The sequence below is a fragment of the Dryobates pubescens genome, chromosome 32, assembly GCF_014839835.1.
Source record: "Dryobates pubescens isolate bDryPub1 chromosome 32, bDryPub1.pri, whole genome shotgun sequence".
Lineage (NCBI taxonomy): Eukaryota > Metazoa > Chordata > Aves > Piciformes > Picidae > Dryobates > Dryobates pubescens.
The window spans coordinates 2,752,822-2,891,359 of NC_071643.1; the positions used below are offsets into that span (position 1 = coordinate 2,752,822).

At 56.9% G+C, this 138,538-nt stretch overlaps 1 protein-coding gene across 3 annotated transcripts; it reads left to right on the plus strand.

Annotated features, from left to right (window-relative positions):
• The first annotated feature begins 42,097 nt into the window (after positions 1–42,097).
• On the plus strand, positions 42,098–115,228 carry SCHIP1 (schwannomin interacting protein 1). Of its 3 annotated transcripts, none has more exons than XM_054175596.1 (7): positions 42,098–42,843; positions 99,331–99,449; positions 104,905–105,022; positions 108,295–108,492; positions 109,350–109,473; positions 110,934–111,027; positions 115,079–115,228. In XM_054175596.1, the coding sequence occupies exons 1-7, from the start codon at positions 42,301–42,303 to the stop codon at positions 115,128–115,130; spliced, it is 1,248 nt and encodes a 415-aa protein (XP_054031571.1). In that variant the 5' UTR covers positions 42,098–42,300; the 3' UTR covers positions 115,131–115,228. The 3 variants fall into 3 exon arrangements, with proteins under 3 accessions (XP_054031571.1, XP_054031573.1, XP_054031572.1); XM_054175598.1 differs by lacking the exon at positions 42,098–42,843 and adding an exon at positions 81,334–81,474 and having other exon boundaries at positions 115,079–115,225; XM_054175597.1 differs by lacking the exon at positions 42,098–42,843 and adding an exon at positions 94,995–95,262 and having other exon boundaries at positions 115,079–115,226.
• The last annotated feature ends 23,310 nt before the right edge of the window (positions 115,229–138,538 follow it).

A 138,538-nucleotide genomic window follows, 5' to 3' on the forward strand; every position in this document is an offset into this window, starting at 1 on the left:
GAGGGGAGACCTCCTGGCTGTCCACAGCTCCCTGAAAGGAGGCTGTGGAGAGGCTGCTGCTGGTCTCTGCTCACATTAGTGACAGAACAAGAGGCAATGGCCTCAAGCTGCCCCTGGGGAGGTTCAGTCTGGACAGTAGGAAGAATCTTTCCCATCCAGAGTGGTCAGGGCTTGGAATGTGCTGCCCAGGGAGGTGGTGGAGTCCCCAAGCCTGGCTGTGTTTGAAGGTGGTTTGGCTGTGGTGCTTGGGGCTCTGGTTTGGGGGTGAGCCTGGCAGAGTAGGGCTCTGGGTTGGACTTGGTGATGCTGAGGCTCTGCTCCAAGCTGGATGGTTGTGTGGGTCTGTGAGCAGACAGCAGTTATCTGACAGATAAATGATTGAATTAATGAGGGATTAATACAATAGCCTTGATTTGAAGCATGAGCAAACAACACCTCCCTCTGCCCCAGGAGATCTGCCTCCTGCATGGACAAGTGATAGAAAAGAGACTGACACCACCAGGGCTGGAAATCACACCTCCCATGGGCAACAGAAGGGAGTGCTGGACTCTGATATCTTTCTTTTCCCCTTGTCCTGGTGGGGCTCCAGCTCAGTGCTGGCACTTTCTGAGGGGAGCAGCATATTGCAGTCAGAGGTTTAGATCCCCAGCTCAGGAAAGACAAGGAGCTACTGGAGAGACTCCAGGGGAGGCTACAAGGATGCTGAGGGGCAAGGTTGGCTGCTGGCTGTGGAAGTGCAGATAAAGCTGCTGCTGTCAGTCAGGTTTTCTGTGTCTGTGCACAGTGCCTGGGACACAGCATCCTGCCTCACTGCAGAGAAACCCCACACTTCAGAGCAGTGTGCTTCTCCTTGCCTTAGAGGAAGAGGTGGCAGCAAGCTGCTCTCCTTCAGAGAATCACAGAGCTGTCAGGGCTGGAAGGGACCTCAAGGCTCAGCCAGTTCCAACCCCCTGCCATGGCCAGGGACACCTCACACTACAGCAGGTTGCTCACAGCCACCTCCAGCCTGGCTGCAAACACCTCCAGGCAGGAGGCTTCCACCACCTCCCTGGGCAACCTGTGCCAGGCTCTCACCACCCTCATGGGCAACAACTTCTTCCTCACATCCAATCTCAATCTCCCCACTTCTAGTTTTGCTCCATCCCCCCCAGTCCTATCCCTCCCTGACACCCTCAAAAGTCCCTCCCCAGCTTTCTTGGAGCCCCCTGCAGATCCTGGAAGGCCACCAGAAGGTCTCCTGGGAGCCTTCTCCTCTGCAGCCTGCACAACCCCAACTCTCTCAGGCTGTCTCCATGGACCAGCAGCTCTCCTTCTTTATACAGGCAATGGTCAAGCATCAAATTGCTCTTCAGTATTGAAGGAAGGTCTGGTTAGGTCATCAGGTGCACATGTCCTGGGGATGACAAGAGAGTGTGGTGGGAGAGCAGATAGAATAGAGTAGAGTAGGGTAGACCAGGTTGGAAGAGACCTCAGAGATCATCAAGTCCAACCTATCACCCAGCACCATCCAATCAACTCAACCATGGCACCAAGGGCCTCATTCAGGCTCATCCTAAACACCTCCAGGGATGGGGACTCCACCACCTCCCTGGGCAGCACATCCCAGTGGCCAATCTCTCTTTCTATGAACAATTTCTTCCTAACATCCAGCCTAAACCTCCCCTGGCACAGCTTGAGACTATGTCCTCTTGTTCTGGTGCTGGCTGCCTGGCAGAAGAGACCAACCCCCACCTGGCTACAACCTCCCTTCAGGGAGTTGCAGAGAGCAAGAAGGTCTCCCCTGAGCCTCCTCTTCTGCAGGCTAAGCAACCCCAGCTCCCTCAGCCTCTCCTCACAGGGCTGTGCTCCAGACCCCTCCCCAGCTTTGTTGCCCTTCTCTGGACACCTTCCAGCAGCTCAACCTCTTTCCTAACCTGAGGAGCCCAGAACTGGACACAGGACTCAAGATGCCACCCAGCAGCTGCCCTCCCTCCACGAGGCAGGTTGCTTTGTGCTCAAGGGCTGGTCTCTTAGGTGTAGCTTTTCATCAAGAGCTTTGTAATTGCATTTAATTAAGCCCAGGGCCTCTGGTAATTGAAAGGATGAAAACACTAAACAGAGAAGTCAAGCTCAGGTTCAACCTTGAGCTATTAAGTGGTGAAATGATGTAGTGCCTTGCATTTATAGAAGGCATTTAAAGGCAAATTGTCTTCTGGTCGGGAAGCAGTGGGGGTTTAATGAGCTGCTCCTCAGCTGGAGCAGAGACATCTCCACCTGGTTACTGCTGTGGGCAGTGGAAGTGTTGATTGGTGCTGTGCTGATACAGGAGCTGCAGCAGGAGCCTCCCAGGCTTGATGAGAGAGGCTGGGATGCAGCAGCTCCTGGGGAGAGAAGTGTAACAGCACAAATCATATTATCCTAGGGTTGGAAGGGAGCTCAAGGCTCAGCCAGTTCCAAGCCCCCTGCCATGGGCAGGGACACCTCACACCACAGCAGGTTGCTCACAGCCACCTCCAGCCTGGCTGCAAACACCTCCAGGCAGGAGGCTGCCACCACCTCCCTGGGCAACCTGTGCCAGGCTCTCACCACCCTCATGGGCAACAACTTCTTCCTCACAGCCAAGCTCAATCTCCCCTCTTCTAGTTTTGCTTCATCCCCCCCAGTCCTATCCCTCCCTGACACCCTCAAAAGTCCCTCCCCAGCCTTCTTGGAGCCCCCTGCAGATCCTGGAAGGCCACCAGAAGGTCTCCTGGGAGCCTTCTCCTCTCCAGCCTGCACAGCCCCAACTCTCTCAGGCTGGGCTGCAGCAAGAGAAGTGTGGCCAGCAGGGCCAGGGAGGGGATTTTGCCCCTCTGCTCCGCTCTGCTGAGACCACAGCTGCAGCTCTGGGGCCAGCTCTGGAGCCTCTGTGCCAGGAAGGCTCTGGAGGGGCTGGAAGGTGTCCAGAGCAGGGCCATGAGGAGGAGCAGAGGGCTGGAGCTGCTCTGCTCTGGAGACAGCCTGAGAGAGTTGGGGTTGTGCAGGCTGGAGAGGAGAAGGCTCCCAGGAGACCTTCTGGTGGCCTTCCAGGATCTGCAGGGGGCTCCAAGAAAGCTGGGGAGGGACTTTTGAGGGTGTCAGGGAGGGATAGGACTGGGGGGGGATGGAGCAGAACTAGAAGTGGGGAGATTGAGATTGGCTATGAGGAAGAAGTTGTTGCCCAGGAGGGTGGTGAGAGCCTGGCACAGGCTGCCCAGGGAGGTGGTGGAAGCCTCCTGCCTGGAGGTGTTTGCAGCCAGGCTGGAGGTGGCTGTGAGCAACCTGCTGTGGTGTGAGGTGTCCCTGCCCATGGCAGGGGGTTGGGACTGGCTGAGCCTTGAGGTCCCTTCCAGCCCTGACAGTTCTGTGATTCTCTGAATCCCACTGCAAAAAGAGCTCAGTGCTGAGGCTTGCTCTGCACTTCTGCTTCCACAGGAGACAACACAATCAAAATGCTGCCCAAACTCAGAATTGCTGAGCTCAGGCAATGAGTGTGGACAAAAAGGGACCCCTGAGACACACCAGGGAACCCCAAATTTCTTCTTGGTTTTTAGTCTTGATGAGTCCTAGCACGGGGGGAGCAGCAGGGGTGGCAGCAGAGTCATCACAGGCAAGCTAATTACTTCTGCAGGACCTGCTTGAGTTTAAAATCAATTGAAGGAAAGAGCAGACCCTGGGGCAAGGTTTCTCCTTGGCTGGTCCATCTCAAGAGCTTTGCAGAGGGATGTGGCCTCATGGAAGGTGAAGGGACAAAGCTTTACCCTAAAGGCATCCCAGAATAGGAGCAAAATTTGCTACAGTCTGGTCCCAGAGAAGAAGGGGCAGCCTGTGCCAGGCTCTCACCAGCCTCAGGGGGAACAGCCTCTTCCTCACATCCAAGCTGAATCTCCCCACTTCTAGTTTTGCTCCATCCCCCCCAGTCCTGTCCCTCCCTGACACCCTCAGAAGTCCCTCCCCAGCTTTCTTGGAGCCCCCTGCAGATCCTGGAAGGCCACCAGAAGGTCTCCTGGGAGCCTTCTCCTCTCCAGCCTGCACAACCCCAACTCTCTCAGGCTGTCTCCAGAGCAGAGCAGCTCCAGGGATGGGGACTCCACCACCTCCCTGGGCAGCACATCCCAGTGGCCAATCTCTCTTTCTGTGGAGAATTTCTTCCTCACCTCCAGCCTCAACCTCCCTTGGCACAGCTTGAGACTGTGTCCTCTTGTTCTGGTGCTGGGTGCCTGGGAGAAGAGACCAACCCCCACCTGGCTACAACCTCCCTGCAGGGAGTTGCAGAGAGCAAGAAGGTCTCCCCTGAGCCTCCTCTTCTCCAGGCTAAGCAACCCCAGCTCCCTCAGCCTCTCCTCCCAGGGCTGTGCTCCAGACCCCTCCCCAGCTTTGTTGCCCTTCTCTGGACACCTTCCAGCAGCTCAACCTCTTTCCTAACCTGAGGAGCCCAGAACTGGACACAGGACTCCAGGTGTGGCCTCAGCAGTGCTGAGCACAGGGCACAAGGACTTCCCTGCTTCCCTAAACTGTTTGAGGTACCCTGGATGATGAGGAGCAGAGGTCAGAGTGCCACAGTACATTAGAGGTTGGAAGGGACCTCCAGAGAGCATCCAGCCCAACCCCCTGCCAGAGCAGCAGCACCCAGGGCAGGCTGCACAGCAGTGCATCCAGGTGGGGTTTGGAAAGGCTCCAGAGCAGGAGGCTCCACAACCTCTCTGGGCAGCCTGCTCCAGAGCTCAGCACCCTCACACCAAAGAACTTTCTCCTCATGTTGAGCTGAAACCTTCCCTGTTCAAACTTGTCCCTGGTTTCCTTGTCCTATCATTGCACACCCCCCAAAAGAGCTTGGCCCCCTCCTCCTGACCCCCTGCAGCCAGGCTGGAGGTGGCTGTGAGCAACCTGCTGTGGTGTGAGGTGTCCCTGCCCATGGCAGGGGGCTTGGAACTGGCTGAGCCTTGATGTCCCTTCCAGCCCTGACAGTTCTGTGATTCTCTGATCATGGAGAGAAGCTTTCTGAAGAGCTTTGGGCTCCTGCTGGTTTGGAAGGGAGGTGGGAGAGCAATATGGGGCAAATGTGGGTCCCCAGGGTGTGGAGGAGCAACCAGAACAGGGCAAGGGCAGAGAAGGAGAAGGACCTGGGAGTGCTGGTGGACATCAAGCTCACCACCAGCCAGCAAGGTGCACTCAGAGCCAAGAAGGCAAGAGGTCCCTGGAGGGCATTCATAGGAGTGGGACCAGGAGGTCTAGGGAGGTTGTGCTGCCCCCTCTGCTGTGCCCTAGTGAGGCCCCAGCTGGAGCACTGGCTCCAGCTCTGGGCTCCCCAGGTCAAGAGAGAAAGGGAACAACTGGAGAGCTGGAACCACAGGCAGGGCAAAAGTTGGTGCTGCTGGAAGTGATGATGCAGCACTCCTGGGCTGGCTCCCCTGCTCCAGTCACCTTCTCTCCTTAAGCTCCTGGTTGATTTAAGGAACTCCCTTTATTACCTGCCAGGCTGCCTCATGCCCTGCATTTATTGTCCTCTTGTAGCACTTTCAGCCAGGCTTTTATTGCTGCTGGGGAGTAAAATATCAGCTCAAGCTAGGGCCATAGATCTCCTCTCCAGCCAGGGATGACATCCCCACAGCTATAGATCACTTCAGCTATTGCCCAATAGTGCCATCATATCACAGGGCAAATTGGGAGCCCAAAGGGTGAGGCTGGGCTGATTGGGAGTGTCTGAGGCCAGCTCTTTACTGCCCAAGCTCACTGGGGACACTTGGGCCAGCTGCAGGGAGAAAGATCAGCCAGTGAGGGTTGGTGGAAGCCCTTCCCTTGGTTTAACCTGAAGATAAAGGTTGGGAGGGGAAAGGTGGCCACCAGTGTGTCCCTCAGGCGTGGGAGCAGGTCAGGACCTGTGTCATCCCATGGGCTTCTGCCTCTTGGCATCCAAACCCTGGCAAATCATTGGTGAGACCTCATGGATGGAGGGGGAGAGGCATGAGAGCTCCTCCACACCATGGGCAAAGACATTGCAAAGCTAACAGACACCCTTTTAACAACTGAAGGGGGAGAAGTACCTGCCCAGTGTCCTGGGGAACACCAGCAGCAACACCAGGGGTGAAGCTTCACACAGCCCCACAGAATGGTGAGGGCTGGAAGGGACCTCTGGAGCTCACCCAGTCCCAACCCTCTCTGCTCCAGCAGGGCACCCCCAGCAGCTTGCCCAGCAGCACAATGCCCAGGGGGGGTTGGAAGCTCTCCACACCAGGAGACTCCACAACCTCTCTGGGCAGCCTGCTCCAGGCCTCCAGCAGCCTCACACCAAACAGCTTTCTCCTCCTCTTCACATGGAGCCTCCTGGGGTCCACTTCTCCTGCTCCTGCTGGCCACACTCTTCCTGCTGCAGGCCAGGATGCCCTTGGCCTTCTTGGCCCCCTGGGCACACTGCAGGCTCATGTTCAGCTGCTCTTAACCAGTACCCTGCAGGTACTTTTCTGCCTGGCTGCTCTCAGCCACTCTGCCCCCAGCCTGTAGCTCTGCCTGGGGTTGCTGTGGCCAATGTGTGGAACCTGGCACTTGGATGTGTTCAATCTCCTGCCCTTGGACTCTGCTCTCCTGGACTCTCCACCTTGCCTCCCCTTCTCCTCCCTGCTACAGATCCACAGCCTCATCCTTTGGGCCCTCCTTGTCTCCCTGGAACATTAGCAAAGCAAAGAAATATGAATAAATCAGAGGCCCCATGAATAATTTACCCCTCTGAAGGCTTCTCTGCCTGCTTTTTGGGAGCCCAGCCCACCCCCCCCCCCCCTCCTCTGCTGCAGAGCTCAGGTTGATTTTTCTGAATCATCCAACATTTCCCTTTCAATTTTTAATTCCTTTCCCCCTTCTACTCCATAATTAATGGCCCTGGCTTGCTCCAGGAGAGCTTTCTTGTTCTGTTCCCAAGCAGTTTCACAGGGCCTGGAGAGCTGCCTCAGAGGCAGGGGGAACCCCTCAGCATCATCTGCCTGCTCCCCTCAGCCTTCAGCTGCCCAGCTCCAGCCTAAACCTTCTGGCCCTCTCCAACTCCCTGCAGGGAGGTTGGAGCCAGGTGGGGGTTGGGCTCTTCTCCCAGGCACCCAGCAGCAGAACAAGAGGACACAGTCTCAAGCTGTGCCAGGGGAGGTTTAGGCTGGAGGTGAGGAGAAAGTTCTTCCCAGCAAGAGAGATTGGCTGCTGGGATGTGAGGTGGTGGAGTCCCCATCCCTGGAGAAGAGCCTGGATGAGGCCCTTGGTGCCATGGTTTAGTTGATTAGATGGTGCTGGGTGAGAGGTTGGGCTTGGTGATCTCAAAGGTCTCTTCCAACCTGGTTTATTCTATTCTATTCTATTCTATTCTATTCTATTCTATTCTATTCTATTCTATTCTATTCTATTCTATTCCATTCTATTCCATTCCATTCCATTCCATTCCATTCCATTCCATTCCATTCCATTCACTAATTGTGACCCTTTATATTATCTGAGCTACCCAGAAAGGTTTTGAAGTCACAAACCAAAGCTGCTGAGGGGCCCTGGAGCAGCTCTGGGAGGAGCAAAGGCTGAGAGCCCTGGGGCTGAGAGCCTGCAGGAGAGCAGCCCCAGAGGGCAGCTGAGCAATGCTCAGCAAGAGACAAAGGAGCTGGGGGGGGCAAGAGGCTGGGGCCAGGCTCTGCTCAGTGGTGCCCAGGGACAGCACAAGGGGCAGAGGGCACAAAGTGGACCCCAGGAGGCTCCATGTGAAGAGGAGGAGAAAGTTGTTTGGTGTGAGGCTGCTGGAGGCCTGGAGCAGGCTGCCCAGAGAGGTTGTGGAGTCTCCTGGTGTGGAGAGCTTCCAACCCCCCCTGGGCATTGTGCTGCTGGGCAAGCTGCTGGGGGTGCCCTGCTGGAGCAGGGTGGGCTTGGACTGGGTGAGCTCCAGAGGTCCCTTCCATCACCTACAATACTGAGATTCTGTGGCTATTTTAGCTTCTCTCTCCTCCTCCTTCACCACCCCAGCCCATTCTGATCATTTATTTTTCAATGTCCTTCAGGCCTTTCTCCCCTCTCCCCCCTCCCCCACTTTCCACCTCTGACTCTACTCTTTCAGCCTGATTTCACTCTTGCTTTGCAGGGTGGTGCTTTCCCACCAGCTGCCCAGGCTGCAGAGCCTTTCCAGCCAGCCTCCTTACCCCTGTTTCATGGTTTTCCATGGTTTCAACAGCAGGTGGACCTCGAATGCCAAACTCAGGGCTTTGTTTCCTTCAGTGTAGCTTCTCCTTGGTGGATCAGGGCTGTGTTTTGAGCCTTGAAAAGGAGGACTTCCCTCTCTGGCAATGCTTCCCCCACCTTTCTTAAACCCTTGGGGGAATTTCTGGCCCTCCCTCCCTTCCCAGAAGGATGCTCAGGAGTATTGACAAGAGAGGAGAGGTGAGGAGAGGTTCAGAGAGGAGAGGTTCAGAGAGGAGAGGTTCAGAGAGGAGAGGTTCAGAGAGGAGAGGAGAGGTTCAGAGAGGAGAGGTTCAGAGAGGAGAGGAGAGGTTCAGAGAGGAGAGGTTCAGAGAGGAGAGGAGAGGTTCAGAGAGGAGAGGAGAGGAGAGGTTCAGAGAGGAGAGGTTCAGAGAGGAGAGGTTCAGAGAGGAGAGGAGAGGAGAGGTTCAGAGAGGAGAGGAGAGGTTCAGAGAGGAGAGGAGAGGTTCAGAGAGGAGAGGAGAGGAGAGGTTCAGAGAGGAGAGGAGAGGAGAGGTTCAGAGAGGAGAGGAGAGGTTCAGAGAGGAGAGGAGAGGAGAGGAGAGGAGAGGAGAGGAGGGGAGAGGAGAGGAGAGGAGAGGAGAGGAGAGGAGAGGAGAGGAGAGGAGAGGAGAGGAGAGGAGAGGAGAGGAGAGGAGAGGAGAGGAGAGGAGAGGAGAGGAGAGGAGAGGAGAGGAGAGGAGAGGAGAGGAGAGGAGGGGAGAGGAGAGGAGAGGAGGGGAGAGGAGAGGAGGACAGGAGAGGAGAGTAGAATTGAATTAGCCAGGTTGGAAAAGACCTTTGAGATACCAAGCCCAACCTATCACCCAGCACCATCCAGTCAACCAAACCATGGCTCCAAGTGCCACATCCAATCCCCTCTTGAACACCTCCAGGGATGATGACTCCACCACCTCCCTGGGCAGCACATCCCAGTGGCCAATCTCTCTGGCTGGGAAGAATTTTCTCTTTGCCTCCAGCCTAAACCTCCCCTGGCACAGCTTGAGACTGTGTCCTCTTGTTCTGCTGCTGGCTGCCTGGGAGAAGAGACCAACCCCCACCTGGCTACAACCTCCCTTCAGGGAGTTGGGAGAGAGCAAGAAGGTCTCCCCTGAGCCTCCTCTTCTCCAGGCTAAGCAACCCCAGCTCCCTCAGCCTCTCCTCACAGGGCTGTGCTCCAGACCCCTCCCCAGCTTTGTTGCCCTTCTCTGGACACCTTCCAGCAGCTCAACCTCTTTCCTAACCTGAGGAGCCCAGAACTGGACCCAGGACTCCAGGTGTGGCCTCAGCAGTGCTGAGCACAGGGCACAAGGACTTCCCTGCTTCTGCTGGCCACACTCTTCCTGCTGCAGGCCAGGCTGCCCTTGGCCTTCTTGGTCTCCTGGGCACACTGCAGGCTCCTGTTCAGCTGCTGTGCACCACTCCCCCAGCTCTGGGAGCAGGCCCTGCCTTTGCCAGCAGGCACTCCACTGCTGCCTCATGTTCAGCCTACCACCAACCAGCACCCCCAGGTCTCTCTCTGCCTGGCTGCTCTCAGCCACTCTTTCCCCAGCCTGTAGCCCTGCCTGGGGTTGTTGTGGCCAAAGTGTTGAACCCTGCATCCCTCAGCATCTGCACTGGTAAAACAGCCCCAAATCAACTCAGATCAGGTAGAACAATTAACCCCTTTTGAGAGAGCTTCCTTTGTTTCCCTGGAGCAAGCTCTCAGGTAGTGGTTTGCCCACAGCCCTTCGATGCTCAGCTAAAGCTTTCTGGTTTCCACACCTCCACCAAAGCCTCCAAGCAGGGCACTGAGGACACCTCTCCTGGGATCCAGCCTCTCCAAGTGTCAGCCTGAATTTCCTTTCAGGAGGCAGAGCATCCCAGCAGCTGTGCTTGGAACTGTCCAAGCTTCCTTTTAGTGCATTAAAAAAGAGCAAGGCAGCAATTGAAAGAGGATCTTTAGCACTCAAAGCAGGCCCTGCCATTAGCTGGGTGAATATTTCCCCCTGCCTTGATGGGCTCAAGCTTTCCAAGCTCCATTAAGGGAGAAGAAGACTGAGACAGCTTGGAATGTGAAAGAGTGACTGTGTGAGGGGTTGGAATTCATCTCTGAGCACTTCAGCAGGGGCTTGCCTTAGAAAAAGGGGAGATTCTCCAGAGAAGGAGACTCCACAACCTCTCTGGGCAGCCTGCTCCAGGCCTCTGGGACCCTCACAGGGAAGAAGTTCCTCTTCATGTTGAGCTGGAACCTCCTGTGCTGGAGTTTCCATCCATTGCCTCTTGTCCTATCCCAGGGCACAACTGAGCAGAGCCTGTCCCTGTCCCTTCCTTCCTGACCCCCAGCCCTCAGCTATTGATAGCCATTGATCAGATCCCTCTCAGCCTTCTCCTCTGCAGGCTGAACAGCCCCAGGGCTCTCAGCCTCTCCTCCCCAGGCAGTGCTGCAGTCCCTTCAGCATCCTTGCAGCCCTCCCTTGGCCTCTCTCCAGCAGATCCCTGTCCCTCCTGAGCTGGGCAGCCCAGAGCTGGCTGCAATATTGCAGGTGAGGTCTCAGCAGGGCAGAGCAGAGGGGGAGGAGAACCTCCCTGGCTCTGCTGGCCACACTCCTCTGAATGCAGCCCAGGACCCCCTTGGCCTTCTTGGCCCCCATTGCTGTCCCATGCAGAACTTGTTGCCCAGCAGCACTCCCAGGTGCTTCTCCTTGGGGCTGCTCTCCAGCAGATCCCCTCCCAGCTGTGCTGCTGCAGTTTATTCTTCCTGCCCAGCTGCAGGACTCTGCTCTCATCCTTCTTGACCCTCATGAGGTTCCTCTGTGCCCAGCTCTCAGCCTGTCCAGGTGTCCCTGGTTGGACTGGATGATCTTTTCCCACCTTAATGATTGTGAATCCTCCAGGATGCCATTCTGGTGGCCCATGACCCCCCCCAGACTTAGCCACATTAGGAGGATATTTTATTCATCCAGCCAAATGAGAGCCACTTACAAAGCAGCTAACTCCTAATTGCCACTTAATGCTTTCCCATCTCAATGCTGGGACAAAGGAGCAAGGATTCTTTGGATCTCCCTGTGTTGATCCCTTTTGAGGAAGCAAATATCAGCTGGGAGCTGCTGGCATGAATCCTGCAGGGCTGAAGCTGAAGGCTTTGCTGTCAGCTTAGCTGCAGCTGGCACAGGAGAGCTGTCAAAGCCCAAAGCAGGGCAAGGATGTGAAGATGAAGTGACACAGGAGGCTTGGAAAGCAGCTTCAGAGTCTCTGGCAGAAGTAAAAGCTGGCTTTAGAAGGTAAATCTCCCAAGGCTTGGGAGCACTTCACCCCAGCCCATTTGTGCTCAGCAGCCCAGGCTGCTGCTGGCACTCCTCTGCGGCTCAGCTAAGCAGGAGGATGGTTTGCTAGGGGAGGATTAGGTTGGTGTGGGCTTGCTTTGTTGATTGCTCTTCCAGCAGAGAGCCTGACACTATCTGTGGCAGGAAACAGGAGCAGTGAGGTGGGCTGAGAGCTCAGAGCATCCCTTCCCTCCTGGGAGCTGATCATAGACTCATAGAATCAATAAGGTTGAACCCTACCTAATACCTAACACCTCCTGACTGCTAAACCATGGCTCCAAGTGCCACATCCAATCCCCTCTTCAACACCTCCAGGGATGGGGACTCCACCACCTCCCTGGGCAGCACATCCCACTGGCCAGTTCCTCTTTCTGGGAAGAACTTTCTCCTCACCTCCAGCCTAAACCTCCCCGGCACAGCCTGAGACTGTGTCCTCTTGTTCTGCTGCTGGCTGCCTGGGAGAAGAGACCAACCCCCAGCTGGCTACAACCTCCCTTCAGGGAGTTGCAGAGAGCAAGAAGGTCTCCCCTGAGCCTCCTCTTCTCCAGGCTAAGCAACCCCAGCTCCCTCAGCCTCTCCTCCCAGGGCTGTGCTCCAGACCCCTCCCCAGCTTTGTTGCCCTTCTCTGGACACCTTCCAGCAGCTCAACCTCTTTCCTAACCTGAAGAGCCCAGAACTGGACACAGGACTCCAGGGGTGGCCTCAGCAGTGCTGAGCACAGGGCACAATGACCTCCCTGCTCCTGCTGGCCACACTCTTCCTGCTGCAGGCCAGGCTGCCCTTGGCCCCCTGGGCACACTGCTGGCTCGTGTTCAGCTGGCTGCCAACCACTCCACTAGGCTCTGAGGCCCTGCAAACACAAGGACTCAAGGTGTGGCCTAAGCTGATGCCCTGATGCCCAGGTGTGGGCACCTTGCTTTAGCAAGTGGGGTTGGACTGGGTCCCTTCCAATCCCCACCACGCTGTGGGGCTGCCTGGCAGGTGCCCCCCTCCAGCCCACACCAGAGAGCTTTGCCTCACACCACAGCAGGTTGCTCACAGCCACCTCCAGCCTGGCTGCAAACACCTCCAGGCAGGAGGCTGCCACCACCTCCCTGGGCAACCTGTGCCAGGCTCTCACCACCCTCATGGGCAACAAATTCTTCCTCACATCCAAGCTGCATCTCCCCACTTCCAGTTTTGCTCCATCCCCCCCCAGTCCTACCATGGCACAGTGAAGGAAGAGAGAAACTCCACCACCTCCTGCATAGAGTGGTTTAAATCCTGGGGTTCTTTTTGGTGGGGCTCCAGCCTGGGTGATATCTTCCCACCCAAGCCCAGTGGTGGCCCTGGGGCACCTCCAGCCAGAGAATGGTTCAAAGTTGGGTGGGAAGGGACCTCTCAAGGCCATCCAGTCCAAGCCCCACTGCAGCCAGCAGGGACATCCCCAACCAGAGCAGGTTGCTCACAGCCCCAAACAACCTGAGCTGGGATGGTTCCAGCCATGGGGCAGCTCCCACCTCTCTGGGCAGCCTGGGCCAGGCTCTCACCACCCTCAGGGTATAAAACTCTCTTCCTTCCCTCCAGTCTGAACCTGCCTCTCCCAGTTCAAAGCTTGAATGGCTGCTGTTTGGAGCCTGCCACAGCATGGGCTCAGCTTTCCCTTGGAAGAAGAGCTGGCTGGCTCATACAGAGGCATTTGAAATCAACATCTTGATTCATCCCTGCCTGGCAGCCCAAGGTCTGAGTGGATCCCCCAAATACTTTAGGCTTGAGGGATCAGAATGATCTCCCTGAGGGTAACCTCAGGGAAGGCAATTTGCAGGAGGGGTTGTGAGGCAATCCCCACCCTTGAGAGGTGACCTCTGTCCATCAACCTCCTGGAGGTTAATTCAATGGAATGATTGAGCTCTTCTTGCCTGAAGAGCCACACTAGTGCTGTACTCCTCTGGAATCTCTGGGGACAGCTCTGAAGTCCTCAGCACAGGCAGGGACCTGGTGGAGCAGGGCCAGGGGAGACCACAGCAATGCTGGCAGGGCTGGAAGCCCTCTGCTGTGAGGCCAGGCTGAGAGAGTTGGCCTTGGGCAGCCTGGAGAAGAGAAGGCTCCAGGGAGAGCTTCTGGTGGCCTTGCAGTGCTGAAGGGAGCTGAGCAGAAAGCTGGGGACAGACTTCTGAGCAGGGCCTGAGGTGACAGGACAAAGGGGAATGGTTTGAACTGGGAGAGGCAGATTCAGACTGTGGAGAAGGAAGAGAGTTTTTTTACCCTGAGGGTGGTGAGAGCCTGGCCCAGGCTGCCCAGAGAGGTGAGGGATGCCCCATGCCTGGAACCATCCCAGGTCAGGGGGCTCTGAGCAACCTGCTCTGGTTGGGGCTGTCCCTGCTGAGTGCAGGGGGGTTGGGATAGGTGACCTTGAGAGGTCCCTCCCAACCCAACCCATCTCTCTGATTCTCATTTGCAGCTTCCCCTGCTAAAATATCTCCACACCTGGATATTTTGCTGATGGCTACAGCACTGCCTGGCTCCTGGGAAGCAGCATCAGCCCCAAAGGCTTCCCAGCCAGGTGCAGTCAGCACATTCAGAGCCTTGCTTTTGGGTTACTTTCAGCCCTTCCTCGCTGTTTTGCACAGGCTCCTCGTTACCTTGGTGGTTTGATAGCAGCTTCAGATGCAAATGCAACCACACAAGGGTGCAATTGTGGCACACAGAAAGGAGCTGGGCTCCTGCACCTGCCTCAAGTGCCTCATCCCACCTCCCTGGAGGCAGCAGCAGCTTTGCAACAGCAGAAGAACCTCCTGGCAGCTGCCAGCAGCATCTCCCCCAGGGAGGCACTGAAGCCAAAGCTCAGGCTCCCTCTGTCTTCTTAGCAAAGAGGAGCAGCAATGGTCTTAACCTGGGAGGTTAAGGTCCTATTTGATGCATCTGGGGGAGAGGCCAGCAATGAGAGTCCAGCAGCCAGCAGTGTGCCCTGGGGTCAAGAAGGCCAAAGGTCTTCTGAGGTGCATGAAGAAGAGCAGAGCCAGCAGGTCAAGGGAGCTTCTCCTCCCACTCTGCCACAGATGGAATGTTTAGTCCAGGTCTGAGCTGCCCAGCTCAAGAGAGACAGGGAACTGCTGGAGAGAGGCCAGGGGAGGCTGCAGAGATGCTGAGGGGCCTGGAGCAGCTCTGGGAGGAGCAAAGGCTGAGAGCCCTGGGGCTGAGAGCCTGCAGAAGAGCAGCCCCAGAGGGCAGCTGAGCAATGCTCAGCAAGAGACAAAGGAGCTGTGGGGGGCAAGAGGCTGGGGCCAGGCTCTGCTCAGTGGTGCCCAGGGACAGGCCAAGGGGCAGTGGGCACAGACTGGAAGCCAGCAGGTTTCATCTGAACAAGAGGAGAAAGTTGTTTGGTGTGAGGCTGCTGGAGGCCTGGAGCAGGCTGCCCAGAGAGGTTGTGGAGTCTCCTGGTGTGGAGAGCTTCCAACCTTGCCTGGGCATTGTGCTGCTGGGCAAGCTGCTGTGGGTGCCCTGCTTTAGCAGGGTGTTGGACTGGGTGAGCTCCAGAGGTCCCTTCCAATGCCACCATGCTGGGATCCTGTGAGGGCTACAACAAGCAGCTTCATACCAAGGCAGGAAGGCTGCAGGATGGGATGGGAGAAGCAGAGCACATCTTGGAGCACCAGCAGCATCCTGCTTCCTGAAGGCACTAACATCCTTCACCCTTCATCATCTGGAGCAGGGGCTTGGACTGGCTGATCTCCAGAGGTCCCTTCCAGCCCCACCATGCTGGGGTGCTGGGATCTTCCTGGGGAACACAAGCACTTGCTGAGGTCTGTTTAAAAGCTGGCCATGGGGAGCACATGCCAGCACCAGCAGGAAGGAAGCACTCCTCAGCAGCAGGGATGTATTTGTTTGTGCTCCAATCTCTTAAGGAATTAGCAGAAACCTATTAGGGAAAGTCCTAATCCCATCTTGGAAAGGAGGGATTAAGGCACCCAAAGAGTGGCTGCCATTCCTGCTGGCCCTGCCCAGCACCCAGGCTAAGGCCATGGGGTGCTGCAGTGGGTGGGCACCAGCCCAGCCCCTCAGCAGGTTGGATGCAGGGTTGCTAGCTCCAGGTTGTACACTGATTTTTTTCCCCTCTCCTCACTGCCAGGGCAGCTTCCAGCCTGGGGAAGGATCTTGCTGCTGCTTTAGGTGTAGGTCCCTGTGATTTGCTGGGAGCACTGGGTGAAGAATGTTTTGATTCATGCATGACACCATCCCCCAGAGCAAACTGCTGGCCAAGCTGGCAGCCCCTGGCTGGGACAGCAGCTCTCTGAGCTGGGTTAGGAACTGGCTGGAGGCTGAGCCCAGAGAGTGGTGGGGAATGGTGCCACAGCCAGCTGGCAGCCAGGCACCAGTGGTGTGCCCCAGGGATCAGTGCTGGGCCCCAGCCTGTTCAATATCTTCATTGATGATCTGGATGAGGGCATTGAGTCCATCAGCAGTAAATCTGCAGATGACAGCAAGCTGGGGGCAGGAGTTGGTCTGTTAGAGGGCAGGAGAGCTCTGCAGAGGGACCTTGCCAGGCTGGGCAGATGGGCAGAGGCCAACAGGATGGCATTCAACAAGTCCAAGTGCCAGGTGCTGCACATTGGCCACAACAACCCCAGGCAGTGCTACAGGCTGGGGTCAGAGTGGCTGAGAGCAGCCAGGCAGAGAGGGAACTGGGGGTGCTGGTGGACAGCAGCTGAACAGGAGGCAGCAGTGTGCCCAGGGGGACAAGAAGGCCAAGGGCATCCTGGCCTGCAGCAGGAAGAGTGTGGCCAGCAGGAGCAGGGAGGTCATTGTGCCCTGTGCTCAGCACTGCTGAGGCCACACCTGGAGTCCTGTGTCCAGTTCTGGGCTCCTCAGGTCAGGAAAGAGGTTGAGCTGCTGGAAGGTGTCCAGAGAAGGGCAACAAAGCTGGGGAGGGGTCTGGAGCACAGCCCTGTGAGGAGAGGCTGAGGGAGCTGGGGTTGCTTAGCCTGCAGAAGAGGAGGCTCAGGGGAGACCTTCTTGCTCTCTGCAACTCCCTGAAGGGAGGTTGTAGCCAGGTGGGGGTTGGTCTCTTCTGCCAGGCAGCCAGCAGCAGAACAAGAGGACACAGTCTCAAGCTGTGCCAGGGGAGGTTTAGGCTGGAGGTGAGGAGAAAGGTCTTCACTGAGAGAGTCATTTGTCATTGGAATGTGCTGCCCAGGGGGGTGGTGGAGTCCTCATCCCTGGAGGTGTTCAAGAGGGGATTGGATGTGGCACTTGGAGCCATGGTTTAGCAGTCAGGAGGGGTTGGGTGACAGGTTGGGCTTGATGATCTCTGAGCTCTCTTCCAACCTTACTGATTCTATGATTCTAGAAAATACTGAGCTCTGTAGTAGGGGAGAGCTGGTGGCAGAGAGAGGAATGAGCCAGCACTTGAACTTTGATGGAGGGATTCAAGTTCAAAACCCTTCAGCAGGGGGAAGAACCTTTGCAGTTTGTATGTGCCCTGTGCCTCCAGCTCTTTGTCACTGCAGATGACACTGAACTGGGTGGCAGTGTTGGTCTGCTGGAGGACTGGAAGTCTCTGCAGAGGGATCTGGCCAGGCTGGATCCATGGGCAGAAGTCAGCTCTATGAGGTTCAACAAGGCCAAGGGCTGGGTCCTGCACTGGGGACACAACAGCCCCATGAGAGCTGCAGGCTGGGGGCAGAGTGGCTGGAAACTGCCCAGTGGAAGGGGATCTGAGGATGCTGGCTGACAGTGGCTTAAGGTGAGCCCTGGTGTGCTGATCCAGCATCCTGACCTGGATGGTGTGGCAGCAGGAGCAGGGCAGGGATTGCTCCTCTTGGCTGGGCACTGCTGAGGCCACAGCTCGTATCCAGGGTTCAGTTTCAGGCCCCTCACTCCAAGAAGGACATTGAGGGGCTGGAGTAGGTCCAGGGATGGGCAATGAAGCTGTGAAGGGTCTGGAGAACAGGGCTGGGGAGGAGCAGCTGAGGGAGCTGGGGTTGTTCTGCCTGGACAGAAGGAGGCTGAGAGGAGACTTCTTAAGTCCCTGAAAGGAGGTTGGAGGCAGGTGGGGCTTGCTGTCTTCTCCAAAGGAACAAATGATAGGTCAAGAGCAAACAGCCTCAAAGCCTTGGATCATTTCCCTGGTCCCCTCTGGACCTGCTCCAACAGGTCCATGTCCTCCTGTGCTGCCATTTTCCCTCCTTGACCTTGTGGTGAGCAGTGCTGAGCTGTGGCACAGACACTGACTGGCAGCTGGGCTGATGGAGGAGCAGCTAACCCCTCACACCAACCTGAGAGCTTCATGGCTTTCAGCACTCCACCACCACTTCCCACCCAAGCCCTGGCAGGGTTGGCATTTGCCCAGCAGCTACTTTGGCTTCTCTGGTGTAAACCCTGAGACATAGAACTGTCAGGGCTGGAAGGGAGCTCAAGGCTCAGCCAGTTCCAAGCCCCCCCCAGCTCACACCAGGAGCTTTGCCCAGTGAAGTGCCTTTGCTGATCCCAGCTGCCTCCCTCCAGCTCTCAGCAGGAGCTTTGCCCAGTGAAGTGCCTTTGCTGATCCCAGGTGCCTCCCTCCAGCTCACACCAGGAGCTTTGCCCAGTGAAGTGCCTTTGCTGATCCCAGCTGCCTCCCTCCAGCTCACACCAGGAGCTTTGCCCAGTGAAGTGCCTTTGCTGATCCCAGCTGCCTGCCTCCAGCTCTCAGCAGGAGCTTTGCCCAGTGAAGTGCTTTTGCTGATCCCAGCTGCCTCCCTCCAGCTCACACCAGGAGCTTTGCCCAGTGAAGTGCTTTTGCTGATCCCAGCTGCCTCCCTCCAGCTCACACCAGGAGCTTTGCCCAGTGAAGTGCCTTTGCTGATCCCAGCTGCCTCCCTCCTGCTCACACCAGGAGCTTTGCCCAGTGAAGTGCCTTTGCTGATCCCAGCTGCCTCCCTCCAGCTCACACCAGGAGCTTTGCCCAGTGAAGTGCCTTTGCTGATCCCAGCTGCCTCCCTCCTGCTCACACCAGGAGCTTTGCCCAGTGAAGTGCCTTTGCTGATCCCAGCTGCCTCCCTCCTGCTCACACCAGGAGCTTTGCCCAGTGAAGTGCCTTTGCTGATCCCAGCTGCCTCCCTCCAGCTCACACCAGGAGCTTTGCCCAGTGAAGTGCCTTTGCTGATCCCAGCAGCCTCCCTCCTGCTCACACCAGGAGCTTTGCCCAGTGAAGTGCCTTTGCTGATCCCAGCTGCCTCCCTCCAGCTCACACCAGGAGCTTTGCCCAGTGAAGTGCTTTTGCTGATCCCAGCTGCCTCCCTCCAGCTCACTCCAGGGGCTTTGCCCAGTGAAGTGCCTTTGCTGATCCCAGCTGCCTCCCTCCAGCTCACACCAGGAGCTTTGCCCAGTGAAGTGCCTTTGCTGATCCCAGCAGCCTCCCTCCTGCTCACACCAGGAGCTTTGCCCAGTGAAGTGCCTTTGCTGATCCCAGGTGCCTGCCTCCAGCTCACACCAGGAGCTTTGCCCAGTGAAGTGCTTTTGCTGATCCCAGCTGCCTCCCTCCAGCTCACACCAGGAGCTTTGCCCAGTGAAGTGCTTTTGCTGATCCCAGCTGCCTCCCTCCAGCTCACACCAGGAGCTTTGCCCAGTGAAGTGCTTTTGCTGATCCCAGGTGCCTGCCTCCAGCTCACACCAGGAGCTTTGCCCAGTGAAGTGCCTTTGCTGATCCCAGCTGCCTCCCTCCTGCTCACAGCAGGAGCTTTGCCCAGTGAAGTGCTTTTGCTGATCCCAGGTGCCTGCCTCCTGCTCACACCAGGAGCTTTGCCCAGTGAAGTGCTTTTGCTGATCCCAGGTGCCTCCCTCCAGCTCACACCAGGAGCTTTGCCCAGTGAAGTGCTTTTGCTGATCCCAGGTGCCTCCCTCCAGCTCACACCAGGGGCTTTGCCCAGTGAAGTGCTTTTGCTGATCCCAGGTCTGCCTCAACATCTGGAAACACTCAAACCTGTGACCCAACCCAACACCATGGGGAGCAGAGCCTGGCTCAGGCACCACTGCCCAGCAAAGCCATGATCTGCTCAGGGCTTCACCCAGCAAGGCTGAACCCAAGCTCTTCAGCTCCTTCCTTGCCTTCTCTCCTCCGGCTGCTGGGAGCCCACCCTGGCTGGCAGCAGTGGGCGGGCTGGCAAACTGGGAGGCACTGCCCAAAGCAGGAGCTCCAAGTAATGGTTTGCAGTGCCTCTGCTTGAAGCCAGCCAGCCTTATCCCTGGTCCTGGAGCTGCTCAAGCGGGATTTCCCAGCGGGAGAGGCGGGCGGTAGGCTGGAGACATCGCTGCTCAGTTAATACATCAGAGGAACGCTCACTGCTATCAGCAGGGCTGCCTGCCTTGGGACACGGGGAGGGCCAGGGCAGGAGAGCTGAGGGATCAAAAGTCATGACATATTAATGACTGAAAATGTGTGCTGGAGCTGGCAGAAGGGAGAGGGTTATGAATAATTCAGCTGAGCCAGGATCTCCCTTGCAAGGTCGAGGCTGTAAAAGGGAAAGCTGTGGGAAGGAGCAGCGCTGCAGAGACAGCTTCACTCATCTGGCCAGCCCTCCAGCCAGCCCTCCAGCCAGCCCTCCAGCTCTCCAGCCAGCCCTCCAGCCAGCCCTCCAGCTCTCCAGCCAGCCCTCCAGCCAGCCCTTCAGCCCTCTAGCCAGCCCTCCATTCCTCCCTCTCTCCATCCCTCTTTCTATTCCTCCATCCCTTCCTTTCTCCCTCCATCTCTCCCTCCATCCATCCTTCTATCCTTCCATCCATCCCTCTACCCCTCCATCCCTTCCTCTATCCCTCCATCCCTCTACACTTCCATCCCTCCCTCTACCACTCCATCCCTCTCTCCCTCCATCCCTCTACCCCTACATCCTTTCCTCTACCCCTCCATCCCTCTACCCTTCTATCCTTCCCTCTACCCCTCCATCCCTTCCTCTACCCCTCCATTCCTCTACCCCTCCATCCCTCTACCCCTCCATTCCTCCCTCTACTTCCCCATCCCTCCCTCTCTCCCTCCATCCCTCTACCCTTCTATCCTTCCCTCTCCCCCTCCCTCCCTCCCTCCCTCCCTCCAGGGGGTTTAAACCAAGTCCAAGCCTGGTCCCATCCTTAGGCGAGGAGATTGCCTCGGACGCGATGGGCAGGGCAGCTCCTGGGGTGGGATGTGAGAGCCGCTGGGAGGAGTTGAGCTGGAACCTTTGACACCACCTCATTTAAAAGCCTCTGGCTTTGGCTTCGGGTTTTGGTTTCAATTTCAACTCACCTGGCAAGTCGCAGAGGAATGGCCACCGGAGGGCAGGGGAAGGAGGGAGCCCAGCCAGAAGCTCTGCCCGGCCCCCACGAGTGCTGGGAGCTCTCACAAAATGGCTTGAAAGAGGAGCCCGGGGTGGCAGATGAATGGGAGCACGCTGAAAATCGACCCTTACAGGCTGCACTCGGCTTTCCCCCTCTTTTTCCTTCAGCCACAGCAGTAGGAGCACAGTTTGGGAGGGAGAAATCCTTTACTCAATGCCCAGTCTCAATGCGTGAGAGGGCAACTGCCCATCTGGCTCCCCTCCTTCCAGTGCTGCAAACTCAAATGCACTAAGGAAAGGCACTGGGACTCGAGCCCTTTTGCTTGCAAGATGAGGAAGAGGTAGGGAGGAAAAACCAATCCCAGATTTTGTCTGAGGGAGCTCAGACACAGCAGGATCCCTGCAGGCACTGGGGAGGGAGCTGAAGGCCAGCAAAGAGCTTCAGCATCTCTCATTTCAGAGCTCAGACACAGCAGGATCCCTGCAGGCACTGGGGAGGGAGCTGAAGGCTAGCAAGGAGCTTCAGCATCTCTCATTTCAGAGCTCAGACACAGCAGGATCCCTGCAGGCACTGGGGAGGGAGCTGAAGGCCAGCAAAGAGCTTCAGCATCTCTCATTTCAGAGCTCAGACACAGCAGGATCCCTGCAGGCACTGGGGAGGGAGCTGAAGGCTAGCAAAGACCTTCAGCATCTCTCATTTCAGAGCTCAGGCACAGCAAGATCCCTGCAGGCACTGGGGAGGGAGCTGAAGGCTAGCAAAGAGCTTCAGCATCTCTCATTTCAGAGCTCAGACACAGCAGGATCCCTGCAGGCACTGGGGAGGGAGCTGAAGGCTAGCAAGGAGCTTCAGCATCTCTCATTTCAGAGCTCAGACACAGCAGGATCCCTGCAGGCACTGGGGAGGGAGCTGAAGGCTAGCAAAGAGCTTCAGCATCTCTCATTTAAGAGCTCAGACACAGCAGGATCCCTGCAGGCACTGGGGAGGGAGCTGAAGGCCAGCAAAGAGCTTCAGCATCTCTCATTTCAGAGCTCAGGCATAGCAAGATACCTGCAGGCACTGGGGAGGGAGCTGAAGGCTAGCAAAGAGCTTCAGCATCTCTCATTTCAGAGCTCAGGCACAGCAAGATCCCTGCAGGCACTGGGGAGGGAGCTGAAGGCCAGCAAAGAGCTTCAGCATCTCTCATTTCAGAGCTCAGACACAGCAAGATCCCTGCAGGCACTGGGGAGGGAGCTGAAGGCTAGCAAAGAGCTTCAGCATCTCTCATTTCAGAGCTCAGACACAGCAGGATCCCTGCAGGCACTGGGGAGGAAGCTGAAGGCTAGCAAAGAGCTTCAGCATCTCTCATTTCAGAGCTCAGACACAGCAGGATCCCTGCAGGCACTGGGGAGGGAGCTGAAGGCCAGCAAAGAGCTTCAGCATCTCTCATTTCAGAGCTCAGACACAGCAGGATCCCTGCAGGCACTGGGGAGGGAGCTGAAGGCTGGCAAGGAGCTTCAGCATCTCTCATTTCAGAGCTCAGGCACAGCAGGATCCCTGCAGGCACTGGGGAGGGAGCTGAAGGCCAGCAAAGAGCTTCAGCATCTCTCATTTCAGAGCTCAGACACAGCAGCATCCCTGCAGGCATTGGGGAGGGAGCTGAAGGCCAGCAAAGAGCTTCAGCATCTCTCATTTCAGAGCTCAGACACAGCAAGATCCCTGCAGGCACTGGGGAGGGAGCTGAAGGCTAGCAAAGAGCTTCAGCATCTCTCATTTCAGAGCTCAGACACAGCAGGATCCCTGCAGGCACTGGGGAGGGAGCTGAAGGCTAGCAAAGAGCTTCAGCATCTCTCATTTCAGAGCTCAGGCACAGCAGGATCCCTGCAGGCACTGGGGAGGGAGCTGAAGGCTAGCAAGGAGCTTCAGCATCTCTCATTTCAGAGCTCAGACACAGCAGGATCCCTGCAGGCACTGGGGAGGGAGCTGAAGGCCAGCAAAGAGCTTCAGCATCTCTCATTTCAGAGCTCAGGCACAGCAGGATCCCTGCAGGCACTGTGGAGGGAGCTGAAGGCTAGCAAAGAGCTTCAGCATCTCTCATTTCAGAGCTCAGACACAGCAGGATCCCTGCAGGCACTGGGGAGGGAGCTGAAGGCTAGCAAGGAGCTTCAGCATCTCTCATTTCAGAGCTCAGACACAGCAGGATCCCTGCAGGCACTGGGGAGGGAGCTGAAGGCCAGCAAAGAGCTTCAGCATCTCTCATTTCAGAGCTCAGGCACAGCAGGATCCCTGCAGGCACTGTGGAGGGAGCTGAAGGCTAGCAAAGAGCTTCAGCATCTCTCATTTCAGAGCTCAGGCACAGCAGGATCCCTGCAGGCACTGGGGAGGGAGCTGAAGGCTAGCAAAGAGCTTCAGCATCTCTCATTTCAGAGCTCAGACACAGCAGGATCCCTGCAGGCACTGGGGAGGGAGCTGAAGGCTAGCAAGGAGCTTCAGCATCTCTCATTTCAGAGCTCAGACACAGCAGGATCCCTGCAGGCACTGGGGAGGGAGCTGAAGGCTAGCAAGGAGCTTCAGCATCTCTCATTTCAGAGCTCAGACACAGCAGGATCCCTGCAGGCACTGGGGAGGGAGCTGAAGGCTAGCAAAGAGTTTCAGCATCTCTCATTTCAGAGCTCAGACACAGCAGGATCCCTGCAGGCACTAGGGAGGGAGCTGAAGGCTAGCAAGGAGCTTCAACATCTCTCATTTCAGGGCCCCAGCTCAGCCCTGAGCCCAGCTCTTGCTGCTTTTCCAGCAGCTTGCAAAGCTGTTAGGCAGCAAAATGTAGGCACTGGAGCTTGGCATCATCCAGTGCATCCCAAAGTGATCTGCCCAGCAGCAGCCTGAAAGGGGCTGCATCCCTCATTAGCCTGCTGGATGCTTGAGGGAGCTCCTCATCCCCCCTGAGTCCATGTTTATGACCTTAATTGGGTGTGTTAGCTGCATTTTGTGAGGGCTGGCTGTGGTGGTCACACTGGCTCGTGGGCTTTTTGGCTTGAAGTCTGCATCCAGGGCAGGTTCCTAGGGGTGACCTTAAGCCAGGTCGTGCAGCTAGCAGCCAGGACTGCCTAAAGGAAGAGAATCCAGCCCAGTCTCCCCTTTGTGGTCATGCATGGGTGTAAGTGAGACCCTGCAAGCATCCAATTGCTTTCTAGGAGCCTTTTGGAACTGGGCTAGCTCATTGCAACCCAATCTGCTGAGGCAGGCCAAAAAAGCATCGACCTGGGAGTCCCTGCAGATCCAACACCTCTTGCTGTTTGGCTGCCTTTGTGACTCAGCCCCTTGAAACCAGCAGCTGGGGGTGTGCAGAGAGGAGCAGGAGGCAGGTTGAAGCCATGCCTGAGAGGCTGAGAGGCATCTGGTCAATGTCTGTCAATAGCTGAGGGCTGGGGGTCAAGAGGGACAGGGACAGGCTCTGCTCAGTTGCTCCCTCTGATAGGACAAGGAGCAATGGATGGAAGCTGCAGCACAGGAGGTTCCAGCTCAACATGAGGAGGAACTTCTGCACTGTGAGGGTCCCAGAGGCCTGGAGCAGGCTGCCCAGAGAGGTTGTGGAGTCTCCTTCCCTGGAGCCTTTCAAGGCCCCAGTATCACTAAACAGGCCCCAGTAGCATTCCCTTATGAAGTGGGGAGCCCATTTCTGCAGCTCTTCCTGATCTGGTTTCACTCTCTGGGAGTCAGCTTACATTACTTTTAATTGTTTTTACACAAGGCAGCTGAAGAACTTAGAATAGAATAGAACAGAACAGAACAGAACAGAACAGAATAGAATAGAATAGAATAGAATAGAACAGAATAGAATAGAATAGAATAGAATAGAATAGAATAGAATAGAATAGAATAGAATAGAATAGAATAGAATAGAACAGAACAGAATAGAATAGAATAGAATAGAATAGAATAGAATAGAACAGAACAGAATAGAACAGAATAGAATAGAATAGAATAGAACAGAATAGAACAGAACAGAACAGAATAGAATAGAATAGAACAGAACAGAATAGAATAGAATAGAATAGAATAGAATAGAATAGAATAGAATAGAATAGAATAGAATAGAATAGAATAGAATAGAATAGAATAGAATTGAACTGACCAGGTTGGAAGAGACCTTTAAGATCACCAAGGCCAACCTATCACCCAGCACCATCTAATCAACCAAACCATGGCACCAAGGGCCCCATCCAGGCTCTTCTGAAGCACCTCCAGGGATGGAGGTGAGGAGAAAGTTCTTCCCAGCCAGAGAGATTGGCCACGGGGATGTGCTGCCCAGGGAGGTGGTGGAGTCCCCATCCCTGGAGGTGTTCAGAAAAAGGCTTGGATGTGGCACTTGGAGCCATGGCTTAGTTGTCAGAAGGTGTGAGGGATTAGGTCATAGGTTGGACTTGATGATCTCTGAGGTCTTTTCCAGCCTGGTTGAGTCAATGATTCAGTGATTAATAACCATGACAAGGACAGAGAGGAGCCAGCTGGGAAAGTCCTTCCTAATTGGATCTGCAGGAGCTCTCCCTGCCCACCTCTGCCTCTGACCTCCTGAGGAGGAGGAGCACTGAGCCTGTGACACCCTAAGGAGCTTACACTCTTGAAATGAGAAGGAGAACCCAGTGCCATGTGCTGTCCATCTGTCCCTCCAGCCCTTGAAGGGCTTTTTCCTCCCAACCCTCAAGGGCTCCTTTAATTGTCTCTAGCTCCCAGCAGCCAAGAGCTGCACACTTATTAATTCCCCTTCAATTAATAGCTCCCCTAATCTCATTCTGAGCCTAATCTCTTTCCAGTTGTGTGGCAGTGCAGGAATTGGAGGCTTTTTGTTGCCATGGATGTGATAAGAGGAGGAAGGTGCCCGTGTGAGGAGCTGTGGGCTGCCCTGCCCTGCTCTCAGTACACCTCTGGCTAGGGGGAAAGCAGTTTGGGGAAAGCTAAGGCCTTTCTTCAGCCATCCCTGTGGTCAGAGCTGGGCAGCCTGGAGTGGTCCAGAGAAGGGCAACAAAACTGAGGAAGGGTTGGAGAAGAGGGCTAGGCAGGAGCAGCTGAGGGAGCTGGGGGTGTTGACTGTGGAGAAGAGGCTGAGGGGAGACCTTCTGCACCTCTCCAGCTCCCTGGAAGGAGGTTAGAGTGTAGGTGAGGGGTGGCCTCTTCTCTCAAGTAACAAGGACAAGAAGAAAAGACTTCAAGTTGCACCAGGGGAGGTTGCACCTAAAGGTTGGATATTAGGAACAATTTTATTACTGGAAGAGTGGTCAGGGATTGGCACAGGCTGCCTGGGGAGGTGGTGGAGTCCCCATGCCTGGAGGTGTTCAAGAAACCTGTGGACATGACACTGCAGGGCATGGCTCAGTGGCTGTGGTGGTGTTGGGTTGGTGGTTGGACTGGATGATCTGGGAGGGCTTTTCTGCTGGAGGAGAAGCTCAAGAGGAGCCAGCAGTGAGCACTGGCAGCCCAGAGAGCCAAGCAGAGCCTGGGCTGCAGCAAGAGAAGTGTGGCCAGCAGGGCCAGGGAGGGGATTCTGCCCCTCTGCTCCACTCTGCTGAGACCGCAGCTGCAGCTCTGGGGCCAGCTCTGGAGCCTCTGTGCCAGGAAGGCTCTGGAGGGGCTGGAAGGTGTCCAGAGAAGGGCCACGAGGAGGAGCAGAGGGCTGGAGCTGCTCTGCTCTGGAGACAGCCTGAGAGAGTTGGGGTTGTGCAGGCTGGAGAGGAGAAGGCTCCCAGGAGACCTCATTGTGGCCTTCCAGGATCTGCAGGGGGCTCCAAGAAAGCTGGGGAGGGACTTTGGAGGGTGTCAGGGAGGGATAGGACTGGGGGGGATGGAGCAAAACTAGAAGTGGGGAGATTGAGCTTGGCTGTGAGGAAGAAGTTGTTGCCCCTGAGGGTGGTGAGAGCCTGGCACAGGTTGCCCAGGGAGGTGGTGGAAGCCTCCTAGCTGGAGGTGTTTGCAGCCAGGCTGGAGGTGGCTGTGAGCAACCTGCTGTGGTGTGAGGTGTCCCTGCCCATGGCAGGGGGCTTGGAACTGGCTGAGCCTTGAGGTCCCTTCCAACCCTGACAATTCTATGGTCAGAGCAAACTCTGTATTGTTTTTTACCCCTTGACAGCCACTGTGGAGAGCTGCTGGTGCCAGGAACCAGGGCAGGAACAGCTGGCAGATGTTTAATGGGGCATGGCTGTGTTGGGAAGACAAAGCTGCTCCATGCCTTGATGAACACATTAGAGGCCTGCTGAAATGAACACACAAGCAAAATGCCAATGGTTACACAAGAGGAATTCCTTCCCCTCCATCCCCTTTTGTGACTCCTCAAGCCCTGCTTCACCTGCATGCCAGGTGACTCTGTGACTCTGACCTTTATGGCTCTAAGCCCCAGTCACACCAGCTCGTGGGGCAGGGGCAGCAGCCCCACCAGCCTCAGGATAAAACAGCTTAGGGCTTTCAGGAGCATGGCCCATGGTTCACAGGGGTAGCTCTGGTGAGCCCCAGCACAAGCAGAGGCACTGGGGACCAGTCCCCACCACACAGGGGGCATCCAAAGTGGTCCATCATAGAATCAATAAGGTTGGAAAAGATCTCAGAGATCATCAAGTGCAACCTCTCACCCAGCACCATCTGATCAACTCAACCATGGCTCCAAGTGCCACATCCAATCCCCTCTTGAACACCTCCAGGGATGGGGACTCCACCACCTCCCTGGGCAGCACATCCCAGTGGCCAATCTCTCTTGCTGGGAAGAACTTTCTCTTCGCCTCCAGCCTAAACCTCCCCTGGCACAGCTTGAGACTGTATCCTCTTGTTCTGCTGCTGGCTGCCTGGCAGAAGAGACCAACCCCCACCTGGCTACAACCTCCCTGCAGGGAGTTGCAGAGAGCAAGAAGGTCTCCCCTGAGCCTCCTCTTCTCCAGGCTAAGCAACCCCAGCTCCCTCAGCCTCTCCTCACAGGGCTGTGCCCCAGACCCCTCCCCAGCTTTGTTGCCCTTCTCTGGACACCTTCCAGCAGCTCAACCTCTTTCCTAACCTGAGGAGCCCAGAACTGGACACAGGACTCCAGGGGTGGCCTCAGCAGTGCTGAGCACAGGGCACAAGGACTTCCCTGCTCCTGCTGGCCACACTCTTCCTGCTGCAGGCCAGGATGCAGATTGATGCAGAAAACAACTGGAAAGAGCTGCATCTGTTGCAAGCAAAGGAGAATTCCACATCAGGGAAGGAAGGTGGCTTGTGTCCACATGTCCTGGACTTACTTGGTTTATTTTCCCTAGGTTTCTGTGGCACCTCAGGGAATTTGGGGCCATTATTATTGTTATTATTATTGTTATTATTATTGTTGTTATTTACAGTTCTCTCTGTGAATGCAGATGAGCACCAAAACACCTCCCAGGGCCAGCTGATCAGATTCCCAGTGCAGGACATGGAGAAATCTTTCTGCTCTCCAGAATGTTTGGCAGAACCAAGTGGGTAAGAGGAACTGGGAACTACTGGAGAGAGGCCAGTGGAGTGGGGCCAGCAGCTCAAGGGAGGTTCTCCCCACCATCTTCTCTGCCCTGGTGAGGCCCTGACTGGAGTCCTGGGTCCAGGTCTGGGCTCCCCAGTTCCAGAGAGACAGGGAACTGCTGGAGAGAGGCCAGGGGAGGCCATGAAGATGCTGAAGTGACCTGGAGCAGCTCTGTGAGGAGCAAAGGCTGAGAGCCCTGGGGCTGAGAGCCTGCAGAAGAGCAGCCCCAGAGGGCAGCTGAGCAATGCTCAGCAAGAGACAAAGGAGCTGTGGGGGGCAAGAGGCTGGGGCCAGGCTCTGCTCAGTGGTGCCCAGGGACAGGCCAAGGGGCAGTGGGCACAAAGTGGAGCCCAGGAGGTTCCATGTGAAGAGGAGGAGAAAGTTGTTTGGTGTGAGGCTGCTGGAGGCCTGGAGCAGGCTGCCCAGAGAGGTTGTGGAGTCTCCTGGTGTGGAGAGCTTCCAACCCCCCCTGGGCATTGTGCTGCTGGGCAAGCTGCTGGGGGTGCCCTGCTGGAGCAGGGTGGGGTTGGACTGGGTGAGCTCCAGAGGTCCCTTCCAACCCCAACCATGCTGGGGTGCTGGGATGTTTCTGGGGAACACAAGCACTTGCTGGGATCTGTTTAAGAGCTGGCCATGGGGAGAACATGCCAGCAGCAGCAAGAGCTGAAGGCGTTCAAGACCCACGTGAAGCTCACACTTCAGGGCATGGTTTGGCGGCCGTGGCGGCGTCGGGTTGGCAGTTGGACTCGCTGACCTTGGAGGGTTTTTTTCCACCCAAACCCATGCTGTGGCTCTGTAATGGTTCCCTCCTGGTGCCTGCTTATTGAGCTGTTGATGTTGCGGGGCTGCATTAGGCACATCATCAATCACGGGAGGGCAGCGCGGCGGCGGCGCCGCACGCTCCTGCGGACCTGCACAGCATCTCAATGTGCAGGGGCTGGGAAGGCTGCAGAGGCAAGGGAAGCACAGGAGATCACAGAATCATCACAGAACCATCCAGCTTGGAACAGAGCCTCAGCAGCACCAAGTCCAACCCAGAGCCCTACTCTGCAAGGCTCACCCCTAAACCAGAGCCCCAAGCACCACAGCCAAACCACCTTCAAACACAGCCAGGCTTGGGGACTCCACCACCTCCCTGGGCAGCACATTCCAATCCCTGACCACTCTGGATGGGAACAGATTCTTCCTACTGCCCAGTATAAACCTCCCCAGGCACAGCTTGAGGCCATTGCCTCTTGTTCTGTCACTAATGACCTGTGAGCAGAGACCAGCAGCTGCCTCTCCACAGCCTCCTTTCAGGGAGCTGCAGACAGCCAGGAGGTCTCCCCTCAGCCTCCTCTCTTTCACACTACCCATCCCCAGCTCCTTCAGCTGCTCTCCATCAGATGTATTCTCCAGGCCCTTCCCAGCTTCCTTGCCCTGCTCTGCCCTGGCTCCAGCACCTCCACATCTCTCTGCTATTGAGGTGCCCAACACTGGAGCCAGCACTCGAGGTGTGGCCTGCCCAGAGCTGAGTGCCAGGGGACAATCTGCACCCTGCTGCTGCTGGACACAGCATTGCTGACCCCAGCCAGGAGGCCTTTGGCTTTCTTGGCCCCCTGGGCACACTGCTGGCTCCTGTTCAGCTGCTTGTCCATCAGCACCCCCAGGTCCCTTTCTGCCAGCAGCTTTCCAGCCACACTGCCCCAAGCCTGGAAGGTTTCTTGGGGTTGTTGTGACCCAAGTGCAGGACCTGACATTTGTCCTTGTTGGAGCTCATAATTGTCCTTGACTGGAAACTGGGACTGAGCCCCAGTTGGAGGCTCAAAATTACATGGAAACTGAGCAGATGGATGGAACTTGATCCCAGCTCTGAAGGGCAGCTACAGCAGGATCCCTTTCGGCAGGCATTGCACAGTCCTCACTCCCAGGGCACAGGTTCCCTTCATCCTAGGCTCTGGATGCTTTCAGCTGGGCCTGTTTATGTGTAACCTGAATCTAACCCTGAGCTGAACTGAACTGTATGAGTGCTGAAGGGAGAGCAAAGCTTCTTGGCAAGCAATATGCTGGGGGAAATTCCATGACTAGGTGAGGAAGAGCCCAACTTGATTTTATGAACTGTGTTCTGGGGCTGTGGTTTAATAGGGTCTGGCCAGGAAATCCCTGAATCCCAGCATGGTGGGGTTGGAAAGGACCTCTGGAGCTCACCCAGTCCAAGCCCACCCTGCTCCAGCAGGGCATCCCCAGCAGCTTGCCCAGCAGCACAATGCCCAGGCAAGGTTGGAAGTTCTCCACACCAGGAGACTCCACAACCTCTCTGGGCAGCCTGCTCCAGGCCTCCAGCAGCCTCACACCGAACAACTTTCTCCTCCTCTTCACATGGAACCTCCTGGGGTCCACTTTGTGCCCTCTGCCCCTTGTGCTGGCCCTGGGCACCACTGAGCAGAGCCTGGCCCCAGCCTCTTGCCCCCCACAGCTCCTTTGTCTCTTGCTGAGCATTGCTCAGCTGCCCTCTGGGGCTGCTCTTCTGCAGGCTCTCAGCCCCAGGGCTCTCAGCCTTTGCTCCTCCCAGAGCTGCTCCAGGTCACTTCAGCATCTTCATAGCCTCCCCTGGACTCTCTCCAGCAGCTCCCTGTCTCTCCTGGACTGGGCAGCCCAGAACTGGACCCAGGACTCCAGCTGTGCTCTCCCCTGCCCTGCTGGCCACACTCTTCTTCACCCAACCAACAATTCAATGTAGGATAATTATGGCCCCAACCATCAACCCTCAGCCCTGCCCAGGCAGTGAGCTGCATCACTTGGGGTGCAGCAAACAGCTGGCAGAAACTCCTGAGTGTTGCTTCTTGCTCTAAGGCTTCCCAGCCTCAGCTGAGGCAGGATGAAACCTGCTGTGGTACTGATGGAGCTGAGCTCTGTCCTGCCCCAGCTCTGATAACCACAGCCCCCCACCAAGGCAGATACCATTCTCCTCCTTGAAGTTTAATGAAAGGGTGGATTCCTCACCAGGATTTTGCCTAAAGAATCCTAGGCAGGAGGGAGTTCTGTGCAAGCCAGAGTGGGGAACCTTTCCTGCACATGCTGGATTTCCTCAGCCCATGCCTTGAGAGGCACCAACACCAAGACTGAGATGCAGCAGGGCTGCTGCAGACTTTGTGTTTGAACTATTTCAGCTATTTCCCTCCTTGCATTCCTCACCCACGTGCCTGCCAGGCCAGTTCATTACAGGGCTTGCTTTCCTTCCCCAGCCTTGATGATTACACTGAATTCCAGAAGCCTTCTGACAGATAAGGAGGATCCCTGTTGACTTTGCTCAGTGTTTACTCTAAGTCTTTTATTTGCCCTCCCCTGCCTGCCAGGCTGGAACTGGGCATGGGGAAAGCAGCCCCAGCAGGATGGAGAGCAGAAGGAAAGAGGAATTCAGAACTTTGTCAGTGTTTGCTTCCCAATGGCAAATTGCTTCAATATCACAGTCTCACAGTCTCACCAAGGATGGAAGAGACCTCGAGGATCATCAGGTCCAGCCTGTCACCTCAGACCTCATGGCTAGACCATGACTCCAAGTGCCACATCCAATCCCCTCTTCAACACCTCCAGGGATGGGGACTCCACCACCTCCCTGGGCAGCACATCCCAATGGCTAACAACTCTCTCTGGGAAGAACTTTCTCCTCATCTCGACTCTCACCTTCCCCTGGCACAGCCTGATACTGTGTCCTCTTGTTCTGCTGCTGGCTGCCTGGGAGAAGAGACCAACCCCCACCTGGCTCCAATCTCCCTTCAGGGAGCTGCAGAGAGCAAGAAGGTCTCCCCTGAGCCTCCTCTTCTCCAGGCTAAGCAACCCCAGCTCCCTCAGCCTCTCCTCCCAGGGCTGTGCTCCAGACCCCTCCCCAGCTTTGTTGCCCTTCTCTGGACACCTTCCAGCAGCTCAACCTCTTTCCTAACCTGAGGAGCCCAGAACTGGACACAGGACTCCAGGTGTGGCCTCAGCAGTGCTGAGCACAGGGGCAAAAAGGATGTGGTGGGGAAGAACTACAGGAGGTCTGTGCTCCAAAGCCCTGGCAGAGGATGAGCCATTCCCAGCAGCTTTTCTTGCTGTCAAAACCCAATCCCAGCACGGGCCAGAGGGCTTTGGCAGAGGCAGAAAAGCTGAACAAGACCTAAGAGGGGATTCGTTCAGAGATGCTGACGCTGCCCCCCTGCACCCTTACCTCCTCTGCCAGAGCAGAGGAGCTTTAATGAGAGCCTGAGCAGCCTCCTGCTGCCTCCTGCTCTCACCCTCCCCCCTTCAGCCCTCCTCTAAATTAAGCAAAGGATTACTTTGCTAAATTTAAAGAGTTAAACCTGCAAATCCAAAGGGTGCCAGGGAAAAAGCCATCCCCAGGGAGGGTTCCCTCGCAGCCACGGGAGCTGCCCCCAGGCTGTCCTCCAGCAGCGCCGGGGGAGATGCAGCTGCCTGGCCAAGGCTGGCCATGGGGGCCCAGCCTGCTCATTGTCCAATGAAATCACAGAGCCACAGAGTCCTGCAAGGGCTCAGGCTGGAAGGGAGCTCAGAGCTCATCTGCTCCAAGCTCCCCACCATGCCCAGGGACACCTCTCAGCTCCACTCAGCTGCTCAAGGCCTCAGCCAGCCTGGCCTTCAACATCCAAGAAGGCCAAGGACAGCCTGGCCTGCAGCAGGAGGAGTGTGGCCAGCAGGAGCAGGGAGGTCATTGTGCCCTGTGCTCAGCACTGCTGAGGCCACACCTGGAGTCCTGTGTCCAGTTCTGGGCTCCTCAGGTTAGGAAAGAGGTTGAGCTGCTGGAAGGGGTCCAGAGAAGGGCAACAAAGCTGGGGAGGGGTCTGGAGCACAGCCCTGTGAGGAGAGGCTGAGGGAGCTGGGGTTGCTTAGCCTGCAGAAGAGGAGGCTCAGGGGAGACCTTCTTGCTCTCTGCAACTCCCTGAAGGGAGGTTGTAGCCAGCTGGGGGTTGGTCTCTTCTCCCAGGCAGCCAGCACCAGAACAAGAGGACACAGTCTCAAGCTGTGCCAGGGGAAGTTTAGGCTGGAGGTGAGGAGAAAGTTCTTCCCAGAAAGAGGAATTGGCCACTGGGATGTGCTGCCCAGGGAGGTGGTGGAGTCCCCATCCCTGAAGGTGTTCAAAGAAAGCTTGGATGTGGCACTTGGAGCCATGGTTTAGCAGTCAGGAGGTGTTAGGTATTAGGTATTAAGTTGGACTTGCTGATCTCTGAGGCTTTTTCCAACCTGGTTGATTCTATGGTCCCCAGGCACGAGGCAGCCTGGGCCACACTCTCACCACCCTCCCAAGCAACAACTTCTGCCTCAGCTCCACTCTAACCCTGCTCTGCCTCAGCTCCAAACCATTCCCCCTTGGCCTGGCTCTAGACACCCTCAGGAAAAGTCCCCCTGCAGCCTTCCTGCAGGATCCCTTCAGGTACAGCAAGGCAGCTGTGAGGTCCAGAGTGTTCTCTTCTCCAGGCTGGACAATCCCATGCTGTGAATTTTGTGCATTTCAGGGGTGGGATGTGTTTGGTTTGTTGGTTGCTGGGATGCACTGGGCTGGGAACCATGGAGCAACGTCCTTGTGCACAGTCCCTTGTGCATTAGTGGTCTGTGATGGGGACTATCTGAGTGTGCAGGGGCTGCAGGATGTTCTTTGTGGTCTCCTGGAGAGGAGATGACCTTTGATGTTTGCATAAGGAGTAGTAAATCAGTAAAAGGGGGGAAAAAAAGGCCCAGCTGCAGGACTTGGTACTTGGCCTTATAGAACCTCATCCCACTGTGCTTGGCCCATCAATCCAGCTTGTCATGGAGTCCCACAATCCACTCATGGTGGAGTTGGAAAGGACTCTGGAGATCATCCCAGCTAAAGCAGGGCACCCCCAGCAGCTTGCCCAGCAGCACAATGCCCAGGGGGGGTTGGAAGCTCTCCACACCAGGAGACTCCACAACCTCTCTGGGCAGCCTGCTCCAGGCCTCCAGCACCCTCACACCAAACAACTTTCTCCTCCTCTTCACATGGAACCTCCTGGGCTCCACTTTGTGCCCACTGCCCCTTGGCTTGTCCCTGGGCACCACTGAGCAGAGCCTGGCCCCTTCTCTTTGACATCCTCCCTTCAGATGGTTCTAAACATTAATAAGATCCCTTCTGGGGCTGCTCTTCTCCAGGCTCAACAGTCCCAGGTCTCTCAGCCTTGTCCAGAGCCCTCTGGAGATGCTCCTTACCCTCAAGCAGATCAACACTCCTGCCCAGCTCCATGCCACCTGCAAACTTCCAGAGGGTGCCCTCAATCCCCTCACCCAGGCCATTGCTGCAGGTATTGAAGAGAACAGGTTCCAGTGCTGAGCCCTTTGGAGCACCAATGTGACCAGCTACCCACTGGAGTTAACTAAGACATGAGTGGGAGGCTGGCACAGCTCAGCACAGCTTGGCACAGCTCAGGCAGGCAGCTGGCCAGGGCTGCCTTGCTCAGGAGCTTGTTCAATCTCCCCAGTCTCAGCTAGGAATTGTGAGTGGTTCCTCCCAGCACTAGCTGAGAGCCAGGCTGCCTGTGGGGGATTAATCAAGAGAAAGGTTTTCATAGGGAAGAACAGCAGATGTCAAGCCTCTGGTGCTCCTGTAGTTCATTTGGCCTTACAACACCAATTCACAGAATCACAGCATGGCAGGGGTTGGAAGGGTCCTCTGAAGATCATCCAGTCCAACCCCCCCCTGCCAGAGCAGGCTCACCTAAAGCAGATCACAGAGGAACACAGCCAGGTGGGGCTTGAAAGCCTCCAGAGATGGAGCCTCCACCACCAATCTGGGCAGCCTCTTCCAGGGCTCTAACACCCTCAGAGAAGTTCCTCCTCATGTTTAGATGGAATTAGTCCAGGTTTATGCCCCTTACCTCTTGTCCTGTCACTGGGCACCACTGAGAGGAGTCTGGCCCCATCCTCCTGACACCCACCCCTTAGATACTTGGAAGCATTAATAAGATGCCCCTCAGCCTACTCTTCTCCAGGAGTTCCTAGCCTTGGAAGGTGTCTGTCACCCTGGGGGCTGTGTGCTGTAGGCAGGATGGAGCCAGGCTCTTCTCCACACCACAAAGTTGTGTTTTCACCTTGGTTACACTCAGCCTGAGCTGCGGGGAGGAGCTGAGGGCTGTGCATGGGAGGGTGCTGCCAAGCGACTTCCCAGATGGAGGCAGCTTGGGGGTCTCCTCCCTCCTCCTCCTCCCCTCCAGCCTGGGCTCAGCAAGGGCCATGGTGTGCTGCAGACAGCTGTGGTTGTGGCCAGCTGTGGTTGTGGTTGCTGGGATGAGGAATATTTGCTAGGCTGGATATTTTGAAGATGTCTCAGAACGAAGGTGGTGACATGGAGGAAGCCAGGGACCTATCCTGCAGGCTCAGGAAAAAGAAAGCACAGCTCTTGCACTTGGCTCATGCCTTGTGCCAGAGCTGGGAGGTGCTATGTTTGTCATGGGAGGTTAGAACACAAGGGCTGGGAGTGATGGGATGAGAGGGAGTGGACTGAAGCTTGAGGAAGGCAGATTTGCACTGGAGATTAGGAAGACATTCTGGACAGTGACACTGGCACAGGTTGCCCATGGAGGCTGTGGATGTGGAACACCTCCCTGGAGATGATCAAGGCCAGGTTGGATGAGGCCTTGAACAACCTGGGCTGGTGGGAGGTGTCCCAGCCCAAGGCAGTGGGTTTGGAACTGGGTGGTCTTGAAGATCCTTTCCAACCCAAACCATCCTATGAATCTATGAGTACCTCCAGAGTGAGCTCAGTAAGGGTGGACCCACGAGATAGGAAGTTGTTCTTCACAGAGAGACTGGCCACGGGGATGTGCTGTCCAGGGAGGTGGTGGAGTCACCATCACTGGAGGTGTTTAGGAAGAGCCTGGATGGGGTGCTTGGTGCCATGGTTTAGTTGATTAGATGGTGCTGGGTGATAGGTTGGACTTGATGATCTCAAAGGTCTCTTTCAATCTGGTTAATTCTCTTTTCTCTTCTCTTCTCTTCTCTTCTCTTCTCTTCTCTTCTCTTCTCTTCTCTTCTCTTCTCTTCTCTTCTCTTCTCTTCTCTTCTCTTCTCTTCTCTTCTCTCCTCTCCTCTCCTCTCCTCTCCTCTCTTCTCTTCTCTTCTCTTCTCTTCTCTTCTCTTCTCTTCTCTTCTCTTCTCTTCTCTTCTCTTCTCTTCTCTTCTCTTCTCTTCTCTTCTCTTCTCTTCTCTTCTCTTCTCTTCTCTTCTCTTCTCTTCTCTTCTCTTCTCTTCTCTCTTCTCTCTTCATGGCAGAAAATTCTTACAGATGAAGAATGGTGGGGAAAAAATAACCTCCTGAATCCAAGCGGTGAGTTTAGGGACCAGCTGTTTGCCACCTGACTTTTGCCCCCAGCACCAGTGGTGCCAGTGGTGCCACCCTTGCCCTCAGGGCTTGGGGTCCATGTTGTCTCTGTGTCTCTATCCCATGGCATTGTTCTTCTTGATGATCTTGGAGGTCTTTTCCAACCTGGTTAATTCTATTCTATTCTATTCTATTCTATTCTATTCTATTCTATTCTATTCTATTCTATTCTATTCTATTCTATTCTATTCCATTTCTTTTCTATTCTATTCTATTCCATTTCTATTCTATTCTATTCTATTCTATTCTATTCTATTCTATTCTATTCTATTCTATTTCTTTTCTATTCTAGTCTATTCTATTCTATTTATTTTCTATTCTATTCTATTCTATTCTATTCTATTTCTTTTCTATTCTATTCTATTCTATTCTATTCTATTCTATTCTATTCTATTCTATTCTATTCTATCCTATTCTATTCTACTCTACTCTACTCTATTCTACTCTATTCCCTTCCCAGCTGGGTTAGTTTCTTTCCCAGCCCATCAGGCTCTCTCCCTTCCTCCCTTAGGGAAGGCAGAGGGGTTCCTGGAAAGCCTCTGGCGCTCATCTGGTGGCCAGCCCAGGCCTGGCCTGTGACAATGCTTTTCTGGGAGCCTTTCCTCTTTGTCCCTTGCAGCCAGGCAGCAGCCATTAGGAATCCTGTGGGAAGCTCTGTGCATGCCTAATTACAGGGGGGGGGGGGTGCTCCTCCACACGAGCAGGGAGCAGATGTTTGCTACTCACCAGGCAGCTGGCATTTATCTCCCGGCCAAGCCGACGGCTGATAGGTTCCTTGTGCGAGGCAGTGGAAAACTGGCGATCCAGAGGGATGTTTAAAGGGTGCAGAGTGTGAACAGGAGCCCTTGCAGCCCACAGGACGTGCTTTACAGCTCCTGTGTTCAGGGAGCAGGAGGTTTCAATACAAACGAGGCGTGGGGAGGCTGCTCCGGAACAGAAGTGCTTCAGGGAGACATGAGGCTGGCTGAAGGCAGAGCGGTTTCAGGCTGCCTGTTATCAGAAGCTGTGAAATGTAGTTCATCTGACTGTGCTGGCACCAGGCTCACTCTGCTCTAGAATGGGTTTCGTGTGCTCCAGGGTGAAATTGCAGAAGCTGTCAAGGGTCAGGGCTGGGCTGGGCACCAGAGGAGTGCCCGAGGCTCTGCAGGAACCCCTCTGCCTTCCCTAGGGGAAGAGAAAGGGAAGAAGGGAGAGAGGCTGATGGGCTGGGGAAGAAACTAACCCAGCTGGGATGGGGAGAAGAACAATGCCATGGGATAGAGACACAGAGACACAAAGCAAGATGGAAGCCAAGCCCTGAGGGCAAGGATGGCACCACTGGCACCACTGATGCTGGGGGCAGGCCCTGGGCAAGTCCCAGCCTGGGCTCAGCAGCAGATGGGAAGCGGATTGAGGAGCTGGATGCTGGAGCTGGATTGAGGAAGACAGGGATGGGGCTGGAAGGCAGAAGGGAGAGAGTCCTGCTGGGACAGCAGCCAGGGAAGGAGAGGCTTGAGCCTGGGCATCCCTCAGCTTGCTGCTGAAGGAACAAATTCTTTACCACTGGCACAGGTTGCCCAGGGAGGTGGTTGAGGCCTCATCCCTGGAGATATTCAAGGTGAGGCTGGACAGGGCTCTGGGCAACCTGATCTAGTTGGGGATGTCCCTGCTGACTGCAGAGGGGTTGGACTGGATGAGCTTTGGCTTGGGCCTGGGGATCCCTCAGCTTGCTGCTGAAGATGCCATCCATGGGCTGCAATCCCTTGGGGGGCACTTGAGGCTCCCCTCTGCTGTCTGCTCCTGCCCACAGCTGCCCCCTCTGCCTTCCTGCCCCCCAAGGTGGGGCAGAGCTGTGGCAGTGCCCTTGGTGTGCAGAGCAGCAAGGCTGAGGCAGAGGCTTTGTGCCCCCCAGGCCTTGGCAGGAGCTCTGCCCCTCAGCTTCTCCCTGCTAGCAGCAGCCCCTGGCTGTGCCAAGCTGCCCTGAGCTTCAGCCAGTGCCTGAGTGAGCAGAGCCTGAGCTGGGCACTGCCAGCCTGAGCAGAGCTGCTGCTGGGCCAGCTCAGAGCAGGCCAATCATTAAACACATGCTCCTGGTAACATCATGAGGGAACACCAATGTCTGAAACCAGCAACTGCAGGGTCTGGCAGCAGGGAACAGCAGGAAAAGACAAGTCAGCTGTGCTGGGTTGAAGGTTGGTGGCAGTGGCTGGAACAGGCTTGTTCCACCTACAAAATGTAGTTGGGTTTGGCTGCCTGTATCATGGCCCTCCAGGCATGGTGGACTGGTGCTTCACTGGGGAATTCAGTGGGCTGCATGGGAGGGGAGCTCTCTCATCTTCCAGGAGTGCACTCAAAGAAACGTGGCTAATCCATCAGGCACACAGCAAGACCACAGAACCACACAATCATCAGGGTTGGAAGGGACCTCAAGGCTCAGCCAGTTCCAAGCCCCCTGCCATGGGCAGGGACACCTCACACTACAGCAGGTTGCTCACAGCCACCTCCAGCCTGGCTGCAAACACCTCCAGGCAGGAGGCTTCCACCACCTCCCTGAGCAACCTGTGCCAGGCTCTCACCACCCTCCTGGGCAACAACTTCTTCCTCACAGCCAAGCTCAATCTCCCCACTTCTACTTTTGCTCCATCTCCCCCAGTCCTATCCCTCCCTGACACCCTCAAAAGTCCCTCCCCAGCCTTCTTGGAGCCCCCTGCAGATCCTGGAAGGCCACCAGAAGGTCTCCTGGGAGCCTTCTCCTCTCCAGCCTGCACAACCCCAACTCTCTCAGGCTGTCTCCAGAGCAGAGCAGCTCCAGCCCTCTGCTCCTCCTCGTGGCCCTTCTCTGGACACCTTCCAGCCCCTCCAGAGCCTTCCTGGCACAGAGGCTCCAGACCTGGCCCCAGAGCTCCAGCTGTGGTCTCAGCAGAGCTGAGCAGAGGGGCAGAATCCCCTCCCTGGCCCTGCTGGCCACACTTCTCTTGCTGCAGCCCAGGCTCTGCTTGGCTCTCTGGGTGCAAGTGCAGACTGCACCTGCCAGGCTGGAAGCAGTGAGGCAGCTCCACCACTTTGCTCAGCAGATATTTGCTTCTGAGGGTGGTGGAGATACTAAACCAGGCTCACCTAGAGAATTATGCCCTGCCAAGTAGGTCAAATGCCACCCACCACCCAACCTTACAGGTGTGCAACTGGTACAGGCTTCTGCCAGCATTTCCATGAGCGAGGCTGAACTCTTTGACATGGCACTGTGGGCCGTGGTCTAATGGCCATGGTGGGCTTAGGCTGAAGGTTGCACTCAGTGATCATAAAGGTCACTTCCAACTGAAACAGTTCCATGATTCTTGTCCCCCCCTCGTGGGTATCTGCTGAGCTGGGTTGGTAGGTATCTGCCAGGCCTTGTCAGTAGGATTTGCTACGTCTGATCTCTCTGGAACTGCCACAAGCTGTCTGCAGGGATCTGCTAGCCTGGGTCTGCAGGTGTCTGATAGGTTGGGTCTGCAGATGTCTGCTGGCTTGTCTCTGGCTATCTACTGGGTTGGGTCTGTAGATGTCTACTGGCTTGTCTCTGGCTATCTACTGGGTTGGGTCTGTAGATGTCTACTGGCTTGTCTCTGGCTATCTACTGGGTTGGGTCTGTAGATGTCTAGTGGATTGTCTCTGGCCATCTACTGGGTTGGGTCTGTAGATGTCTACTGGATTGTCTCTGGCTATCTACTGGGTTGGGTCTGTAGATGTCTACTGGATTGTCTCTGGCCATCTACTGGGTTGGGTCTGTAGATGTCTACTGGATTGTCTCTGGCTATCTACTGGGTTGGGTCTGTAGATGTCTACTGGCTTGTCTCTGGCTATCTACTGGGTTGGGTCTGTAGATGTCTACTGGCTTGTCTCTGGCTATCTACTGGGTTGGGTCTGTAGATGTCTACTGGATTGTCTCTGGCTATCTACTGGGTTGGGTCTGTAGATGTCTACTGGCTTGTCTCTGGCTATCTACTGGGTTGGGTCTGTAGATGTCTAGTGGATTGTCTCTGGCTATCTACTGGGTTGGGTCTAGATGTCTACTGGCTTGTCTCTGGCTATCTACTGGGTTGGGTCTGTAGATGTCTACTGGCTTGTCTCTGGCTATCTACTGGGTTGGGTCTGTAGATGTCTACTGGATTGTCTCTGGCTATCTACTGGGTTGGGTCTGTAGATGTCTAGTGGATTGTCTCTGGCTATCTACTGGGTTGGGTCTGCAGATGGCTGCTGGCTTGTCTCTGGCTATCTACTGGGTTGGGTCTGTAGATGTCTACTGGCTTGTCTCTGGCTATCTACTGGGTTGGGTCTGTAGATGTCTACTGGCTTGTCTCTGGCTATCTACTGGGTTGGGTCTCTAGATGTCTACTGGATTGTCTCTGGCTATCTACTGGGTTGGGTCTGTAGATGTCTACTGGATTGTCTCTGGCTATCTACTGGGTTGGGTCTGTAGATGTCTACTGGATTGTCTCTGGCCATCTACTCGGTGTGGTCTGTAGATGTCTACTGGATTGTCTCTGGCTATCTACTGGGTTGGGCCTGTAGGGATCTTCTGGGTCAGGTTTGTCTACTGCATCAGGTTTTTAAGTGTCTACTGCGCTGTGTCTGTAGGCACCTGCCAGGCTGGGTCTGCAGGGTCTACTGGTTTGGGTCTGTAGGGACCTGCCACCCAAAGCTGAGAGTCCAGACACTCCAGACACCACGTCCCTGGTGCTGCTGTGTGACCAACAATCTCAATTTCCACCACCCAACCTTAGAGGATCCTTCTGAAATGCATTTTGGAGTGGGAGCGTTTGTTTGTGGCACTTGGCTTGTCATGAGCAGCTCACAAACCCGGAGGCACGGCCGATGTCCAAACCGGTTTCCGTGCCCCTAAGCGCCGCATTCGCCCAGCCACGCACCCTTGCCGCGGCCCCTCGGCGGCAGAGGCTCTGCCCTGCCCTCAGCCACCATGCCGGAGGGGCACGGCGCCAGCCAGGCGGCTTGCCCCGGCCCTGCCCCGGCGTCTCCCGGCGCGACTCCACGGCCCGGCCCAGGGCTTCCCGCGGCGCTGCCTCCGGCCCCCTCCGTGCTGTCTCTCCCGGCCTGTCCCCAGCTCCCGCCGGCCAAGCCCCGGCTGTCCCAGCTCCAGCTCCAGCTCCCCGCGGGGCGGCTCCACGGTCCCTGCCTCGGCTTTCCCTGCCCTGCGGCCGTTCCCTTGGCCGGGCCCCAGCGCGGCTCCGGCTCCCCCCGCGCCGTCTCCCCCGGCCGGGCTCCGGTTTCCTTCCCCGGGGGCGTCTCCACGACACGGCCCCAGCTTCCCCTTCCCTGGCCTCGGCTCCCCGCCGTGGCTCTTCCCCCCGGCAGGCCTCGGCTTCTCCGCACCCGGCAGCGATTCCCCAGGAGCCGGCCCCGTCCGCGCTCCCCCCGAGCGGGCTGCCGCGGGCAGCGCCGCCCCGTCCCCCGCCCCGCTCCTCCCCGCTCCGCCCGCGGAGGGCGCTCCGAGAGCGGCGCCGGGGCCGCCGCCGCCGCCGCCTCCCGCCCGGGGCCGCCCCACGGTGCTAGCGGCGGCTCCGGTGTGCGGGGGCGGCCCCCGGCAAAGGCGGGCGGCCCGCCCCGGGCACGGCCGGTTCTCAGAGGGTTTGGGAGCCGGTGCCGGTTTGTCTGACGAGGTGGGTTTTTCTCCGCTTCTCTCTCCCCGGCAGGACTCCCGGGAGGATGGGATGGATTTAGGGAGCGACGCCGGCAGCAGCCGCTCCAGCTCGGAGTCCAACTCCAGCAAAGCCACGCCGTGCTCGGAGGGCAAGTCCTCGCCGTCCCCCAGCAGCCTGGACCTGGCGGCGCTGGAGGACTCGGAGGAGGAAGAAGAGGAGGAGGAAGACGAAGAGGAGGAGGAGGAGGAGGACGGGGGTTACCTGCCCTCCCCACCGGAGCTCCGGCAGCCTCCTCGCTGCCCCGGCGGCGATGCCCGCTGCCGCCGTTCCCCCTCCGCCGCCTCTCCCCGCCGTCGCCCCAACACCGCCGCCGCCGCCGCCGCCTCCTCCCGCCCGCGGCCGCACCAGCGCCCGCCGCCGCTGCCCCCGCAGGAGCGGCGGCGCGGAGGAACGGCGGGACCGGGCGGGCGGCGGGTGCGGAGGAGCGGCGGCGGAGCTCAGCCCCCGCGGGAACCGCAGCCGCCGGCTATGGACTGGGCGGCCTTGGAGAGGCACTTGGCTGGTTTGCAGTGCCGGGAGCAGGAGCGAAGACAACGGAGCAACCCCGCCTCGGTGAGTCGTACCGGGAAGGCTGGCGGACCGGGAGGGTGCGGCGAGCGCCGGGGTGGTGACTCCCAGCCCGGCTATGGCCGTGAAGGGTTTCGCCGGGGGAACCAGACTCGGTGCAGCGGGACCCACCGGGCTGCTGGGGGATTTCCTCCCACACCGGGACCGGCAACCGGTGGCGGAGGGGGGTGGGGATCGGTGTCCCCCAGCCCGGTGCCGCGGTGCGTCCGGGGAAGCGTGAGACCGGAGGAGCGAACTTTGCCGGAGCATCTTTGGGATGCTTTGGGCAGCTGCGGGACCCCGGGGATGGGGCAGCAGCTGGTGCCAGTGCCCGGTGGGAGCGGTGCGGCTCCTTCCCTGCTGGAGTGTCTTCGGAGGTGGTTTTCTCTTGGAGAAGCTTCTCCGCTGCCTGGGGGCAGGGGCAGACTGGTGGTGTGTGTCGTCCATCCGTAAAGGATGGTAAGAACCTGGCGCTGGCTGAGCTGAAACACCCCCACCCCACCCCCTAAACGTGGCTTCCACAGCCAGCCCTAAAAAATCCTTGCCACGGGCACGTTGTCTCCAGAGTGTTGTAGGAATTATGGCTAACTTCTGGGACGCGAAGGATGTGATGATGGTGAGGGGAACCAGCCCTGCACACGCAGCGGGTTGAGCCTCTTCCATTATGTATGAAGCAAAGGAAATCCACCGAAATCCCACCCCCCACCCCCCCGAAACCGCCGGCAGGAGCCCTGGGAGGTGATGACACACGGGGCCGAGGGATGTGTGCCTCTCACCACCCACGCCCTGCAGCCTCCCCGCTGGCATGCTCGATGGCTTTCCGGATTATTTATTTATTTGTGGGGTTTCAAGGCATTCCATCCCTTTTCCTTCCTGTGAAGTCATCTGCCTCGGGGAGGTGGGGATTTCCCTCCCCCCCCTCCCTTCCTCCTCCCTCCCCCCAAAAACCCTCCAAATCTTTGCATGACAGCTAATTGGTGAGAAATCTGGGTGGCTGCTGGGCATGAGAAGCTGAGAGAGGAGTGGGACAGCTGCTGTGCAGGATGTGTTTTTGACTCAGCCTGAGCACTGTAGCCTCAGCACCCTGAGGAGCTGACAGGTGACATCCTTAATGATAGCCATTTGTGCAGAAACTCGGCTTAAAAGGCGGGGGGGGGGCGAGGGGGGAAGCTCAGGGGTTTGTGGTTTGGGAGGTTATTGCTAGGCATTATCTGATAAAGCAGGCTGCTGGCAGCTTGGAAACTCATTGCCTCAGGGGATGTGCTTAACCAGGTGAGGTGTCACCTAAGGAATTTTGCCTCTAAGGTTTCTCCTCCTCCTCCATCCTCCCCTTCCCTCCTGTGAGCCCATAGGCATTCACTGCTGCCTCACGCCCTGACTTGTCCTGCTGAGATGGGGGGTTTGCAGCTTGTGCTGTGCAACCTGAGCGTGCCTCAGCAGTACATGAAGCTGATTTGAACCCTGGTGGACAGCCAGATGTGAGCATCAAATTGCTCAGCACCTTGAGAGCATCTCCTGTGGGTAGGGCTGAGCTCCAGTCCTCTTAAACTGAAGTTTTCTGCTCCACAGAGAGAAGTTTCTTCAGTGTGTGTGGCCCTGGAGAGACTCTTTCCTCAAACCCCCACCCAAGCAGTGGTCCTGGAGGCACCTGGACCTGGTTTACTTTCCCTTGGGATTCCCCTTTTCCCAAGGGGAAGGAGGTGGAGGATGTATTCCAGCGCTGCTCTCTCCATTTCTCAGCTGAGGCAAAGGGAAAGGGCTGTTGGTAGCAGCCCAGACCCTACTGGGAAGAGACATTTCACCTTCAGGCCAGCTCAGATGAGGTGTGTGATGCCCACCACGGTACCACCATCCCCTCCTGCACTGTTCAGGCTGTCTGTGGCATCATCCCAACAAGCCAACAAGAAGAGCATTGAGACACTTGAATGTGTCCAGAGAAGGGCAGCAAGGCTGGGGAGGGGTCTGGAGCACAAGGCTGGGGAGGGGTCTGGAGCACAAGGCTGGGGAGGGGTCTGGGGCACAGCCCTGTGAGGAGAGGCTGAGGGAGCTGGGGTTGCTTAGCCTGCAGAAGAGGAGGCTCAGGGGAGACCTTCTTGCTCTCTGCAACTCCCTGCAGGGAGGCTGTAGCCAGGTGGGTTGGGGGGTTGGTCTCTTCTCCCAGGCACCCAGCAGCAGAACAAGAGGACACAGTCTCAAGCTGTGCCAGGGGAGGTTCAGGCTGGAGGTGAGGAGAAAGTTCTTCATAGAAAGAGAGATTGGCCACTGGGATGTGCTGCCCAGGGAGGTGGTGGAGTCCCCATCCCTGGAGGTGTTCAAGAGGGGATTGGATGTGGCACTTGGAGCCATGGTCTAGTAGTCAGGAGGTGTTGGGTGAGAGGTTGGACTTGATGATCCCTGAGGTCTTTTCCAAGCTTATTGATTGTATGATTCTCAGCTGCAGGAGCTCAATACCTTCAAGGCCAACTAAAACCAGACCAAAGAGGAAAAATCTTCCTTTTTTTTTTATTATTTTCTTCATCTTTATGAATTTCCTCCTGCCCTGGACATTTTCCTGCAGTTTGGGGTCTAGCTGTTTCTAACACAGCCTTGCCTTGCCATGCTGGAAGCCCAAGTGTTTGTAAACGTGGAAATCATGAGCTGAAACCAGGCAGGAAGCACCTGCAGAGGATATGGACTGGCTTGCTCCAGCCACTGGCAGAATGTGTTAGGGAAAGAGAGAATTCATTCTTAGTGTAGCCTGGGGAGGGGAATCTCTCAGTGCTCAGCAGGAGCTGAGGGGCAGGGGACAAGGGGATGGGGCCAGCCTCAGGTGCTGGGGTGTTTGGAGGAAAGGAACATCAATCCCAGGGGCTGTTGCTCAGCTGCCAGATGCAGTTGCACGACACAAACAAGATGTGAGGGCCAAGGCTGGTTCCTTGAGCCACAGCCAGGGTAGTGGTGGTTGAGTAGCTCCTACCACAAGCATTCTGGGGGTCCTGGTGGATGGGAGGTTGAGCATGAGCCAGCAATGTGCTCTGGTGGCCAAGAGGACCAATGTCATTCTGGGGTGGATTAGAAGGGCTGTGGTGAGTAGGTTGAGAGAGGTTCTCCTCCCCCTCTGCTCTGCCCTGATGGAATATTGTGCCCAGTTCTGGGCCCCTCAGGTCAAGAGGGACCTCAGGGAACTGCTTGAGAGAGTCCAGCACAGAGCCATGAGGATGCTGCAGGCAGTGGAAAATCTTCCTCATGAGGAGAGCCTGAGGGAGCTGAGGGCTCTGGAGCTTGGAGAGCAGGAGCCTGAGGGTGAGCTCCTTGCTGTTGTTAAGCTGTGCAGGGTGATGCCCAGAGGCTGGAGCCAGGCTCTGCTGGGGGATGCCCAATGCCAGCACAAGGGGCAGTGGTGGAAGCTGAGGCAGAGGAAGTGCCATGGAAACAGGAGGAAGAATTTCTTCCCTGTGAGGGTGACAGAGGCCTGGAGCAGGCTGCCCAGGGGGGTTGTGGAGTCTCCCCCTGTGGAGAGATTCACGACCAGCCTGGATGTGTTGCTGTGTGCCCTGCTCTGGGTGATGCTGCCCTGGCAGGGGAGTTGGACTGGCTGAGCTTTGGAGGTCCCTTCCAGCCCCTGAAATTCTGTGATTCTGTGGTTGAGGAAGAGGCTGAAGACTTCTGCTTGGCATCAGCAGCCCCATTAAATAATGCTTTAAATGATGCTGATGAGAGAGCTGCAGAATGCTGGGCTTGGGTGGTGCTGGGTCTGTCAGTCTTGGCTGTGCCTTGTCCATGGGCAGGTTGCCCTCAAGATGGGGACTTGCTGTAATGCAAGCTCCATAGGGCCACATTTGTCTGGTGACTCTGGTGGCTCATGTGGGCCAGGAGCCCATGGGAAAAAGTAGTCTAGAAATGGAGGATGTTTCATAGATTGGTAGATTGGTTTGGGTTGGAAGGGACCTTGAAGATCATCTAGTTCCAACCTGCTTGGCATTGCCAGGGACACTCTTCACTAGACCTGATTGCTCAAGGCCTCATCCAACCTGGTGTTCTCCAAATGAGGGTGAAGTAACTGCTCCTGGAGCTGCAGTTGGGTAGATGAGCTGCTTGCAAGCCCACCCTGACATGCACAGGCTCTCTGAGTTGTGTTAGATGGCTCTTGAGCCTGCTGGAGCCCAAGAGGGGAAATGTCACCTTTCCTGTAGGCAGTTGATGCTTAGAAGCTTCAACTCTCCAAGTATCTTCTTAATCACCCAGCTGCAGCAAGCCTGCCTTGAACACATCCAGAGAAGGGCAAAGAGGCTGGGGAGAGGTCTGGAGCACAGCCCTGCTGGGAGCTGGGGTTGCTTAGCCTGGAGAAGAGGAGGCTCAGGGGAGACCTTCTTGCTCTCTGCAACTCCCTGAAGGGAGGTTGTAGCCAGGTGGGGGTTGGTCTCTCCTCCCAGACACCCAGCACCAGAACAAGAGGCCACAGTCTCAAGCTGTGCCAGGGGAGGTTTAGGCTTGAGGTGAGGAGAAAGTTCTTCCCAGCCAGAGAGATTGGCCACTGGGATGTGCTGTCCAGGGAGGTGGTGGAGTCCCCATCCCTGGAGGTGTTCAGAAAAGGCTTGGATGTGGCACTTGGAGCCATGGTTTAGTTGTCAGGAGGTGTTGGGTGACAGGTTGGACTTGATGATCCCTGAGGTCTTTTCCAAGCTTATTGATTGTATGATTCTCAGGTGCAGGAGCTCAATACCTTCAAGGCCAACTAAAACCAGACCAAAGAGGGAAAACCTTCCTCTTTCTTTCTCCTCTTCATTGTTTTGGACGATCTCTGAGGTCTTTTCCAACCTGGTTGATTCTGTGATTCTATGATTCTCTCCCTTTATATTTTGCCCCTCCCCTTTTCCTCAACTCCTGGCTGTGCCCAGAGCTGTACCTCCTGTGCCAGGAGATGGTTTCTGGAGCTGAGGAGCTGCTGGAGTTGCTCATCCAATCCCGGGCGGCGTTAATGGCTTCGCTATTCCTTCCCTCGCCTCTCTGAGGATGGTAATTACAATCAATAGAGTCTGTTGGCTGAAAATAAGAGCTGCAGATCCCATACTCAATTAAAAAAGAAAAAAAAGAACCACTTGGAGGAGAGGAAATGGCTCAGCCAAGCCACCAGGAGACTCGAGTGCTCGTGACGGCTTGCAGATCACAGTCTCACAGAATCACCAAGGTTGGAAGAGACCTCGAGGATCATGGAGTCCAACCTGGCACCACAGACCTCATGACTGGACCATGGCACCAAGTGCCACATCCAATCCCCTCCTGAACACCTCCAGGGATGGGGACTCCACCACCTCCCTGGGCAGCACATTCCAATGGCTAACAACTCTCTCAGTGAAGAACTTTCTCCTCACCTCCAGCCTAAACTTCCCCTGCCACAGCTTGAGACTGTGTCCTCTTGTTCTGCTGCTGGGTGCTAGAGAGAAGAGACCAAGCCCCAGCTGGCTCCAGGCTCCTTTCAGGGAGTTGCAGAGAGCCAGAAGGGTCTCCCCTCAGCCTCCTCTTCTCCACACCAAACCCCCCCAGCTCCCTCAGCTGCTCCTCCCCAGCCCTGTTCTCCAGACCCCTCCCCAGCTTTGTTGCCCTTCTCTGGACACCTTCCAGCAGCTCAACCTCTTTCCTAACCTGAGGAGCCCAGAACTGGACCCAGGACTCCAGGTGTGGCCTCAGCAGTGCTGAGCACAGGGCACAAGGACTTCCCTGCTCCTGCTGGCCACACTCTTCCTGATGCAGGCCAGGATGCCATTGGCCTTCTTGGCTCCTTGGGCACACTGCTGGCTCCTGTTCAGCTGCTGTCCACCACTACCCCCAGGTCCCTCTCTGCCTGGCTGCTCTCAGCCACTCTGACCCCAGCCTGCAGCACTGCCTGGGGTTGCTGTGGCCAATGTGCAGCCCCTGGCACTTGGATGTGTTCAATCTCCTGCCCTTGGGCTCTGCCCATCTGCCCAGCCTGGCAAGGTCCCTCTGCAGAGCTCTCCTACCCTCTAACAGATCAACTCCTGCCCCCAGCTTGGTGTCATCTGCACATTTACTGATGCCTGACTCAATCCCCTCATCCAGATCATCAATAAAGATGTTAAAGAGCATGGGGCCCAGCACTGCTCCCTGGGGCACACCACTGGTGCCTGGCTGCCAGCTGGCTGTGGCACCATTCACCACCACTCTCTGGGCTCAGCCTCCAGCCAGTTCCTAACCCAGCTCAGAGAGCTGCTGTCCAAGCCTGGCTTCATGAGAGATGTCCTCCAGCCCTCTGCTCACCTTGGTGTTGTGCTGTGGAGGAGTGAGCAGAGCTCTGTACTTTGGCCACTTTTCCACCCAGCTCAAAGGTTAGATGAGGCTGGGGAGATATTAATGATTCTGCCAGGGGCTGCAATGTCATTAAGCTGGCAGAACATCTCTAGCTACTCAAGAAATGCTTGTTGCTTGAGGAGCCTTGGTAATTACCCAGATTGGGAAGATGTATGTTTGCTGCTTTGGAAACTGGGCCAAGCAGAATGCCTGTGATTAATACTCCTGGGGGGGGAGGGGGAAGGAAACCACCCAACCCACAACCTGAAACCTTTATCTTCATGGCTGCTGCAGAGCCTTTCATTAAGGGAAGTGCTAAATGGGTGAGGTGACAGCACACAGAGGTTCTCCCTTGCTGGATGTTGCTCCTCTAGCTGAGTGAATTCCCCTGGGTGATGGGCTCCAGCCACCTGCTGCTGCTTCCCAGTCAGCTGGTGAGTGACTGAGGGAGGTGGAGGCTGCAGGAGAGGCTCCAGAGGAGGCCATGAAGATGGTCAGAGGGATGGAGAACCCCCCCCCCCCCTCTATGGGGACAGGCTGGGAGAGTTGGGGCTGTTCAGCCTGGAGATGAGAAGGCTCCAGGGAGACCTTGAAGCAGCCTCCCAGTCCTTGAAGGAGACACAGGAGGGCTGGGGAGGGACTTGTGACAAGGGCTGGGAGTGGCAGAATGAGAGGCAATGGATTGAAGCTGGGAGAGGGGAGACTGAGACTGGAGATGAGGAAGAAATGCTTTCCAGTGAAGGTGGGGGGACTCTGGTTGCCCAGGGAGGCTGTGGCTGCCTCCTCCCTGGAGGTGTTCCAGGCCAGGCTGGATGAGGCCTTGAGCATCCTGGGCTGGTGGGAGGGGTCCCTGGAACTGGATGATCTTTGAGGTCCCTTCCAACTCAAACCATTCTGTGGTTCTGTATAAGGCCAACCAGTGTCTTTTCTCAGAGTCTTTTTGGTGTTGGGCTTCATCAAGAGCAAATTCTGAGGATTTCCCAAGGGAACTTTTCTGCAAGTGAGCCTCTTCCTCCTCCCAGAGCCTCCTTTTGATGGGGTAATCCTGCCATGAAGGGATTGTGCTGCCTGGAGCCTCTCATCCCTCCCCAGCTCCACCTTTACCCCAGGCAGTGCTACAGGCTGGGGCCAGGCAGAGAGGGACCTGGGGGTAGTGGTTGACAGCAGCAGAAAAGGAGCCAGCAGTGTGCCCAGGGGGCCAAGAAGGCCAAGGGCATCCTGGCCTGCAGCAGGAAGAGTGTGGCCAGCAGGAGCAGGGAAGTCCTTGTGCCCTGTGCTCAGCACTGCTGAGGCCACCCCTGGAGTCCTGTGTCCAGTTCTGGGCTCCTCAGGTTAGGAAAGAGGTTGAGCTGCTGGAAGGTGTCCAGAGAAGGGCAACAAAGCTGGGGAGGGGTCTGGAGCACAGCCCTGGGAGGAGAGGCTGAGGGAGCTGGGGTTGCTTAGCCTGCAGAAGAGGAGGCTCAGGGGAGACCTTCTTGCTCTCTGCAACTCCCTGAAGGGAGGTTGTAGCCAGGTGGGGGTTGGTCTCTTCTGCCAGGCCCCCAGCAGCAGAACAAGAGGACACAGTCTCCAGCTGTTCCAGGGGAGGTTTAGGCTGGATGTTAGGAAGAAATTCTTCCCAGCAAGAGAGATTGGCCACTGGGATGTGCTGCCCAGGGAGGTGGTGGAGTCCCCATCCCTGGAGGTGTTTAGGAAGAGCCTGGCTGAGGCCCTTGGTGCCATGGTTGAGTTGATTGGATGGTGCTGGGTGCTAGGTTGGACTTGGTGATCTCAAAGGTCTCTTTCAACCTGTGAGGTGGTTGAGGCTCCATCCCTGGAGATATTCCAGGTGAGGCTGGACAGGGCTCTGGGCAACCTGATCTTGTTGGGGATGTCCCTGCTGAGTGCAGGGGGGTTGGACTGGATGAGCTTTGGAGCTCCCTTCCTGCCCAGCCCATTCTGTGATGCTGTGATTCAAGCTGCCTGAGCCTGTGGGGCTGAAATCAAGGTGGGCAGCAGGAGCAGTTCTGTGACAGGGCAATGATGATGTGCTTGTGCATCTGTTTGGTGGGGCTTGGGGGTGCTAAATGGGAGGGCAGTGGGATTTCATCCTTGGAATCACCCTGTGCTGTGTCCAACCTGTTATTTGGGCTGCTGCAGGACAGCACCTCCTGGGGGGGGGGAGGGGAAGGGGAATGGGCTGGGGTGTCTGTAACGCTGTGGGAACTAATGGTCTGTGTGGAGAGAGAGAAATTGCAGGCAGGAGGTATTTAGAAGTCATCTGAAGAGAAAGCTGCAACTCAAAGCACTCTGCAGACCTGCTGGGGAGCGCTGGAAAGCCAGACTAGCTCCAGCCCAGCAGCAAAAAGGTGGTGCTGACAAAGCCCTTCAGGAACATGACTCAAACTCCCTCCAGCTCTTGCAGGCACTTGGGAAAGGCCAGCAAAAATAAACGTGGCCAGCAGAAAGCAGCAGGGCTGAAGTCTAAGCAGGCAGGGCTTGCTGGAGCAGCTGGAGTGAAGTGGGGGGTTGCCAGCAGCAGCCCCTGTGCCAGTGGGTGGGCAGGCAGAGGTCATCCTGGGTCTGTCTGGGGGAAGTCTCTGCCCTTTTCCTCAGGCAGCCACCCAGGCTTTTCATCCTGCATTGGTAGAATCTCAGAGCTGTTCTGCCTGGAAGAGACCTTTAAGCTCATCCAGTCCAAGCATGAACTGCCAGCTCACCACCAGACCATGGCCCTCAGCACCACATCTGCGCTGCTCTGAAGCCTCTGTGGGGATGGGGACTCCACCACTGCCCTGGGCAGCCTGGGCCAGCCCTTGACAGCCCTTTTGAGGAAGAAATTTTTCCTCCTGTCCAGCTTAAACCTCCCTTGGCATAGTTTCAGGCCATTTCCTCTTATCCTGTCGCTTGACCAAGCCCCACCTGGCTCCAGCCTCCTTTCAGGGAGCTGTAGAGAGCAATGAGGTCTCCCCTCAGCCTCCTTTTCTCCAGGCTGAACACCCCCAGCTCCCTCAGCTGCTCCTCCCCAGCCCTGTTCTCCAGACCCTTCCCCAGCTTCTTTGCCCTTCTCTGGAGCTGCTCCAGCCCCTCTGTGTCCTTCTTGCAGTGAGGAGCCCAGTCTGAACCCGGGGTTCCAGGTGCAGCCTCACCAGTGCCCAGTACAATCTCTGCCCTGGTCCTGCAGGCCACACTCTTGCTGATCCAAGCCAGGATGCTGGTGGCCTTCTTGGCCACCTGGGCACACTCTGCCTCATCTGCATCCACTGTCAGCCAGCATCCTCAGGTCCTTTTCCCATAAGCCATTTCCAACCACTCTGCCCATAGCCTGGAGCCTTCATGGGGGTTCTTGTGACCCAAGTGCAGGAACCAACACTTGGCCTTGTTGAACCTCATTCCATTGGCCTTGGCCTATTGATGCAACCTGTCCAGACCCCCCTGTAGATCTTCCCTACCCTCACTCAGACACTTCCACTCTGACTGCATTCAGAGCACCATTTCTCATACAATCATAGAATCAATAAGGTTGGCAAAGACCTCAGAGATCATCAGGTCCAACCTATGACCTAATACCTAACACCTCCTGACAACTAAACCACGGCTCCAAGTGCCACATCCAAGCCTTTTCTGACCCCCTCCAGGGATGGGGACTCCAGCCTGTCCAGGTGATGCTCCTGAGCTGACACCAGCATCTAGGGAAAGCTTGTCCAAGCAAACCCAATCCCTACTGCTAGGGGTCCTCAGGATTTACTCCCTCATCTTAAAGCAGAGGAGAAATGGGAAGCCAAAGGGAGCTTCCCTGCACTGTGGGCTCTAGTCAGGAAAGGTTTTTTTTGTGTGAAATTAACCATTTATCAATATTTTGGATAAGCTGCCTGGGAGGAGGCAAAGCAAACTGGCTGAGCTCCCAATTAGTTTGTGTTTGGCCACTTTGGTGACTTCCCCTCCTGAAGTCAAAGGTTTCCTTTCTGGTGGCAGGAGCCTTTTGTTTGGTCTTTTACCTTTTCACAGAATCCTAGAATCAAGAAGGTTGGAAAAGACCTCAGAGCTCATCAAGTCCAACCTCTCACCCAACACCTCCTGACTACTAGACCATGGCTCCAAGTGCCACATCCAATCCCCTCTTGAACACCTCCAGGGATGGGGACTCCACCACCTCCCTGGGCAGCACATCCCAGTGGCCAATCTCTCTTTCTATGAAGAACTTTCTCCTCACCTCCAGCCTAAACCTCCCCTGGCACAGCTTGAGACTGTGTCCTCTTGTTCTGCTGCTGGGTGCCTGGCAGAAGAGACCAACCCCCCAACCCACCTGGCTACAGCCTCCCTGCAGGGAGTTGCAGAGAGCAAGAAGGTCTCCCCTGAGCCTCCTCTTCTGCAGGCTAAGCAACCCCAGCTCCCTCAGCCTCTCCTCACAGGGCTGTGCTCCAGACCCCTCCCCAGCTTTGTTGCCCTTCTCTGGACACCTTCCAGCAGCTCAACCTCTTTCCTAACCTGAGGAGCCCAGAACTGGACACAGGACTCCAGGGGTGGCCTCAGCAGTGCTGAGCACAGGGCACAAGGACTTCCCTGCTCCTGCTGGCCACACTCTGCCTGCTGCAGGCCAGGATGCCCTTGGCCTTCTTGGCCCCCTGGGCACACTGCTGGCTCCTTTTCAGCTGCTGTCAACCATCAACCCCAGGTCCCTTTCTGCCTGGGTGCCCTCAGCCACTCTGTCCCCAGCCTGTGGCACTGCCTGGGGTTGCTGTAGCCAGTGTGCAGCACCTGGCTCTTTGACTGGTTTAGACACACATCTGTGCAAGAGACTATTTACAGCATGGCCAAGATCACAGAATCATGGAATTGTTTGGGTTGGAAAAGCCTTTCCAGATCATCCAGTCCAGCCAGCAACCCAACCCCACCATGGCCACTAAACCATGGCCCTGAGTGCCATGGCCACAGGTTTCTTGAACACCTCCAGGGATGGGGACTCCACCACCTCCCTGGGCAGCCTCTGCCAGTGCCTGGCCACTCCTGCAGGAAAGAAATTGTTCCTCATCTCCAAATGTTGTGGTGCAACCCAAAGGAGGTTTCCAGGGAGCACCATTTCGTGTTTGTTGGGGTTTTGTGATGCTTCTTTGAGGGGAAAGCCTGCTGTGGGATTGTATAAAATACTCATGTTCAGTTATGATCACCACTGGGAAGGGTTTGTGAGTCCAGCTCTGGAGTGCTCAGCACAGACAGGGACCTGGTGGAGCAGGGCCAGAGGAGGCCACAGCAATGCTGGCAGGGCTGGAAGCCCTCTGCTGTGAGGCCAGGCTGGGAGAGTTGGGGTTGTGCAGCTCTGGAATCCTCAGCACAGCCACGGACCTGTTGGAGGAGGCCACAGCAATGCTGGCAGGGCTGGAGAACCTCTCTGCTGTGAGGCCAGGCTGAGAGAGTTGGGGTTGTGCAGCCTGGAGAAGAGAAAGGTCCAGGAGACCTTTGTGCAGCCTGGAGAAGGCTCCTGGAGAGCTTCTGGTGGCCTTGCAGTGCTGAAAGGAGCTGAGCAGAAAGCTGGGGACAGACTTTTGAGGAGGGTCCTTTGTGACAGGACAAGGGGGGATGGTTTGAACTGAAAGAGGGAGACTCAGATTGTGGAGATGGAAGAAACTCTTTGCAGGGAGGGTAGTGAGATCCTCTCCCATGTTGCCCAGAGAAGTAGGAGATGCCTCATGGCTGGAACCTCTCCAGGTGAGGTTGTTTGAGGCTCTGAGCAACCTGCTCTAGTTGCAGCTGTCCCTGCTGGCTGCAGGGGGCTTGGACTGGGGACCTAGAGAGGTTCCTTTCCAACCATTCTATGATCCTATGAAATCTGATTTTGTTTCTCCCAGTGTTTCACTGTAAGTGTTTAAGTTCCAGACCCAGCAGCTGTTGACCATGGTCCCATCAGCTGGTCAGTGTTTACCATGACTGACCCCTGGGGACCACAAATTGCTATGGTTGGAGGCTGCTCCCTGCAGGTCATCACCCCCCAGCTGAGCACTGACAATGCTGAGGAGCAGCCACAGCTGCTCCAGCATTAGGGGTTGATCTCTTTTGGCTGTCAAGTGGGAGGTTTCCCTGCTCATGCTAGGGGAGAAGGCAAATCACAGCCTGGGCTGCATGGCCAGAGAGGTGATTCTGACACTTGGCTCTGCTCTGCTGAGACCTCACCTGCAGTGCTGAGTGCAGCTCTGGAGCCCTCAGCACAGGAAGGACCTGGACCTGATGGAGAGGCTCCAGAGGAGGGACACAAAAATGCTCAGGGGGTTGGAGCAGCTCTGCTGTGAGCACAGGCTGAGGGAGCTGGGGGTGTTCAGCCTGGAGAAGGCTCTGGGGAGACCTCAGAGCAGCTGCCAGGACCTGAAGGGGCTACAGGAAGGCTGCAGAGAGACTGTTTGCAAAGGCCTGCAGGGACAGGAGCAGGGACAATGGCTTCAAACTAGAGCAGAGCAGATTGAGATTGGATGTGAGGAACAAGTTCTGCACCAGGAGGCTGCTGGAGCACTGCAACAGGTTGCCCAGGGAGGTGGTTGAGGCCTCATCCCTGGAGGTATTCCAGGTGGGGCTGGAGAGGGCTGTGGGCAACCTGATTTAGTTGGGGCTGTCCCTGCTGAGTGCAGGGGGTTGGGCTGGAGGAGCTTTGGAGCTCCCTTCCAACCCAGCCCATTCTATGATTCTATGATCTTCAAGGTCCCTTCCAACCCAAACCATTCTGTGGCTCTCTGGAATAATTCCACTTTTGCATGGGAAGCTTCCTTAGCTACAACTGGAAAGCCCTGGAAATATTCCTTCCAGCCCTCATGCAGCAGCCAGGATCTGGAATCAATCTTGCTTCTCTGAGCAGAGAGCTGATGGCTCCGGTGGAAAATGAGTTTCCCTCTTGCAATTATCTGCAGTAGTTGCCTGTAAGACGTGAGGTGCCACATAATCACCCTGCTCCTGGAGCCTTTCCAGCTTCTGCAAGTGCTGGTGCCATTCCAGGGCACTTTGTCTTTCCCTGTCACACTTCTGCAGCCATTTGTGTCACCCTCAGCAAGTTCACCAACCACACCAAGCTGTGTGCTGCAGCTGACAGCTGGAGGGAAGGGATCCGTCCAGAGGGACCTGGACAGGCTGCAGAGCTGAGCCCAAGCCAACCTCAGGAGGGTTCAGCAAGGCCAAGGGCAAGGTCCTGCAGCTGGCTCAGGGCAATCCCAGGCACTGATACAGGCTGGGCAGGGACTGGCTGGAGAGCAGCCCTCAAGTAAAGGCCTTGAGGGTGCTGGGGGAGGAGAAGCTCAACAGGAGCCAGCAGGGAGCACTTGCAGCCCAGAGAGCCAAGCAGAGCCTGGGCTGCAGCAAGAGAAGTGTGGCCAGCAGGGCCAGGGAGGGGATTCTGCCCCTCTGCTCCACTCTGCTGAGACCACAGCTGCAGCTCTGGGGCCAGCTCTGGAGCCTCTGTGCCAGGAAGGCTCTGGAGGGGCTGGAAGGTGCCCAGAGAAGGGCCAGGAGGAGGAGCAGAGGGCTGGAGCTGCTCTGCTCTGGAGACAGCCTGAGAGAGTTGGGGTTGTGCAGGCTGGAGAGGAGAAGGCTCCCAGGAGACCTTCTGGTGGCCTTCCAGGATCTGCAGGGGGCTCCAGGAAATCTGGGGAGGGACTTTTGAGGGTGTCAGGGAGGGATAGGACTGGGGGGGATGGATCCAAGCTAGAGGAGGGGACATTTAGATTAGACACCAGGAAGAAGTTGTTGCCCATGAGGGTGGTGAGAGCCTGGCACAGGCTGCCCAGGGAGGTGGTGGAAGCCTCCTGCCTGGAGGTGTTTGCAGCCAGGCTGGAGGTGGCTGTGAGCAACCTGCTGTGGTGTGAGGTGTCCCTGCCCATGGCAGGGGGGTTGGAGCTGGCTGAGCCTTGAGGCCCCTTCCAGCCCTGCCAGTTCTGTGATTCTGTGGTCTGTATAACCTCAGTCTGGGTTTCCTGCTCAGTGATCTGTAGATCTCTTTTCATAGAATCACAGAATGTTGAGGTTTGGAAGGGACCTCTGGAGATCATCAACACCACTGAGCTGGGCTGGAGGAAATATCTGGGGAAGGGAAGGGAAGGGAAGGGAAGGGAAGGGAAGGGAAGGGAAGGGAAGGGAAGGGAAGGGAAGGGAAGGGAAGGGAAGGGAAGGGAAGGGAAGGGAAGGGAAGGGAAGGGAAGGGAAGGGAAGGGAAGGGAAGGGAAGGGAAGGGAAGGGAAGGGAAGGGAAGGGTCGGTCTGGGATTTAGAATCATAAACTGATGGAATTGTTTTCTTTGGAAGAGACCTTTAAGACCATCAAGTCCAACCTTCAACCCAAGCCCACCATGGCCATTAATCCATGTCCCCTGGTGCCATGTTCACATCTTTCTTGAGCAGCTCCAGGCTGGTACTATGAAAAGGCTGAAAAAACCAACCCCCAAAACCCAGAAAGAGAGAACTCTATTAAAGTGCTGTAATTCTTTATGCATCCCAAAGCTGCTGCTGTTGTGTGATCCACAGGGAATGGAAAGGCTTTTAGTGAGGTATTAAAACTTTAATCTAGACTTAAATTTGATCTAAACTCTTTATTTAATGTAATCCCTGTATTGAATTTATTGAAGAGGGACTTGGGGAAATAACAGAGCTTGGTACCTAGGTTGTGAGTGGACAACCTCCTCTAGGTCTGCTGTGCCTGACAGGAGCTTGATGCTAAGCTGCCCTGAGGAGTTTTGCCAAAGCAGATTCCTCTCCAAGTCTTCTTTTGTGCATTTCCCAGCACCCCAGCAGGGTGAGGGCTGGAAGGGACCTCTGGAGCTCACCCAGTCCAACCCCCCCCCGCTCCAGCAGGGCACCCCCAGCAGCTTGCCCAGCAGCACAATGCCCAGGGGGGGTTGGAAGCTCTCCACACCAGGAGACTCCACAACCTCTCTGGGCAGCCTGCTCCAGGCCTCCAGCAGCCTCACACCAAACAACTTTCTCCTTCTCTTCACATGGAACCTCCTGGGCTCCACTTTGTGCCCACTGCCCCTTGTGCTGTCCCTGGGCACCACTGAGCAGAGCCTGGCCCCAGCCTCTTGCCCCCCACAGCTCCTTTGTCTCTTGCTGAGCATTGCTCAGCTGCCCTCTGGGGCTGCTCTTCTGCAGGCTCTCAGCCCCAGGGCTTTCAGCCTTTGCTCCTCACAGAGCTGCTTCAGGCCCCTCAGCAGCTCTGCAGCCTCCCCTGGCCTCTCTCCAGCAGTTCCCTGTCTCTCTGGAACTGGGCAGCCCAGAACTGGCCCCAGGACTCCAGCTGTGATCTCACTTGGGCAGTGTAGAGGAGAAGAACCTCCCCTGACCTGCTGGCCTCATCCTCCTTCCTGCAGCCCAGGACCCCATTGTCCTTCTTGGCCCCCAGGGCACCTTGCTGGCTGATGGGGAGCTTGTCCCCCAGCACTCCCAGGCCCTTCTGTGTGGAGCTGCTCTCCAGCAGGTCTCCCCTCCCCTCCCCTGGTGCAGGAGGCTGTTCCTGCCCGGCTGCAGGAGCCTACACTTGCCCTTGTTGAACTTCATGAGGTTCCTCTCCCCCAGCTCTGCAGGCTGTCCAGGGCTGGCTGAATGGCAGCACAGCCTGCTGGGGTTCCAGCCACTGCTCCCAGCTCTGCACCACCATTCATTTGCATTATTCCAATTCCTGCATCCTTTGCATTCCTGCTGAATTCCCAACAGCTCAGTGGAGATCCTGCCATGAGATCCTGGCTGTTGCCTTCACCTCCTGCTCCCTCAGCTGATGTGGTTGGAAATCCTGAAGCCAGCTGCTAGCTGTGCCTTGGCAAGCTGGAAGAGCCCTCTTCTGAGGAGGAAGCCTCTCAAGTTTCTTCATCTGTAGGCTGACCTGGGAGCTCTTGGGAGCAGCAGGGGCACATCCTGCAACCTTGAAAAACACATTAAGGGACTGGAGCCCTGTGAGGAGAGGCTGGGAGCCCTGTGAGGAAAGGCTGGGAGCCCTGTGAGGAGAGGCTGAGAGCCCTGGGGCTTTTTAGTCTGGAGAAGAGAAGGCTGAGAGGGGATTTAATCAGTGTTTCTCAATAGCTGAGGGCTGGGGGTCAAGAGAAGAGGGGACAGGGACAGGCTCTGCTCAGCTGCACCCTGGGATAGGACAAGGAGCAATGGATGGAAACTCCAGCACAGGAGGTTCCAGCTCAACATGAGGAAGAACTTCTGCACTGTGAGGGTCCCAGAGGCCTGGAGCAGGCTGCCCAGAGAGGTTGTGGAGTCTCCTTCTCTGGAGCCTTCCCAGCCCTGTCTGAATGTGTTCCTGTGTGACCTGTGCTGGATTCTCTGCTCCTGTTCTGGCAGGGGGCTTGGACTGGAAGATCTCCAGAGGTCTCTTCCTACCCCTACCATCCTGTGAGCCTCTGGTCTGCAGGACCTTTGTTCAGTTGCCTGATTCCAGGCAGGGCAAAGTGGGTGAGAACCAGGGCAGGTGCCTGCAGAGCAGCCTTGTCCTCCTCTTCTCCTGGAAGTCAGTGAAGAGACCTCCTCAACTGCCCCAAATGCCTGGCATCTCCATACCTCACTAACCTTTCCACTGCACAAAAAGGCTTTCCTCAGGAGCTTCTGCAGCCCTTTTCCCTCCTCAGATGCTGGGTGAGCTGTACTTGCCTCCCAGGAGACACAGCTCCAAGCTGTCCATAAGATGTGTGGATGAGGGTTTCCCACATTTTCCCACCTAAGATGAGGGTTTGCAGTGGTGGTCCTGGGCTGTTGCCCTTCCCAACCCTCCTGGGCTGTTGCCCTTCCCAACCCTCAGCCCAGCTTGGGCAGCTGCAAGGCAGAAGGCTGTGGTGACCCTCAGGAGCTGCAGTGCTGTTGGAGGATCACTGCAGATTTCCACCTTGCAGCCCCTCCTACCTCGTTATCTGTGCACTTCCTTGCTCATGGAGTAATTTGGGTGTGCAATTAGCTGGAGGTTAATGCCAGGCAAATTGCTGCTGCTAATTAGAGCTGCTGGAGAGCTGCTGCAGCATCTACAAACTCTACCCAGGCCTTCACCTGCCAGGCAGGGCTGAGCTTTTGGGAGGCAGGAGCTTGCAGGCAGTGTTGTCTGTGGAGTATAAGCTGGAGAGCTCAGCCTGGAGGAGAGGAGGGGTCCTCAAGGAGACCTTCTGGGGGCTTTTCAGGACTTCAAAGCTGGGGACAGAGTTTTCAGCAGGGCCTGTCATGACAGGGCAAGGGGTGATGGACTGAAACTAAAACTGCTCTTTGGCATCTTTATTGATGGTCTGGGTGAGGGCATCGAGTCCATCAGCAGTAAGTTTGCAGATGACACCAAGCTGGGGGCAGGAGTTGATCTGCTGGAGGGCAGAGAGGCTCTGCAGAGGGACCTGGACAGGCTGGGCAGATGGGCAGAGGCCAAGGGCAGGAGATTGAACACATCCAAGTGCCAGGTGCTGCACATTGGCCACAGCAAGCCCAGGCAGTGCTGCAGGCTGGGGACAGAGTGGCTGAGAGCAGCCAGGCAGAGAGGGACCTGGGGGTAGTGGTTGATGGTAGACTGAACATGAGCCTGCAGTGTGCCCAGGGGGCCAAGAAGGCCAAGGGCAGCCTGGCCTGCAGCAGGAAGAGTGTGGCCAGCAGGAGCAGGGAAGTCCTTGTGCCCTGTGCTCAGCACTGCTGAGGCCACACCTGGAGTCCTGTGTCCAGTTCTGGGCTCCTCAGGTTAGGAAAGAGGTTGAGCTGCTGGAAGGTGTCCAGAGAAGGGCAACAAAGCTGGGGAGGGGTCTGGAGAACAGGGCTGGGGAGGAGCAGCTGAGGGAGCTGGGGGGGTTTGGTGTGGAGAAGAGGAGGCTGAGGGGAGACCCTTCTGGCTCTCTGCAACTCCCTGAAAGGAGCCTGGAGCCAGCTGGGGCTTGGTCTCTTCTCTCAAGGAACAAGTGACAGGAAACAGCCTCATGTTGCACCAGGGGAGGTTTAGGTTGGATATCATGGAACCTGATACCCAGAGCTGGACACAGGACTCCAGGTGTGGCCTCAGCAGTGCTGAGCACAGGGCACAAGGACTTCCCTGCTCCTGCTGGCCACACTCTTCCTGCTGCAGGCCAGGCTGCCCTTGGCCTTCTTGTCCCCCTGGGCACACTGCTGGCTCCTTTTCTGCTGCTGTCAACCACTACTCCCAGGTCCCTTGACTGTAAAATGATGTTGGAACAGGGTGCTGAGCTTTGAACACACATTGTGTGGGCATTAGCTCTGCTGGAGAAGGGGCTGGGAGAGCTGAATGATGGCTTTGGATGAACCTGGTGCTTAGAGCTGCTCAGAAGACAGCCCCTGTCAGGAGAACAAAAGGTGATTGTCTGTGCTTTGGCCTGGGGAACAAGGAGGCTCTGTGTGCAAATGCAGTCCTGTGGAGCAGGCATGACGTGGTGCTCCCTGCTCCTAGGTGTTCTGAGCCCTCCCACAGGGCCTGGAGCACTCCCAGGGATTGTCAGGTTGGAGGTGCTGGAAAACTGCAGGCACTTTGCTGAGCTGAGCTGAGCTGAGCTGGCCAGGTGGCCAAGTGATGCAAAAATGTGGCCACCTGGCCAGCCTGGAGAAGAGAAGGCTCCAGGGAGACCTTAGAGCAGCCCTCCTGGGTCCAGTTCTGGGCTCCTCAGTTTAAGAAGGACATTGAGGCACTTGAAGGTGTCCAGAGAAGGGCAATGAGGCTGGGGAGGGGTCTGGAACACAGCCCTGTGAGGAGAGGCTGAGGGAGCTGGGGTTGCTTAGCCTGCAGAAGAGGAGGCTCAGGGGAGACCTTCTTGCTCTCTGCAACTCCCTGCAGGCAGGTTGTAGCCAGGTGGGGGTTGGGCTCTTCTCCCAGGCAGCCAGCAGCAGAACAAGAGGACACAGTCTCAAGCTGTGCCAGGGGAGGTTTAGGCTGGAAGTGAGGAGAACGTTCTTCACACAGAGAGATTGGCCACTGGGATGTGCTGCCCAGGGAGGTGGTGGAGTCCCCATCCCTGGAGGTGTTCAAGAGGGGCTGGGATGTGGCACTTGGTGCCATGGTCTAGTCATGAGGTGTTGGGTGACAGGTTGGACTCCATGATCTCTGAGGTCTCTTCCAACCTTGGTGATTCTGTGATGCCAGGACCTGAAGGGGCTCCAGGAGAGCTGGGGAGAGACTTTTGACAGGGGCTGGGAGTGACAGGATGAGAGGGTATGGCTTTGAGCTGGGAGAGGGGAGACTGAGACTGGAAAGGAGGAAGAAATTGTTGTCAGTGAGGGTGGGGAGACACTGGCACAGGCTGCCCAGGGAGGCTGTGGGTGTGGAACACCTCCCTGGAGGTGCTGAAGGCCAGGCTGGCTGAGGCTTTGAGCAGCCTGGGCTGGTGGGAGGTGGCCCTGCCCGTGGCAGGGGGTTGGGAGTGGATGATCTTGAAGGTCCTTTCCAACCCAACCCATTCTGTGAATCTGCAGTTCTGTGCCTTTGAGTGAGGTGCTCCTGGGATGTGGCTTCAGCACCCTGCAGCCTCCAGCAGAGCCTGGGCACAGCTGCTGGGCTGAGGAGCTGGATGTTGTCACTTCTCACAGCATCAGAGAATTGCTTGCTTGGAAAAGACCTTCAGATGGTCGAGTCCCCTTGGCCAAGGAGATGGCCCTGATTGTTTCGGAGCATGGCAGAGCTGCTGTGATGCTGTAACTACAGTTTGCACCAAGGGAGAGGATGAAGGGCATCACAAAATCCCAGCAAGATGAGGCTTGCAAAGGACAGGATCACAGCTCACAGGATGTTGGGGGTTGGAAGGGACCTCTGGAGATCTTCCAGTCCCAGCCCCCTGCCAGAGCAGGAGCAGAGAACCCAGCACAGGTCCCACAGGAACACATCCAGACAGGGCTGGAAAGGCTCCAGGGAAGGAGACTCCACAACCTCTCTGGCCAGCCTGCTCCAGGCCTCTGGGACCCTCACAGGGAAGAAGTTCCTCCTGATATTGAGGTGGGACCTCCTGTGCTGCAGTTTCCATCCATTGCCTCTTGTCCTATCCCAGGGAGCAACTGAGCAGAGCCTGTCCCTGTCCCCTCCCTCTTGACCCCCCAGCCCTCAGCTATTGATAGCCATTGATCAGATCCCTCTCAGCCTTCTCCTCTGCAGACTGAACAGCCCCAGGGCTCTCAGCCTCTCCTCCCCAGGCAGTGCTGCAGTCCCTTCAGCATCGTTGGAGCCCTCCCTTGAACTCTCTCCAGCAGATCCCTGTCCCTCCTGAGCTGGGCAGCCCAGAGCTGGATGCAATATTGCAGGTGAGGTCTCACCAGGGCCTTGGAAGGGACCTCTGGAGCTCACCCAGTCCAAGCCCCTGCTCCAGCAGGGCACCCCCAGCAGCTTGTCCAGCAGCACAATGCCCAGGGGGGGTTGGAAGCTCTCCACACAAGGAGACTCCACAACCTAGCAATGGGACTGGTGAGGCTGGTGTGGCCAAGTGCTGCTGGAGCAGCCTTGGGGAGGGTTCCCCCCAGGTGAAGCTGTGTTTGGTTCTCAATCCCTCAGCTGTGTGCCTTCACTGCACCTTGCACCTTCCCCTCTCTGCTCCTCCAAATTCATCCTCTGTTCAATTCTCAGCTGAATAGAATAGAATAGAATAGAGTAGAATAGAATAGAATAGAATAGAATAGAATAGAATAGACCAGGTTGGAAGAGACCTTCAAGATCATCAAGTCCAACCTATCATCCAACACCATCTAATCAACTCAACCATGGCACCAAGGGCCTCATCCAATCTCCTCCTGAACACCTCCAGGGATGGGGACTCCACCACCTCCCTGGGCAGCACATCCCAGGGGCCAATTTCTCTGTCTGTGAAGAACTTTCTCCTCACCTCCAGCCTAAACCTCCCCTGGCACAGCTGGAGACTGTGGCCTCTTGTTCTGCTGCTGGGTGCCTGGGGGAAGAGCCCAACCCCCACCTGGCTACAACCTCCCTTCAGGGAGTTGCAGAGAGCAAGAAGGTCTCCCCTGAGCCTCCTCTTCTGCAGGCTAAGCAACCCCAGCTCCCTCAGCCTCTCCTCCCAGGGCTGTGCTCCAGACCCCTCCCCAGCTTTGTTGCCCTTCTCTGGACACCTTCCAGCAGCTCAACCTCTTTCCTAACCTGAGGAGCCCAGAACTGGACACAGGACTCCAGGTGTGGCCTCAGCAGTGTTGAGCACAGGGCACAAGGACTTCCCTGCTCCTGCTGGCCACACTCTTCCTGCTGCAGGCCAGGCTGCCCTTGGCCTTCTTGGCCCCCTGGGCACACTGCTGGCTCCTGTTCAGCTGCTGTGCACCACTCCCCCAGCTCTGGGAGCAGGCCCTGCCTTTGCCAGCAGGCACTCCATCATCCCTCAACTCCAAGCCTTAATTTTGACACAAAGATGTTGCCAGTCACCCCAAATAAAAAAAAAAAAAACCCAAAGAAATCAACCCAAACCCCCAACAAACCCAACCCCAACTCTCCTCCAGGCCTCCCTCTGCTCAGCTGTCAGCACTGGGCAGCCACCCTGGAAGGAAGCAGCCTCCCATGGTGCCTCTTCCCTTGCCAGCCTCCGCAGCAAGCGCTCCCCCAGCCCCGTGTCAGTCCTGCAAGCTGGAGGCTGCCAGAGCAAGTCTGCTGGGAGGGAAAAAAGCCTGCCTGAGGCACAAGAAGGGAGGGAAAGGGGGGAGGGGAGGGAGGGGAATCTCTTCATTTCAGGAGACAAGAGTCACTCTCTTGCTCTTATATGGTGCTGCTGTGCCACCAGGCTCCCTCGCTCCATGACTAATGAGGCTCAGCAAGGATCCTCCCTTGCTCCTCCTGGTATTTTTAGCTCTTCCCCAGCCTCAGGCTCCAGTGCCAGCCCTACCCCCGGGGCTATGACCTGAGGGCTGCTTTTGGGCTGCTGGGTTTGCAGGCTGGCAGTGGCAGGAGCAGGCAGGGATGGGGGTTTCTTATCACTGATGGTATTGTTGGTGCGGCTTGTAACTGATATCCAGGGCAGAGAGAGCTGTGGTCTGGGAAGGGTAATCAGCTTTCTGCCCCACAGGCTGCTGCAGCACAAAGAGGATTATCCTTTCTTTCTCTCTCAAGCCACAGAGGGCTTGGGAGGCACATGAGGAAAATCATCTTTACAGCCATTTTCTTAACATCAAACAGCCCTACCCCAAGAGCCATGGGGCTGCCTTTGCTCCCAAGCCCTCTGACAGCCCTACCCCAAGAGCCATGGGGCTGCCTTTGCTCCCAAGCCCTCTGACAGCCCAACCCCAAGAGCCATGGGGCTGCCTTTGCTCCCAAGCCCTCTGACAGTCCTAATCCAAGAGCCATGGGGCTGCCTTTGCTCCCAAGCCCTCTGACAGCCCTACCCCAAGAGCCATGGAGCTGCCTTTGCTCCCAAGCCCTCTGACAGCCCTACCCCAAGAGCCATGGAGCTGCCTTTGCTCCCAAGCCCTCTGACAGCCCTACCCCAAGAGCCATGGAGCTGCCTTTGCTCCCAAGCCCTCTGACAGCCCTACCCCAAGAGCCATGGAGCTGCCTTTGCTCCCAAGCCCTCTGACAGCCCTACCCCAAGAGCCATGGAGCTGCCTTTGCTCCAAAGCCCTCTGACAGTCCTAAACCCACAGCCATGGAGCTGCCTTTGCTCCCAAGCCCTCTGACAGCCCTACCCCAGGAGCCATGGAGCTGCCTTTGCTCCCAAGCCCTCTGACAGCCCTACCCCAGGAGCCATGGAGCTGCCTTTGCTCCAGAGCCCTCTGACAGCCCTACCCCAGGAGCCATGGAGCTGCCTTTGCTCCCAAGCCCTCTGACAGTCCTACCCCAGGAGCCATGGAGCTGCCTTTGCTCCAGAGCCCTCTGACAGCCCTACCCCAAGAGCCATGGGGCTGCCTTTACTCCAGAGCCCTCTGACAGCCCTACTCCAGGAGCCATGGAGCTGCCTTTGCTCCAAAGCCCTCTGACAGCCCTACCCCAGGAGCCATGGAGCTGCCTTTGCTCCCAAGCCCTCTGACAGCCCTACCCCAAGAGCCATGGAGCTGCCTTTGCTCCCAAGCCCTCTGACAGCCCTACCCCAAGAGCCATGGAGCTGCCTTTGCTCCCAAGCCCTCTGACAGCCCTACCCCAGGAGCCATGGAGCTGCCTTTGCTCCCAAGCCCTCTGACAGCCCTACCCCAGGAGCCATGGAGCTGCCTTTGCTCCCAAGCCCTCTGACAGCCCTACCCCAAGAGCCATGGAGCTGCCTTTGCTCCCAAGCCCTCTGACAGCCCTACCCCAAGAGCCATGGAGCTGCCTTTGCTCCCAAGCCCTCTGACAGCCCTACCCCAGGAGCCATGGAGCTGCCTTTGCTCCCAAGCCCTCTGACAGCCCTACCCCAGGAGCCATGGAGCTGCCTTTGCTCCCAAGCCCTCTGACAGCCCTACCCCAAGAGCCATGGGGCTGCCTTTGCTCCCAAGCCCTCTGACAGCCCTACCCCAAGAGCCATGGAGCTGCCTTTGCTCCCGAGCCCTCTGACAGTCCTAACCCAAGAGCCATGGAGCTGCCTTTGCTCCCGAGCCCTCTGACAGCCCTACCCCAGGAGCCATGGAGCTGCCTTTGCTCCCGAGCCCTCTGACAGCCCTACCCCAGGAGCCATGGGGCTGCCTTTGCTCCCAAGCCCTCTGACAGCCCTACCCCAGGAGCCATGGAGCTGCCTTTGCTCCCGAGCCCTCTGACAGCCCTACCCCAGGAGCCATGGGGCTGCCTTTGCTCCCAAGCCCTCTGACAGTCCTAACCCAAGAGCCATGGAGCTGCCTTTGCTCCCACCCAACCATCACATCCTTCAGAAGCCCTCAGACCTCACCAGAGGCAGGGCTTGGACTTCTCTGCAGGCTTTTGGAGAGCTGTGTGCCTGGTGCAAGCAGCCCACCCCAAAGAAGGAATACAATGCAGTGGGTTTCTGCCAGACTGTGTCCATAAGCTTGGGGTTAACAGGCATCAGAACTGGGTGCACAGAAATCCCATTCTGTCCATTTTTATCCCAACCAGGCCTCAGAGGGAGGTTTGTCTCCAGCAACTGAGGCTTTTAGTGTGGGAGCCTCCAAAGGCCACCCCTGAGACCTGTTTGTGTGTCTGGATTTATGGCATTGGGCTCTGGCTGACTCTGCATTTCAGAGTGAGTTTGTGGCATGGTTTGGTTCCTCCTTCAGCCTGCAGCTCCCTGCTCTCTGCTCTGCCCATCCAGTTTGCAATTAAAATGAGCTGTGATACAAAGCCAGCCCAGAATAAACCCTCTCAGCCATTGCCTTTTGGGGGAATGGAAAGGGATAGATGAGCTCCTTGGGATCAGTGGCAAGGTGATCTGCTGGAGGGCAGCCCCAAGGAGAAGCACCTGGGAGTGCTGGTGGGCAACAAGTGCTGCATGGGACAGCAATGGGGGCCAAGAAGGCCAAGGGGGTCCTGGGCTGCATTCAGAGCAGTGTGGCCAGCAGAGCCAGGGAGGTTCTCCTCCCCCTCTGCTCTGCCCTGCTGAGACCTCCCCTGCAATATTGCAGCCAGCTCTGGGCTGCCCAGCTCAGGAGGGACAGGGATCTGCTGGAGAGAGGCCAAGGGAGGGCTGCAAGGATGCTGAAGGGACTGCAGCACTGCCTGGGGAGGAGAGGCTGAGAGCCCTGGGGCTGTTCAGTCTGCAGAGGAGAAGGCTGAGAGGGATCTGATCAATGGCTATCAATAGCTGAGGGCTGGGGGTCAGGAGGGAGGGGACAGGGACAGGCTCTGCTCAGTTGTGCCCTGGGATAGGCCAAGGAGCAATGGATGGAAACTGCAGCACAGGAGGTTCCAGCTCAACATGAGGAGGAACTTCTTCCCTGTGAGGGTCCCAGAGGCCTGGAGCAGGCTGCCCAGAGAGGTTGTGGAGTCTCCTTCTCTGGAGCCTTCCCAGCCCTGTCTGGCTGTGTTCCTGTGTGCCCTGTGCTGGGTTCTCTGCTCCTGCTCTGGCAGGGAGGGTTGGAACTGGATGATCTCTTTGGGTCCCTTCCAATCCACGACATCCTGTGAGCCTGGGATTTTGGGCCCTGCTTCCCAGTGGCTTCATGTCATACTGAGAAGCTCTCAGCTGGTGTTTTTGGGGTTGGATGAACATTGGTGCAGGCTGCTGGTACCTGCCATGCTAAAGGCTAATTATTCACCCCCTAATGAGGTGCAGGTTATGCTGTCTGCATGGCCAGGCTGCAGGCTCAAGGCACTTCAAAGAGTTGAATATTTCACCCAGGAATCACTCCTGGCCCCAAAGCAGTGGCTGACTGGCTGCTGGGTGTTGAGCACTTGGGACCTGGGCTTTTTGTCTGTGCTTCCAGCTCACCACAGAACTCCTGCTGACCCCAGCTGGAGGAAGCTGAAGGCCACCCTGCCCTTCATCCTCTCAGGGGAAAATCTCTCTATTCTCTCTCTTCCCATCCCATTTCCTCCCTTTTCCCATCCCATTTTTCTCCTCTTCCTATCCCAATTTCCCCCCTCTTCCTGTCTCACTTTTCCCACTCTTTTCATCCCACTTTCCCCCTCTTCCTGTCTCATTTTCCCCCTCTTCCCATCCCATTTTCCCCCTTTTCCCATCCCACTTTCCCCCTCTTCCTGTCTCATTTTCCCCCTCTTCCCATCCCATTTTCCCCCTTTTCCCATCCCACTTTCCCCCTCTTCCCATCCCATTTTTCCCCTCTTCCCATCCCATTTTCCCCTTCCCATCCCACGTTCCCTCTCTCCCTGTCTCATTTTTCTCCTCTTCCCATCCTATTTTCCCCTTCCCATGGCACTTTCCCCCTCTTCCCATCCCATTTTTCCCCTCTTCCCATCCCATTTTCCTCTTCCCATCCCATTTTCCCCTCTTCCCATCCCATTTTTCTCTTCTTCCTATCTGATTTCCCCCCTTTTCCCATCCCACTTCCCCCTTCTTCCCATCCCATTCCCCCACACACACCTTCCCATCCCATTTCCCCCCCTTCCCATGCCAGTTCCCCCCTCTCTTCTCATCCCATTTTCCCCTCCCTCATCATTTTAAACCACACTATTTCCTCTCCCTGCCTGGCTGTCCAAATGTGAGGGGGCATGGGGGGGGAGGACCAGAAGCATCTTTATGTCTTTCAAATATAAAGAATTGGTATTTTGAGAAAGGGAATGAAAACAATAAATGGAGGAGGAGGAGGAGGGAGAGGAAGAGGAGGAGGAGAGGGAGGAGGGCTAGAAAACCCTCCCTGCAGGCTGCATGCAGCCAGCCTGGGGGTGCTGCACGCAGCCAGCCTGGGGGTGCTGCACAGGGAGGGGAGCTGCTGTCTAACTGGGTTAGCAGCTCTGTTAACAACTTCTGTCAGAGCTGGTATCAAAGAGAGCTGCTGAGGATGTTACTTGGAGCTCAGGCAGCAGAAGAGAGAGGTTTGATCCTTTCCAGGCCTGCTGTATCAATATTTACAGGGCTGCAGCTTGGGGGGGGGGGGGGGTAACATTCAGTGCTTGATGTCAGATGCTCTGGGGAGGTGCTGGGAGCTGGCAGCCAGGCACAGAGCTCAGAGCTGAAAATGAGGCTTTTGAGGTGAAGTTGGGGGTGAGGGGTGAGCTGCTGGGGGTGTACCTCACCCCCCCACCTCCCTTCCCTGTATTCCAGCTGGTGGTGGCTGCTGCTGGTGGTGCCTGGCAGCTCCTGGCAAAGGCAGGAGGATGAGGTCAGACACAGCTGCTCTGGGCAGCGCTGGGCAGGGACTTGCTCCTTCAGAGCAGAATAGAATACAACAGAATTAGAGTAGAGTAGAGTAGAGTAGAGTAGAGTAGAGTAGAGTAGAGTAGAGTAGAGTAGAGTAGCATAGAATAGAATAGAATAGAATAGAATAGAATAGAATAGAATAGAATAGAATAGAATAGAATAGAATAGAATAGAATAGAATAGAATAGAATAGAATTAACCAGGCTGGAAAAAACCTCAGAGATCACCAAGTCCAACCTCTCCCCCAGCACCATCTGATCAACTCAACCATGGCACCAAGGGCCTCATCCAGGCTCTTCTTAAACACCTCCAGGGATGGGGACTCCACCACCTCCCTGGGCAGCACACTCCAGTGGCAAATTCCTCTTTCTGGGAAGAATTTCTTCCTAACATCCAGCCTAAACCTCCCCTGGCACAGCTTGAGACTGTGGCCTCTTGTTCTGGTGCTGGCTGCCTGGCAGAAGAGACCAACCCCCACCTGGCTCCAACCTCCCTTCAGGGAGTTGCAGAGAGCAAGAAGGTCTCCCCTGAGCCTCCTCTTCTGCAGGCTAAGCAACCCCAGCTCCCTCAGCCTCTCCTCCCAGGGCTGTGCTCCAGACCCCTCCCCAGCTTTGTTGCCCTTCTCTGGACACCTTCAAGTGTCTCAATGTCCTCCTTAAGATGGACAGAGATGTGCAGAGAATCAGAAATGAGAGATTCCCCCCACCAGAACTGGGCATGCTGAGGCTTTTGTCCTTCTGTAGGTGGATAATGAATGGAACCTTGTTGCTCCACTACAAGAATTGGAGGGTGTCTGGTAAAGCTCAGTCTTCCTTCCTTACCCAAGTGGTGTGTCCATGGGGAGGAAGTGGAGGAATCATAGAATCATAGCATCATAAATAGCCTGGGTTGGAAGGGACCTCCAAAGCTCATCCAGTCCAACCCCTGCAACCTCCCCTGGGGCAACTTGAGGCCATTTCCTCTTGTTCTGTCACTTGTTCCTGTGGTGGAGAGACCAAGCCCCAGCCAGCTCCAGCCTCCCTTCAGGGAGTTGTGGAGAGCCAGAAGGTCTCCCCTGAGTCTCCTCTTCTGCAGGCTGAACACTCCCAGCTCCCTCAGCTGCTCCTCCCCAGCCCTGTTCTCCAGACCCTTCCCCACCTAGCTCAGGTTGCCCACAGCCCTGGCCAGCCTCCCCTGGAATATCTCCAGGGATGGAGCCTCAACCACCTCCCTGGGCAGCCTGTTGCAGTGCTCCAGCAGCCTCCTGGTGCAGAACTTGTTCCTCACATCCAGTCTCAATCTGCTCTGCTCTAGTTTGAAGCCATTGCCCCTGCTCCTGTCCCTGCAGGCCTTTGCAAACAGTCTCTCTGCAGCCTTCCTGCAGCCCCCTTCATGTCCTGAAATGCTGCTGCCTGAATCAGAGAATGATTGGGTTGGAAGGGACCTTTCAAGGTCTTCTTGTCCAGCTCCCAAGCTGAAAATTGAATTCCTTGTGTCCTTCTGCCTGCAGGCCTGCCAGCATCCAGGGCATCAGGACTGCCTGCTCACCAACCTTAACCATGGCAGCTTGGGGCTGCTCACCCAGGATTGACCCTGCCCCTCAGCAGCATCTTCCCAGACCCTCTGGAGGAGACCTGGGTTTTGATGCCTCATGGTAGTGTCCTGTTGGGAACTGAAGCAATCTTCAACCTGTTTGAATCATGCTGTGTGCCCTAATCTAATGTGCCAGAAGCACAGAGTTGTCTGGCTTGGAAACCCCCTCTGAGATCCACCTCTGTAACCCAGTGTATTTCCCTATGAATTGATGTTACACATGGCCATAGACTCACAGAGCTGCTGGGGGTTGCAAAAGCCCTCCCAGATCATCCCCTCCAGCCAGCAACCCAACCCCACCATGGCCACTGAACCATGGCCCCAGCTGCCATGGCCACAGGTTTCTTGAACACCTCCAGGGATGGGGACTCCACCACCTCCCTGGGCAGCCTCTGCCAGTCCCTGACCACTCTTGCAGCAAAGAAATTGTTCCTCATCCCCAACCTAACCCTCCCCTGGCACAGTTTCAGGCCTCTGCATCTATCACCTGAGACTAGGGAGAAGAGACCAAGCCCCACCTGGCTTCAGCCTCTTCTCAGGGAGTTGCAGAGAGCAGTGAGGTCTGCCCTCAGCCTCCTCTTCTCCCAAGGGTGCCTAGAAAAGAAAGGCAAACAGTGCAGGTAGCCTCAGGTCTCTCTTGCCAGCTGGGAGAGGCTGTTGGGGGGTTCTTGGGGGTTTCCTGGGGCTTCCCATTGGGTTGTGCCTCCATGGAGAGCAGCAGCAGCAGCACTTCTTCCCTGCCTTGACCCAAGAGCATCGTTTCCCACTGACCCACCTGGGTGAGTGCCAAACCTTTCACTCACTTGAGTCACTCATCCCTTTCATTGCTACCTGCCTGCCCACCTCATTCCTGCAGGGAAACTGCAGCTGGATGCAGAAGGGAGGAGTGAATCCAGAGGGGGAGGGTGATGCCTGGCCCTTTGCACCGGCATCACCTGGAGAAGTTTCCTTCTCAGGAGAGCTTCCAACCCCCCCTGGGCATTGTGCTGCTGGGCAAGCTGCTGGGGGTGCCCTGCTGGAGCAGGGGGTTGGTCTGGGTGAGCTCCAGAGGTCCCTTCCAGCCCCCAGCATGCTGATTCTGGGATCCTGTGAAGGTTGGAGCAGTCCCTGTCAGGGATCTGCTGTGCAGGGAGCAGCTCTGAGTCACCACTGATATAGATAGAGACACCCGTGGGAAGTAGTGGGGGGAGGGGGGGGAATTTGGGGAGCTTCCCTTGTGATGCACAGGAGAAATGGCATCAGGGGCTGCATCGTGCCTGGAGCTGCTTTTAGCTTGCCACAGATTCTTCCCCAGAGCAAGCCCCAGATTTCTGCAGGAAAGGAGGAGGCTTTTATGTCAGTGGTTGAAAATAGCTGCCTTGGGGAATGGGATCAGAGAGTTCCCAGCGTGCTGGGGGCTGGAAGGGACCTCTGGAGCTCACCCAGTCCAACCCCCCTGCTCCAGCAGGGCACCCCCAGCAGCTTGCCCAGCAGCACAATGCCCAGGGGGGGTTGGAAGCTCTCCACACCAGGAGACTCCACAACCTCTCTGGGCAGCCTGCTCCAGCAGCCTCACACCAAACAACTTTCTCCTCCTCTTCACATGGAACCTCCTGGGTGCCACTTTGTGCCCACTGCCCCCTGGCCTGTCCCTGGGCACCACTGAGCAGAGCCTGGCCCCAGCCCCTTGCCCCCCACAGCTCCTTTGTCTCTTGCTGAGCATTGCTCAGCTGCCCTCTGGGGCTGCTCTTCTGCAGGCTCTCAGCCCCAGGGCTCTCAGCCTTTGCTCCTCCCAGAGCTGCTCCAGGTCACTTCAGCATCTTCATAGCCTCCCCTGGACTCTCTCCAGCAGCTCCCTGTCTCTCCTGGACTGGGCAGCCCAGAACTGGACCCAGGACTCCAGCTGTGCTCTCCCCTGCCCTGCTGGCCACACTCTTCTTCACCCAACCAACAATTCCATGTAGGATATTTATGGCCCCAGCCATCAACCCTCAGCCCTGTCCAGGCAGTGAGCTGCATCACTTGGGGTGCAGCAAACAGCTGGCAGAAAACTCCTGAGTGTTGCTTCTTGCTCTAAGGCTTCCCAGCCTCAGCTGAGGCAGGATGAAACCTGCTGTGGTACTGATGGAGCTGAGCTCTGTCCTGCTTTGGTTCACAGTCACCTTCCAGCCCCAGCTCTGACAATCACAGCCCCCCCACAAGGCAGATATCATTCTCCATCAGCCAGAGGTATCACAGTATCACAGTAACTAAGGTTGGAAGAGACCCCAAGGATCATCAAGTCCAACCTGTGCTCCAGAAGGATTCTTTGCAGATCCAGTTTAAAAAACCTGGGCATGACTTCATCCTCTCTTAAAAGCTTGGAAGAGAATGTCTTCATTCTTTGGAGATGAAAGCTTCTTTGCCTTTTGGCTTTGTTTAGTTGGGGTTTCCCCCCCCCCCCTCCAGTTCATTCCCAAGGGTGATGAGCAGCAAGGAGGAGAGGTTGGGGCTGAGATGGGTCTGGGGCTTCCTCTGCATCTGTGTCACCCAGCTGCATGAGGACTCAAGGGAAAATAGGATAGGATAGGATAGGATAGGATAGGATAGGGGATAGGATAGGGGATAGGATAGGATAGGATAGGGGATAGGATAGGGGATAGGATAGGATAGGATAGGGGATAGGATAGGGGATAGGATAGGATAGGATAGGATAGGATAGGATAGGGGATAGGATAGGGGATAGGATAGGATAGGATAGGATAGGATAGGGGATAGGATAGGATAGGATAGGATAGGATAGGATAGGATAGGATAGGATAGGGGATAGGATAGGATAGGGGATAGGATAGGGGATAGGATAGGATAGGATAGGGGATAGGATAGGATAGGATAGGATAGGATAGGATAGGATAGGATAGGGGATAGGATAGGATAGGATAGGATAGGGGATAGGATAGGGGATAGGATAGGGGATAGGATAGGATAAGATAGGATAGGATAGGATAGGATAGGATAGGATAGGATAGGATAGGGGATAGGATAGGATAGGATAGGATAGGGGATAGGATAGGGGATAGGATAGGGGATAGGATAGGATAAGATAGGATAGGATAGGATAGGATAGGATAGGATAGGATAGGGGATAGGATAGGGGATAGGATAGGATAGGGGATAGGATAGGATAGGGGATAGGATAGGATAGGATAGGATAGGATAGGATAGGATAGGATAGGATAGGGGATAGGATAGGGGATAGGATAGGGGATAGGATAGGATAGGATAGGATAGGGGATAGGATAGGGGATAGGATAGGGGATAGGATAGGGGATAGGATAGGATAGGATAGGATAGGATAGGATAGGATAGGATAGGATAGGGGATAGGATAGGGGATAGGATAGGGGATAGGATAGGATAGGATAGGATAGGGGATAGGATAGGGGATAGGATAGGGGATAGGATAGGGGATAGGATAGGATAGGATAGGATAGGATAGGATAGGATAGGGGATAGGATAGGGGATAGGATAGGGGATAGGATAGGATAGGGGATAGGATAGGATAGGATAGGATAGGATAGGGGATAGGATAGGATAGGGGATAGGATAGGATAGGATAGGATAGGGGATAGGATAGGATAGGATAGGGGATAGGATAGGATGGGATGGGATGGGATGGGATGCAATGCAATGCAATGGAATAGGATGGGATGGAATGCAATGCAATGCAATAGAATAGAATAGAATAGAATAGGATGGGATGGGATGGGATGGAATTGACCAGCTTGGAAAAGACCTTTGACATCCTCAAGTCCAACCTATCACCCAGCGCCATCCAATCAACTAACCCATGGCACCAAGGGCCTCAGCCAGGCTCTTCCTAAACACCTCCAGGGATGGGGACTCCACCACCTCCCTGGGCAGCACATCCCAATGGCCAATCTCTCTGGCTGGGAATAATTTCTTTCTCACCTCCAGCCTAAACCTCCCCTGGCACAGCTTGAGACTGTGTCCTCTTGTTCTGCTGCTGGCTGCCTGGGAGAAGAGACCAACCCCCACCTGGCTACAACCTCCCTTCAGGGAGTTGCAGAGAGCAAGAAGGTCTCCCCTGAGCCTCCTCTTCTCCAGGCTAAGCAGCTTCTCACCCACCCCCCAGCTGCTCCAGCCTGTTGGCATGAGTGAGGAGCTGGGGCAGCTGGGGCAGAGCAGTGATCCTCCACAAGCCTTTTATTTATTTTCATTTCCCCTTCAGGAGGCACATCTGGTGCTGGGGATCCAATCTGAGCTGCCCTGGGAGCTGTGCTTGTGGCTCTCACAGTCACGAGCACTGCTGGATTTAGCCACAGCTGGCTGCAGCTGGGAGCAGAACAAAGCCCTCTTTGCCTAACCAAGGAGGGGAGGACATGGGCTTGCTGCTTACTGCCAGCTGTGACTTACTGCCTGCCTGAGGAGGAGCAGCATGGTGCAAGCCAGCCCATGGCACCATAGAATCAGAATTGTCAGGGCTGGAAGGGACCTCAAGGCTCAGCCAGTTCCAAGCCCCCTGCCATGGACAGGGACACCTCACACTGCAGCAGGTTGCTCACAGCCACCTCCAGCCTGGCTGCAAACACCTCCAGGCAGGAGGCTTCCACCACCTCCCTGGGCAACCTGTGCCAGGCTCTCACCACCCTCATGGGCAACAACTTCTTCCTCACATCCAAGCTGAATCTCCTCACTTCAAGCTTTGCTCCATCCCCCCCAGTCCTATCCCTCCCTGACACCCTCAGAAGTCCCTCCCCAGCTTTCTTGCAGCCCCCTGCAGATCCTGGAAGGCCACCAGAAGGTCTCCTGGGAGCCTTCTCCTCTCCAGCCTGCACAACCCCAACTCTCTCAGGCTGTCTCCAGAGCAGAGCAGCTCCAGCCCTCTGCTCCTCCTCGTGGCCCTTCTCTGGACACCTTCCAGCCCCTCCAGAGCCTTCCTGGCACAGAGGCTCCAGAACTGGCCCCAGAGCTGCAGCTGTGGTCTCAGCAGAGTGGAGCAGAGGGGCAGAATCCCCTCCCTGGCCCTGCTGACCACACTTCTCTTGTTGCAGCCCAGGCTCTGCCTGGCTCTCTGGGCTGCAGGTGCTCACTGGTGTACATCATTCTTCCCCAGGTGTTTTGATTCCCTGGGGATGTTCCCTGTCCAGCCACAACTAGGCCTTGAACATGAGATGTGCTGTGTGCTCCCCACCCAGTTGTGGCCAGGGCTCCAAACTGTTGCAGGTGAGGCTGTGGGGATCTGGTTTAGCTGCTGGAAGAATGAGTGGTGAAGTCAAGCTGAGCTAACTTGACCTACAGGAGAGCCCAGCTCTCAGCAGGTTGCAGTTGCAGAGGTAGAAGCTGTCTGCTTGTCATGCAATGCAGGAATGGCTTGGGCTGAAGGGACCTTTAAAGGTCATCTAGTCCAACCCCACTGCAGTCAGCAGGGACAGCTGCAGCAGGTCCTGTTAAGGACTTTTGGAGATAGAAGAGAAAATGGAAAGCTTTGGTTTCCTCCATGTGCCAGGCTTCCAGCCTGGGAAGAGAGTTTGGGAATCCCAGTGCTGTTTTGGGGCAGCAGTGGAGTGTTCTGCAGCTGGCACCTGCTGGCTGGGTAAGGGGGGAGGGTTGTATGGAGGCTTCTCTGTGCCCCAGCTGTGAGCACCAGCTCAGCTCACCCAGCCAAGACCCTGCAGAGCCAGCCCTGGGGGTTGGTTTGATCTTCAGAGCCCTGTTCTCCTTTGGAGACATTTGTTTAGGGGCTAAAAGGGTTGTCAAGGCCTGGCCCAGGCTGCCCAGGGCAGTGGTGGAGTCCCCATCCCTGGAGGAGTTTCAAAGTCACAGAGATCCTCTTTAACATCTTCATTGATGATCTGGATGAGGGCATTGAGTCAGCCATCAGCAAATGTGCAGATGACACCAAGCTGGGAGCAGATGTTGGTCAGTTAGAGGGCAGGAGAGCTCTGCAGAGGGATCTTGCCAGGCTGGACAGATGGGCAGAGGCCAACAGGATGGCATTCAACAAGTCCAAGTGCCAGGGGCTGCACTTTGGCCACAGCAACCCCAGGCAGAGCTACAGGCTGGGGTCAGAGTGGCTGAGAGCTGCCAGGCAGAAAGGGACCTGGGGGTAGTGGTTGGCAGCCAGCTGAACATGAGGCAGCAGTGTGCCCAGGAGGCCAAGAGGGCTAATGGCATCCTGGCCTGCATCAGGAACAGTGTGGCCAGCAGGAGCAGGGAAGTCCTTGTGCCCTGTGCTCAGCACTGCTGAGGCCACACCTTGAGTCCTGTGTCCAGTTCTGGGCTCCTCAGTTTAAGAAGGACATTGAGAGACTTGAAGGTGTCCAGAGAAGGGCAACAAGGCTGGGGAGAGGCCTTGAGCACAGCCCTGTGAGGAGAGGCTGAGGGAGCTGGGGTTGCTTAGCCTGGAGAAGAGGAGGCTCATGGGAGACCTTCTTGCTCTCTGCAACTCCCTGAAGGGAGGTTGTAGCCAGGTGGGGGTTGGTCTCTTCTCCCAGGCAGCCAGCAGCAGAACAAGAGGACACAGTCGCAAGCTGTGCCAGGGGAAGTTTAGGCTGGAGGTGAGGAGAAAGTTCTTCACTGAGAGAGTCGTTCGTCATTGGGATGTGCTGCCCAGGGAGGTGGTGGAGTCCCCATCCCTGGAGGTGTTCAAGAGGGGATTGGATGTGGCACTTGGAGCCATGGTCTAGTCCTGAGGTCTGTGGTGACAGGCTGGACTTGATGATCCTCGAGGTCTCTTCCAACCTTAGTGAGACTGTGAGACTGTGAGACTGTGATCACAGCATCACAGAATGGTAGGGGCTGGAAGGGCCCCCCAGAGATGCTCAGGTTCAACCCCCCCTGCCAAAACAGGCTCACCTAGAGCAGGCCACAGAGGAACACGTCCAGCTTGGCTTTGAAGGCCTCCAGAGAAGGATCCCAGGATGCTTGGGGTTGGGAGGGACCTGCAAAGCTCATCTAGTCATAGATGTGGTGTTGAGGGCCATGGCTCAGGGGTGACCTGGCAGGGATGGGTTGATGCTTGGACTTGAGATTCTAAAGGTCTCTTCTAACCTAACTGATTCCATGATTCCTTGATCCTGTGCTCCCTTGCTCCTGTTGATTCCACCATTCTGTGATTGCCAGGGCCCATTGTGGGGGGAGCAGGGTGTTTGGGTGAGCACATCACCTCCATCCATCCCATGTGCCCAGAACCAGGTCACATCTGAGGTAGGAGCCCAGCCTGAGCAGGGGCTGTGCTGGAGGCCTCCAGTTCACCCTCTCTGCAGGGTGGAGATATAATTAGCTGGGAATGTAGGACAGAGCCTTTTCCAGGGGAGGTTGTGCTAGATTTCTGCTGCAGAAGGGAAAGCAAACAACCTGCTTGGGAGCTCTTGGTGTCTCTCAGCTTTCTGGGGTGGGGACACGGGGCCCTTGGTGATGACACAGGTTCCTTAGGGGTGAAACAGGTTCCCTGGTGGTGAGACAGGTCCCTTGAGGGTGACACAGGTCCCTTGGGGGTGACACAGGTCCCTTGGGGGTGACACAGGTTCCTTGGTGGTGACACAGGTCCCTTGGGGGTGACACAGGTTCCTTAGGGGTGACACAGGTTCCTTGGTGGTGACACAGGTTCCTTGAGGGTGACACAGGTTCCTTGGTGGTGACACAGGTCCCTTGGGGGTGACACAGGTCCCTTGGGGGTGACACAGGTTCCTTGGTGGTGACACAGGTTCCTTGAGGGTGACGCAGGTCCCTTGGGGGTGACACAGGTTCCTTAGGGGTGACACAGGTCCCTTGGGGGTGACACAGGTTCCTTGAGGGTGACACAGGTCCCTTGGGGGTGACACAGGTTCCTTAGGGGTGACACAGGTCCCTTGGGGGTGACACAGGTTCCTTGAGAGTGACACAGGTTCCTTGGGGGTGACACAGGTCTTTGGGAGTGACAGGTTCCTTGGGGGTGACACAGGTTTCTTGAGGGTGACACAGGTTCCTTGAGGGTGACACAGGTTTCTTGAGGGTGACACAGGTTCCTTGGGGGTGACACAGGTCTTTGGGAGTGACAGGTTCCTTGAGGGTGACACAGGTTCCTTGGGGGTGACACAGGTCTTTTGGAGTGACAGGTTCCTTGGGGGTGACACAGGTTCCTTGAGGGTGACACAGGTTCCTTGAGGGTGACACAGGTCTTTGGGAGTGACAGGTTCTTTGGGGGTGACACAGGTTCCTTGAGGGTGACACAGGTCCCTTGAGGGTGACACAGGTCTTTGGGAGTGACAGGTTCCTTGGTGGTGACACAGGTTCCTTGAGAGTGACACAGGTCCCTTGTTGATGACACAGGTCTTTGGGAGTGACAGGTTCCTTGGGGGTGACACAGGTTCCTTGAGGGTGACACAGGTCCCTTGTTGATGGTCTTTAGGAGTGACAGGTTTTTTGGTGGTGTCACAGGTTCCTCAGTGGTGTCACAGGTTCCTTGGGGTGTCACAGGTCCCTTGGGGGTGGTACAGGTTCCTTGGTGGTGACACAGTTTCCTTAGGGGTGACACAGGTCCCTTGATGGTGACACAGGTTCCTTGGGGGTGACACAGGCCCTTGTTGATGACACAGGTCTTTAGGAGTGACAGGTTCCTTGGGGTGGCACAGGTCCCTTGGTGGTGGCACAGGTTCCTTGGGGGTGACACAGGTTCCTTAGGGGTGACACAGGTCCCTTGGTGGTGTCACAGGTCCCTTGGGGGTGACACAGGTCCCTTGGAGGTGACACAGGCTCCTGGGTGGTGACACAGGTTCCTTGAGGGTGACAGAGGTTTCTTTGGGGTGACACAGGTTCCTTGAGGGTGACACAGGCCCTTGTCGATGACACAGGTCTTTAGGAGTGACAGGTTCCTTGGGGTGGCACAGGTCCCTTGGTGGTGGCACAGGTTCCTTGGGGTGGCACAGGTTCCTTGGGGTGGCACACTTTCCTTGGGGTGGCACAGGTTCCTTAGGGGTGACACAGGTCCCTTGTTGATGGTCTTTAGGAGTGACAGGTTCCTTGGTGGTGGCACAGGTTCCTTGGGGTGGCACACTTTCCTTGGGGTGGCACAGGTTCCTTAGGGATGACACAGGTCCCTTGTTGATGGTCTTTAGGAGTGACAGGTTCCTTGGTGGTGGCACAGGTTCCTTGATGGTGGCACAGGTTCCTTAGGGGTGACACAGGTCCCTTGTTGATGGTCTTTAGGAGTGACAGGTTCCTTGGTGGTGGCACAGGTCCCTTGTTGATGGTCTTTAGGAGTGACAGGTTCCTTGGTGGTGGCACAGGTTCCTTGGTGGTGACACAGGTTCCTTGTTGATGGTCTTTAGGAGTGACAGGTTCCTTGGTGGTGGCACAGGTTCCTTGGTGGTGGCACAGGTTCCTTGGTGGTGACACAGGTTCCTTGGTGGTGACACAGGTTCCTTGTTGATGGTCTTTAGGAGTGACAGGTCCCTTGGTGGTGGCACAGGTTCCTTAGGGGTGACACAGGTCCCTTGTTGATGGTCTTTAGGAGTGACAGGTTCCTTGGTGGTGGCACAGGTTCCTTGGTGGAGGCACAGGTTCCTTGGGGGTGACACAGGTTCCTGGGAGCAGCTGTCCATCCATCCATCCCTCCATCCATCCATCCATCCATCCAGGGGCACAGGCTCCTTAGGGATCCTCCATACCTCATCCCCAAGCCGAGGGGGTGCTGGAGCTGCGGCTCCCGGGGCTGTGGTGGGGGTCGTAGCGCAGCGTCCACAGGAGGGCGCGGGGTTGGGGGGGGTGGGGTGAAGATTAGTGGCAATTTTTGTTCCCCTTTCCTGTGGTTGTTTTGTTGTGGTGTTGTGGTGGTTTTTCCATCCCTTCTCCGCTCTTTGTGCCGCCGGCGGCGGGGGCGGGCCCGGGGGTTGTGTGTCGTTCGTGTCCCCCCCCCGCCGTGTTCCACCGGGGCTGTCGCTGCGCAGGCGGAGCAGAGCAGCCGCATCCATCTTACCGGCGAGCGCCTGGCCCGGGCTTCCACCCTGCTCCTTCTTCTTCTTCTTCTTCTTCTTCCCCCATCCTCCCTTTTTTCCCCCCCTCCATCCTCCTCCTCCTCCCCCGGCGGGGCGGTGGGGAGCGGAGCGGCGCCTGCGAGCGCTGCCGGGGTGGGGGGCGGCAGCGGCGGATGATGCACGGAGATGGTCCACCAGGAAAACTGCCCCTACCAGGTAAGGGAAGCGGCGGGGGACGAGGCCTGACCCTCCTCTCTGATCCCAGCTGCACCTCTGATACGAGCTGCAGCCCATCTCCGAGCCGCCCCCCGCACCGCGCCGGGCCCCGGAGCTCGGGGCTAGGGTTCGGGGGAGGGAGGTCCCGAAGCTTCCGCCGGGCTCTCAAGGCAGCCGTGATGGGAAGATGCCATCCGTGCCGGGGGAGGGCCGGTTTGCTCCCCATGTGATGCCCGAAGGTGCGGTGGGCGCTGGGGTGAGCTCTGGAGGTGTCCGGGGGAGGGGCGGAGGGTGGCCGCCTGCGCCCTACTCATTGCTTGCGCCCTGCTGCCTGCACCTTGCACCCTGCCGTCTGCTTCCTGCAGCCTGCTGCCTACGCCCCGCTGCCTGCACCCTGCTTCTTGCATCCCACTCTCTGCCTGCTGCCTGCTCGCTGCCTGCACCCCGCTGCCTGCACCCTGCTGCCTGCACCCTGCTGCCTTCACCCCACTGCCTACACCCCACTGCCTGCACCCTGCTGCCTGCACCCTGCTGCCTTCACCCCGCTGCCTACACCCTGCTGCCGGCACCCTGCTGCCTGCACCCTGCTGCCTTCACCCCACTGCCTACACGCCGCTGTCTGCATCCTGCTTCTTGCATCCCACTCTCTGCCTGCTGCCTGCTCACTGCCTGTACCCCACTGCCTTCACCCTGCTGCCTACACCCTGCTGCCTTCACCCTGCTGCCTGCACCCTGCTGCCTTCACCCTGCTGCCTGCACCCCACTGCCTGCACCCCACTGCCTGCACCCTGCTTCTTGCATCCCACTCTCTGCCTGCTGCCTGCTCACTGCCTGTACCCCACTGCCTGCACCCCACTGCCTTCACCCTGCTGCCTACACCCTGCTGCCTTCACCCTACTGCCTGCACCCTGCTGCCTTCACCCCACTGCCTTCACCCTACTGCCTGCACCCCACTGCCTGCACCCTGCTGCCTGCACCCTGCTTCTTGCATCCCACTCTGCCTGCATCCTGCTCCCTGCTCATTGCCTGCACCCCACTGCCTGCAGCCCACTGCCTGCACCCTACTGCCTACACCCTGCTGCCTGCACCCAACTGCCTGCACTCTGCTTCTTGCATGCAACTTGCTGCCTGCACCCTGCTGCCTACACCCTGCCGCCTGCATCCTGCCCCCCACTCACTGCCTTCACCCCACTGCCTGCACCCTTCTTCTTGCATCCGACTTGCTGCCTGCAGCCTGCTGCCTGCAGCCTGCCCTCCACTCCCTGCCTGCCCCCCGCTGGCAGGCTGCGGGGCCGGGTGGAGGCGCTGCGGGGCGGCAGCCTGGCATGGCCGCTGCAGAGCGATGCCGGCTGTGGAGCAGAACAAACCCAATGTTTATCACAGCCCTTTCCAGCTTTCTGGAGGCGTGGTGGGAGCTGGCCCTCGGGACAATGCTGTTCAGGTGCCATCTCCTCCTGGCTGATGTTGTTCTGCTAGCAAACGCAGGCCAGATGCGGCGAGGGGGTTGGGGATGAGCGGTTCCTTCTCACAGCATCCGTCACAGCCACCCCCACCCCACCCCCCATCCCTGGGGACCCTGGGGCCTGGCAGCAGCGCTGGAGGCAGGCAACAACATCCTGTGTGCCGAGCAGCGGCAGGGTTTGCGTCGTGGGGGTGAGTGAGGGCTTGGGCTGGGCTGAGATGGTGGCTTCGTGTCCCTCTAAAGAGATGGGGGTGCCGTTGGGTGCACCTGCAGTGGCATCTCTGGGGCTTGCTGGTCCTGCTGGGTGATGGAATGCCCAAATCCTCCTCCTCCTCCTCCACCAGTGAGGATGGCACTGAGCAATGGGTTCGCCTACGTGCAGCGCAGTGTGCTTAGCGAGACGCTCAACAGCCATGCCCAGAAGCAGAGCTGGGCCCTCAGGGGAGGGGATTTTACCCAGGAGAGTGGCCTCAGCCTCCTTTTCCACCCCCCCACCGTGCTGAATCCAAACTTCCCTCTGTGCTTTAAGGCAAAAGGTATCTCCTATTGCAACCTATGGCTTGCAGGGAAGGGAGAAACGTGGCGGGACACAGCGAGCAATTCCTTTGCGGCAGGAGGCCGTGGCAGAGGCTGCCCGGAGCTGGGGGTGGGGGTGGAGCCCCCATCCCTGCAGGTGTTGGAGAAACCCTGTGGCCCTGGCACCTGGGGGGCATGGCTTTCATGGTCTTAGGTTGATGGTTGGACTGAAGGATCTCAGAGCTCTTTTCCAGCCTGAAAAATTCAATGGCTCCACGGGCACGCAGAGGACAGAGTTCAGAACGCTTTGGTGGTTGGGTTTTATTTCACTGACTGTTTCCCACCCAGGAAACTGAAGCTTTTGAGGCTTCTTTTTTTTTTCCCCCTTCTTAAAAAAAAAAAAAAAAATTCCTGGTTTGTTGCCTTTTCTTTTTTTTATTCTCTTTTTTTTTTCCTGTTGTTCCTCTCCCAGCTTGTTTCAGGGGCTCTGATTTTCCTGCAGCTCCGAGCCTGTTGCTCTCTGCTGCCGTGATAAATGGGGCCATTGTTCGGGTGCAGCGGATGTTTTCCCAGCAGCCCTGCAGGAACTCAAGGGTTAAAGGTTCTGCATTGTTTCCCCCGGGGGAGGTGGGGGTGGAAAGCTGGTCGGTGGTGGGCGAGAGAGAGAGAGAGCTGGATGGGGAGAGCCATGCAGCAGCAGCGGCGGCAGCAGCAGCGCAGGCTTGGCCAGCATCCCTGCATCTTAATGTGCTGAGCTGCTGCAGTTGCCTCCTTTCATCTCCTTCCTTCTTTATGAATTGCTTCCTCTCCTCCCAACCCATCAATATTCCAGTGAAACTGAGCAGAAAACCTGGAAATTGCAGTGGGGGGAAAAAAGCCAAGCCCAGAGAAATGGTTTTATCAAACAAAATCTGTTCCCAAACCTTCCTGTGACACTTCAAAGATGAGGAGCAAACCTAACCCCCTCCCAGAGCCAGGAACCTAAAGGCCAAGGTTTAATTCCTACCCCTTCCAAAGCCATGAGCCTAAAGGCCAAGGTTTAATTCCCAACCCCATCCCAAAGCCATGAATCCAAAGGTCAAGGTTTAATTCCCAACCCCATCCCAAAGCCATGAATCCAAAGGTCAAGGTTTAATTCCCAACCCCCTCCCAAAGCCATGAATCCAAAGGTCAAGGTTTCATTCCCAACCCCCTCCCAAAGCCATGAGCCTAAAAGCCAAGGTTTCATTCCCAACCCTCTCCCAAAGCCATGAACCTAAAGGCCAAGGTTTAATTCCTACCCCTTCCAAAGCCATGAACCTAAAGGCCAAGGTTTAATTCCTACCCCTTCCAAAGCCATGAACCTAAAGGCCAAGGTTTCATTCCCAACCTCCTCCCAAAGCCATGAGCCTCAAGGCCAAGGTTTAATTCCTACCCCTTCCAAAGCCATGAACCTAAAGGCCAAGGTTTAATTCCTACCCCTTCCAAAGCCATGAACCTAAAGGCCAAGGTTTCATTCCTACCCCTTCCAAAGCCATGAACCTAAAGGCCAAGGTTTAATTCCTACCCCTTCCAAAGCCATGAACCTAAAGGCCAAGGTTTCATTCCCAACCTCCTCCCAAAGCCATGAGCCTCAAGGCCAAGGTTTAATTCCCAACACCCTCCCAAAGCCATGCATCCAAAGGTCAAGGTTTAATAGTTTGATGGTGGTTGCCCCAAGAGGAGGGATGGCGGCAAGGGTGGAGCTCTGCTCTCCTCCCTCCTTGCCCCTCCACAGACACCCCCCTTGTTTTGAAGCTGTCAGATAAAGGGAAGAGAGGGACAAGGCAATGTGTGGAGAAAGCTTAAAGCTATGTTTATGTAGGAGAAATTAAGCAGAAGGCTTGGAGATGATGATGTCATGGCTGGGACAGAAGGTCCCCAGCGGGGAGGGGGATGGGGATGGGGCACAGTGCCATGAATCATAGACTCATAGAATCCCAGACTGCTTTGGTTTGGAAGGGACCTTTAAAAGTCACCCAGTCCAACCCCCTGTCTGTCCAAACCCCAGAACTGGCAGGGTTGGAAGGGACCTCAAGGCTCAGCCAGTTCCAACCCCCCTGCCATGGGCAGGGACACCTCACACCACAGCAGGTTGCTCACAGCCACCTCCAGCCTGGCTGCAAACACCTCCAGGCAGGAGGCTTCCACCACCTCCCTGGGCAGCCTGTGCCAGGCTCTCACCACCCTCATGGGCAACAACTTCTTCCTGGTGTCTAATCTAAATGTCCCCTCCTCTAGCTTGGATCCATCCCCCCCAGTCCTATCCCTTCCCTGACACCCTCAAAAGTCCCTCCCCAGCTTTCTTGCAGCCCCCTGCAGATCCTGGAAGGCCACCAGAAGGTCTCCTGGGAGCCTTCTCCTCTCCAGCCTGCACAACCCCAACTCTCTCAGGCTGTCTGCAGAGCAGAGCAGCTCCAGCCCTCTGCTCCTCCTCATGGCCCTTCTCTGGACACCTTCCAGCCCCTCCAGAGCCTTCCTGGCACAGAGGCTCCAGAGCTGGCCCCAGAGCTGCAGCTGTGGTCTCAGCAGAGGAGCAGAATCCCCTCCCTGGCCCTGCTGGCCACACTTCTCTTGCTGCAGCCCAGGCTCTGCTTGGCTCTCTGGGCTGCAGGTGCTCCCTGGTGAACCATCACAGCCACATCCACCCCCGGGGATGAGGCTTCCACCACCTCCCTGGGCAAGCTGTGCCAGTCTCTCACCACCCTCCTGGGGAAATGAGGTCAGCTCAGGGTGCATGAGGTCAGCTCATGCAGGCTGGGTAATGCTTTGCGAGGTGCTGAGCTCACCCAGCACAAAAAGGCAGCAGAGCAATGGAGGCTTTGATCCCAGCCTGGGTATTAGTGGTGCTTTCCCTGGCCTGCAGCCTTGGCCAGTTGGCTGTGCTTTGTCAGTGTGGTATTTTTAGCCTGGCCTGAGAGCTCCACCTTGGCATGGAGCAGAAATGGGATCGTTTTGGGGGCCTGCTTGTCTTGGCTTTGTCTGGCTTTGGATGTTTTTTTTATGAGTGTCTGGATTTCCCTCATCTCCTTGGGTTGCTTTCTAAGGTGGCTTTAAAAGAGACAGACAGACAGACAGACACACACCCCCCACCCCCAGCCCAAAACTGGAGGCTCCAAACAAGCAGTTGCCCATGGGAACAGGGTTTGGCTCTGGGAGCTGGCATCAGGCAGGGGGCTGAGCTATCTGCTGGCAGGAGGGCTGCTCTGGAGATGGTAACCAGGCTCCCCACCTGCACAGAAAGTTAAAAAGACCCCCCAAAAAAAATCTGTTGGGAAAGGGAAGTTATTTTTTTTTCCCTTTTTGGGTTTTTTTTTTTTCCTTGGCTTAGAAATCATTTCTCAGGTGGCTTGAGGCCTGAGGCACATCCTGCTGGGTGGTGTTCTTCGGAGGGGTGCTGCAGGTCATGCTGCTGTGCTCCTGCCAGGCTTCTCTGGGGGTCTGTTAGGCTCCTGGAGTGTTGAGGTGCTGGTGATGCTGGGGGGATACTGGTGATACTGGGTGGATGCTGGTGTCACTGGGGGTTGGGGGATACTGGTGATACTGGGGGGATGCTGGTGATACTGGGGGTTGGGGGGATACTGGTGATACTGGGGGTTGGGGGATGCTGGTGATACTGGGGGGATGCTGCTGTCACTGGGGGTTGGGGGATACTGGTGATACTGGGGGGATGCTGGTGTCACTGGGGGTTGGGGGATGCTGGTGATACTGGGGGTTGGGGGGATACTGGTGATACTGGGGGGATGCTGGTGGCACTGGGGGTTGGGGGATACTGGTGATACTGGGGGTTGGGGGATGCTGGTGATACTGGGGGGATGCTGGTGTCACTGGGGGTTTGGGGGATGCTGGTGATACTGGGGGGATGCTGGTGTCACTGGGGGTTGGGGGATACTGGTGATACTGGGGGGATGCTGGTGTCACTGGGGGTTGGGGGGATGCTGGTGATACTGGGGGGATGCTGGTGATACTGGGGGGATACTGGTGTCACTGGGGGTTGGGGGGATGCTGGTGATACTGGGGGGATGCTGGTGTCACTGGGGGTTGGGGGATACTGGTGATACTGGGGGGATGCTGGTGTCACTGGGGGTTGGGGGATGCTGGTGATACTGGGGGTTGGGGGGATACTGGTGATACTGGGGGGATGCTGGTGGCACTGGGGGTTGGGGGATATTGGTGATACTGGGGGTTAGGGGATACTGGTGATACTGGGGGGATACTGGTGATACTGGGGGGATGCTGGTGTCACTGGGGGTTGGGGGATACTGGTGATACTGGGGGGATACTGGTGATACTGGGGGGATGCTGGTGTCACTGGGGGTTGGTGGGATGCTGGTGATACTGGGGGGATGCTGGTGATACTGGGGGGATGCTGGTGTCACTGGGGGTTGGGGGGATGCTGGTGATACTGGGGGGATGCTGGTGTCACTGGGGGTTGGGGGGATGCTGGTGATACTGGGGGGATACTGGTGTCACTGGGGGTTGGGGGATACTGGTGATACTGGGGGGATGCTGGTGTCACTGGGGGTTGGTGGGATGCTGGTGATACTGGGGGGATGCTGGTGATACTGGGGGGATGCTGGTGTCACTGGGGGTTGGGGGGATGCTGGTGATACTGGGGGGATGCTGGTGTCACTGGGGGTTGGGGGGATGCTGGTGATACTGGGGGGATACTGGTGTCACTGGGGGTTGGGGGATACTGGTGATACTGGGGGGATGCTGGTGTCACTGGGGGTTGGGGGGATGCTGGTGATACTGGGGGGATGCTGGTGATACTGGGGGGGATGCTGGTGTCACTGGGGGTTGGGGGATACTGGTGATACTGGGGGGATGCTGGTGTCACTGGGGGGTTGGGGGATACTGGTGATACTGGGGGGATGCTGGTGTCACTGGGGGTTGGGGGATACTGGTGATACTGGGGGTCGGGGGGATACTGGTATCACTGGGCAGCAGGTTCTGCATGGGACAGCAATGTGCCCTGGGGGCCAAGAGAGCCAATGGCATCCTGGGGGGCAGCAAGCAAAGTGTGGCCAGCAGGGCTGGGGAGGTTCTGCTCCCCCTCTGCTCTGCCCTGCTCAGACCACAGCTGCAATCCTGTGGCCAGCTCTGGGCTCCCCAGTTCCAGAGAGACAGAGACCTGCTGGGGAGAGTCCAAGGGAGAGCTGCAAGGATGAGTGGGGGACTGGAACATCTCCCCTGTGAAGAGAGACTGAGAGCCCTGGGGCTGTTTAGTGTGGAGAGGAGAAGGCTGAAAGGGATCTGATCAATGTTACCTGAGGAGTGGGATCAGGAGGAGGGGGCCAAGCTCTTTTGGGGGGTGTGCAATGATAGGGCAAGGAACACCAGGGACAAGCTTGAACAGAGAAGGTTTCAGCTCAACATGAGGAGAAACTTCTTTGGTGTGAGGGTGCTGAGCCCTGGAGCAGGCTGCCCAGAGAGGTTGTGGAGCCTCCTGCTCTGGAGCCTTTCCAACCCCACCTGGGTGCATTGCTGTGCAGCCTGCCCTGGGTGCTGCTGCTGTGGCAGGGGGCTGTGCTGGGTGCTCTCTGCAGGTGCCTTCCAACCTCTGATGCACTGTGACACTGTGGTACTGGGGGGATACTGGTGTCACAACAGGTCAGCCTAGCTGCCCCAGGGATGGACCAGGCAAGGCTGGCTGGTCCCCCCTCCTCCCAGGGTCTGAGCAAGCACCCAGCCCTAGAAGTTGGCCCCATAAAACCCAGAAGTTAAACCATGAAATGCTCATGAAATATTATTTTTATTAGCCTTTTTATTTTCTCTCTTCTTTCCCCCCCTTTTGTTTGGTCTCCTTAGGGCTTCCTGGGCTTTTGTGGCATGGAGAAACCTCAGGCTGTCAGCATCTTTTCATTCAAGTGAATACAAATTCTCATGGCTGAGTAGAATCTGGAGAGAGCAGCCTTGGAGGAAATCTCTAAGGCCACAAAAGCCACCATGGAGCAGAGCTGGAGCCCTGCTGGCCTGGCCTTTTGCTGGGGCTGCTGCTAAACCTCAGGGAAGCATGAGCAGCCAGCCCAACCCCCTGCCAGGGCAGCATCACCCAGAGCAGGGCACACAGCAACACATCCAGGTGGGGTTTGAATCTCTCCAGAGAGGGAGACCCCACAACCCCCCTGGGCAGCCTGCTCCAGGCCTCTGTCACCCTCACAGGGAAATAATTCTTCCTCCTGTTCCCATGGCACTTCCTCTGCCTCAGCTTCCACCACTGCCCCTTGTGCTGGCATTGGGCATCCCCCAGCAGAGCCTGGCTCCAGCCTCTGGGCATCACCCTGCACAGCTTTAGCACCAGCAAGGAGCTCACCCTCAGGCTCCTCCTCTCCCAGCTCCAGAGCCCTCAGCTCCCTCAGGCTCTCCTCATCAGGAAGATCTTCCACTGCCTGCAGCAGCTTTGTGGCTCTGTGCTGGACTCTTTGAGGCAGTTCCTGAAGTCCTTCTTGACCTGAGAGGCCCAGACCTGGACACAATAGTCCAGATGTGGCCTCAGCAGGGCAGAGTAGAGAGGGAAGAGAACCTCTCTGACCTACTGACCACAGCCCTTCTAATCCAGCCCAGGATGTCCTTGGCCTTCCTGGCCACCAGAGCACATTGCTGGCTCATGGTCAACCTCCCATCCACCAGGAGCCCCAGGTCCTTTTCCCCTTCCCTGCTCTCCAGCAGCTCAGTCCCCAACCTCTGGCCAGCCTGATCTAGTGTGGGGTGTCCCTGCCCATGGCAGGGGGATTGGAACTGGATGATCCTTGTGGTCCCTTCCAACCCTGCCTGATTCTATGATTCTGCTGCTCCATGAGGTTGTTCTTTCCCAGGTGCCAGACTCTCCCCTTGCCCTTGTTGAGCTTCATTCCATTTCTCCCTGCCCAGCTCTCATCCTGTCCAGGTCTGGCTGGCTGGCAGCACAGCCCTCCTGTGGCAGCCTCTCCACCCAGCTTGGTGCCAGCAGCAAACCTGCTGGCAGTGCCCTCTGTGCCCTCATCCAGGTCATTGATGAATATATTGAACAGCTCTGCTCCCAGTGCTGACCCCTGAGGTCTCTGCCAAACTCAAACCTTCTGTCATTCTTTACTCTGATGGGGGGAAGATGCCAGTCCCAGGGGTGCAGGGATGGGTCTGGTCCAGTCCCTTGTGGAGGGCACCCAAATATGACTCCAGCAGTGGCTACAGGGGTGGAGGGACTCCTCACTGTGCTTCTTAACCAGGGTTGGTTTGCTCCTGTTGCTTTGGGTGAGGGGGCTGCTGGACATGAGGTTCTTGCTGGGGACTGAGATCAGCTCATGTGGGATCTGCTCAGGGGATGCCCACTGTTCAGCAGGGCCATGTGTAAGGTCCTGGAATCAACACAGGCTGGAGAATGAAGGGCTGGAGAGGAGCCCTGTGGAGAAGGTCTTGGGAGTGCTGGCTGAAGAGAAGCTCCACATGAGCCAGCACTGAGCGCTGCCAGCCCAGCCCCAGCCTGTCCTGGGCAGCAGGGGCAGGGAGAGGATTCTGTCCCTCTGCTCTGCCTGCTGAGACCTCCCCTGCAGTGCTGGGGCAGCTCTGGAGTCTTCAGCACAGACAGGGACCTGCTGGAGCAGGGCCAGAGGAGGCCACAGCAATGCTGGCAGGGCTGGAAGCCCTCTGCTGTGAGGCCAGGCTGAGAGAGCTGGCCTTGGGCAGCCTGGAGAGGAGAAGGCTCCAGGGAGAGCTTCTGGTGGCCTTGCAGTGCTGAAAGGAGCTGAGCAGAAGGCTGGGGACAGGGTTTTGAGCAGGGCCTGATGTGACAGGACAAGGGGGGATGGTTTGGACTGAAAGAGGGAGACTCAGGCTGGAGAGAAAGAAGAAATGTTTGACTCTGAGGGTGGTGAGAGCCTGTCCCAGGTTGCCCAGAGAGGTGGGAGATGCCCCTTGGAATCACAGAATCATAGAATCAGTAAGGTTGGAAAAGACCTCAAAGATCATCAAGTCCAACCTGTCACCCAGCACCTCCTGACTACTAAACCATGGCACCAAGTGCCACATCCAATCCCCTCTTGAACACCTCCAGGGATGGGGACTCCACCACCTCCCTGGGCAGCACATCCCAGTGGCCAACAACTCTCTCAGGGAAGAACTTTCACCTCCAGCCTAACCCTCCCCTGGCACAGCTTGAGACTGTGTCCTCCTTCCATGGCTGGAGCCATCCCAGCTCAGGTTGGGGCTTTGAGCAACCTGCTGCAGTTGCAGCTGTCCCTGCTGAGTGCAGGGGGGGGGGTTGGACCGAGTGACCTTTGATGGTCCCTTCCCAAAGGACCCAAAGCAGTCCAGGACTCCGTGACTGCCCCCAGGCAGAGAGGAAGCCTGGGGCACAGTGCAGGCGCAGCCCCCAGCTCCTGCCCACCGCTTCCTTCCTCCCTCCCTCCCAGAGCAGGGGATTTAGTCGATTATTTTTTCTGCTGGCTGTATTGTGTCAGGATCCATCCCCAGGCCAGCAGAGGAAGTGCCTTGAGCCACAGCAGGAAAGGAGACAATGAGTCAGCGGTGCAGGGGAAGTAAAAACCATTACACATCCAGAGCAGGACTTGGTGTCCCTTGGGAATCCCGCTCCCAAAGCAGCAGCCTGGGCCAAGAGTTCCTCTGGATTATTCCTGGGGGGGTTGGTTTCCTGGAACTTCCCAGCAGAAGAATGCTGTGAGGCAGGATTTTGATGTGGTTTGAGCTGATAAACTTGAAGTAGGGATTTGGAGGGAGGAGATAGCAACATCACAGTCTCACAGTATCACTGAGGTTGGAAGAGACCTCGAGGATCATCGAGTCCAAGCTGTCACCACAGACCTCAGGACTAAACCATGGCCCCAAGTGCCACATCCAATCCCCTCTTGAACACCTCCAGGGATGGGGACTCCACCACCTCCCTGGGCAGCACATCCCAATGGCTAACAACTCTCTCTGTGTAGAACTTCCTCATCTCCAGCCTAAACCTCCCCTGGCACAGCTTGAGACTGTGTCCTCTTGTTTCTTCTGCTGGCTGCCTGGGAGAAGAGACCAACCCTCACCTGGCTACAGCCTCCCTGCAGGGAGTTGCAGAGAGCAAGAAGGTCTCCCCTGAGCCTCCTCTTCTGCAGGCTAAGCAACCCCAGCTCCCTCAGCCTCTCCTCACAGGGCTGTGCTCCAGACCCCTCCCCAGCCTTGTTGCCCTTCTCTGGACACCTTCAGGTGTCTCAATGTCCTTCTTGAACCGAGGGGCCCAGAACTGGACACAGGACTCAAGGTGTGGCCTAACCAATGCAGAGTACAGGGCACAATGACTTCCCTGCTCCTGCTGGCCACATTATTCCTGATGCAGGCCAGGATGCCCTTGGCCTTCTTGGCCCCCTGGGCACACTGCTGGCTCATGTTTAGGCAGCTGTCAATCAGCACCCCCAGGTCCCTCTCTGCCTGGCTGCTCTCAGCCACTCTGACCCCAGCCTGTAGCTCTGCCTGGGGTTGTTGTGGCCAAAGTGCAGCCCCTGGCACTTGGCCTTGTTGAATGCCATCCTGTTGGATTCTGCCCATCTGTCCAGCCTGGCAATGTCCCTCTGCAGAGCCTTTCTGCTCTCTAACTGACCAACATCTGCTCCCAGCTTGGTGTCATCTGCAAACTTACTGATGACTGACTCAATGCCCTCATCCAGATCGTCAATAAAGGTGTTAAAGAGCACAGGGCCCAGCACTGATCCCTGGGGCACACCACTGGTGCCTGGCTGCCAGCTGGCTGTGGCACCATTCACCACCACTCTCTGGGCTCAGCCTCCAGCCAGTTCCTAACCCAGCTCAGAGAGCTGCTGTCCCAGCCAGGGGCTGCCAGCTTGGCCAGCAGTTTGCTGTGGGGGACGGTGTCAAAGGCCTTGCTGAAGTCCAGGCAGACCACATCCACAGCCTGCCCCACAGCCACCAGGCAGTCCCCTGGGCATAGAAGGAGATCAGGTTGGTCAGGCAGGACCTGCCCTTCCTGAATCCTAAACATGACTTGCATCTGTCATTGAAACCTGTGACCTTTGGGGGTGATATTGAAATTAGCCTGTATTTAAATCAGTTAATTTACTCCCCCCCCCCCCCCCCAGTATTTCAATTAATTAGTATCAAATTTTTCCAGCATTCAATTATTTAGTCTCAAAGTTGTTCAGTACTCAAATTATTCAGCATTAAAAATATTCAGCACTAAAGTTATCTGGCATCAAATGTTGCTCAGTATTCAACTTATTCAGTAGCAACAATATTCAGCATTCAAATTATGTAGCATCAAAAGTGGCCAGGCTTCCAATTATTCAGCATCAAAATGATTTAGTATCAAAATTAGTTAGTATGAAGAAGATTCAGTATGAAAAATACTCAGTATTAAAGTTATTTAGTATCATAGGATCAGTCAGGGTTGGAAGGGACCACAAGGATCATCCAGTTCCAACCCCCCTGCCATGGGCAGGGACACCCCACACTAGATCAGCCTGGCCAGAGCCTCATCCAGCCTGGGCTTAAACACCTCCAGGGACAGGGCCCCAACCACCTCCCTGGACAACCCATTCCAGGGCTTCACCACTCTCATGGGGAAGAACTTCCTCCTCACCTCCAGCCTGAATCTCCCCACCTCCAGCTTCATTCCATTCCCCCCAGTCCTATCACTGCCTGAGATCCTGAGCAGTCCCTCCCCAGCCTTCTTGGTGCCCCCTGCAGATCCTGGAAGGCCACCAGAAGGTCTCCTGGGAGCCTTCTCCTCTCCAGCCTGCACAACCCCAACTCTCTCAGGCTGTCTCCAGAGCAGAGCAGCTCCAGCCCTCTGCTCCTCCTCGTGGCCCTTCTCTGGACACCTTCCACCCCCTCCAGATCCTCCTTGAATCACAGAACTGTCAGGGCTGGAAGGGACCTCAAGGCTCAGCCAGCTCCAAGCCCCTGCCATGGCCAGGGACACCTCACACTGCAGCAGGTTGCTCACAGCCACCTCCAGCCTGGCCTTCAAACCCTCCAGGCAGGAGGCTTCTATCACCCCCCCAAGGCATCAGCAGCTCCTCCAGCCTCTGGGATTCCATTAGGATAACAGAATCACAGAATTTCAGGGGCTGGAAGGGACCTCCAGAGCTCACCCAGTCCAACCCCTGCTGCCGGAGCAGGATCACCCAGAGCAGATCACGCAGGAGCACACCCAAGCAGGTCTTGGTACTTCCAGAGAGAGAGAGAACCTCCACAACCCCCCTGGGCAGCCTGTTCCAGGGCTCTGTCACCCTCACAGGGACAAAATTCTTCCTCCTGTGTGCATGAAACTCCAGGGAGCAACCCCCGGGGGAAAGCCTCTTCCTCCTGCCTCCTCCGGCCGTGCCTCCGTGGCCGGGCTCGGATTTTGCCGTCAGACCCCGGGCTTTTTCCTGCCCTTGTGTAGCTGCTGAGGGCTCAGGGCTATTTTTATCCAGCTCTGGCAGTGGCTGGAGCAGGACACAGCTTCCCTGGCCCGTGCAGCCCTCGCCTCCCTCAGCAGCTGGCCGAGGCTGCAGCGCTGCCGTTGACTTTATTAGGGCAAAGCAAGGTGGAAGGGGGGAAGCAAGAGGCTGCCGGAGGGCTGGCGGCGACCTGGCGCGCCGGGAGGGCAGCGGCTTGCTGGGGGTCTGGGCACCTGGAGCAAGCTTTTGATGGCCTGGGTGGCATGTGAAGAGCAGAGGAAGGCCTGAGATGCCCCCACGGGAGCGTTGCCCTGTCCATGTGAGGCCCCGGGAGCGCAGGAGATGAGCGAGGAGGGGGATGGCATGGGGGACGTCATCAGGAAAGCAGCCGCGCCGGGAGGGGAGGGCAGCTATAAAAAGGTAAGTTCTGGGCTCCTCAGTTCAGGAGGGGCAGGGAGCTGCTGGAGAGGGTCCAAGGCAGGACTACCAGGGTGGTAAAGGGGCTGGAGCACTGCTTGTGAGGAGAGGCTGAGAGCCCTGGGGCTGTTCAGTCTGGAGAGGAGAAGGCTGAGAGGGGATCTGAGCAATGTCTATCAATTAACTGTGGGCTGGAAGGGCCAAGCTCTGCTCAGTTGCACCCTGGGGTAGGACAAGGGATAGTGGATATAAACTGCAGCACAGGAGGTTCCACCTCAGCATGAGGAGGAACCTCTTCACTGTGAGGGTCCCAGAGGCCTGGAGCAGGCTGCCCAGAGAGGTTGTGGAGTCTCCATCTCTGGATGCATCCTTATGTGACCTCTGCTGGGTTCTCTGGTCCTGCTCTGGCCAGTGGGGGTGGACTCGGTGATCTCTGGAGGTCCCAACCCTTAGTATCCCGTGAGCCTGTGAGAAAAGGACCTTTTTGTCTGCCAGAAGTCAGCCCCTGGGCAGGAAGGGACCTCTGGAAATGCTGCCCACCCCCCTGCCAGGCTGCTGGGGTTCGGGCGCCGGAGCAGGGGCGCGCTCGGTGTCGTTGGAGGGGCCAGCACGGGGCAGGAATCCTTCCTCCCTCTGCCTTTTCAGATCACTTCATGCCAAAGAAAATCCCAAGAGCTGTTTGCAAGCGTGGTCTCCTTCGAGGCCCTGGGGGTTTGGGGTGATGTGCAGCCTGGCACATTTGGAGCTGGGGTTTGAGCTTCCCAACCAATCCACCCTGGAGGAGATTTGAAAGCCAAACCGGTTCTGTGGCGACAAGAGCTGTTTGTAAGGCCAGGAATAGCCCTCGTGCTCTGCAGAGATAAAATGAGGCACTGCCCATGGCTCTGCATCTTTAAATATAGTCATTGGCTGTGGCTGGTAATGATAGACCCTGGCAAAAATAGCCCTGGTGGCCTGAGCGTGCCCCGGCCGGGGCCAGGCGTGGCCTCTCAGCGCCTTGCTTGGGGCCAAGGAACGGCCCCAGCGTCCAACCTCCCCCAGCTCTGCTGCACTGCAGCCCCTCACATCACTGCAAGGCTGCCCAGTGAGGAGGGGGAGACACTGGCACAGCTTGCCCAGGGAGGCTGTGGCTGTCTCCTCCCTGGAGGTGTTCGAGGCCAGGCTGGAGGAGGCCCTGAGCAGCCTGGGCTGGTGGGAGGTGTCCCTGCCCATGGCAGGGGGTTGGAACTGAATAGAATACAGAATAGAATACAGATTTAAGCAGGCTGGAAAAGACCTTCAGGATCACTGAGTCCAACCTATCACCCACCACCATCTAATCAACCAAACCATGGTGCTAAGTGCCTCATCCAGTCTGGTTTTAAATACTTGCAGTGATGGTGACTCCATCACCTCCCAGGGCAGCCCATTCCTCATGAGTGTAACACAATGCAGACTTACTGGATGATCTTCAAGGTCCCTTCCAACCCAACCCATACCTGCCCTAGAAAATCCTGCTCTGGCAGTGGGGTTGGACTGGATGATCTTTGGAGCTGCCTTCCAACCCCTAACCTTCTGTGATTCAGTGAGTCTATGAATCACACAGTGGTGACACTCCCCAGCTGGGGCAGGGTCCTGCTGAAGTGTGGCTGGCAGCCATTGATCCATGATTCACTCTCTGTGGCCAGGCAGGAAGGGAGCTGGGGGTACTGGTGGACAGCAGCTGAACAGGAGCCAGCAGTGTGCCCAGGGGGCCAAGAAGACCAAGGGCATCCTGGCCTGCAGCAGGAAGAGTGTGGCCAGCAGGAGCAGGGAAGTCCTTGTGCCCTGTGCTCAGCACTGCTGAGGCCACACCTGGAGTCCTGGGTCCAGTTCTGGGCTCCTCAGGTTAGGAAAGATGTTGAGCTGCTGGAAGGTGTCCAGAGAAGGGCAACAAAGCTGGGGAGGGGTCTGGAGCACAGCCCTGGGAGGAGAGGCTGAGGGAGCTGGGGTTGCTTAGCCTGGAGAAGAGGAGGCTCAGGGGAGACCTTCTTGCTCTTTGCAACTCCCTGAAGGGAGGTTGTAGCCAGGTGGGGGTTGGTCTCTTCTGCCAGGCACCCAGCACCAGAACAAGAGGACACAGTCTCAAGCTTTAGGTTTAGGCTGGAGGTGAGGAGAAAGTTCTTCACAGACAGAGATTGGCCACTGGGATGTGCTGCCCAGGGAGGTGGTGGAGTCCCCATCCCTGGAGGTGTTTAAGAAGAGCCTGGATGAGGCCCTTGGTGCCATGGTTGAGTTGATTGGATGGTGCTGGGTGAGAGGTTGGGCTTGGTGATCTCTGAGGTCTTTTCCAACCTGCTTAATTGTGTATGCTGTATAATGAGGAGCCTGGCAAACTGCTGCTAACTCCCAAATCAGCTGCTGTGGGTGCCCCTGCTTTAGCAAGGGGTTGGGGGTGGGGTTGGACTGGATGATCTTTGGAGGCCCCTTCCAACCCTTAACCTTGTGTGATTCAGTGAATCTATGAACCACACAGTGGTGACACTCCCCAGCTGGGGCAGGGGCCTGCTGAAGCGTGGCTGGTGAATCATTGATCCATGATTCACTCTCTTGATTGGGTTCTTCCCTCTCCAAAGAGGAGGAGCTCCCATGGGGGGACTCTGGGATATACTGGGCAGTGTGATAAGGTGATGCATGTAGTGAGCACTGGAGCTGGCAAGAAATCATTGGTTTGAAGTGAAGGTTGAGTTAATCAATTGCACTAAGTTAATCAATTGCATAGGTGATTGAAGAGGGCCTAGGGGCAAATCCTGCCTGACCAGCCCGGTGGCTTTCTGTGGTGCTGTGTCAGTGGGCAAGGGGTGACCTCTGCATGTGAGCTCTCTGGGCTCCTGCAAGGCCTTTGACACAGCCCCCACAGCATCCTGCTCTTACCCAGGGTTCTCCATCATTGTGATCCTTACCCAGGGGTCTCTATCATTGTGATCCTTAGCCAGGGATCTCCATCATGTTGTTCCTCACCCAGGGTTCTCCATCATGTTGATCTTTACCCAGGGATCTCCATCATGGTGATCCTCACCCAGAATCTCCATCACTTTGATCCTTCCCCAGGGATCTCCATCATTGTGATCCTCACCCAGGGATCTCCATCATGTTGATCCTCATCCAGGGATCTCCATCATTGTGATCCTCACCCAGGGATCTCCATCATGTTGATCCTCACCCAGGGATCTGCATCATGTTGATCCTTCCCAAGGGCTCTCCCATCATTGTGATCCCTACCCAGAGATCTCCATCATGTTGATCCTCACCCAGGGATCTCTATCATTATGATCCTCACCCAGGGATCTCCATCATGTTGGAGCCCTTTGCTCCTCCTCGTGGCCCTTCTCTGGACACCTTCCAGCCCCTCCAGAGCCTTCCTGGCACAGAGGCTCCAGAACTGGCCCCAGAGCTGCAGCTGTGGTCTCAGCAGAGTGGAGCAGAGGGGCAGAATCCCCTCCCTGGCCCTGCTGGCCACACTTCTCTTGCTGCAGCCCAGGCTCTGCTTGGCTCTCTGGGCTGCAAGTGCTGACTGCTGGCTCCTGCTGAGCTTCTCCTCCCCCAGCACCCCCAAGGCCTTTTCTTGAGGGCTGCTCTCCAGCCAGTCCCTGCCCAGCCTATATTGGTGTCTCACCAATGGGGAACAACTTCTTCCTGACATGCAACCTGAATCTTCCCACTTCTAGCTTTGCTCCATCCCCCCCCAGCCCTATCCCTCCCTGACACCCTCCAAAGTCCCTCCCCAGCTTTCCTGTAGCCCCCTGCAGATCCTGGAAGGCCACAGTGAGGTCACCTCGGAGCCTTCTCTTCTCCAGGCTGAACAGCCCCAACTCCCTCAGTCTGGCCTCATAGAAGAGGTGCTCCAGCCCTCTCATGATCTCTGTTAATAGGTGGAAAGAGAGAGCTGTCAGTGTGCTTCCCAGGTGGGACGGAGCACGCGTTCCACCTGAGCGTGGCAGGGAGGCTGCGGGAGGCTGCGAGCGCGGCGCTGGGACCCGGTGGGACAGCTCTGCTTCCTGTGCCCTGGTGTGAGCAGCAGCTTCATTCCCTCTCCTCTGCCTTCCCTTTCAGGCCCAGAAGAATGAACGGGAGTCCATCAGGCAGAAGCTGGCTCTGGGCAGTTTCTTCGACGATGGCCCCGGCCTGTACAGCAGCTGCAGCAAGAGCGGCAAGCCCAGCCTGTCCTCCCGGTGAGCACGCTGCGCCGCGCCGGGGTGGGAAGGCACCTGCAGAGAGCACCCAGCACAGCCCCCTGCCACAGCAGCAGCACCCAGGGCAGGCTGCACAGCAATGCACCCAGGTGGGGTTGGAAAGGCTCCAGAGCAGGAGGCTCCACAACCTCTCTGGGCAGCCTGCTCCAGGGCTCAGCACCCTCACACCAAAGAAGTTTCTCCTCATGTTGAGCTGAAACCTTCTCTGTTCAAGCTGGTCCCTGGTGTTCCTTGCCCTATCATTGCACACCCCCCAAAAGAGCTTGGCCCCCTCCTCCTGACCCCCACTCCTCAGGTAACATTGATCAGATCCCTCTCAGCCTTCTCCTCTCCACACTAAACAGCCCCAGGCTCTCAGTCTCTCTTCACAGCAGAGAGGTTCCAGTCCCCCACTCATCCTTGCAGCTCTCCCTTGGGCTCTTCCCAGCAGGTCTCTGTCTCTCTTGAACTGGGAGCCCAGAGCTGGCCACAGGATTGCAGCTGTGGTCAGAGCAGGGCAGAGCAGAGGGGGAGCAGAACCTCCCCAGCCCTGCTGGCCACACTTTGCTTGCTGCCCCCCAGGATGCCATTGGCTCTCTTGGCCCCCAGGGCACATTGCTGTCCCATGCAGAACCTGCTGCCCAGTGATACCAATTTCGCTCCCGAGCATCCCCCCAGGTGGGGTTTGAGTATCCACAGAAGGAGACTCCACAACCTCTCTGCTCCAGGCCACCAGCACCCTCACAACAAACAACTTTCTCCTCCTGGCTTCCACTTTGTGCCCACTGCCCCTTGGCCTGTCCCTGGGCACCACTGAGCAGAGCCTGGCCCCAGCCTCTTGCCCCCAAAAGCTCCTTTAGCTCTTGCTGAGCATTGCTCAGCTGCCCTCTGGGGCTGCTCTTCTGCAGGCTCTCAGCCCCAGGGCTCTCAGCCTTTGCTCCTCCCAGAGCTGCTCCAGGCCCCTCAGCATCTCTGCAGCCTCCCCTGGACTCTCTCCAGTAGTTCCCTGTCTGTCTTGAACTGGGGAGCTCAGAACTATACCCAGGATTCCAGATCTGGCCTCACTAGGGTCCTTGTTAATGCTCACCACAGAGTCACAGGGTGGCTGAAGGTGGAAGATGTGGTGGCTTGAAATTTCCACACCCCCCCAACACTAAAGAGAGACAGAAGGTTTCCCTAACTAGTTCTTGTGGTAGATGTCTCTCCCATGGGATTGGTTAGAGGGATCATTACTTTCCTTTGTACACCCAGTGGTGATATGTTTACATTCTACCACTTTCTGCTCAAGACCTGGGGAAAATGTGCAAGGTACAGCCCAAAACTCCCACAGAAGAGCACTTCAAAGGTGATTTAGTCCACCCCACACCCCACCCCCCTGCAGTGAGCAGGGCTATCTGCAATGAGTTCAGTGCAGCAGATCAATTCCTGCACCCAGAACGCTCCCAACAGGGTTGGTTGTGTTCAGTTGCTGAGGAGGAACTGCTGGCACTGGGAAAGCATCAAACAACTCAGGGAAGCCATTCTGCCCTGTGCTCAGCACTGCTGAGGCCACACCTGGAGTCCTGTGTCCAGTTCTGGGCTCCTCAGGTTAGGAAAGAGGTTGAGCTGCTGGAAGGTGTCCAGAGAAGGGCAACAAAGCTGGGGAGGGGTCTGGAGCACAGCCCTGTGAGGAGAGGCTGAGGGAGCTGGGGTTGCTTAGCCTGCAGAAGAGGAGGCTCAGGGGAGACCTTCTTGCTCTCTCCAACTCCCTGAAGGGAGGTTGTAGCCAGGTGGGGGTTGGTCTCTTCTGCCAGGCAGCCAGCAGCAGAACAAGAGGACACAGTCTCAAGCTGTGCCAGGGGAGGTTTAGGCTGATGTTAGGAAGAAATTCTTCCCAGTCAGAGAGATTGGCCACTGGGATGTGCTGCCCAGGGAGGTGGTGGAGTCCCCATCCCTGGAGGTGTTCAAGAGGGGATTGGATGTGCCACTTGGAGCCATGGTTTAGTTATCAGGAGCTGTTAGGTCACAGGTTGGACTTGCTGATGTCTGAGGTCTCCTCCAGCCTGGCTGGTTCTGTGATTCTGTGGACTCCCTCGCTGCCGGTGAGGATCTACCTGTTGCCATGGTGCAGGAGAAAGAGCAAGTCTTGGGAGAGGCACAAAGCCAGGAGGCATCTCGTTGTTGTCACACCAGAGAGGTGCAGCTGGGACATTAAACTCAGCTGCAAGTCCTGTGAAAGGGAAAACAGCTCTGCTCCCTGTAGTGGCAGCTGAAGCAAGGAGCCGCCGGCTGCCCGTTACAGCTCAGGGCTAATGAACGCCTCCCAGCAGGGCCTGGCACCTGCTGCACCAGATGAAACCAGGCACTTTGGTGGTGTGGTGGTGCTGCTTGTGGTCCAGGCTCTCCACCAGGGCTGAAAAGCTTGGGCAGAACTACAGAACAGAATCACAGACTGGGTTGGGTAGGAAAGGAGCTTTTATGGTCATCACTGGAGAAGAGAAGGCTCTGGTGAGACCAAGTAACAACCTGCCAGTGCCTGAAGGGGGCTACAGGAAGGATGGAGAGAGACTGTTTGCAAAGGCCTGCAGGGACAGGAGCAGGGACAATGGCTTCAAATTAGAGCAGAGCAGATTGAGATTGGATGTGAGCAACAAGTTCTGTACCAGGAGGCTGCTGGAACACTGCAACAGGTTGCCCAGGGAGGTGGCTGAGGCTCCATCCCTGGAGATATTCCAGGTGAGGCTGGAGAGGGCTGTGGGCAACCTGATCTAGGTGGGGCTGTCCCTGCTGAGTGCAGGGGGTTGGGCTGGAGGAGCTTTGGAGCTCCCTTCCAGCCTGGACCATTCTGTGATTCTCTGAAGATGCAGCCACAAAGCCAGGAGCAGCAGAAGCTGCCAGGACAGGCAGACTTCCCAGCACCAGGTTTGGAGTTGCAAGGGGGCTGTTAGGTGCCCTGTCTGATGGAGCCAACAGAGAGCTTTAGGAGAGATGAGGGGGGAGGGGACCAAAAAAAAGGCAGAAGAGGCAAATGTGGAGAGGCCTCCATCTGCAGCTGCTGTGCTGCTGCTCAGCCATGCACAGGGGCTCCCAGGCAGCCCCCAACATTTCTTTGGAGGTCCCTTCCAACCCAGACCATTCTGTGTGTTTATGACTCTATGATTCCATGACTCTGGCTTCAATCAACATCTCCATGGTTGCTCAGAGCCCCAGACAACCTGACCTGCAGTGGTTGCAGGGAGGAAGCATCTCCCTCCTCTCTGGGCAGCCTGGCACAGGGTCTCACCCCCTCAGGGTTAAAAGATGCTCAGGTGGGCTGGACCTGTCCAAATGAAGTGTTGGGGGTCCAGAAGACACTGGAATAACCTCTGGTGGTACAGTGGTGCTTCTTGGCCACCAAGAGGGCATTTACCCTGCTGAGCAAAGATTTCATTACCACAGGGCTTTAGAGCCCTCCTGCTGTTTTATGTACCATGTACAGAGACCTGGAATGTTTATATTGGGAGAGAAAACAGAGAATCACAGAATCAAAACTGGAGATTCACCAAATCCTTTGGGTCAGAAGAGACCTTTTGGCTCATTGAGTCCAACCCTTAACCCAGCACTGCCAGGGCACCACCAAACCATGGCCCTCAGCACCACATCTCCAGGGCTGTTCAGCCCCTCCAGCACTGGGGACTGCACCACTGCCCTGGGCAGCCTGGGCCAGGCCTTGGCAAGACTTGCAAGGAGGAAATTGTCCCTCAAGGCCAACCTGAACCTCCCGTGGGGCAGGCAACTTGGGGCTGTTTCCTCTCATCCTGTCACTTGTTCCCTGGGACAAGAGACCAACCCCCCCCTGCCTCCAGTCTCCTTTCAGGGAGCTGTAAAGAGCCAGAAGGTCACAGAACCACAGAGTGGTAGAGGTTGGAAGGGACCTTGAAAGATCATCTCGTCCAATGCCCTTGCCAGAGCCAAACCACCTGGAGGCCTCCCTTCAGCCTCCTTTTCTCCAGGCTGAGCACCCTCAGTTCCCTCAGCTGCTCCTCACCAGGCTTATCCTCTTCTATGTTTTATAAATTAACATAATCAGTGTATTTTTATCGACTTTCTGTGGAAGGTTTCATCTTGGGCTCAGCTCTGGGCAGGCCACACCTCCAGTGCTGGCTCCAGTGTTGGGCACCTCGATGCCAGAGAGATGTGGAGGTGCTGGAGCCAGGGCAGAGCAGGGCAAGGAGGCTTGGAAGGGCCTGGAGAATACATCTGATGGAGAGCGACTGAAGGAGCTGGGGATGGTTAGTGTGAAAGAGAGGAGGCTGAGGGGAGACCTCCTGGCTGTCCACAGCTCCCTGAAAGGAGGCTGTGGAGAGGCTGCTGCTGGTCTCTGCTTACAGGTCATTAGTGACAGAACAAGAGGCAATGGCCTCAAGCTGCCCCTGGGGAGCTTTAGACTGGACAGTAGGAAGGAATTTTCCCCATCCAGAGTGGTCAGGGATTGGAATGTGCTGCCCAGGGAGGTGGTGGAGTCCCCAAGCCTGGCTGTGTTTGAAGGTGGTTTGGCTGTGGTGCTTGGGGCTCTGGTTTGGGGGTGAGCCTTGCAGAGCAGGGCTCTGGGTTGGACTTGGCGGTGCTGAGGCTCTGTTCCAAGCTGGATGTGTCTTTGATTCTGTGACGTGATGTGACCGAAGCGCCCAAGGAGCCGCGCGGGGTGCGGGCAGCCGCCTGGTGTCTGTCATGCCGAAGGTGGCCAGGAGGGGGCGGTAGAAGCATTGCCGCGGCCGGGCGGCGCTGGGCAGTGCGGCTCGCTGGGAGCCTGCCCGTGCCCTGCCGCTGGGGACTGCTGCTCCCGGCTTGGCCTCTGGGGTGGGTGCTGACCGTCTGCCGTGGCAATGGTGGCCAAGTGGGAGAGCTACAGATGTGCCGGCTGGATAAGGGGCTGTCTGCATGGTCGCGTCCAGAGGGCGCTGCTCCGTGCCTGGCAGTCCAGCTGCAGAGCAGTGACAGTGCTGTCCCGCAGGGCTCTGGAGCTCCTCTCCATCCCAGCCCATTCTATGGTTCTGTGATTCCATTTGCCTTTGGCCAGTCCAAGCAGCACCAGAACAAGAGGACACAGTCTCAAGCTGTGCCAGGGGAGGTTTAGGCTGGAAGTGAGGAGAAAGTTCTTCATAGCAGGAGAGATTGGCCCCTGGGATGTGCTGCCCAGGGAGGTGGTGGAGTCACCATCACTGGAGGTGTTTAAGAAGAGACTGAATGAGGCCCTTGGTGCCATGGTTTAGTTGATCAGATGGTGCTGGGTGATAGGTTGGACTCAGTGATCTCAAAGGTCTTTTCCAATCTCGTTAATCTCTCTCCTCTCCTCTCCTCTCCTCTCCTCTCCTCCCCTCCCCTCCCCTCCCCTCCCCTCCCCTCCCCTCCCCTCCCCTCCCCTCTCCTCTCCTCTCTTCTCCTCTCCTCTCCTCCCCTCTCCTCCCCTCCCCTCCCCTCCCCTCCCCTCCCCTAGATTACAAAGTGGGATGAACCTGCAGATCTGCTTCGTGAACGACAGCGGCAGCGACAAGGACAGCGATGCCGACGACAGCAAGACAGAAACCAGCCTGGACACCCCCTTGTCACCCATGGTAGGTCTGGGAACCCTTCCTCTGCAGCTTCTGCAGTGTGGAAGGCAGAGGGCCTCCCTCATGGAAGCTTGGTGGGAGCTGATCCTGCTCCAACAGCGACACCCAACCCCAGAGCAGCAGCTCAGGATCACAGAACTGTTTGGGTTGGCAAAGGCCTCTGAGCTCATCCAGGTATGAGGTGAGTTGAGGACGGTTGAGGTAGCACTTCAGTCACCTCAGTGGCTAAAGCTCCTCAAAACACAACCATAAAAAGCTATTCCTGAGTCATTGTTTGAAATGGAACTAAATCTGTGTGCTACAGAACTGTTTGGGTTGGTAAATGGCCTCTGAGCTCATCCAGTCCAAGCACCAGCCCAACCCCCCCCTGGCCATCAAACCCTGGCCCCAGGTGCCATGGCCACACATTTCTTGAGCACCTCCAGGGATGGGGACTCCACCACCTCCCTGGGCAGCCTGCTCCAATGCTCCACCACTCTTTCCAGCCCCTTCCAACCCAAACCATTTTTTGATTCAATAAAGTCAAGTGAGGATTCAGAAGAGAAGAGTTGGGGTGGTGGGACACAGCCTCAGGCATGCTGCCTGCAAGGTGCCTACTCCCAACCCACTCAGGAACATTGCCCACCCCCCAGGGAAGGAGATAAGCAGGACAGAGCTGGTTTGGACCACTTGAAAGCAAAGCCATCCTCACAGAACTGTTTGGGTTGGAAAAGGCCTCTGAGCTCATCCAGTCCAACCATCAGCCCAGCAGCACCATGGCCATCAAACCATGGCCCCAGGTGCCATGGCCATCGACAGAAGAAATGTGAGAGGCTGAGGGACAGATAGCAAATGGCCCCAGGCTGGCACCAGGCTGCTGTAGAGCAGATGCCTTTGTGTGGAGCTTTGCCTTCTGCCTTCATCCTCCTTTTCTTTCTGGCTCTGGTAGTTATCAGGCCAGCAATGGCTATGAAATGGTGCCAGCTCCCACCAGCTTCCTCTCCTTTTCATGGACTCATGGCATGGGTTGGGTTGGGTTGGAAGGGACCTTTCAAGGTCACCCAGTCCAACCCCCCTGCAGCCAGCAGGGACAGCTGCAGCTAGAGCAGGTTGCTCAGAGCCCCAAACAACCTGACCTGGGACAGTTCCAGAGATGGGGCAGCTCCCAGCTCTCTGGGCACCCTGGGACAGAGTCTCACCACCCTCATGGTGATAGAACTTCTTCCTTCTCCGCAGCCTGAATCTCCCTCTTTCAGTTCAAACCAACCCCCTTGTCCTGTCACAATCAGGCCCTCCCTGGCCCCAGTTTTCTCACCAGCCCCTTTAAGCACTGCAAGGCCACCAGAAGGTCTCCCTGGAGCCTTCTCTTCTCCAGGCTGAACAACCCCAGCTCTCTCAGCCTGGCCTCTCAGCAGAAGGCTTCCAGCCCCATGGCCATTTTGGTGGCCTTGTCTTGTCCTGCTCCAGCAGGTCCCTGTTCTTTGTGGATGTAACATCACAGCCCCAGATATTTAGCTCATAGATTCACAGAATGGTTTGGATGGAAGAGACCTTAAAGATTATCTGATTTTGACCCCCCCCTGCCATGGGCAGGGACACCTCCCACTAGCCCAGGTTGCTCAAGGCCTCAAGTCCTCCATGCTCACCAATCTGTCCTTCACCCCTCTTGATCTGGTTGGCCTCTTCACCCCTCTTGATCTGGTTGGCCTCTTCACCCCTCTTGATCTGGTTGGCCTCTTCACCCCTGATGATCTGCTTGGCCTCTTCACCCCTCTTGATCTGGTTGGCCTCTTCACCCCTCTTGATCTGGTTGGCCTCTTCACCCCTGTTGATCTGGTTGGCCTCTTCACCCCTCTTGATCTGGTTGGCCTCTTCACCCCTCTTGATCTGGTTGGCTTCTTCACCCCTGTTGATCTGGTTGGCCTCTTCACCCCTCTTGATCTGGTTGGCCTCTTCACCCCTCTTGCTCTGGTTGGCTTCTTCACCCCTGTTGATCTGGTTGGCCTCTTCACCCCTCTTGATCTGCTTGGCCTCTTCACCCCTCTTGATCTGCTTGGCTTCTTCACCCCTCTTGATCTGCTTGGCCTCTTCACCCCTCTTGATCTGGTTGGGCTTCTTCACCCCTCTTGATCTGGTTGGGCTTCTTCACCCCTCTTGATCTGGTTGGCCTCTTCACCCCTCTTGATCTGGTTGGCCTCTTCACCCCTCTTGCTCTGCTTGGCTTCTTCACCCCTCTTGATCTGCTTGGCCTCTTCACCCCTCTTGATCTGCTTGGCCTCTTCACCCCTCTTGATCTGCTTGGGCTTCTTCACCCCTCTTGATCTGGTTGGCCTCTTCACCCCTGATGATCTGCTTGGCCTCTTCACCCCTCTTGATCTGGTTGGCTTCTTCACCCCTCTTGATCTGGTTGGCCTCTTCACCCCTGATGATCTGCTTGGCCTCTTCACCCCTCTTGATCTGCTTGGCCTCTTCACCCCTCTTGCTCTGCTTGGCCTCTTCACCCCTCTTGATCTGGTTGGCTTCTTCACCCCTCTTGATCTGGTTGGCCTCTTCACCCCTGATGATCTGCTTGGCCTCTTCACCCCTCTTGCTCTGCTTGGCCTCTTCACCCCTCTTGATCTGGTTGGCCTCTTCACCCCTCTTGATCTGGTTGGCCTCTTCACCCCTCTTGCTCTGCTTGGCCTCTTCACCCCTCTTGATCTGGTTGGCTTCTTCACCCCTCTTGATCTGGTTGGCTTCTTCACCCCTGATGATCTGCTTGGCCTCTTCACCCCTCTTGATCTGGTTGGCCTCTTCACCCCTCTTGCTCTGCTTGGCTTCTTCACCCCTCTTGATCTGGTTGGCCTCTTCACCCCTCTTGATCTGGTTGGCTTCTTCACCCCTCTTGCTCTGCTTGGCCTCTTCACCCCTCTTGATCTGGTTGGCCTCTTCACCCCTCTTGATCTGGTTGGCTTCTTCACCCCTCTTGATCTGGTTGGCTTCTTCACCCCTCTTGATCTGGTTGGCTTCTTCACCCCTCTTGATCTGCTTGGCCTCTTCACCCCTCTTGATCTGGTTGGCTTCTCTTTTCCATTCCAGGTGCTCAAGTTCCTGTTTCTAGCCTAGGGCACCTGTCTGGGGATGGCTCTTGGGTTGTCAAGATGATCACATGGATTGAAATCACAATCAGTCTGTGGCTTTCACTGTTTCTGTCGAACTCCTACCCTCCTGGAACTGCACAGAATTGTTTTAAGGCAACAGCCAGCTGAGGCACAGCTGGGGGGTGGGTCTGTGACACTCAGTTTCTGCTTCCCTAGAGCAAGCAGAGCTCATCCTACTCTGACAGAGACACAACAGAGGAGGAGTCAGAGTCCCTCGACGACATGGACTTCCTCACCAGGCAGAAGAAGCTGCAAGCTGAAGCCAAGATGGCCTTGGCTATGGCAAAGCCCATGGCCAAAATGCAGGTGGAGGTGGAGAAGCAGAACAGGAAGAAATCACCAGTAGCAGATCTTGTAAGTAGGAGCCATGGGGTGGTGTTGGGGAAACCACAGCAGCCCTGCTGCTGCTGGCTTTTGCACGGGGAGGTGTGCACAGGGGCCAGCAGTGCTGATCAGGAGCTGAAGGGCTGGCAAGGGTCACCTTGGCAGGGTGTTACAGGAGTGGGATGGATGCATGAGGTGAGATGATGAAGGGTGAAGGATGTTAGTGCCTTCAGGAAGCAGGATGCTGCTGATGCTCCAAGATGTGCTCTGCTTCTCCCATCCCATCCTGCAGCCTTCCTGCCTTGGTATGAAGCTGCTTGTTGTAGCCCTCACAGGATCCCAGCATGGTGGCATTGGAAGGGACCTCTGGAGCTCACCCAGTCCCAACCCCCTGCTCCAGCAGGGCACCCCCAGCAGCTTGCCCAGCAGCACAGCGCCCAGGGGGGGTTGGAAGCTCTCCACACCAGGAGACTCCACAACCTCTCTGGGCAGCCTGCTCCAGGCCTCCAGCAGCCTCACACCAAACAACTTTCTCCTCCTCTTCAGGTGGAACCTCCTGGGGTCCACTTTGTGCCCACAGCCCCTTGTGCTGTCCCTGGGCACCACTGAGCAGAGCCTGGCCCCAGCCTCTTGCCCCCCACAGCTCCTTCAGTTCTTGCTGAGCATTGCTCAGCTCTGCACTGATCAGCTCCCTCCCCTCCCTTTCCATCAGCACATGGCTGGTGCTGGTAGGTTTGCAGGCTTGGCTCAAGCCTCGTGTGGAAGCCTCAGCTCAGTTGGGTAGTGCCTGTGGAATCCCTGGGGCAGGCTTGTGAGAGGGGCACATCCCCAGTGCCAAAGAGAGCTGGTTTGAAGACAAGAGTTACAAATGGAGCATTCCTTTTCAGCTGCCACATATGCCTCATATAAGTGAATGCCTGATGAAGAGGAGTTTAAAGCCCACTGACCTACGAGACATGACCATTGGGCAGCTACAAGTGATAGTCAATGACCTCCACTCACAGATAGAAAGTAAGTGAGACCCCTTGATTATCCTTTCCTGTGTCCCCTGTGATGAAGAGCAGATCTCCAGGGCACACACAGAAGTGTTGGGGGCTGCCTGGGAGCCCCTGTGCATGGCTGAGCAGCAGCACAGCAGCTGCAGATGGAGGCCTCTCCACATTTGCCTCTTCTCCTGCTTTTTTTTTGTCCCCTCCTACATCTCTCCTAAAGCTCTCTGTTGGCTCCATCAGACAGGGCACCTAACAGCCCCCTTGTAACTCCAAAGCTGGTGCTGGGAAGTCTGCCTGTCCTGGCAGCATCTGCTGCTCCTGGCTTTGTGGCTGCATCTTCAGAGAATCACAGAATGGTCCAAGCTGGAAGGGAGCTCCAAAGCTCATCCAGTCCAACCCCCTGCACTCAGCAGGGACAGCCCCACCTAGATCAGGTTGCCCAGAGCCCTGTCCAGCCTTACTATGAATATCTCCAGGGATGGAGGTCTCCACACAAGGAGACTCCACAACCTCTCTGGGCAGCCTGCTCCAGGCCTCCAGCACCCTCACACCAAACAACTTTCTCCTCCTCTTCACATGGAACCTCCTGGCTTCCACTTTGTGCCCACTGCCCCTTGGCCTGTCCCTGGGCACCACTGAGCAGAGCCTGGCCCCAGCCTCTTGCCCCCCACAGCTCCTTTGTCTCTTGCTGAGCATTGCTCAGCTGCCCTCTGGGGCTGCTCTTCTGCAGGCTCTCAGCCCCAGGGCTCTCAGCCTTTGCTCCTCACAGAGCTGCTCCAGGCCCCTCAGCATCTCTGCAGCCTCCCCTGGACTCTATTCTGAACTGGGGAGCCCAGACCTGGGCCCAGTCCTTCAGCTGTGGCCTCACTGGGCAGCAAGGCCCAAGGGACAGAGCTGCTTTGCAGCAGGTTGGCTCTGCCTTGGGATAATTGATGGTCACTTTGTTGTGGCACCACTCTCAGGACATTTACCCCATGGATTTACTTCTTCACCTCAGTGTGAGGATGTCTGGAATAAGTCAGGAAACCCATGGTTTGGGACAAGAGCCCTGAGCCAGCTGTGAGCAGCAGCAGCAGCAAGGGCTGGGGCTGGGACAGGCAACCCCCCAGGCAGATCCCATAGAAACACAGAATGGTTTGGGTTGGAAAAGAGCCTGGCCCATCCTCCTGCTTTCCTCCCATTTTCTTCTTCTCCTTCCCCACCTTTGACACAACCCCAAGCAGAGAATCCAATGCCATGGAGCATCCTTCCTGAGCAGAGGGCTCCAGGCACTGAGAAGTTCCTCTTTACCTTTGAGCTTCTCCGATGCAGCAGCAAGGGGCTTCCAGCTCAGCCTAAAGCCCACACATCCCCTGGGGAGGGCCCTCCTGCTTCTCCACACCAGCTTGCATGTACCATGCTGGGGAAGGAGGATGGATGGCTCCCAACCTGGCATCCCCCAGGCCATCACCAACTCACCTCCTCTGTCCTTGGTGCCAGGCTTGAACGAGGAGCTGGTGCAGCTGCTGCTCATCCGGGACGAGCTGCACACGGAGCAGGACGCCATGCTGGTGGACATTGAGGACCTGACCAGGTGAAGCAGCCTCCTGGGGCTTCCCAGATGCCCTCCATGGCACTTTAGTAACAGATGGTTCTTTGGAGGCTGCTCAGGATGGTGAGGGCTTTGCTGTGAGGCAGGGGGCACCAGCTCCCCTGTCACAGCGTTGTGTGGGGGACCAAAGACTGACCCAAAACTTCCAGCTGACCAAAACCCATCCCAGCTGACCAAAACCCATCCCAACTGACCCAAACCTTCCCAGCTGACCCAAACCATCCCAACTGACCCAAACCTTCCCAGCTGACCCAAACCTTCCCAGCTGACCCAAACCATCCCAACTGACCCAAACCTTCCCAGCTGACCCAAACCTTCCCAGCTGACCCAAACCCATCCCAGCTGACCCAAACCTTCCCAGCTGACCAAAACCCATCCCAACTGACCCAAACCTTCCCAACTGACCCAAACCTTCCCAGCTGACCCAAACCTTCCCAGCTGACCAAAACCCATCCCAACTGACCCAAACCTTCCCAGCTGACCAAAACCCATCCCAACTGACCCAAACCATCCCAACTGACCCAAACCTTCCCAGCTGACCCAACCCATCCCAACTGACCCAAACCTTCCCAACTGACCCAAACCATCCCAACTGACCCAAACCATCCCAGCTGACCCAAACCTTCCCAGCTGACCCAAACCATCCCAGCTGACCCAAACCTTCCCAGCTGACCCAAACCTTCCCAGCTGACCCAAACCATCCCAGCTGACCCAAACCTTCCCAGCTGACCCAAACCTTCCCAGCTGACCCAAACCATCCCAGCTGACCCAAACCCATCCCAGCTGACCCAAACCCATCCCAGCTGACCCAAAACCATCCCAGCTGACCCAAACCTTCCCAACTGACCCAAGCCTTCCCAGCTGACCCAAACCTTCCCAGCTGACCCAAACCTTCCCAACTGACCCAAACCTTCCCAGCTGACCCAAGCCATCCCAGCTGACCCAAACCTTCCCAGCTGACCCAAACCATCCCAGCTGACCCAAACCTTCCCAGCTGACCAAAACCCATCCCAGCTGACCCAAACCCATCCCAACTGACCCAAACATTCCCAACTGACCCAAACCTTCCCAGCTGACCAAAACCCATCCCAACTGACCCAAACCTTCCCAGCTGACCCAAACCTTCCCAACTGACCCAAACCTTCCCAGCTGACCCAAACCATCCCAGCTGACCCAAACCATCCCAACTGACCCAAACCTTCCCAGCTGACCCAAACCATCCCAGCTGACCCAAACCATCCCAGCTGACCCAAACCATCCCAACTGACCCAAACCTTCCCAGCTGACCCAAACCTTCCCAGCTGACCCAAACCATCCCAACTGACCCAAACCTTCCCAGCTGACCCAAACCTTCCCAGCTGAGTCAACCCATCCCAACTGACCCAAACCTTCCCAGCTGACCCAAACCATCCCAGCTGACCCAAACCTTCCCAACTGACCCAAACCATCCCAGCTGACCCAAACCCATCCCAGCTGACCCAAACCCATCCCAGCTGACCCAAACCTTCCCAGCTGACCCAAACCCATCCCAGCTGACCCAAACCTTCCCAGCTGACCCAAACCATCCCAGCTGACCAAAACCCATCCCAGCTGACCCAAACCATCCCAGCTGACCAAAACCCATCCCAGCTGACCCAAACCTTCCCAGCTGACCCAAACCCATCCCAGCTGACCCAAACCTTCCCAGCTGACCCAAACCCATCCCAGCTGACCCAAACCTTCCCAAATGACCCAAACCCATCCCAGCTGACCCAAACCTTCCCAAATGACCCAAACCCATCCCAGCTGACCCAAACCTTCCCAGCTGACCCAAACCATCCCAACTGACCCAAACCTTCCCAGCTGACCAAAACCCATCCCAACTGACCCAAACCTTCCCAGCTGACCCAAACCATCCCAACTGACCCAAACCATCCCAGCTGACCCAAACCTTCCCAGCTGACCCAAACCTTCCCAGCTGACCCAAACCTTCCCAGCTGACCCAAACCATCCCAACTGACCCAAACCTTCCCAGCTGACCAAAACCCATCCCAACTGACCCAAACCTTCCCAGCTGACCCAAACCATCCCAGCTGACCCAAACCTTCCCAGCTGACCCAAACCTTCCCAGCTGACCCAAACCATCCCAACTGACCCAAACCTTCCCAGCTGACCCAAACCTTCCCAGCTGACCAAAACCCATCCCAGCTGACCCAAACCTTCCCAGCTGACCCAAACCATCCCAACTGACCCAAACCATCCCAGCTGACCCAAACCTTCCCAGCTGACCCAAACCTTCCCAGCTGACCCAAACCTTCCCAGCTGACCCAAACCATCCCAACTGACCCAAACCTTCCCAGCTGACCAAAACCCATCCCAACTGACCCAAACCTTCCCAGCTGACCCAAACCATCCCAGCTGACCCAAACCTTCCCAGCTGACCCAAACCTTCCCAGCTGACCCAAACCATCCCAACTGACCCAAACCTTCCCAGCTGACCCAAACCTTCCCAGCTGACCAAAACCCATCCCAGCTGACCCAAACCTTCCCATCTGCCCCAAACCATCCCAACAGACCCAAACCTTCCCAAGTGACCCAAACCATCCCAGCTGACCCAAACCAATCCAGCTCACCTGCAACTGCTCCAGAGAAGGGTTTTCTTTCCTCTTCCCTTCCCCCCCTCTCCTGGTGCCTTGCTGCCAGGAAGGAGCCTGGGCAGACACCTCCCATCTCTGGTGTTGTTTTTTTCCCCCAGGCAAATGTTCTCTTTGGTGCTCTGCCAGAGCAGCACAGAGAGAGTCACAAATAGCACAGGGCTGGCAGAGGTCATTTTGTCCTGCCCCCAGCAGTCAGCAGGGACACCTCCACCTAGCTCAGGCCCACAGCAAGTCTGATCATGAGCCTCTCCAGGGATGGAACCTCAACCAACCTCCCTGGGCAGCCTCTTGCAGCATTTAACATCTTCATTGATGATCTGGATGAGGGGGTTGAGTCAGTCATCAGCAGTTTGCAGATGACACCAAGTTGGGAACAGATGTTAGTCAGTTAGAGGGTAGAAAGGCTCTGCAGAGGGACCTTGACCGACTGGACAGATGGGCAGAGTCCAATGGGATGGCATTTAATAAGTCTAAGTGCCGGGTGCTGCACTTTGGCCACGGCAACCCCATGCAGAGCTACAGGCTGGGGTCAGAGTGGCTGAGAGCTGCCAAACGGAGAGGGACCTGGGGGTGCTGATTGACACCCGCCTAAACATGAGCCAGCAGTGTGCCCAGGTGGCCAAGAAGGCCAATGGCATCCTGGCCTGTATTAGGAATAGTGTGGCCAGCAGGAGCAGGGAGGTCATTGTGCCCCTGTACTCTGCATTGGTTAGGCCACACCTTGAGTACTGTGCCCAGTTCTGGGCCCCTCAGTTTAGGAAGGACATCGAGACACTTGAACGTGTCCAGAGAAGGGCAACAAGGCTGGTGAGAGGCCTTGAGCACAAGCCCTATGAGGAGAGGCTGAGGGAGCTGGGATTGTTTAGCCTGGAGAAGAGAAGGATCAGAGGCGACCTCATTGCCCTCTACAACTACCTGAAGGGTGGTTGTAGCCAGGTGGGGGTTGGTCTCTTCTCCCAGGCAACCAGCACCAGAACAAGGGGACACAGTCTCAAGTTGTGTCAGGGGAGGTTTAGACTCGAGGTGAGGAAAAAGTTCTTCACTGAGCGAGTCGTTTGTCATTGGGATGTGCTGCCCAGGGAGGTGGTGGAGTCGCCGTCCCTGGAGGTGTTCAAGGGGAGATTGGACGTGGCACTTGGTGCTATGATCTAGTTGTGAGGTCTGTTGGAACAGGTTGGACTTGATGATCCTTGGGGTCTCTTCCAACCTTAGTTACTGTGATACTGTGATACTGTGATTTCCCCCCTCCTCTCTGTGCAGACAAACAGTTCAAACAGCTCTCAGGGGCAAGCAGTTCAAACTTTGCCTTGGAGAACAGCCTCCCCCCCTGTGGCTTGGGGCTTCCACCTCCCTTCCTCAGCCACCACCAACTCTTTCCTTCCCTCCCCCCACCCCAGGCACGCTGAGAGCCAGCAGAAGCACATGGCAGAGAAGATGCCTGCAAAGTGAACCTGGGAGCCAGAGGGCTTTGAAGCTCAACTTCCATTTGTTCTCTTTTTCTTTTGGTTTTTTGCTTCTCTGTGTGTCCAGAAGGAAGGAAAAAGGAAAAAAAAAAAAATCAAGGAGAAAAAAAAAAAAAAAAGGGCAAAAAAAAGGCCAAGAAAAAAAGGCCAAGAAAAAAAAAGGCAAAGCAGTGTTAGTCCTTGACCATGTCTGAAGCTTTCTGTCTGGTGATTTGGCCTCTGCTTCTTAATTTATTCTACTTTTTGGGGTTGTTTTGGGGGGTTTTGGGGGTGGTTTATTTTGACCTGTGCCACTAAAGATCCAGGCCTGTGGAGGAGATCCTTCCCACAAAACAAACAAACAGAACCTTTAGCCTGCAGGAGAGGAGGCTCAGGGGAGGCCTTCTTGCTCTCTCCAGCTCCCTGAAGGGAGGTTGGAGGCAGGTGGGGGGTGGGCTCTTCTCCCAGGCAGCCAGCAGCAGAACAGGAGGGCACAGTCTCAAGCTGTGCCAGGGGAGGACTCTGCAGGGCTCTGTGGCTGCCACATGATCTGGAGATCCATTAGGGGATGTGGAGAAGGGATCCACAGCACTGCCCCACTCCAGCTTTCCACATACAGCCATGGCCCAACCTCAGCCCCAGCACATGCTGCAAAGAGGGTCCAGGAGTGGCAAGGCAGCTGCTGGAGTCAGGGCCAGCAGCTTGGCTGGAGAGCTGCCAGGCAGAAAGGGACCTGGGGGTAGTGGTGGACAGCAGCTGAACAGGAGCCAGCAGTGTGCCCAGGGGGACAAGAAGGCCAAGGGCAGCCTGGCCTGCAGCAGGAAGAGTGTGGCCAGCAGGAGCAGGGAAGTCCTTGTGCCCTGTGCTCAGCACTGCTGAGCCACCCCTGGAGTCCTGTGTCCAGTTCTGGGCTCCTCAGGTTAGGAAAGAGGTTGAGCTGCTGGAAGGTGTCCAGAGAAGGGCAACAAAGCTGGGGAGGGGTCTGGAGCACAGCCCTGGGAGGAGAGGCTGAGGGAGCTGGGGTTGCTTAGCCTGCAGAAGAGGAGGCTCAGGGGAGACCTTCTTGCTCTCTGCAACTCCCTGCAGGGAGGTTGTAGCCAGGTGGGGGTTGGTCTCTTCTCCCAGGCAGCCAGCAGCAGAACAAGAGGACACAGTCTCAAGCTGTGCCAGGGGAGGTTTAGGCTGGATGTTGGGAAGAAATTCTTCATAGAGTGATTTGCCACTGGGATGTGCTGCCCAGGGAGGTGGTGGAGTCCCCATCCCTGGAGGTGTTTAGGAAGAGCCTGGATGAGGCCCTTGGTGCCATGGTTGAGTTGATCAGATGGTGCTGGGTGAGAGGTTGGACTTGGTGATCTCTGAGGTCTTTTCCAACCTGGTTGAGTCTGGGTTCTGTCCCTTCTAACATTACAAGTCAGGGGTGAGAGGAGAGGGGCAGCTTAACTTCATTTCAATGTGTTCAGAGTTTGGGCTGGGCTTTTTTTCAGGGGGGCTTGGGTGGGTGGCTGGTTTGGGGGGCAGGAGGAGGAGGAGGAGGAGGAGGAAGGTTTCTGTTTGCATTTTGTTGAATGATCCTTGCTTCATTTTGGGGGGTGGGGAGGAAGGGTTTGTTGCTTTGTTCTCTTCTCCACTGGTAGTTTTCCACCTGAACAAACTGAACTCAAAGGTGCTATAAAAGTGGCAAACAAAAACCCCAACCAACCAAAACACAGAAAGGGGGGGGGGGGGGAGGGAAGGGGGATAACCCCCCTCCCCAAACAGAACCCACACCCCCCCCCAACAAGACCAAACCCACAAGAGCAAAATCCAGGCCTGCCCCCTGGGGCAGCTGTAGCTTTTCAGTCAGTTCTGGAAGACTTTTTCTTTCCCCTTCAGCTTCTCAACATTTTGTGAATGTTGGACTCCCTGCCCTTCATTTCTGATTTGCTTGGGGGGGGGGGGGGGTTGGGTTTTGGTTTGGTTTGGGTTTGGTTTGGTTTGGTTGTTTTTTAGCTGTGCTCTTTAACATTTCCCCCCCACCCCCACCCCTCCCTGGGGAGCCAGAGGGAGTTCCCCTTCAGAAGTTTTATGTATAAAGATGTAAAATAAAAATGGAAAACATTTTGTTTCATATCAACCTGCCTGCTGCTTGGCCTGCTGCTTGCTGGGGTGGGGGGGAGTGCAGGGGAAGGGGTTGGAAGGGACCTCTAGAGACCATCCAGCCCAACCATCCCTCCCTGCCAGAGCAGCAGCACCCAAGGAACACACCCAGGGGGTGCTGGTTGCTGGGGGTGGCTCACAGGATGCATGGGAAGGGGTTGGAAGGTTCCTCTAGAGACCATCCAGCCCAACCATCCCTCCCTGCCAGAGCAGCAGCACCCAAGGAACACACCCAGGGGGTGCTGGTTGCTGGGGGTGGCTCACAGGATGCATGGGAAGGGGTTGGAAGGTTCCTCTAGAGACCATCCAGCCCAACCATCCCTCCCTGCCAGAGCAGCAGCACCCAAGGAACACACCCAGGGGTTGCTGGTTGCTGGGGGGGGTGCTCACAGAGTGCAGGGGAAGGGGTTGGAAGGGACCTACAGAGACCATCCAGCCCAACCATCCTTCCCTGCCAGAGCAGCAGCACCCAAGGAACACACCCAGGGGGTGCTGGTTGCTGGGGGTGGCTCACAGGATGCATGGGAAGGGGTTGGAAGGGACCTCCATAGATCATCCAGCCCAACCCTCCCCCCCTGCCACAGCAGCATCACCCAGGGCAGGGCACACAGGAACACACCCAGGGGGTGCTGCTTGCTGGGGGTGAGTCACAGAATGCATGGGAAGGGGTTGGAAGGGACCTCCAGAGACCATCCAGCCAACCCTCCCCCCTGCCAGAGCAGCAGCACCCAAGGAACACACCCAGGGGGTGCTGGTTGCTGGGGGGGGGTGCTCACAGAGTGCAGGGGAAGGGGTTGGAAGGGACCTACAGAGACCATCCAGCCAACCCTCCCCCCTGCCACAGCAGCAGCACCCAAGGAACACACCCAGGGGGTGCTGGTTGCTGGGGGGGGTGCTCACAGAGTGCAGGGGAAGGGGTTGGAAGGGACCACCAGAGACCATCCAGCCCAACCATCCCTCCCTGCCAGAGCAGCAGCACCCAGGGAGCACACCCAGGGGGTGCTGCTTGCTGGGGGTGGCTCACAGGATGCATGGGAAGGGGTTGGAAGGGACCTCCAGAGATCATCCAGCCCAACCATCCCCCCCTGCCACAGCAGCATCACCCAGGGCAGGGCACACAGGAACACACCCAGGGGGTGCTGCTTGCTGGGGGTGAGTCACAGGATGCATGGGAAGGGGTTGGAAGGGACCTCTAGAGACCATCCAGCCCAACCATCCTTCCCTGCCAGAGCAGCAGCACCCAGGGAGCACACCCAGGGGGTGCTGCTTGCTGGGGGTGGCTCACAGAGTGCAGGGGAAGGGGTTGGAAGGCACCTCCAGGGATCACCCAGCCCAACCATCCCTCCCTGCCAGAGCAGCATCACCCAAGGAACACACCCAGGGGGTGCTGGTTGCTGGGGGGGGTGCTCACAGAGTGCAGGGGAAGGGGTTGGAAGGGACCTCCAGAGACCATCCAGCCCAAGCCTCCCCCCTGCCACAGCAGCAGCACCCAGGGCAGGAACACATCCAGGGGGTTGGAAGCTCTCCACACAAGGAGACTCCACAACCTCTCTGGGCAGCCTGCTCCAGGCCTCCAGCAGCCTCACACCAAACAACTTTCTCCTCCTCTTCACATGGAACCTCCTGGGTTCCACTTTGTGCCCACTGCCCCTTGGCCTGTCCCTGGGCACCACTGAGCAGAGCCTGGCCCCAGCCTCTTGCCCCCCACAGCTCCTTTGTCTCTTGCTGAGCATTGCTCAGCTGCCCTCTGGGGCTGCTCTTCTGCAGGCTCTCAGCCCCAGGGCTCTCAGCCTTTGCTCCTCCCAGAGCTGCTCCAGGCCCCTCAGCAGCTTTGCAGCCTCCCCTGGACTCTCCCCAGCAGTTCCCTGTCTCTCTGGAACTGGGGAGCACAGACCTGGACCCAGGACTCCAGCTGTGGCCTCACTTGGGCAGAGCAGAGGGTGAGGAGATCCTCCCTTGCCCTGCTGGCCACACTCCTCTTCATGCAGCCCATTGGCCTCCTTGGCCCCAGGGGCACAATTCTGGCTGATGGAGAACTTCTTGCTCCCCAGCACTCCCAGCTCCTTCTCCACAGAGCTTCTCCAGCAGATCAAATCCATCAATTCTGATTCCCTGGCACCTCCCCTGCTCCAGCTTGCCCCCAGGGCCCCTTGTGCTGTCCTTGGACATCCCTATTCTATTCTAGTCTAGTCTAGTCTAGTCTAGTCTAGTCTATTTGGAAGCTCCTAATGTGTGTAAGAGGTGGCCTGAAGAGGTTCTGGTCATGGAATTGCTTCAGCAGGGCAAGAGCTCTAAGGTGATGGAGTTCTTTTGTGATAACATCTCCTTGCTTCTGCAATAGCATCCCCCAGCTCCTAAGGCTGTGACTGTTGGAAGCAGGGGGCACATGCCCCAGGTGACCACTCTGGCACTGCTCACACTCCACTCCAAAATGATGAAATTACACAAGCTGTCAAGGCTCAGGGCTTGGCTGGCCCCAGATGAGTGCCACAGGCTCCCCAGGAGCACTCAAGGCTTGGCTGGCCCCAGATGAGTGCCACAGGCTCCCCAGGAGCACTCAAGGCTTGGCTGGCCCCAGATGAGTGCCACAGGCTCCCCAGGAGCACTCAAGGCTTGGCTGGCCCCAGATGAGTGCCACAGGCTCCCCAGGAGCACTCAAGGCTCAGGGCTTGGCTGGCCCCAGATGAGTGCCACAGGCTCCCCAGGAGCCCTCAAGGCTTGGCTGGCCCCAGATGAGTGCCACAGGCTCCACACCACCCCTGTTCAGGCTGCCTGCAGCTCACTGTGTGTACTAGAAGTGCCTCCAGAGCCTACATGTGTGTAGCCCTATGCTCTTTAATACCTTTTGATGATCTGCAGGAGGGGATGGAGTCCATCAGCAGTAAGTTTGCAGATGACAGCAAGCTGGGGGCAGGAGTTGATCTGTTAGAGGGTAGGAGAGCTCTGCAGAGGGATCTTGCCAGGCTGGACAGATGGACAGAGCCCAAGGGCAGGAAACTGAACACATCCAAGTGCCAGGTTCTACACATTGACCACAGCAACCCCAGGCAGAGCTACAGCCTGGGGTCAGAGTGGCTGAGAGCAGCCAAGCAGAGAGGGACCTGGGGGTAGTGGCCTCAGCTCCACTCTGACCCTGCTCTGCCTCAGCTTCAAACCATTCCCCCATGGCCTGGCTCCAGACCCCCTCAGCAAAAGTCTCTCTGCAGCCTTCCTGCAGGATCCCTTCAGGGAGTTGCAGAGAGCAAGAAGGTCTCCCCTGAGCCTCCTCTTCTGCAGGCTAAGCAACCCCAGCTCCCTCAGCCTCTCCTCCCAGGGCTGTGCTCCAGACCTCTCCCCAGCTTTGTTGCCCTTCTCTGGACACCTTCCAGCAGCTCAACCTCTTTCCTAACCTGAGGAGCCCAGAACTGGACACAGGACTCCAGGTGTGGCCTCAGCAGTGCTGAGCACAAGGCACAATGACCTCCCTGCTCCTGCTGGCCACACTCTTCCTGCTGCAGGCCAGGCTGCCCTTGGCCTTCTTGGCCCCCTGGGCACACTGCTGGCTTCTGTTCAGCTGCTGTCCACCACTACCCCCAGGAGAGAGAAGAGGAAAGGAATTATATGACCACCACCCCCCAGGAGGGTTTGGGTCTGTGGAGGAAGGCTGCTGCCACTTTGGTGTGGAGGAGAGGTCATCCTTGGTGGCTGTGCTCTCCTGCCCTGGAGGAGGGGAGGGAGAGGTCCCAAAGTCCAAGTCCAGGTCCTTCTGTGAGCAGCCTCTTTAGCTCCATGAGTTGCAGCAGGTGGAACTTCGGGCACAGAGAGAGGGCTCCTCCTGGTCTGCTGCTTCCAGGCTCCCTGGTGATGTCTTTTCTCCTGTCTCTGTCCTTTTCTCTCCTTGTATTCTCCCTTTTTGTTCTCCTGAGCAGGCATTGCTCAGGTCTTTTCTACAGGTTTGCAGTCACAGGGGTTTCTAGGTATGTACCCAGGTGGTGAATCCATTGTCCCTTTCACCATCCTCCCTTGCCAGGGTAGCTGATGGGTGGAGATGATCTTGGCTGTGCACATTCCAGAGAGCCCTTATCCAGTGGTGTGTGCCCAATGGCTGGGCAAGGAGCAAAGGTGATTTCATCACTGTTGAGGCACACCAAGAGAGACAAGGTTTAGCCTCTTACAGAGCATCATCAAACAGGATCACAGCTCACAGGATGTCAGGGGTTGGAAGGGAGCTCTGGAGAGCTTCCAAGCCCCCTGCCGGAGCAGCACCACAGAACCCAGCACAGGGCACACAGGAACACAGCCAGACAGGGCTGGGAAGGCTCCAGAGCAGGAGACTCCACAACCTCCATGGGCAGCCTGCTCCAGGCCTCTGGGACCCTCACAGGGAAGAAGTTCCTCCTCATGTTGAGCTGGAACCCCCTGTGCTGCAGCTTACATCCATTGCCCCTTGTCCCTTGAGGTTCCCAATGATTTCTTTACCTCAGTCTTCACTGGCAAGGGCTCCAGCCACACTCCCAGAACAATGGAAGATAATGGCAGGGACTGGAAGAAGGAACTGCCCATGGTGAGTGAAGGGCAGGTTGTGACCATCTGAGGAACCTGGAAGTGTTCAAGTCCATGGGACCCGATGGGATACACCCAGGGGTGCTGAGGGAGCTGGGGATGAGGTTGCCAGGCCACTCTCCATCATATTCCAAAGGTCCTGGCAGTTCAGGGATGTCCCCACTGACTGCAAAAGGGGAAACACAACTCCCACTTTCAAACAGGGGAAGAGGGATGACCCAGGCCAGGCAGGGTCACCTCTGTGCCCAGTAAGAGCATGGAGCAGATCCTCCTGGAGGCACTGCTGAGGCAGAGGAATAGCCAAGAGGTGACTGGGCACAATCAGCACAGCTCCACCAAGGGCAAGCCCTGCCTGGCAAACCTGGTGGCTTTCTGGGACAAGGTCACAACATCAAGAGATGAAGGCTGAGCAACTGAGGTCACTGAGCTGGAGCTGAGCAAAGCCTTGGGCACTGTCCCACACCACAGCCTGGGCTCCAGGCTGGGGCAGGAGGGGGTCCATGGGTGGAGCATTCAGTGCATACAGAGCTGGCTTGAGGCCTGCACCCAAAGGGTGGCTGGCAATGGGTCCATGGCCAGCTGGAGGCCAGGGACAAGTGCAGTCCCTCAGGGATCAGTCCTGGGCCCAGGCTTGTTGAACATCTCTGTGGCTGCCATGGACAGTGGCACTGAGTGCACCCTCAGCAGGGTTGCTGATGACACCAAGCTGTGTGGGGCAGCAGACAGCTGGAGGGAAGGATCCATCCAGAGGGACCTGGACAGGCTGCAGAGCTGGGCACAAGCCAACCTCAGGAGGTTCAACAAGACCAAGAGCAGAGTCCTGCAGCTAGGGCAGGGCAATCCCAGGCACTGATACAGGCTGGGCAGGGACTGGCAGGAGAGCAGCCCTCAAGAAAAGGCCTTGGGGGTGCTGGGGGAGGAGAAGCTCAACAGGAGCCAGCAGGGAGCACTTGCAGCCCAGAGAGCCAAGCAGAGCCTGGGCTGCAGCAAGAGAAGTGTGGCCAGCAGGGCCAGGGAGGGGATTCTGCCCCTCTGCTCCACTCTGCTGAGACCACAGCTGCAGCTCTGGGGCCAGGTCTGGAGCCTCTGTGCCAGGAAGGATCTGGAGGGGCTGGAAGGTGTCCAGACAAGGGCCACGAGGAGGAGCAGAGGGCTGGAGCTGCTCTGCTCTGGAGACAGCCTGAGAGAGTTGGGGTTGTGCAGGCTGGAGAGGAGAAGGCTCCCAGGAGACCTTCTGGTGGCCTTCCAGGATCTGCAGGGGGCTCCAAGAAAGCTGGGGAGGGACTTTTGAGGGTGTCAGGGAGGGATAGGACTGGGGGGGATGGAGCAAAACTAGAAATGATAGATTTAGCTTGGATGTGAGGAAGAAGTTGTTGCCCATGAGGGTGGTGAGAGCCTGGCACAGGTTGCCCAGGGAGGTGGTGGCAGCCTCATGGCTGGAGGTGTTTGCAGCCAGGCTGGAGGTGGCTGTGAGCAGTTCCAGTGCTGGGCAGTGGAGGAGTGCTGAGCTGGCTGCCTGGAAATGACCACTCAGGAGCTCCACCTGAAACCCTGCAGTTCCCTTTTGTCAGCCAGCTGAAGCTCTTTCACTTTTCTTTTGAAGGCAGCTTTCTTCCCCAAGGCTGCAGTCGCTGGGAAGCTGAGAGCTGGCTGGGTACAGCGGTGGCCAGGCTCTTCTGCCAGCCTCTCATGGCTCCAATCATTCCATCAGCAACAGAACCACTACCCTCACTTCACAGAATCACAGACTGGGCTGGACTGGAAAGGACCTTAAAGATCATCCAGTTCCAAGCCCCCTGCCAGGGACACCTCCTGCTAGCCCAGGTTGCTCCAAACCTCATCCAGCCTGGCTTTGAGCACTTCCAGCTTGGAGCTTGCACAACTTCATCTTACAATCATAGAATCAATAAGGTTAGAAAAGACCTCAGAGATCATCAAGTCCAACCTGTCACCCAGCACCATCCAATCAACTAAACCATGGCACCAAGGGCCTCATCCAGGCTCTTCCTAAACACCTCCAGGGACTCCACCACCTCCCTGGGCAGCACATCCCAATGGCCAACAACTCTCTCTGGGAAGAACTTTCTCCTCACCTCCAGCCTAAACCTCCCCTGCCACAGCTTGAGACTGTGTCCTCTTGTTCTGCTGCTGGGGGCCTGGGAGAAGAGACCAACCCCCACCTGGCTACAACCTCCCTTCAGGGAGTCACCTAAGGTGACTTCATTTCTGTATCTAATGAAGCACAACTGGGCACCAAGTCCTTCAGGGTTGGGCCAGAGGATCCTTGGGGTCCCTTCCAACCTGGCAATGAAGCCTCCAGAAGTTCATCACCTGAAGATAATGGGTGGTGACCCCATTCCAGTTGCAGATAGAGCACACCTGGGCATCAAGTCCTGCAGGGCTGGGCCTTGGGGTCCCTTCCCTCCTGGCATTCTGGGAAGTCATGGACTGGAAGAGGCTGTGAAGGGACACCACTGAGAACTGGCATCATTTATTTTGCATTGATCCTTTTGCCACAGAATCACAGAAAATTGACAGGGCTGGAAGGGACCTCAAGGCTCAGCCAGCTCCAAGCCCCCTGCCATGGGCAGGGACACCTCACACTGCAGCAGGTTGCTCACAGCCACCTCCAGCCTGGCTGCAAACACCTCCAGGCAGGAGGCTGCCACCACCTCCCTGGGCAAGCTGTCCACCCCACAATTCAAACAGCAAAGAGTATTTCAGCACCAAGAAGGAGCTGAGGGTTGGGAGCAGTGGAGAAGGGAGATTGATTTCCCCTTGCACCACCAAGTGCCCAAGGGAAGCTGCTTCAGGCTGAGACATGGCAGTGGCTGGCAAAGCCCCAGTGGCTCTGCTGCCAGGACATGCTGCTGGCCACCCCCTCAGCAGGGGATGGAGGATGCAGGGGCTCTCACACACCAGTTTCATTTTTCTTTACAATAAGAAGGAAGAGAAAGTCCCTGGGAGCAGGGGTGGGTCCTGCAGGGAAATGAGCTCTGACTGTAACCCTCCTGCAGGTGACTTCTCCTGGGGCTGGAGGTACTGGTGGACAGCAGCTGAACAGGAGCCAGGAGTTGATCTGTTAGAGGGTAGGAGAGCTCTGCAGAGGGACCTGGACAGGCTGGGCAGATGGGCAGAGCCCAAGGGCAGGAGACTGAACACATCCAAGTGCCAGGTGCTGCACATTGGCCACAGCAACCCCAGGCAGTGCTACAGGCTGGGGTCAGAGTGGCTGAGAGCAGCCAAACAGAAAGGGACCTGGGGGTAGTGGTGGACAGCAGCTCAACAGGAGCCAGCAGTGTGCCCAGGGGGCCAAGAAGGCCAAGGGCATCCTGGCCTGCAGCAGGAAGAGTGTGGCCAGCAGGAGCAGGGAAGTCCTTGTGCCCTGTGCTCAGCACTGCTGAGGCCACCCCTGGAGTCCTGGGTCCAGTTCTGGGCTCCTCAGGTCAGGAAAGAGGTTGAGCTGCTGGAAGGTGTCCAGAGAAGGGCAACAAAGCTGGGGAGGGGTCTGGAGCACAGCCCTGGGAGGAGAGGCTGAGGGAGCTGGGGTTGCTTAGCCTGGAGAAGAGGAGGCTCAGGGGAGACCTTCTTGCTCTCTGCAACTCCCTGCAGGGAGGTTGTAGCCAGGTGGGGGTTGGTCTCTTCTCCCAGGCACCCAGCAGCAGAACAAGAGGACACAGTCTCAAGCTGTGCCAGGGGAGGTTAGGCTGGAGGTGAGGAGAAAGTTCTTCCCAGCAAGAGAGATTGGCCACTGGGATGTGCTGCCCAGGGAGGTGGTGGAGTCCCCATCCCTGGAGGTGTTCAAGAGGGGATTGGACGTGGCCCTTGGAGCCATGGTTTAGTTGTCAGGAGGTGTTGGGTGATAGGTTGGACTTGAAGATCTCAGATCTTTTCCAGCCTTACTGGTTCTATGATTCTATCCCTGGAGCCATCCCAGGTCAGGTTGTTTGGGGCTCTAGTTGGGGATGTCCCTGCTGACTGCAGGGGGCTTGGACTGGATGGCCTTGAAAGGTCCCTTCCAACCCAGCCCAGACTATGATTATTTTTCTTCTAACACACAATAATCAGAGAATTGTTTGGGTTGGAAGGAGCCTTTCAAGGTCATCCAATCCCCCTGCACTCACCAGGGGCATCTGCTGCTAGATCAGGTTGCTTACTGTAGTGGAAAGAGCTGCTCCCTTTCCCAGCCTCCCCACCAAGCCCTAGGAGCTCCTTTCACTCAGGACTTCCTTCCACCACATCCTGGCCAGAGCAGGATGAGTCCCCTGATAGCTCCTCCAGCTCCTTTGGCCTGCATCTTGTTTCCCTTTCAGTAGAGAGTGCTCTCCCCATGAGTCATGGCAGCAGCTCCCTGGGTATCCCCAGGCACCCAAAACTCTGCCCTGTGCCTCTCATAACTATTTAGGGGCACTGAATCATCAGCTGGCTCAGCAAAAGCATGACCCATGGCCTCATCCTGCTTCCTCATGCTGAGGTGGTGGCTTGGATCCATCCTCAGTGGCATTCACACGGGCAGGGTCCACCAGAGAAATGCAAAAAGCCATCACAGAATGAGTGGTTTGGGTTGGAAGGGACCTTAAAGCTCATCTAGTTCCAGGCCCCTGCCATGGGCAGGGTCTCCTTCCACTAGCCCAGGCTGCTCAAGGCCTCAGCCAGCCTCCAACCATGATGAGGCATCCTCTGCCCAGCTGAGATCCATGCCTCTTCTTTTCACTGGGTGCAAGACCACAGCCAGGTGAAACCATGGAATGGGAGGGGTTGGAAGGGACATCTGGAGACCATTGAGTCACAGCCCCCTGCCAAGGCAGGGTCACCCAGGGCAGAACACATCCAGGTGGGTTTGGAATGGCTCCACAGATGGAGGCTCCACCACCTCCCTGGGCAGCCAGCTCCAGGGCTCTGCCACCTTGAAATTACAGAAGCTGCTCCTCGTGTTCAGATGGAGGTCAGCTTTGTGCCCCTTGCCCCTCGTCCTGTCCCTGGGCACCACTGAACAAAGCCTGGCCCCATGGCCCTGGCAGCCACAGAAGCAGGCAGCAGAGAGCACGGCCACCTCCTTCTGCCATCGCCCCAGCTGCAGGGCAGCACAGCCCCCCGGAGAGACCGGAGCTGGAGGGGAAGGATGAAAGGGCAGCGGAGAAAAAGCCACCCCGGCTGAGAAGCGCTGCAGGGAGCGGGGAACAGAAAGTGAAAGCAGAGTGGAAAGGGATGGCAGCACCCTGAGGGAGCCGGGCTGACAGGGAGCAGGGCTGGCAGGGAGCAGAGCTCACAGGGAGCAGAGTGGAAAGGGATGGCAGCAGCCTGAGGGAGCCGGGCTGACAGGGAGCAGGGCTGACAGGGAGCAGAGTGGAAAGGGATGGCAGCAGCCTGAGGGAGCCGGGCTGACAGGGAGCAGGGCTCACAGGGAGCAGAGTGGAAAGGGATGGCAGCAGCCTGAGGGAGCCGGGCTGACAGGGAGCAGGGCTCACAGGGAGCAGAGTGGAAAGTGATGGCAGCAGCCTGAGGGAGCCGGGCTGGCAGGGAGCAGGGCTGACAGGGAGCAGGGCTCACAGGGAGCAGAGCTCACAGGGAGCAGAGTGGAAAGGGATGGCAGCAGCCTGAGGGAGCCGGGCTGACAGGGAGCAGAGCTCACAGGGAGCAGAGTGGAAAGGGATGGCAGCAGGCTGAGGGAGCCGGGCTGGCAGGGAGCCGGGCTGGCAGGGAGCAGGGCTCACAGGGAGCAGGGCTCACAGGGAGCAGGGCTCACAGGGAGCAGAGTGGAAAGTGATGGCAGCAGCCTGAGGGAGCCGGGCTGACAGGGAGCAGAGCTCACAGGGAGCAGAGTGGAAAGGGATGGCAGCAGCCTGAGGGAGCCGGGCTGACAGGGAGCAGAGCTCACAGGGAGCAGAGTGGAAAGTGATGGCAGCAGCCCGGGCGAGCAGGGCTCGCAGGGAGCAGGGCTCGCAGGGAGCAGGGCTGACAGGGAGCAGAGTGGAAAGGGATGACAGCAGCCTGAGGGAGCCGGGCTGGCAGGGAGCCGGGCTGACAGGGAGCAGAGTGGAAAGTGATGGCAGCAGCCTGAGGGAGCCGGGCTGGCAGGGAGCAGAGCTCACAGGGAGCAGGGCTCGCAGGGAGCAGGGCTCACAGGGAGCAGAGTGGAAAGGGATGGCAGCAGCCTGAGGGAGCCGGGCTGGCAGGGAGCAGAGCTCACAGGGAGCAGGGCTCGCAGGGAGCAGGGCTCACAGGGAGCAGAGTGGAAAGGGATGGCAGCAGCCTGAGGGAGCCGGGCTGGCAGGGAGCAGGGCTCGCAGGGAGCAGGGCTGGCAGGGAGCAGAGCTCACAGGGAACAGAGTGGAAAGTGATGGCAGCAGCCTGAGGGAGCCGGGCTGACAGGGAGCAGGGCTGACAGGGAGCAGAGCTCACAGGGAGCAGGGCTGGCAGGGAGCAGAGCTCACAGGGAACAGAGTGGAAAGTGATGGCAGCAGCCTGAGGGAGCCGGGCTGACAGGGAGCAGGGCTCACAGGGAGCAGAGTGGAAAGTGATGGCAGCAGCCTGAGGGAGCCGGGCTGACAGGGAGCAGGGCTGACAGGGAGCAGGGCTGACAGGGAGCAGGGCTCACAGGGAGCAGGGCTCACAGGGAACAGAGTGGAAAGTGATGGCAGCAGCCCGGGCGAGCAGGGCTGACAGGGAGCAGGGCTCACAGGGAACAGAGTGGAAAGTGATGGCAGCAGCCCGGGCGAGCAGGGCTGACAGGGAGCAGGGCTCACAGGGAACAGAGCTCACAGGGAGCAGAGTGGAAAGGGATGGCAGCACCCTGAGGGAGCCGGGCTGGCAGGGAGCAGGGCTGACAGGGAGCAGGGCTGACAGGGAGCAGAGTGGAAAGGGATGGCAGCAGCCTGAGGGAGCCGGGCTGACAGGGAGCAGGGCTGGCAGGGAGCAGGGCTCACAGGGAGCAGAGTGGAAAGGGATGGCAGCAGACTGAGGGAGCCGGGCTCGCAGGGAGCAGAGCTCACAGGGAGCAGGGCTCACAGGGAGCAGAGTGGAAAGTGATGGCAGCAGCCTGAGGGAGCCGGGCTGGCAGGGAGCAGGGCTCACAGGGAGCAGGGCTCACAGGGAGCGGAGTGGAAAGTGATGGCAGCAGCCCGGGCGAGCAGGGCTGACAGGGAGCAGAGCTCCCCCCGGCACAGCCTGCCGCAGCCACCCCGCAGCCACCGCCGCAGCCCGCAGCAGGAACCGCCGCGGGGCGTTCGGGGAGGAGAGGAGCCAGAGATGCTGCAGGCTGGGCTCAGGGGAGCTGAGAGCAGCCAGGCACAGAGGGGCCTGGGGGTAGTGATTGATAGCAGCTGAACAGGAGCCAGCAGTCTGCCCAGGAGGCCAAGAAGGCCAAGGGCATCCTGGCCTGCAGCAGGAAGAGTGTGGCCAGCAGGAGCAGGGAGGTCATTGTGCCCTGTGCTCAGCACTGCTGAGGCCACACCTGGAGTCCTGTGTCCAGTTCTGGGCTCCTCAGTTTATGAAGGACGTTGAGACACTTTAATGTGTCCAGAGAAGGGCAACAAAGCTGGGGAGGGGTCTGGGGCACAGCCCTGGGAGGAGAGGCTGAGGGAGCTGGGGTTGCTTAGCCTGGAGAAGAGGAGGCTGAGGGGAGACCTTCTTGCTCTCTCCAACTCCCTGAGGGGAGGTTGGAGCCAGGCTGAGGTTGGTCTCTTCTCCCAGGCACCCAGCAGCAGAACAAGAGGACACAGTCCCAAGCTGTGCCAGGGGAGGTTTAGGCTGGAGGTGAGGAAGAAATTCTTCCCAGCCAGAGAGATTGGCCACTGGGATGTGCTGCCCAGGGAGGTGGTGGAGTCCCTGTCCCTGGAGGTGTTCAAGAGGGGATTGGATGTGGCACTTGGAGCCATGGTTTAGTTGTCAGGAGGTGTTGGGTGATAGGTCACAGGTTGGAGTTGATGATCTCTGAGGTCTTTTCCAACCTCATTGATTCTATGATTCTGTGATTCTATGCCCAGCCAAAGGTTGGAGGGTGAAGGGTAAGAGAAGCATCACTGCTCCATGCTCAGTTGGAGGGCTCCACATCCCTCTGCACTGCAGCACCATCCTGCCTCAGGAAGGTCCTCATGGGAGAATTTTATTTCTGTTAACATAATCAAACTTTAAACAAAACCCACAGAGGTGATGGAGTTGACCTGCTGGAGAAGCTCTGTGGAGAAGGAGATGGGAGTGCTGGGGGGCAACAGGTTCTGCATGGGACAGCAATATGCCCTGGGGGCCAAGAAGGCCAATGGGGTCCTGGGCTGCATGAAGAAGAGTGTGGCCATCAGGTGAAGGGAGGTTCTCCTCACACTCTACTCTGCCCTGGTGAGGCCATAGCTGGAGTCCTGGGTATAGTTCTGGGCTCCCCAGTCCAAGAGAGACAGGGAACTGCTGGAAAGCATCCAAGAGAGGCTACACAGGTGCTGCAGTCACCTGGAGCATCTCTGTAAGGAGCAAAGGCTGAGAGCCCTGGGGCTGAGAGCCTGCAGAAGAGCAGCCCCAGAGGGCAGCTGAGCAATGCTCAGCAAGAGACAAAGGAGCTGGGGGGGGCAAGAGGCTGGGGCCAGGCTCTGCTCAGTGGTGCCCAGGGACAGCACAAGGGGCAGTGGGCACAAAGTGGAGCCCAGGAGGTTCCACCTGAAGAGGAGGAGAAAGTTGTGTGGTGTGAGGCTGCTGGAGGCCTGGAGCAGGCTGCCCAGAGAGGTTGTGGAGTCTCCTGGTGTGGAGAGCTTCCAACCCCCCCTGGGCATTGTGCTGCTGGGCAAGCTGCTGGGGGTGCCCTGCTGGAGCAGGGGCTTGGACTGGGTGAGCTCCAGAGGTCCCTTCCAGCCTCACCATTCATCACTCTGTGAAGGGAAAGCCAGAGGTTGTGGCTTTTACCCACACCACCAACCCTGGTTGTGTGGGGAAGGCTTCCTGCAGCTTGGCCACATCTCCTCTTTCCTGTAAAGCATCACAAGCTGAGTGCAGCAGTCCCTCAGAGTGGCCCTGCTGGCACTGCTGCTGCTGCTGGGCTTTGAACAGAAAACTTGCAGTCAACTTAGCAGTCAGCTGCTGAGCTCCCAAATCCACCTGGAAAAGCTGCTGGGGGGAAGAAAATGGGACCAAAAAAGTGCAGGTCCTGGCTCCTCTCAGGCAGAGAGTGGCTCAGAAAAGTCTCCCATGGGGGGCTGGAACTAGATGATCCTTGGGGTCCCTTCCAACCCTGACTGATGCTATGATACTATGATATGTTCTAGGGGGGCCTGCAAGCACTCCTGCCCTTGCAGTGTGAGAGGTTACCTCCCCAAAAGCATCCCTTGCTTTGAGGGAAGCCCTGCAGCTCTCCAGTGCTCAGCACCAGCTCCAGCCTTTGAGCCATCCAGGTGTGATGCCTGACGGCACGAAGAGGCAAGCTGGGGATGGGGCCCTGCAGATAAGGGCACAAGGGTGGCAGGCTGTGTCCTGAAAGCCAGGAGTGGAGGGGAGGGAGAGGGGGACCAAAGCCATCATTTTCTTCCATCCCATTGCTGTAGCTCCTTGGCTGCACTGTTTGCTGGTTACCCTGAGGTCAGCTGCAACACTCAGGCTGGACAAGGCCTTGAGCAACCTGCTCCCGTGGAAGGAGTCCCTGGCCGTGGCAGGGGGGTTGGAACAGGATGGGGAGAGGGGGAGGGAGAGGGGGAGGGAGAGGGGGAAGGAGAGGAGGAGGAGGAGGGAGAGAGAGAGAGAGGAGAGGAGAGGAGAGGAGAGGAGAGGAGAGGAGAGGAGAGGAGAGGAGAGGAGAGGAGAGGAGAGGAGAGGAGAGGAGAGGAGAGGAGAGGAGAGGAGAGGAGAGGAGAGGAGAGGAGAGGAGAGGAGAGGAGAGGAGAGGAGAGGAGAGGAGAGGAGAGGAGAGGAGAGGAGAGGAGAGGAGAGGAGAGGAGAGGAGAGGAGAGGAGAGGAGAGGAGAGGAGAGGAGAGGAGAGGAGAGGAGGGGAGGGGAGGGGAGGGGAGGGGAGGGGAGGGGAGGAGAGGGGAGGAGGGGAGAGGAGAGGAGAGGAGAGGAGAGGAGAGGAGAGGAGAGGAGAGGAGAGGAGAGGAGAGGAGAGGAGAGGAGAGGAGAGGAGAGGAGAGGAGAGGAGAGGAGAGGAGAGGAGAGGAGAGGAGAGGAGAGGGAGAGGGGGAGGGGGAGAGGGAGAGGGAGAGAGGGAGAAGGAGAGGGAGAAGGAGAGGGAGAGGGAGAGTGATGTGTGGGTCATGGGAAGGATTGTGGGGAAAACCTCAGAAGCCTCATTGGTAGCTGAGTGGGAGGAGAGGCAGGTGGGGGAGGTGCCTGCCCCTCAGATCTTCCAGGCTCCCGAGAGCTGAGCACAGGGTCAGGAAAGTCACTGTGAGTCAGAAGTCTCAGCTGGTGATGCAACTTGAGCTTTCACATCTGTGAGCCCTCAGCACACGCCTGGGCTTACGTCTTGCAGGGGATTCCTCAGTGGCAAACCACCAGCAGCCACACAAAAAACCACCACCCAGGCAGGTTTCAGCCCTGTGCTTGGCCAACAATCAGCAGCTTCCATCAGTGAGGGCTGTTGTGCTGACCCTGGGTCTTCCAAAATGTCCTCCAGGAGCAAGGAAGCTGAGCCATGCTCAGTCACCCCTCACTTTGGAGAGGCAGAAGTAGCCTAAAGCCCAGGTTTGTCTGCTGCAGCATCTGCAAATCTTACTCCACACAAAGGTTTTGTTGTTCTTTTTAGGTAGAACAGAACAGAACAGAACAGAATAGAATAGAATAGAATAGAATAGATTTAATCAGGTTGGAAAAGACCTCAGACATCATCAAGTCCAAACTATCACCCAACACCTTCTAATCAACTAAGCCATGGCACCAAGAGCCTCATCCAGGCTCTTCTTACACACCTCCAGGGATGGGGACTCCTCCCTGGGCAGCACATCCCAGTGGCCAATCTCTCTTGCTGGGAAGAATTTCTTCCTAACATCCAGCCTAAACCTCCCCTGGCACAGCTTGAGACTGTGTACTCTTGTTCTGCTGCTGGCTGCCTGGGAGAAGAGACCAACCCCCACCTGGCTACAACCTCCCTTCAGGGAGCTGCAGAGAGCAAGAAGGTCTCCCCTGAGCCTCCTCTTCTGCAGGCTAAGCAACCCCAGCTCCCTCAGCCTCTCCTCCCAGGGCTGTGCCCCAGACCCCTCCCCAGCTTTGTTGCCCTTCTCTGGACACCTTCCAGCAGCTCAACTTCTTTCCTGACCTGAGGAGCCCAGAACTGGACACAGGACTCCAGGTGTGGCCTCAGCAGTGCTGAGCACAGGGCACAAGGACTTCCCTGCTCCTGCTGGCCACACTCTTCCTGCTGCAGGCCAGGATGCCCTTGGCCTTCTTGGCCCCCTGGGCACACTGCTGGCTCCTGTTCAGCTGCTGTCCACCACTACCCCCAGGTCCCTCTCTGCCTGGCTGCTCTCAGCCACTCTGCCCCCAGCCTGTAGCACTGCCTGGGGTTGCTGTGGCCAATGTGCAGCACCTGGCACTTGGATGTGTTCAGTCTCCTGCCCTTGGCCTCTGCCCATCTGCCCAGCCTGGCAAGGTCCCTCTGCAGAGCTCTCCTGCCCTCTAACAGATCAACACCAGCCAGGAGGAGCTGTCAGCCTGGCTGGGCTATAAAGATGATCCAAGGGCTGGTGGCCTGCTGTGAGGCCAGGCTGAGAGGATTGGGGTTGTGCAGGCTGGAGAAGAGAAGGTTCCAGGGAGAGCTTCTGGTGTCCTTGCAGTGCTGAAAGGAGCTGAGCAGACAGCTGGGGACAGACTTCTGAGCAGGACCTGATGTGACAGGACAAAGGGGGGTGGTTTGGCCTGAAAGACCTTATTGCTGTCTACAACAAGAGGACACAGTCTCAAGCTGTGCCAGCCTTTAGGCTGGGGTGAGGAGAAAGTTCTTCCCAGAGAGAGCTGTTAGCCATTGGAATGTGCTGCCCAGGAAGGTGGTGGAGTCCCCATCCCTGGAGGTGTTCAAGAGGGGATTGGATGTGGCACTTGGAGCCATGGTCTAGCCATGAGGTCTGTGGTGACAGCTTGGACTCGATGATCTTTGAGGTCTCTTCCAACCTTGGTGATCCTGTGTAAGAGGGAGGCTCAGACTGTGGAGAAGGGAGAAGTGTTTGACACTGAGAGTGGTGAGAGCCTGTCCCAGGGTGCCCAGAGAGCTGGGAGCTGCCCCATGGCTGGAACCATCCCGGGTCAGCTTGTTGGAGACTGTGAGCACCCTGCTCCGTTTGCAGCTGTCCCTGCTGGCTGCAGGGGGGTTGGACTGGCTGACCCTGAGAGCTCCCTTCCAACCCAAACTGTTCCCTGTGATAATGGTGCTGAGGCTTTAATTTGCATATGTGTGTGGATGTGTGTGTGGCTAATTACTGCAGAGTTGTGAGAGATACATGCAATTATTGCATCACTCCAGCTAATGATAATTGCAGGCCCTAGGGCTCTCCTACAAACAACTCCTCTCCTCCCCCAGGCAGCCCATCTCTTCTCCCAGGGAAGATGTGTGCCCCATGGCCTGCTGCTGGAGAAACCTCCCCCACTTTACAAGCACAGGGTCATTTAGGCTGGAAAAGACCTCTGAGGTCATCCAGCCCAGCCCCCAGTTTAACGTGGTGGAGCAGAGATAACATCACAGAGCTGCTCTCCTGGGTAGGAAATACCCTGAGCCAGCAGCTCAGTGCAGCCCACAGCTGGCCCCAGAGCCCCAGCCTGCTGGGGGTTGGAAGGCACCTCTGGAGATCATCCAGTCCAACCAGTCTGAAGAAGGAGGAGTAAAGGTTCCTTGCCAGGCTGGGCAGATGGGCAGAGGGCAAGGGCAGGAGACTGAACACATCCAAGTGCCAGGTTCTGCACTTTGGCCACAGCAACCCCAGGCAGTGCTACAGGCTGGGGTCAGAGTGGCTGAGAGCTGCCAGGCAGAGGGGGACCTGGGGGTAGTGGTGGACAGCAGCTGAACAGGAGCCAGCACTGTGCCCAGGGGGTCAAGAAGGCCAAGGGCATCCTGGCCTGCAGCAGGAAGAGTGTGGCCAGCAGGAGCAGGGAAGTCCTTGTGCCCTGTGCTCAGCACTGCTGAGGCCACCCCTGGAGTCCTGTGTCCAGCTCTGGGCTCCTCAGGTTAGGAAAGAGGTTGAGCTGCTGGAAGGTGTCCAGAGAAGGGCAACAAAGCTGGGGAGGGGTCTGGAGCACAGCCCTGTGAGGAGAGGCTGAGGGAGCTGGGGTTGCTTAGCCTGGAGAAGAGGAGGCTCAGGGGAGACCTTCTTGCTCTCTCCAACTCCCTGCAGGGAGGTTGTAGCCAGGTGGGGGTTGGTCTCTTCTCCCAGGCAACCAGCAGCAGAACAAGAGGCCACAGTCTCAAGCTGTGGCAGGGGAGGTTTAGGCTGGAGGTGAGGAGAAAGTTCTTCACAGAAAAAGATATTGGCCATTGGAATGTGCTGCCCAGGGAGGTGGTGGAGTCCCCATCCCTGGAGGTGTTGAAGAGGGGATTGGATGTGGCACTTGGAGCCATGGTTTAGTTGTCAGGAGGTGTTGGGTGATAGGTTGGACTGGCCCTCCAGCCAGTTCCTAACCCAGCTCAGAGAGCTGCTGTCCAAGCCAGGGGCTGACAGCTTGGCCAGGAGCTTGCTGTGGGGGGATGGTGTCAAAGGCCTTGCTGAAGTCATTATTCTTCCCTCATTATTCTTCTATCACTATTATTCTTCCCTCCTTTTTCAGCTGGGCTCAGAGTTTCACCAAGGTTTGGCTACAGCACTGTCACAGCTTGGTAGAACCAGGATGGTTCTTCTCCTCCTCCTTCTCTGGAGGTTAATCTCAGCCAGAGCAATTCCTGGCTGACATCAAGGCAGTGGGATTCTTTTCCCTTGTGCAAAATCCCAGCACTGCTGGGGTAGGCCGTTCCTGCTCTCTGCTTCCAAAGCTGGCCATGATCTGCTCCTCACCTTGTTGCTTCAAGAAGTAATGGATCACCCGCCCCCCATAACCCTTCCTTTGCAGGAGGAGATGGCTGCCTGAGAGCAAGACACCACTGGCAGGAAAGAAACATGGATTGGTTTTCTACAGTGCAAAATAAATGGTTTCCCTTTTTTGGCCTGCTCTGAGCTGGCCCAGCAGCAGCTCTGCTCAGGCTGGCAGTGCCCAGCTCAGGCTCTGCTCACTCAGGCACTTGCTGAAGCTCAGGGCAGCTTGGCACAGCCAGGGGCTGCTGCTAGCAGGGAGAAGCTGAGGGGCAGAGCTCCTGCCAAGGCCTGGGGGGCACAGAGCCTCTGCCTCAGCCTTGCTGCTCTGCACACCAAGGGCACTGCCACAGCTCTGCCCCACCTTGGGGGGCAGGAAGGCAGAGGGGGCAGCTGTGGGCAGGAGCAGACAGCTCAGGGGAGCCTCAAGTGCCCCCCAAGGCATTGCAGCCCCTGGATGGCATCTCCAGCAGCAAGCTGAGGGATGCCCAGGCTCAAGCCTCTCCTTCCCTGGCTGCTGTCCCAGCAGGACTCTCTCCCTTCTGCCTTCCAGCCCCATCCCTGTCTTCCTCAATCCAGCTCCAGCATCCAGCTCCTCAATCCGCTTCCCATCTGCTGCTGAGCCCAGGCTGGGACTTGCCCAGGGCCTGCCCCCAGCAGCAGTGGTGCCAGTGGTGCCATCCTTGCCCTCAGGGCTTGGCTTCCATCTTGCTTTGTGTCTCTGTGTCTCTATCCCATGGCATTGTTCTTCTTCCCATCCCAGCTGGGTTAGTTTCTTCCCCAGCCCATCAGCCTCTCTCCCTCCTTCCCTTAGGGGAGGCAGAGGGCTTCCTGCAGAGCCTCTGTGGCTGGGCTGGCACCCAGCCAGACACTTTTGGATGCTGCTGGCATGGAAAATATCCTTACACCTGGCTCCCCCAAAATAATATTACTCTTAGATGTCAGGCTGTACCTAACCACTGAGGAACATCAGAGCCCCCCCACAGATCTCAAACTGCTGTGGTTTTGTTGCTAAATCAGACAGGGCCTTAAATAACTGGGAGAGGAGCAGTCCTGATGCTGAGGTGTGTGGCCTCCTCCTCCTCCTCCAGGCTGGCCAGCAGGCTGTGCTTCTCCTGAGCAAAGCAGATGGACAGAGCTGCTCTGGGAGCAGAGCAGGCACAGGAGTTAGCAAATGCTTTGCTCAGCCCCAAGGCTGGTGAGATCCAGGATGCACTGAGAGGGAGGAGGCAGACAGATGGATGAGGCTGGGAGTGGAAACCAGACAGAACAGCTGCCCAAAGCAAATGTGTCATGGAGGCTTTATTACCTCCTTGTGAGCACCCAGCACTGAACATCTGACACATCACTCTGTGGTAAGCCTCAGGAAAAGGAGCCTCACCCCAGGCACTGCCTTCAGCCCACATCCAGGGCAGGCAGGCACTACAGAGCTCACAGATTGCATCAGGTTGGAAGGGACCCTCCAAGGTTGTCTTGTGCAACCCCCCAGCAGGCAGCAGGGACACCTCCAACCAGAGCAGGCTGCACAGGGACCCAGCCAGGCTGAGCTTGAATGTCCAAAGGGATGAGGCCTCAACCACCTCCCTGGGCAGCCTGCTCCAGTGCCTCACCACCCTCACTGTGCAGAACTTCCTCCTGATGTCCCAGCTAAATCTGCCCTGCTCCAGTTTCAAACATCACACCTTATCCTATCACTCCAAGCCCTTCTCAGCAGTCCCTGCCCAGCTCTCCTGCAGGCCCCTCAGGTACTGGCAGCCTGCTCCAAGCTCTCCCTGGAGCCCTCTTGTCCCCAGGCTGAACAGCTCCGACTCTCCCAGCCTGCTCCCACAGCAGAGGCTCCCCAGCCCTCTGACCATCCCCATGGCCTCCCCTGGACCCACCCCAGCAGGTCCACATCCCTCCTGGGCAAAAAGAGCAGAAAACAGAATAGAATGGAATTAACCAGGTTGGAAGAGACCTCAGAGATCATTGAGTCCAACCTATCACCCAGCACCATCCAATCAACTCAACCATGGCACCAAGGGCATCATCCAGGCTCTTCCTAAACACCTCCAGGGATGGGGACTCCACCACCTCCCTGGGCAGCACATCCCAGGGGCCAATCTCTCTTGCTGGGAAGAACTTTCTCCTCACCTCCAGCCTAAACTTCCCCTGGCACAACTTGAGACTGTGTCCTCTTGTTCTGCTGCTGGGTGCCTGGGAGAAGAGACCAACCCCCACCTGGCTACAACCTCCCTGCAGGGAGTTGGAGAGAGCAAGAAGGTCTCCCCTGAGCCTCCTCTTCTGCAGGCTAAGCAACCCCAGCTCCCTCAGCCTCTCCTCACAGGGCTGTGCTCCAGACCCCTCCCCAGCTTTGTTGTCCCTTTGTTGGAAGGGACCTTAAGGATAATCCAGTTCCAAGCCTTCTGCCATGGGCAAGGACAAAGGAGAGGCCCCCTCCATGCAAAGCTTCCTCTGAGATACTGCTCTACACACAACATCCATTCAATAGCAGCTGGACTCTGAGCACCCTTGCTGTCTTGCTGACTGCAAGGGGTTTGAACTGGATGGCCTTGAAAGGTCCCTTCCAACCCCATGTGTTCTAAGGCTCCATGATACAAAGACCTCTGAAGGTATTCAAGCTAAATATTCCTCTTTGTGGACCAAAGAACCTTAACTTACAGCCCAGTAGATGCTTAAGTGGAGCACAGGAATGCCACAAACCAGAAGCTGGTGTCCAAATTGCAGCCCAGAAGGCAAACCTCAGCCTGGGCTGCATCCAAAGCAGCATTGCCA

Excerpts from the sequence above, each read along its gene's own strand:
- SCHIP1 (XM_054175596.1), top strand. The coding sequence starts at position 42,301 with ATGGATTTAGGGAGCGACGCCGGCAGCAGCCGCTCCAGCTCGGAGTCC. Across the intron at positions 105,023-108,294 it reads ACACCCCCTTGTCACCCATG|AGCAAGCAGAGCTCATCCTA; the intron begins GTAGGTCTGGGA and ends CTGCTTCCCTAG. Across the intron at positions 111,028-115,078 it reads GACATTGAGGACCTGACCAG|GCACGCTGAGAGCCAGCAGA; the intron begins GTGAAGCAGCCT and ends CCCCCACCCCAG.